At 49.7% G+C, this 144,179-nt stretch overlaps 2 protein-coding genes across 2 annotated transcripts; both read left to right on the plus strand.

Annotated features, from left to right (window-relative positions):
• Window positions 1–52,543: 52,543 nt before the first annotated feature.
• cox10 (cytochrome c oxidase assembly factor heme A:farnesyltransferase COX10) lies at window positions 52,544–103,290 on the plus strand. Its single transcript, NM_001126581.1, is given in 7 exon segments — window positions 52,544–52,588; window positions 61,506–61,633; window positions 61,780–62,059; window positions 63,674–63,798; window positions 91,121–91,191; window positions 98,276–98,508; window positions 102,264–103,290. Coding segments are annotated over 7 exon segments (1,257 nt in total). The 5' UTR covers window positions 52,544–52,581; the 3' UTR covers window positions 102,677–103,290.
• Window positions 103,291–120,574: 17,284 nt separating this feature from the next.
• LOC116408044 (heparan sulfate glucosamine 3-O-sulfotransferase 3B1-like) lies at window positions 120,575–140,656 on the plus strand. The gene is made up of 2 exons (XM_031894795.1): window positions 120,575–121,331; window positions 136,976–140,656. The coding sequence occupies exons 1-2, from the start codon at window positions 120,940–120,942 to the stop codon at window positions 137,592–137,594; spliced, it is 1,011 nt and encodes a 336-aa protein (XP_031750655.1). The 5' UTR covers window positions 120,575–120,939; the 3' UTR covers window positions 137,595–140,656.
• Window positions 140,657–144,179: the final 3,523 nt, after the last annotated feature.

The following is a 144,179-nucleotide window of genomic DNA, read 5'->3' on the forward strand; positions in this document are numbered from 1 at the left end:
CTTCCTCTGTTCCTAGTGTCCTAGTCCCTCCCACAGCTATTAGTTATAGACTTCCTGTCCCGCCCCCTGTACAATGCCATCAGTGCTCTCATCCCACCCACTTCTGGGGTTACAAACTTCCTGTCCCCTTCCTTCCTCTGTTCCTAGTGTCCTAGTCCCTCCCACAGCTATTAGTTATAGACTTCCTGTCCCACCCCCTGTACAATGCCATCAGTGCTCTCATCCCACCCACTTCTGGGGTTACAAACTTCCTGTCCCCTTCCTTCCTCTGTTCCTAGTGTCCTAGTCCCTCCCACAGCTATTAGTTATAGACTTCCTGTCCCGCCCCCTGTACAATGCCATCAGTGCTCTCATCCCACCCACTTCTGGGGTTACAAACTTCCTGTCCCCTTCCTTCCTCTCTTCCTAGTGTCCTAGTCCCTCCCACAGCTATTAGTCATAGACTTCCTGCCCCTTCCCCTGTAAGATGCCATGACAGTGTTCTAGCCCAGCCCACGCCTTGAGTCTGTGACTTCCTGGGTTCCATAAAGCAACACACTCGGAACAGCTCCCCACTCACATTAAGGAGAACATTTTGAAAGGCATGTGGAACAGTAAGATTCACTAGTGTAGGGCCCTACAGCTCAGATACAGAAATACATGCGTTGGGCAAACTTCCCCTTTGATTTATATTTCAACCAAACTGTAGAACTGGGAATGGGGAAAAAAAATGCAAGTTTACTTTTCATAAGTAGGTGCGAGGTATATGGGACTGATAGGGTTTAATTGCTGCTCTATAAATACCTGCCAAGTGTGTAATTAATTGAATGTTCCTTATTAAGAGTATTTATATCTGAAGGGGATCCATATGGCGCTGATATGTAAATGTCATTTCACTCTTTTCCTTATTAAGGAAATGTCTAGACTGCCCGCTAAGTGCTGGAACATGTGCCGCTTTCTCCCCAAAATTGCTTACAGGCACTTCTCTTATTAACCGTAATTACAGGAGCCGGGACTCTCCCAGCAGGCCGAGCAACCCGGGGTGAGGAGACTTGCCGACCAATACGGGGCTCATTTACAAAACAAGTTCCAAAAGACAAGGCTATATGCAATGTATTTTACCCATAATGCAACAGTTTTTCCCAGGGAAATTTGTAACAGTCACTTGGGCATGGTCTGGGCATGGTCTGGGCATGGTCTGGGTATGGTCTGGGTATGGTCTGGGCATGGTCTGGGCATGGTCTGGGCATGGTCTGGGTATCGTCTGGGTATGGTCTGGGCATTGGCAAATATCACCCTGATTTAGTTCCCAAGAGGTCTCTGCATTATTAAACAGTAGGTTTCAGGTTGGGCAGCAATGATAGAAATAATATATATAATATTCTCTTACTAGCACTATATTGGCCCCTGCTCCATAGTCAGCATCTGGTCTTATTGTAGCAATATTCCCCCAATGTCTTTGTCTTGTCTTATTGCGCCCATTTATTGCCCTACTGTCTCCATCTTGTCCTACTGTCTCCATCTTGTCCTACTGTCTCCATCTTGCCCTACTGTCTCCATCTTGCCCTACTGTCTCCATCTTGCCCTACTGTCTCCATCTTGTCCTACTGTCTCCAGCTTGTCCTACTGTCTCCATCTTGCCCTACTGTCTCCATCTTGCCCTACTGTCTCCATCTTGTCCTACTGTCTCCATCTTGTCCTACTGTCTCCATCTTGTCCTACTGTCTCTATCTTGTCCTACTTTCTCCATCTTGCCCTACTTTCTCCATCTTGCTCTACTGTCTCCATCTTGTCCTACTGTCTCCATCTTGTCCTACTGTCTCCATCTTGTCCTACTGTCTCCATCTTACCCTACTGTCTCTATCTTGTCCTACTTTCTCCATCTTGCCCTACTGTCTCTATCCTCCTACTGTCTCCATCTTGCCCTACTGTCTCTATCCTCCTACTGTTTCCATCTTCTCCTATGGTCTAAATCTTGCCCTATTGTCACAGTGTTGCCATCTTGCCCTGCTATAATCTGGATCCAATTGAAGGGACATTTTTTTGTTAGAGCATCTGGCATGTTTCTTATAATCTTACCTTGTTAGTTTCCAGCTCGCAGGATGGCTTACATTAAATCTTGATTGGGGATTAGCTCAGCATTGGCACACCATTAAACTCTACATATAAAATCAGTTCTTAGTGCCTCGGGGTTACTACAGTCCTTGGCAATGACAAAGTCCATCAATTTAGTTTTATCGCTGGATTTGAATTTCTGATTCCATGTAAGTTGATGATATGAAGAAGAAGGCATACTTCTTGCAGATTCATAAATACTAGGGTAATCTGTAGGGATGGTGCCTATAGTAGCAGTGGGGGATAATAGCCTCTGGGAAGGGACTGGGGCTGTGGGATAGCAGGTATAGTAGGGAGAGATGGTGCCTATAGTAGCAGTGGGGGGATAATAGCCTCTGGGAAGGGACTGGGGCTGTGGGATAGCAGGTATAGTAGGGAGAGATGGTGCCTATAGTAGCAGTGGGGGGATAATAGCCTCTGGGAAGGGACTGGGGCTGTGGGATAGCAGGTATAGTAGGGAGAGATGGTGCCTATAGTAGCAGTGGGGGGATAATAGCCTCTGGGAAGGGACTGGGGCTGTGGATAGCAGGTATAGTAGGGAGAGATGGTGCCTATAGTAGCAGTGGGATAATAGCCTCTGGGAAGGGACTGGGGCTTGTGGGACAGCGGGTATAGTAGGGAGAGATGGTGCCTATAGTAGCAGGTGGGGGATAATAACCTCTGGGAAGGGACTGGGGCTGTGGGGATAGCAGGTATAGTAGGGAGAGATGGTGCCTATAGTAGCAGTGGGGGGGATAATAGCCTCTGGGAAGGGACTGGGGCTGTGGGATAGCGGGTATAGTAGGGAGAGATGGTGCCTATAGTAGCAGTGGGGGGATAATAGCCTCTGGAAGGGACTGGGGCTGTGGGAGAGCAGGTATAGTAGGGAGAGATGGGTGCCTATAGTAGCAGTGGGGGGATAATAGCCTCTGGTAAGGGACTGGGGCTGTGGGATAGCAGGTATAGTAGGGAGAAGATGGTGGCCTATAGTAGCAGTGGGGGGATAATAGCCTCTGGGAAGGGACTGGGGCTGTGGGATAGCAGGTATAGTAGGGAGAGATGGTGCCTATAGTAGCAGTGGGGGGGATAATAGCCTCTGGGAAGGGACTGGGGCTGTGGGATAGCAGGTATAGTAGGGAGAGATGGTGCCTATAGTAGCAGTGGGGGGATAATAGCCTCTGGGAAGGGACTGGGGCTGTGGGATAGCAGGTATAGTAGGGAGAGATGGTGCTATAGTAGCAGTGGGGGATAATAGCCTCTGGGAAGGGACTGGGGGCTGTGGGATAGGCAGGTATAGTAGGGAGAGATGGTGCCTATAGTAGCAGTGGGGGGATAATAGCCTCTGGGAAGGGACTGGGGCTGTGGGATAGCAGGTATAGTAGGGAGAGATGGTGCCTATAGTAGCAGTGGGGGGATAATAGCCTCTGGGAAGGGACTGGGGCTGTGGGATAGCAGGTATAGTAGGGAGAGTGGTGCCTATAGTAGCAGTGGGGGGATAATAGCCTCTGGGAAGGGACTGGGCTGTGGGATAGCAGGTATATAGTAGGAGAGATGGTGCCTATAGTAGCAGTGGGATAATAGCCTCTGGGAAGGGGACTGGGGCTGTGGGGATAGCAGGTATAGTAGGAGAGATGGTGCCTATAGTAACAGTGGGGGGGATAATAGCCTCTGGGAAGGGACTGGGGCTGTGGGATAGCAGGTAGTAGGGAGAGATGGTGCCTATAGTAGCAGTGGGATAATAGCCTCTGGGAAGGGACTGGGGCTGTGGGATAGCAGGTATAGTAGGGAGAGATGGTGCCTATAGTAGCAGTGGGGGATAATAGCCTGTGGGAAGGGACTGGGGCTGTGGGATAGCAGGTATAGTAGGGAGAGATGGTGCCTATAGTAGCAGTGGGGGGATAATAGGCCTCTGGAAGGGACTTGGGCTGTGGGATAGCAGGTATAGTAGGGAGGATTCTATAGTAGCAGTGGGATAGCCTCTGGGAAGGAGTGTGGGATAGCGGGTATAGTAGGGAGAGATGGTGCCTATAGTAGCAGTGGGATAATAGCCTCTGGGAAGGGACTGGGGCTGTGGATAGCAGGTATAGTAGGGAGAGATGGTGCCTATAGTAGCAGTGGGGGATAATAGCCTCTGGGAAGGACTGGGGCTGTGGGATAGCAGGTTATAGTAGGGAGAGATGGTGCCTATAGTAGCAGTGGGGGATAATAGCCTCTGGGGAAGGGACTGGGGCTGTGGGATAGCAGGTATAGTAGGGAGAGATGGTGCCTATAGTAGCAGTGGGGGGGATAATAGTGGGGCTGCTGTGGGATAGCAGGTATAGTAGGGAGAGATGGTATAGTAGCAGTGGGGGGATAATAGCCTCTGGGAAGGGACTGGGGCTGTGGGATAGCAGGTATAGTAGGGAGAGATGGTGCCTAGTAGCAGGGGGAGCGTTAGTGGGGGATAATAGCCTCTGGGAAGGACTGGGGCTGTGGGATAGCAGGCTGTATAGTAGGGAGAGATGGTGCCTATAGTAGCAGTGGGGGGATAATAGCCTCTGGGAAGGGACTGGGGCTGTGGGATAGCAGGTATAGTAGGGAGAGATGGTGCCTATAGTAGCAGTGGGGGGATAATAGCCTCTGGGAAGGGACTGGGGCTGTGGGATAGCAGGTATAGTAGGGAGAGATGGTGCCTATAGTAGCAGTGGGGGATAATAGCCTCTGGGAAGGGACTGGGGCTGTGGGATAGCAGGTATAGTAGGGAGAGATGGTGCCTATAGTAACAGTGGGGGGGCCTGTGTATTAGAAGCCCATTATTAATGTAAGTATCAGGACACAATGTAAGGAACTCAGGTTGCTGGTAGGAAGGGATCACTCATTGCCCCATACAATTCCCTTTATAGAGATCGTTACATGGAGACTAAAAGCAAAGAGCAAAGGCCACATGCCCTTAAAATGTTGTTAAAATTGATGAAACATATAATGCCAGAAAGGAATGAGTGATGGAGGTCGGGGGGTTGCTGATTAGGGGCCTAATGTCATTTGCCAAACAAAGAGGAATGAGAAGGTGAGGGGCCCGGACTCCATAATAGAATTACTCTCTGGTCAGTTCCCATTGGGGCCTGTGGGTCGGTGGAAGCCCGGGTTAAAGCTTTTCTAAGGAGAATTACTCTTTGGGCAATTTGTCTCTTTTATGACTGGGAAGTATCTGATGTAGCAATTACCCCAGAAGTGAAAGGAGCACAATTATGCAACAGTGAAAAGGGTGTTACCTTCTTTAGGTTTATTTTATTTACTAAATAATTGTATGTCCTTGTGTTTGGAGATGGGGTCATTCACTCTTATCTGGGACTGGGTCATCTTCTTCATATCACACAAGATTTTCAATATGTTTCACACACATGTGGAAATGACATTGACTGGTCCATGAGTCGGAGGGCCAACATATATGGTTATTTTGGAAGTGTGCCCCATCCTAGTTTGGGTTGGCAGTGAGTCTGTGTATATGTGGAGTCAGGATTGTTTGCCATCCTGGTTAAGTTATTGTTAGTAATTATTCTGTGGACAAAGGAACCATCTGGCTTTATCTTGTGGAAGGTTCAGATGCACACCAGAACAATACAGCTGAGGTACACGTTTGAGATACAAGAAGAAGACTTTGAGGTACAGTTGAAAGAGTTTGAGATACAGTTGGAAGAGTTTGAGGTACAGTTGGAAGAGTTTGAGATACAATTGGAAGAGTTTGAGGTACAGTTGGAAGAGTTTGAGGCACAGTTGAAACAGCTTGAGATACAATTGGAAGAGTTTGAGGTACAGTTGGAAGAGTTTGAGGTACAGTTGAAAGAGTTTGAGGTACAGTTGAAACAGTTTGAGATACAATTGGAAGAGTTTGAGGTACAGTTGGAAGAGTTTGAGGTACAGTTGAAAGAGTTTGAGGTACAGTTGAAACAGTTTGAGATACAATTGGAAGAGTTTGAGGTACAGTTGGAAGAGTTTGAGGTACAGTTGGAAGAGTTTGAGGTACAGTTGGAAGAGTTTGAGGTACAGTTGGAAGAGTTTGAGGTACAGTTGAAACAGTTTGAGATACAATTGGAAGAGTTTGAGGTACAGTTGGAAGAGTTTGAGGTACAGTTGAAACAGTTTGAGATACAATTGGAAGAGTTTGAGGTACAGTTGGAAGAGTTTGAGGTACAGTTGGAAGAGTTTGAGGTACAGTTGAAACAGCTTGAGATACAATTGGAAGAGTTGAGGTACAGTTGGAAGAGTTTGAGGCACAGTTGGAAGAGTTTGAGGCACAGTTGAAACAGTTTGAGATACAATTGGAAGAGTTTGAGGTACAGTTGGAAGAGTTTGAGGTACAGTTGGAAGAGTTTGAGGCACAGTTGAAACAGCTTGAGATACAATTGGAAGAGTTTGAGGTACAATTGGAAGAGTTTGAGGTACAGTTGGAAGAGTTTGAGATACAATTGGAAGAGTTTGAGGTACAGTTGGAAGAGTTTGAGATACAATTGGAAGAGTTTGAGGTACAGTTGGAAGAGTTTGAGGTACAGTTGAAACAGTTTGAGGTACAGTTGGAAGAGTTTGAGGTACAATTGGAAGAGTTTGAGGTACAGTTGGAAGAGTTTGAGATACAATTGGAAGAGTTTGAGGTACAGTTGGAAGAGTTTGAGGTACAGGTGAAACAGTATGAGGTACAGTTGGAAGAGTTTGAGGTACAATTGGAAGAGTTTGAGGTACAGTTGGAAGAGTTTGAGGTACAGGTGAAACAGTATGAGGTACAGTTGGAAGAGTTTGAGGTACAATTGGAAGAGTTTGAGGTACAGTTGGAAGAGTTTGAGGTACAATTGGAAGAGTTTGAGGTACAGTTGGAAGAGTTTGAGATACAATTGGAAGAGTTTGAGGTACAGTTGGAAGAGTTTGAGGTACAGGTGAAACAGTATGAGGTACAGTTGGAAGAGTTTGAGGTACAGTTGGAAGAGTTTGAGGTACAATTGGAAGAGTTTGAGGTACAGTTGGAAGAGTTTGAGGTACAGTTGGAAGAGTTTGAGGTACAATTGGAAGAGTTTGAGGTACAGTTGGAAGAGTTTGAGGTACAATTGGAAGAGTTTGAGGTACAGTTGGAAGAGTTTGAGGTACAGGTGAAACAGTATGAGGTACAGTTGGAAGAGTTTGAGGTACAGTTGGAAGAGTTTGAGGTACAATTGGAAGAGTTTGAGGTACAGTTGGAAGAGTTTGAGGTACAGGTGAAACAGTATGAGGTACAGTTGGAAGAGTTTGAGGTACAATTGGAAGAGTTTGAGGTACAGTTGGAAGAGTTTGAGATACAATTGGAAGAGTTTGAGGTACAGTTGGAAGAGTTTGAGATACAATTGGAAGAGTTTGAGGTACAGTTGGAAGAGTTTGAGATACAATTGGAAGAGTTTGAGGTACAGTTGGAAGAGTTTGAGGTACAGGTGAAACAGTATGAGGTACAGTTGGAAGAGTTTGAGGTACAATTGGAAGAGTTTGAGTCTGTTCACTGATTACATTTTTTTGTGGGGGTTTACATGTTCTTTAAACTCTTGTCTTACAGTTGATTCCCCATTAATAAGAAGTTATATTTAATGTAAGAAACATAGGGGGGGTGATACACAGCCCACCTGTAGGCCCCTCCTTATGGTGTTGCCAGTGACTAGTGGGTAATTAATGGGCTGAACTGGTTTCATCTGGGGCCGATGTCTTATTTTGAGCAGCTGAGAGGGCCCCATCGTCGTTGCTATGATCCCAGCTCTGCATGTTAATGTAATTAAAGCCGGGCCGTTAGGCGCCGGGGCTGCTCAGGGAGCACATTACCAGCGCTATAATTCCCCCATTAGAGCACACCATAGGGCGCTGGGGCACTTGAATTCAAATCAGGGGGTTAGTAATATCCCGGCCGCTCTGCGTATTGACAAGCGGATCACTCACTGTGTCCCTACATTGATTCCAAGTAAATCTCTCCTGCCTCCCCCTGTAGCCCGGCCATTAGTCACGGGGAGGGCCCATCAATAGGGCCGGGCGGCGTTCAACTACAACCTTCCCCCAGACTCATTAAGGGAGTTGTAGCTCAACAACAGGTCCAGGGCTCCCATTATTGCTACAGATACAGGATAGTGTGTGTAGTAAGGCAAGAGGCCTGTCAGTCAATCTCTCCTGTTCGGAGTTAATTTAAGGACAGAAGGGCCCCCATTTATCCCCCTGATTGCTGCTGGGGATGGAGAGGAGCCAACGTACAGCTGGGGCCCCAACCCTCTGTAGCGCCAACACCGCTGGAGATAATCAATAGCCATCATTCATCCTCATTTAATCTGAGCAATGATCTAGTGGCCAGCGCCCCTAGGGGGCCCCGCGGAGCCCGAGCAGAGTAATAGGGAACGTAACAGGTTCTGTAACAAGCCGGCACTCTCCTAGTGCCTGGACCCTATGCCAGGCTTGTGAGCCAATCATGGTGGGCAGCGGGTAGGGACCTGGGCAGCAGGTAGGGACATGGGCAGCGGGGTAGGGACCTGGGCAGCAGGTAGGGACATGGGCAGCAGGTAGGGACATGGGCAGCGGGTAGGGACCTGGGCAGCAGGTAGGGACATGGGCAGCGGGTAGGGACATGGGCAGCGGGTAGGGACATGGGCAGCGGGTAGGGACCTGGGCAGCGGGGTAGGGACATGGGCAGCGGGTAGGGACCTGGGAAGCAGGTAGGGACATGGGCAGCAGGTAGGGACATGGGCAGCGGGTAGGGACCTGGGCAGCAGGTAGGGACATGGGCAGTGGGTAGGGACACGGGCAGCGGGTAGGGACATGGGCAGCGGGGTAGGGACATGGGCAGCGGGTAGGGACCTGGGCAGCAGGTAGGGACATGGACAGCGGGTAGGGACATGGGCAGCGGGTAGGGACCTGGGCAGCGGGTAGGGACATGGGCAGCAGGTAGGGACATGGGCAGCGGGTAGGGACATGGGCAGCGGGTAGGGACCTGGGCAGCGGGTAGGGACCTGGGCAGCGGGTAGGGACCTGGGCAGCGGGTAGGGATGCGGGCAGCGGGTAGGGACCTGGGCAGCGGGTAGGGACCTGGGCAGCGGGTAGGGACCTGGGCAGCGGGTAGGGACATGGGCAGCGGGTAGGGACCTGGGCAGCGGGTAGGGACCTGGGCAGCGGGTAGGGACCTGGGCAGCGGGTAGGGACATGGGCAGCGGGTAGGGACATGGGCAGCGGGTAGGGACATGGGCAGCGGGTAGGGACCTGGGCAGCGGGTAGGGACATGGGCAGCGGGTAGGGACCTGGGCAGCGGGTAGGGACGTGGGCAGCGGGTAGGGACCTGGGCAGCGGGTAGGGACCTGGGCAGCGGGTAGGGACCTTGGCAGCGGGTAGGGACCTGGGCAGCGGGTAGGGACCTGGGCAGCGGGTAGGGACATGGGCAGCGGGTAGGGACATGGGCAGCGCGTAGGGACCTGGGCAGCGGGTAGGGACATGGGCAGCGGGTAGGGACCTGGGCAGCGGGTAGGGACATGGGCAGCGGGTAGGGACCTGGGCAGTGGGGTAGGGACATGGGCAGCGCGTAGGGACCTGGGCAGTGGGTAGGGACATGGGCAGCGGGTAGGGACCTGGGCAGTGGGTAGGGACATGGGCAGCGGGTAGGGACACGGGCATCAGGAAGGGACTTCTCCCAGCCCTGGAAAGTGCCACCTATGGCCTAATTACCCCTGACTGCCTTGTGCCACGCCCACTGGACTGTTAGGCCACACCCTATCTGGGGTTCTAATTTCTATATATTAGTAGAGATGCAGCTTTTAATATAAACATCTAGAAATACAGACAATAATACATGGGGGTTTCTATTTATTCCCCTCCCCACCGGTTACAGACCCCTCCCATTCTATGAGTAGATTGTAAGCCCTTTGGGCATGAAGGCTGTGCTGCTGTCTATGTTCCCCTCTCTCTCTCGCTCTCTCTCTCTCTCTCTGTCGCTCTCTCAGTGTCTCGTCGGCAATATAATTATACAATACAATTAGGCACCATCTGGGGGCTGCTATGTATTAAATATATTTATCATGTGACAGTGAGACACCTGATTGGCTGCCCGGGGCAGGAGTGAGTGCACGCTGTGCGAGCCGCTTTATATGCACTGTCACAATCACCCCCCCCCCGTTCCTGTCTCACCTGCCCCCCCAATACCCCCCCTGCTGATTGATGTGCTGATATTCTTGCCCCTCGCTGGGCCCCTCAGGCTGAACATCTTGCTCCCCAAAAGGCGCCAGTGTTCAGGGTGCAGAAAATCCCTGCACCCCGGGGACCAATTAGGCGAGACTTGGGTGGGATCCAGGCCCCTGACAGATTTCTCGGCCCATCCCTGAATCATCAGATTTACACTGTTTCTTTAATTGGTTCTTGTGCCGAGACAGGAGGTGGGGGGCACGGAGACGCGGCGAGACCCCCCTCTCAATCTGCTTCCCCTCTCAGCAGAAAGGGCAACTGCATTTCTATATAAAGCGCCCACATATTCCCCAGCGCTGTACAATAACAGGGTGCACCGGGGCTGCCGACCCCCCAAGGGACACCCACTGTAGCCCCCACACCCCCCAGGGGACCCCCAAGCATGCATACTTTATTCTTCCTCACGTCGGGAGAGGGGGACCTGTGGGTCGGAGGATCGGGTATGGGCCGGTGCCTAGTCCGACTCTGGACTTGGGCTATAGGGGCCAAGTAATTGGGTATAATGTAGAGATGTGTGGGATCTGTACCCCACCTGTGCCCAGCCCAATCCACCAAGTAGGGTGGCCAACCTTACGGCCAAGCCAGCTGTATATATGGACCCATGCCAACCCTGCCCCACCTCTGACATCACAAAGAGGGCGGGGCAGGCAGATGTGTGTATGCCTTTAAATAGAGGCTGGTGGAGGAGGTGAAAGTTGGGCAGAGGCAGGTTGTGGGCAGGGAGGGCAGAACCTGTTCCATGACCTGCAAGCAGTGTGTGAAGGTTGGCCAGAACCCGCCCGACCCACAGGTAAGCCCATAGAACCCGGGCCAGCCCCCCCCGTTACTTGTAGATAGTGATCAGGTGTGCCATGTTGTCCATTTCCATTTACTTACTTGCCCAGGAACTGGGGGGAATGGGGGCAGAATGATTCAATGAACCATTTGGTATTTATTATCAATATTTAGTAAGTTGCACCAACCCTACTGCAATGGGATCTTATGGAATATCCTCATCTGTACAATGTCTGGCAGATTCCTGTGTCTGAATTGTACCCCCCCCCCCCCATACCGCCTCATTCCTCGCCCCTGATCCCCCCGGGATCTGCAAATTAAGTCAACGGCGCTTATGAATTTTGCCCAATTATGTCTCGTCCCTTTGTCTCCGGCTCACAAAAAAGGTCACTCATTTCCGAGGCAGATGCGCCCCCCGATCTCATGAGGAATGGGCTCCTTGTAAGGAGAATAATATGATACGTAAGTTATTCCTTATTCCACCACTGACCTTGTATTGTCTGCAAATATGCCCCTCTGTCGCCTGTCACATGTAATTGCCCCTCTACAGCCGGGACACGTTATTGGCTCTGGCACAGGGGGGCGGCGCCAACTGTAATCTCTCCCTAAGTACTGGCTTCTATGTACAGAGAGATACCATAAAACTATGGCAGCATAGGGATTCCCCTGTACTAAGCACAATTCAGCAGGAACAGCCCCCTAAGTGTGCTCATAGCCTGTACAGAGAGATACCATAAAACTATGGCACATAGGGATTCCCCTGTACTAAGCACAATTCAGCAGGAACAGCCCCCTAAGTTTGCTCATAGCCTGTACAGAGAGATACCATAAAACTATGGCACATAGGGATTCCCCTGTACTAAGCACAATTCAGCAGGAACAGCCCCCTAAGTTTGCTCATAGCCTGTACAGAGAGATACCATAAAACTATGGCACATAGGGATTCCCCTGTACTAAGCACAATTCAGCAGGAACAGCCCCCTAAGTTTGCTCATAGCCTGTACAGAGAGATACCATAAAACTATGGCACATAGGGATTCCCCTGTACTAAGCACAATTCAGCAGGAAACAGCCCCCTAAGTTTGCTCATAGCCTGTACAGAGAGATACCATAAACTATGGCACATAGGGATTCCCCTGTACTAAGCACAATTCAGCAGGAACAGCCCCCTAAGTTTGCTCATAGCCTGTACAGAGAGATACCATAAACTATGGCACATAGGGATTCCCCTGTACTAAGCACAATTCAGCAGGAACAGCCCCCTAAGTTTGCCCATAGCCTGTACAGAGAGATACCTATAAAACTATGGCACATAGGGATTCCCCTGTACTAAGCACAATTCAGCAGGAAACAGCCCCCTAAGTTTGCTCATAGTCTGTACAGAGAGATACCATAAAACTATGGCACATAGGGATTCCCCTGTACTAAGCACAATTCAGCAGGAACAGCCCCCTAAGTTTGCTCATAGCCTGTACAGAGAGATACCATAAAACTATGGCACATAGGGATTCCCCTGTACTAAGCACAATTCAGCAGGAACAGCCTCCAGGTTTGCACTAATTTAAGTACATTCATAGTTACTGATGTATGAATTGCATTAAACTACTAATGGATCTCAGGGGCCACTGTCGGGGGAGTGAGTTGGGGCCCCGGGCCCCTGGGTAGCACACACAGTAAGTGACAGATGAGACACGACTGGGAGAAATTCCTGGATTTACACTAATCCCTGGCAGGGAATGTGACAGAGCAGCCTCACTAATAGCACAGGAGTTAATTACAGAAGCAGCAGTTCCCAGGCAGTGTGATGCACCCGGCGCAGCGCTGGCACAGATACCCATTGTATCACTGCCGGGCAGCAAGGAGTCGGAACATTTGGGTTATTGCTCGGCCCACTGAGGTCACTTTGTATCATATTCCAGTTTGTAATGGGTTTTCCTAACAGTTGTACCAGCCTGTCAGTCAGGGAATGTCGGGTACTTGGCGCTGGGTATTAAACCCACGGTACTGGGGGCACAGTTGGCTGCACGTTGGGTACAGGGCACTGGGTATTAAACCCACGGTACTGGGGGCACAGTTGGCTGCACGTTGGGTACATGGCGCTGGGTATTAAACCCACGGTACTGGGGGCACAGTTGGCTGCACGTTGGGTACATGGCACTGGGTATTAAACCCACGGTACTGGGGGCACAGTTGGCTGCACGTTGGGTACATGGCACTGGGTATTAAACCCACGGTACTGGGGGCACAGTTGGCTGCACGTTGGGTACAGGGCACTGGGTATTAAACCCACGGTACTGGGGGCACAGTTGGCTGAATGTTGGGTACATGGCACTGGGTATTAAACCCACGGTACTGGGGGCACAGTTGGCTGCATGATGGGTACATGGCACTGGGTATTAAACCCACGGTACTGGGGGCACAGTTGGCTGCACGTTGGGTACAGGGCACTGGGTATTAAACCCACGGTACTGGGGGCACAGTTGGCTTCACGTTGGGTACATGGCACTGGGTATTAAACCCACGGTACTGGGGGCACAGTTGGCTGCACGTTGGGTACATGGCACTGGGTATTAAACCCACGGTACTGGGGGCACAGTTGGCTGCACGTTGGGTACAGGGCACTGGGTATTAAACCCACGGTACTGGGGGCACAGTTGGCTGCACGTTGGGTACATGGCACTGGGTATTAAACCCACGGTACTGGGGGCACAGTTGGCTGCACGTTGGGTACATGGCACTGGGTATTAAACCCACGGTACTGGGGGCACAGTTGGCTGCACGTTGGGTACATGGCACTGGGTATTAAACCCACGGTACTGGGGGCACAGTTGGCTGCACGTTGGGTACAGGGCACTGGGTATTAAACCCACGGTACTGGGGGCACAGTTGGCTGCACGTTGGGTACATGGCACTGGGTATTAAACCCACGGTACTGGGGGCACAGTTGGCTGCACGTTGGGTACATGGCACTGGGTATTAAACCCACGGTACTGGTGGCACAGTTGGCTGCACGTTGGGTACATGGCACTGGGTATTAAACCCACGGTACTGGGGGCACAGTTGGCTGCATGTTGGGTACATGGCATTGGGTATTAAACCCACGGTACTGGGGGCACAGTTGGCTGCACGTTGGGTACAGGGCACTGGGTATTAAACCCACGGTACTGGGGGCACAGTTGGCTGCACATTGGGTACATGGCACTGGGTATTAAACCCACGGTACTGGGGGCACAGTTGGCTGCACGTTGGGTACATGGCACTGGGTATTAAACCCACGATACTGGGGGCATAGTTGGCTGGATGTTGGGTACATGGCACAGGGTATTAAACCCATGGTACTGGGGGCACAGTTGGCTGAATGTTGGGTACAGGGCACTGGGTATTAAACCCACGGTACTGGGGGCACAGTTGGCTGCATGTTGGGTACATGGCATTGGGTATTAAACCCACGGTACTGGGGGCACAGTTGGCAGCACGTTGGGTACATGGCACTGGGTATTAAACCCACGGTACTGGGGGCACAGTTGGCAGCACGTTGGGTACATGGCACTGGGTATTAAACCCACGGTACTGGGGGCACAGTTGGCTGCATGTTGGGTACATGGCACTGGGTATTAAACCCACGGTACTGGGGGCACAGTTGGCTGCACGTTGGGTACATGGCATTGGGTATTAAACCCACGGTACTGGGGGCACAGTTGGCTGCATGTTGGGTACATGGCACTGGGTATTAAACCCACGGTACTGGGGGCACAGTTGGCTGGATGTTGGGTACATGGCACTGGGTATTAAACCCACGGTACTGGGGGCACAGTTGGCTGCACGTTGGGTACATGGCATTGGGTATTAAACCCACGGTACTGGGGGCACAGTTGGCAGCACGTTGGGTACATGGCACTGGGTATTAAACCCACGGTACTGGGGGCATAGTTGGCTGGATGTTGGGTACATGGCACTGGGTATTAAACCCAAGGTACTGGGGGCACAGTTGGCTGAATGTTGGGTACAGGGCACTGGGTATTAAACCCACGGAACTGGGGGCACAGTTGGCTGCATGTTGGGTACATGGCATTGGGTATTAAACCCACGGTACTTGGGGCACAGTTGGCTGCACGTTGGGCACATGGCACTGGTTATTAAACCCACGGTACTGGGGCACAGTTGGCTGCACGTTGGGTACAGGGCACTGGTATTAAACCCACGGTACTGGGGGCACAGTTGGCTGCATGTTGGGTACAGGGCACTGGGTATTAAACCCACGGTACTGGGGGCACAGTTGGCTGCATGTTGGGTACATGGCATTGGGTATTAAACCCACGGTACTGGGGGCACAGTTGGCAGCACGTTGGGTACATGGCACTCGGTATTAAACCCACGGTACTGGGGGCACAGTTGGCTGCACGTTGGGTACATGGCACTGGGTATTAAACCCACGGTACTGGGGGCACAGTTGGCTGCATGTTGGGTACATGGCATTGGGTATTAAACCCACGGTACTGGGGGCACAGTTGGCTGCACGTTGGGTACATGGCACTGGGTATTAAACCCACGGTACTGGGGGCACAGTTGGCTGCACGTTGGGTACAGGGCACTGGGTATTAAACCCACGGTACTGGGGCACAGTTGGCTGCACGTTGGTACATGGCATGGGTATTAACCCACGGTACTGGGGGCACAGTTGGCTGCATGTTGGGTACATGGCACTGGGTATTAAACCCACGGTACTGGGGGCATAGTTGGCTGGATGTTGGGTACATGGCACTGGGTATTAAACCCACGGTACTGGGGGCACAGTTGGCTGAATGTTGGGTACAGGGCACTGGGTATTAAACCCACGGTACTGGGGGCACAGTTGGCTGCACGTTGGGTACATGGCACTGGGTATTAAACCCACGGTACTGGGGGCACAGTTGGCTGCACGTTGGGTACAGGGCACTGGGTCACAGCTGCAGAACCTCTTGGGGGGGCAAAGATTCCAGCCGCCATTCATTGCTGCCATCTCCGTTTGGCAAAGAGTTTCTGCAGCAGCCAAGGGATCCGCATTCCACAAGTCACCTCCAATTTCCCCCCCCCCCGTGCCGGACGCGGTGCAGCCCCCGCCGTGTTTATTCCTCTGCAACAGAGAGGGAAACATCTCGTCCTGATTAGAAAGACTCGTCAGATCGTTAGCTAACGAGACCTTGGAATCAGGAAAATCCCATAAAGCCGACCCCCCCCCCCGTTAGGGATACAGTGTATCCTTTACATACAATGATTAATGCCACCTCCATAAACGAACCCACGGTGACAGATTAGCGGAGCGGGGGTCCCCACTTTCCCCGTTGGACAGGTGGTGAAAAGGGACAAAAAAAATAATTCAATTTGCTGCTCATTTGCATACATATGACAGCCATCTGGGCTAATGGCTTCCTCCGACGTCTTTATTGCGGCTCATCCTGCGCGGCGTCTGTACCAGATAGCAATTAGGCCCCCGATACTGGGCAGCGCCTGTAAATACTGGCGGTGGGGAAACTGTGGCAGAACACTGGGTTCTTTGTCGAATCCGTTGACATACAGTGTCAAACCGACGGTTTATTGGGATTTGAGCAGCTATATTGTTGCTAGGGTCTTATTTACCTTAGCAACCAGGCAGTGATTTGAATGAGGAACTGAAATATGAACAGGAGAGGGACTGAATAGAAAGATAAGGAATAAAAAGTAACAATAACAATAAAACTGGAGCCTCACAGAGCAATAGGGTTTGGCTGCCGGGGTCAGTGACCCCCACTTGAAAGCTGCAAAGAAGAGAAAGGGAAATCATTAAAAAATATATAATAAATAAATAGTTTAGATCAATTGTAAAGTTGCTAGGAATAGGACATTATATAACATAAAGGGGTGGTTTTTTAATATGTTATGGAATGGCCATATCCTAGCAACTTTGCAATTGGTCTTCACCATCTATTGTTTATAGTTTTTGAATTATTTGCCTTTCTCTTCCACATCTTTCCAGCTTTCAAATGGGGGTCACTGACCCCGGCAACCAAAAACCTATTGCTCCGTGAGGCTCCAGTTTTATTGTTATTGTTACTTTTTATTCCTTTATTCAATTCAGCCCCTCCCCTTTTCATATTCCCGTCTCTCATCCAAACAATTGCCTGGTTGCTAAGGTAAACAAGCCCCTAGCAACCAGATAGCTGCTGAAATTTCAAACTGGAGAGCTGCTGAAAACCAATTGCAAATTGGTCTATATCATATTAAAGGTTTATTTTAGGAGGTACCCCATTAAGGCTACAGGGAACAATGATGTTCTTCCTACTTCCAGTTTGGGGGTCCCCCATGCACAGAACCAGGTCCGTACAGAGATGGGAAGAACCGGACCACACAGAGCCCTGACCTCAACCCAACTGAACCCCAGTGAGATGAATTGGAATCAGATTTTGGACAGGCAGGTCCCCCCCATACTTTGACCTATTTAGGGGCATATTTATTAATATAGGAGACAAGCGTCACTAGTAATGTTGCCCATAGCAACAGTCACACCGACGTTAGCTGAGCCCCAGCATGTACACGGTTAACCCCCCATGATAACCCTATTTCCTTGTCATCTAAAAACACAATTTTCCCATTAATCACAGTGTTGGTTTGAATAGGTCTCCGACCCCGCGTGTTGCCGAGGCGCAATCCCTTAGATCCCCCCAAAATGGCTCATCAATCATTCATGTAGCTCCTCCCCCCCTGGCGGGCTCCTCTGCTCACAGTATATTGTGCCGGAACCCCCCATTTTTGATAAATTAGGCCCTGCCTGGGCCGCCGTCGCGCCGCGAAGGGTAAAAAAAAATCTCATTATTTCCCCCATTAATTCGGCTGGAAATGAAGGCAGAAGCGCAGTCGCTCGCAGTTCCAAGGAGACGTTTGGGAACAATGGAATTTCGAGAGCGGAAAGAAACCTTTCTGGGGGGGGGGGTAATACCTTTGGGGGGGGTAATACCTTCTTTAATTCCAGCACCTTTATTGGTCTTTCAGCCTAAGTGAACACAGCCCCTACTATTCTTTACTGCACTGGGCTTACAGGGGAGGTTCACCTTCAGGGTAATGTTTAGTATGTTATAGAACGGCCTACTTTTAGCAGCTTTGCAGTTGGTCTTCATTTATTGGGATTTCAGCAGCTGTTGCTAGGGTCTTGTTCACCTTAGCAACCAGGCAGTGATTTGAATGAGGGACTGAAATATGAATAGGGGAGGGGACTGAATGGAAAGATAAGGAATAAAAAGTAACAGTAACAATAAAACTGGAGCCTCACAGAGCAATAGGGTTTGGCTGCCGGGGTCAGCGACCCCCTATTTGAAAGCTGCAAAGAAGAGAATGGGAAATCATTAAATAAAGACCAATTGCAAATTTGCTAGGAATAGGACATTCTAAAACACAAAGGGGTGGTAGATAACGGGGTTATAGAACAGCCTACTTTTAGCAGCTTTGCAGTTGGTCTTCATTTGTCTATAGTTTTGGAATTATTTGCTCTTCCTCTTCCTAAATCTTTCCAGCTTTCAAATGGGGGTCACTGACCCCGGCAGCCAAAACCTATTGCTCTGTGAGGCTCCAGTTTTATTGTACTTGGAGAGAATGAAGCGTCGGACTCAGCTGGAGCTGTAATTACACATCCCGCAGTCGCTGCTAGAACCCGGGCAGCCTGGGACGGAACCCCAGGGGGCAGCCATTAGCTGAAAGCAAAACAAAAACATGGGATCAGGTGTAAAATGGAACTCGGGATCCACTTCCGGCTACGCCAGGACTTGCAACCGGTAAATGCATTATGGTACCTGCCTTCCTATATATATATACAGTATATATTATCCCTATATGTTACAATAGGGGGTACTTTATTCACTATATATTATAAGGAACTCCTCTGGGGCTTATAATATCCCTATATGTTACAATAGGGGGCACTTTATTCACTATATATTATAAGGAACTCCTCGGGGGCTTATAATATCCCTATATGTTACAATAGGGGGCACTTTATTCACTATATATTATAAGGAACGCCTCGGGGGCTTATAAAATCCCTATATGTTACAATAGGGGGCACTTTATTCACTATATATTATAAGGAACCCCTCGGGGGCTTATAATATCCCTATATGTTACAATAGGGGGCACTTTATTCACTATATATTATAAGGAACTCCTTGGGGACTTATAATATCCCTATATGTTACAATAGGGGGCACTTTATTCACTATATATTATAAGGAACTCCTCTGTGACTTAAATTATCCCTATATGTTACAATAGGGGGCACTTTATTCACTATATATTATAAGGAACGCCTCGGGGGCTTATAAAATCCCTATATGTTACAATAGGGGGCACTTTATTCACTATATATTATAAGGAACCCCTCGGGGGCTTATAAAATCCCTATATGTTACAATAGGGGGCACTTTATTCACTATATATTATAAGGAACCCCTCGGGGGCTTATAAAATCCCTATATGTTACAATAGGGGGCACTTTATTCACTATATATTATAAGGAACTCCTCGGGGGCTTATAATATCCCTATATGTTACAATAGGGGGCACTTTATTCACTATATATTATAAGGAACCCCTCGGGGGCTTATAATATCCCTATATGTTACAATAGGGGGTACTTTATTCACTATATATATCCATAGGCACAACTGGTACTGGCGCTTTTATGTTTCGAAGTTTGGGTGTCTATTGGGGTTCGTGAAAATCCTGAGCGTCTCAGTTGCCCCCCAGGCGGTATTCGGTATAATATGAGGATATTAGAAGGCACCTTGGACTCCCATGACCTGTATGATGGACATGTAACTCCCAGCATCTGTCCCTCAGTAAAACAAGTCTCCCCAATGGCCCAGCTTGTGGCTCGTCAGTCCGGCCCCCCGGCAGCTCCTTGTGGGGTCTCCAGATGATGGCGGCGGCCTCGTTGCAATGCCAAATGCATCTAATTCCCCCCCAGCGCCACAGACCACATCGGAGGGACTCGCTCCTTATATAGACAATTATATTTATTCCCCAAAATATCCCTGTGTGCAGCTGCTGCTCAGCCGTCTGGGATCCCATAGGAACGGGACGTGTTTGTTGGGAGGGGGTTGTTTATACTCCGTCGCTTCCTCTAAATTGTTTATAGGCCGAAGGGAACGAGTGTGATTGGCTGCAGCTTGTGGTCTGGGGAGCAGATAGTGATGCAAAGAGGTAATGTTGGTTCATTAATGGATTCCAAGGATACCTGGGGGGGAATATTCAGCGCGGGGCGGCGAGGGGGGAACCAGTCGTTACAGCGAAATCTCCTGCTATAGTTCCAGGGGTACCCAGGGCACAAATAAGCACTCACCCCAAATCCCCCCCTAACTGGCCTTCAGGCTGGGCCCCCTTAGCCCATAACAAGGTTACAGATATATAGAAACATTGGGGTAACAGTCACCCCGCTATAGTTCCAGGGGTACCCAGGGCACAAATAAGCACTCACCCCAAATCCCCCCCTAACTGGCCTTCAGGCTGGGCCCCCTTAGCCCATAACAAGGTTACAGATATATAGAAACATTGGGGTAACAGTCACCCCACTATAGTTCCAGGGGTACCCAGGGCACAAATAAGCACTCACCCCAAATCCCCCCCTAACTGGCCTTCAGGCTGGGCCCCCTTAGCCCATAACAAGGTTACAGATATATAGAAACATTGGGGTAACAGTCACCCCACTATAGTTCCAGGGGTACCCAGGGCACAAATAAGCACTCACCCCAAATCCCCCCCTAACTGGCCTTCAGGCTGGGCCCCCTTAGCCCATAACAAGGTTACAGATAAATAGAAACATTGGGGTAACAGTCACCCTGCTATAGTTCCAGGGGTACCCAGGGCACAAATAAGCACTCACCCCAAATCCCCCCCTAACTGGCCTTCAGGCTGGGCCCCCTTAGCCCATAACAAGGTTACAGATATATAGAAACATTGGGGTAACAGTGAGTTGCCCCCCCCCCCAAAAAAAACAAAAAAAAAACAAGCCAGAAACTTCTGAAAAACTGCATCCTAGTGCATCACTCTACTTGGGATATATTGTTTTAGTCTGAACCGTTGCTATGGTGCAGTGACAATGAAAGATTACGTTGCCGGGGGACAATCACGCTTATATCTCGAGTCTGATGACACAGCATTAACCCTTAGATGCAATAACTGCGCTGACAGACCAGATTCTCCTGCCGTGAGAGCGTCTCCTCCTCATCCAAGTAAAGCAAAGTAAAATGTATGTATCCAGTTTAATTAGGAGAATTCCTATGTTTTTGTGCCCTGACTCACTCATAGCCATGCCCAATCAGGGAATTCCCCTGTACTAAGCATAATTCAGCAGGAACAGCCTCCTAAGTTTGCTCATAGCCTGTACAGAGAGATACCATAAAACTATGGCAGCATAAGGATTCCCCTGTACTAAGCACAATTCAGCAGGAACAGCCCCCTAAGTTTGCCCATAGCCTGTACAGAGAGATCCCATAAAACTATGGCACATAGGGATTCCCCTGTACTAAGCACAATTCAGCAGGAACAGCCCCCTAAGTTTGCCCATAGCCTGTACAGGGAGCTACAATAAAACTATGGCACATAGGGAATCCCCTGTACTAAGCATAATTCAGCAGGAACAGCCTCCTAAGTTTGCTCATAGCCTGTACAGAGAGATACCATAAAACTATGGCAGCATAAGGATTCCCCTGTACTAAGCACAATTCAGCAGGAACAGCCCCCTAAGTTTGCCCATAGCCTGTACAGGGAGATACAATAAAACTATGGCACATAGGGAATCCCCTGTACTAAGCACAATTCAGCAGGAACAGCCCCCTAAGCTTACCCACAACCTATACAGAGAGATACCATAAAACTATGGCACATAGGGATTCCCCTGTACTAAGCACAATTCAGCAGGAACAGCCCCCTAAGTTTGCTCATAGCCTGTACAGAGAGATCCCATAAAACTATGGCACATAGGGATTCCCCTGTACTAAGCATAATTCAGCAGGAACAGCCTCCTAAGTTTGCTCATAGCCTGTACAGAGAGATACCATAAAACTATGGCAGCATAAGGATTCCCCTGTACTAAGCACAATTCAGCAGGAACAGCCCCCTAAGTTTGCCCATAGCCTGTACAGGGAGATACAATAAAACTATGGCACATAGGGAATCCCCTGTACTAAGCATAATTCAGCAGGAACAGCCTCCTAAGTTTGCTCATAGCCTGTACAGAGAGATACCATAAAACTATGGCAGCATAAGGATTCCCCTGTACTAAGCACAATTCAGCAGGAACAGCCCCCTAAGTTTGCCCATAGCCTGTACAGGGAGATACAATAAAACTATGGCACATAGGGAATCCCCTGTACTAAGCACAATTCAGCAGGAACAGCCCCCTAAGCTTACCCACAACCTATACAGAGAGATACCATAAAACTATGGCACATAGGGATTCCCCTGTACTAAGCACAATTCAGCAGGAACAGCCCCCTAAGTTTGCTCATAGCCTGTACAGAGAGATACCATAAAACTATGGCACATAGGGATTCCCCTGTACTAAGCACAATTCAGCAGGAACAGCCCCCTAAGTTTGCCCATAGCCTGTACAGAGAGATACCATAAAACTATGGCACATAGGGATTCCCCTGTACTAAGCACAATTCAGCAGGAACAGCCCCCTAAGTTTGCCCATAGCCTGTACAGAGAGATACCATAAAACTATAGCACATAGGGATTCCCCTGTACTAAGCACAATTCAGCAGGAACAGCCCCCTAAGTTTGCCCATAGCCTGTACAGAGAGATACCATACAACTATGGCAGCCGTGGCTATGCAGAAGAGCTTACACTCTATGGGTGGGTGTTTCTTTAAGGAGGAACAGCTGGAGAGGGGAGGGGCTTCTGCTGACGCGCCATATGCTTAGCGAATATCAGTGAGATTGCTCCCCAAGGACGATCGCGCTTGTAGGACAAATGATGATCGTGAGCTGAAAGTCTCATTATTCCTTATGGGAACTTTATATGACTCTCCGGCCGGCGCTAAACCCTCAGCCGCGCAGCTCGGGGCCCCGTGTAACCTCGGCGCCATAATTCCGCTCAGAGCCCCAATTCGCTCAGCTAAACGCCCCTATTAACCTTCACCCAAAAATCACTGTTTATATTATTATTATTATTATTATTAATAATAATAATAACATTTATTGATAAAGCGCCAACATACCCCGCAGCGCTGTACAATAAGAGGGCATCCCCCCTACCGACCTGCTCCCCACCTTGTGGCTCATCCCCTAATCCTACGGGAGCCTAATGGCGCAGTAGCCGCTTTCCCCCCCCTGTTAATGGGAATCCCCCCCCCCCTCGTCTCCATTAATCTTGCGCAGAAATGGGAAAAGTAAATTATTTACATTATGGATATTACAGGGGATTGTGGGAGGATTAGGGCTCCATTTGCAACGTGTTAACGTATATACATTATTTGCCCCAGCGTATGTTCCCCCCCCCCGGGGTATGTAGGGGCCAGCTGCTCCCTGTTGGGAGGCGCCACACACTTTGTAGGAAGAGGAGTATTGGGATCACGACAGCGCTGCTTCCTGATCCCCCACCGGCCCCATTATATCCCCATTACTCACTGGGGCCCAACTCCTGGATCCATCAACTGTATCTCTGTGTTTAGTAACGGCCCGAGCGGTACCGGCTCTGATGGACCCTATTATTTATGTACAAGTAACTGTCACCTGGTACTGGGGGTTCTGTAGGGATCCACATTGAGCAGCACCTTTATTATGTGTTATTGTCTCCATCTTGCCCTACTGTCTCCATCTTGCCCTACTGTCTCCATCTTGCCCTACTGTCTCCATCTTGCCCTACTGTCTCCATCTTGTCCTACTGTCTCCATCTTGCCCTAATGTCCCCATCTTGCCCTACTGTCCCCATCTTGCCCTACTGTCTCCATCTTGCCCTACTGTCTCCATCTTGCCCTACTGTCTCCATCTTGTCCTACTGTCTCCATCTTGCCCTACTGTCTCCATCTTGCCCTACTGTCCCCATCTTGCCCTACTGTCCCCATCTTGCCCTACTGTCCCCATCTGTCCTACTGTCTCCTCCTGCCCTACTGTCTCCATCTTGCCCTACTGTCTCCATTTTGCCCTACTGTCTCCATCTTGCCCTACTGTCTCCATCTTGCCCTACTGTCTCCATCTTGCCCTACTGTCTCCATCTTGTCCTACTGTCTCCATCTTGTCCTACTGTCTCCATCTTGCCCTAATGTCCCCATCTTGCCCTACTGTCCCCATCTTGCCCTACTGTCTCCATCTTGCCCTACTGTCTCCATCTTGCCCTACTGTCTCCATCTTGCCCTACTGTCTCCATCTTGTCCTACTGTCTCCATCTTGCCCTACTGTCTCCATCTTGCCCTACTGTCCCCATCTTGCCCTACTGTCCCCATCTTGCCCTACTGTCCCCATCTTGTCCTACTGTCTCCATCCTGCCCTACTGTCTCCATCTTGCCCTACTGTCTCCATCTTGTCCTACTGTCTCCATCTTGTCCTACTGTCTCCATCCTGCCCTACTGTCTCCATCTTGCCCTACTGTCTCCATCTTGCCCTACTCTCTCCATCTTGCCCTACTGTCTCCATCTTGTCCTACTGTCCCCATCTTGTCCTACTGTCTCCATCTTTCCCTACTGTCTCCATCTTGCCCTACTCTCTCCATCTTGCCCTACTGTCTCTATCTTGTCCTACTGTCTCCATCCTGCCCTACTGTCTCCATCTTGCCCTACTGTCTCCATCTTGCCCTACTCTCTCCATCTTGCCCTACTCTCTCCATCTTGCCCTACTGTCTCCATCTTGTCCTACTGTCTCCATCTTTCCCTACTGTCTCCATCTTGCCCTACTCTCTCCATCTTGCCCTACTGTCTCCATCTTGTCCTACTGTCTCCATCTTGTCCTACTGTCTCCATCCTGCCCTACTGTCTCCATCTTGTCCTACTGTCTCCATCTTGTCCTACTGTCTCCATCCTGCCCTACTCTCTCCATCTTGCCCTACTCTCTCCATCTTGCCCTACTGTCTCCATTTTGTCCTACTGTCCCCATCTTGTCCTACTGTCTCCATCTTGTCCTACTGTCTCCATCTTGTCCTACTGTCCCCATCTTGTCCTACTGTCTCCATCTTGTCCTACTGTCTCCATCCTGCCCTACTGTCCCCATCTTGTCCTACTGTCTCCATCTTGCCCTACTGTCTCCATCTTGCCCTACTCTCTCCATCCTGCCCTACTGTCTCCATCTTGTCCTACTGTCTCCATCTTGTCCTACTGTCTCCATCCTGCCCTACTGTCTCCATCTTGTCCTACTGTCTCCATCTTGTCCTACTGTCTCCATCCTGCCCTACTCTCTCCATCTTGCCCTACTGTCTCCATCTTGTCCTACTGTCTCCATCCTGCCCTACTGTCTCCATCTTGTTCTACTGTCTCCATCTTGCCCTACTCTCTCCATCTTGCCCTACTGTCTCCATCTTGCCCTACTGTCTCCATCTTGCCCTACTGTCCCCATCTTGCCGTACTGTCCCCATCTTGTCCTACTGTCTCCATCCTGCCCTACTGTCTCCATCTTGCCCTACTCTCTCCATCTTGTCCTACTGTCCCCATCTTGCCCTACTGTCTCCATCTTGTCCTACTGTCCCCATCTTGCCCTACTCTCTCCATCTTGTCCTACTGTCCCCATCTTGCCCTACTGTCTCCATCTTGTCCTACTGTCCCCATCTTTCCCTACTGTCTCCATCTTGCCCTACTGTCTCCATCTTGCCCTACTCTCTCCATCTTGCCCTACTCTCTCCATCTTGCCCTACTGTCCCCACCTTTGCCATGCTGTCGCCATATTGCCCTACTGTCTCCATCTTGCCCTACTCTCTCCATCTTGCCCTACTCTCTCCATCTTGTCCTACTGTCCCCATCTTGCCCTACTGTCTCCATCTTGTCCTACTGTCCCCATCTTGCCCTACTCTCTCCATCTTGTCCTACTGTCCCCATCTTTCCCTACTGTCTCCATCTTGTCCTACTGTCCCCATCTTTCCCTACTGTCTCCATCTTGCCCTACTGTCTCCATCTTGCCCTACTCTCTCCATCTTGCCCTACTCTCTCCATCTTGTCCTACTGTCCCCATCTTGCCCTACTGTCCCCATCTTGCCCTACTCTCTTCATCTTGTCCTACTGTCCCCATCTTGCCCTACTGTCTCCATCTTGTCCTACTCTCCCCATCTTACCCTACTGTCTCCATCTTGTCCTACTGTCTCCATCTTGTCCTACTGTCTCCATCTTGCCCTACTGTCTCCATCTTGTCCTACTGTCTCCATCTTGCCCTACTGTCTCCATCTTGCCCTACTGTCTCCATCTTGTCCTACTGTCCCCATCTTTCCCTACTGTCTCCATCTTTCCCTACTTTCTCCATCTTGCCCTACTGTCTCCATCTTGCCCTACTGTCCCCATCTTTCCCTACTGTCTCCATCTTGCCCTACTGTCTCCATCTTGCCCTACTGTCTTCATCTTGCCCTACTGTCTCCATCTTGCCCTACTGTCTCCATCTTGCCCTACTGTCCCCATCTTTCCCTACTGTCTCCATCTTTCCCTACTGTCTCCACCTTTGCCATGCTGTCGCCATCTTGCCCTATTATACCATCTTCCCCCAACTCTTGCCTCCCTTTCTCACATTCCGGATGCTTCTAATATACACACATATATATATATTTTTGCAGTCTTTGCATTACTCATATAAAAACTCCCTTTTTTTGCAGGAAACTTTGAAGTGGGATATTAAGTATAGAGTCTGAGCTGCTAGAAATAACTCAATGTGGCGATTATAAGCAGTGGGTGGCACAAGTGGCGGCTCCCAGCACCCAAACACAGCACGGTGCCCCCCTGGTGGGTAAGGGAGCAGTATTTATACACAGTGCCCCCCTGGCGGGTAAGGGAGCGGTATTTATACACAGTGCCCCCCTGGCGGGTAAGGGAGCGGTATTTATACACGGTGCCCCCCTGGCGGGTAAGGGAGCAGTATTTATACACAGTGCCCCCCTGGCGGGTAAGGGAGCGGTATTTATACACGGTGCCCCCCTGGCGGGTAAGGGAGCGGTATTTATACACAGTGCCCCCCTGGCGGGTAAGGGAGCGGTATTTATACACAGTGCCCCCCTGGCGGGTAAGGGAGTGGTATTTATACACGGTGCCCCCCTGGCGGGTAAGGGAGCAGTATTTATACACGGTGCCCCCCTGGCGGGTAAGGGAACAGTATTTATACACGGTGCCCCCCTGGTGGGTAAGGGGGCCGTATTTATACACAGTGCCCCCCTGGCGGGTAAGGGAGCAGTATTTATACACAGTGCCCCCCTGGCGGGTAAGGGAGCGGTATTTATACACGGTGCCCCCCTGGCGGGTAAGGGAGCAGTATTTATACACGGTGCCCCCCTGGCGGGTAAGGGAGCAGTATTTATACACGGTGCCCCCCTGGCGGGTAAGGGAGCAGTATTTATACACGGTGCCCCCCTGGCGGGTAAGGGGGCCGTATTTATACACAGTGCCCCCCTGGCGGGTAAGGGAGCGGTATTTATACACAGTGCCCCCCTGGCGGGTAAGGGAGCAGTATTTATACACGGTGCCCCCCTGGCGGGTAAGGGAGCAGTATTTATACACGGTGCCCCCCTGGCGGGTAAGGGAGCAGTATTTATATGGCTGCCCATCCATCTCCCCAAGGTTAATGGCACCGGCCGGTGAGTGTGCGAGAGCTAAATGACGTGTTACATTAATAAAGTGCTCAGGAGAAGTGAGACATCTGTTTGTACCTCTCAGACACATATGGTAGCGCTCTCGGCCCCTCTCACGAGCCAATGATTCATGACTGTCGTGTTTATGTGCACAGGAGGCAAAGCAAAGGTTGGGTAATTATTATGGTTAGCCTCGCTCTAGGTGCCATGGTAAAGCCCCGGCGCTCTGGCTTCTCTCAGGGGGCTCTGCTCCACGGATACAGGGGGCAAAAGTGCCTTTAATGGGTGCGGGGGGGGGGGGAATATTTGCAAATCATCTCTAGAGACACTTGAGCATGTAAAGAGGTTGTTACACAGTAGGAACATCTTATTTTATATGATGAATATGGTTCTACCAATTGTATCTAGTTGTGTGTTGTGTGTATCATTATAGGGTGGATTCTGGGGCATCAATTATGCAATAAGAACAATGTCCTACTGTCTCCATCTTGCCCTACTGTCTCCATCTTGCCCTACTCTCTCTATCTTGCCCTACTGTCTCCATCTTGCCCTACTGTCTCCATCTTGCCCTACTCTCTCTATCTTGCCCTACTGTCTCCATCTTGCCCTACTCTCTCTATCTTGCCCTACTGTCTCCATCTTGCCCTACTGTCTCCATCTTGCCCTACTCTCTCTATCTTGCCCTACTGTCTCCATCTTGCCCTACTGTCTCCCTCTTGCCCTACTGTTTCTATCTTGCCCTACTGTCTCCATCTTGCCCTACTGTCTCCATCTTGTCCTACTGATTCCATCTTGCCCTACTCTTTCCATCTTGTCCTACTGATTCCATCTTGCCCTACTGTCTCCATCTTGCCCTACTGTCTCCAACTTGCCCTACTGTCTCCATCTTGCCCTACTGTCCCCATCTTGCCCTACTGTCTCCATCTTGCCCTACTGTCCCCATCTTGCCCTACTGATTCCATCTTGCCCTACTGTCTCCATCTTGCCCTACTGTCTCCACCTTGCCCTACTGTCTCCATCTTGCCCTACTGTCCCCATCTTGCCATACTGTCTCCTTCTTGCCCTACTGTCCCCATCTTGCCCTACTGATTCCATCTTGCCCTACTGTCTCCATCTTGCCCTACTGTCTCCACCTTGCCCTACTGTCTCCATCTTGCCCTACTGTCCCCATCTTGCCATACTGTCTCCTTCTTGCCCTACTGTCCCCATCTTGCCCTACTGATTCCATCTTGCCCTACTCTCTCCATCTTGTCCTACTGTCTCCATCTTGCCCTGCAGTCTCCATCTTGCCCTACTGTCCCCATCTTGCCATACTGTCTCCACCTTGCCCTACTGTCCCCATCTTGCCCTACTGTCTCCATCTTGCCCTACTGTCCCCATCTTGCTCTACTGTCCCAATCTTGCCCTACTGTCCCCATCTTGCCCTACTGATTCCATCAGCAGTACCAATCAGGGAGCCCTCCCACAAATCTCTAAAGGGAAGATTGACACCAATAAATCCTTAGGACCAACCAAACCTATTTCTTCCCCAGTTTACAGGAGAACATCAGGTATTTTTTCTCAGTAGCAACTCGAATGCTTCATTGATCTCTCATGTTTCCTTGTCCCACCCATAAACTCAGGGCCCCCCCGTTCCTGACCCCTCATACAATAGACCTATAGGAATGATAAGGAAATAGAAAGGACTAAGGAAGCACAAAGTGACCATTTGGTACATCTACTCTGCCAATTAAATTTGAAGGTTTTTATATTCCTTAGTTGCCCAATATAATTGCCCTACAGTAGCCGTCAGTATAACGGGGCTGTTACTCAGTGAGGAGACCCTATTGCGCTTGGTCTATTTATCTTCCCCCTCGGCAGCCGGAGCACTTTGTCTCCATCCAGATATAAACTGTTTTCCTTTTGGTCAATAACTGAGATGATTAATTGACTGCGCGGGACCCACTGTTGTATGAAAATAAATACTCGTAATCTTTCCTTTTCCCATTTGCTATAAACCCTCAGAATCTGTATCAGTCACATGTCCGACACGAGGGAAACAATGTAATGAACTCACAGGTTGTGCTGGGCGAGAATTCCAGGCATCTAGCAATATACAGGGTTATCATCATACTGTCTTATACTACTGTCTCTATCTTATAACTTGCCCCACAGCTTCCCTCTTGCCCTACTGTCTCCATTTTTTCTGCTGTCTCCATCTTTCCCTACTGTCTCCATCTTGCCCTACTGTCTCCATCTTGCCCTACTGTCTCCATCTTGCCCTACTGTTTCCATCTTGCCCTACTGTCTCCATCTTTCCCTACTGTCTCCATCTTGCCCTACTGTCTCCATCTTGCACTACTGTCTCCATCTTGCCCTATTGTCTCCATCTTGCCCTACTGTCCCCATCTTGTCCTACTGTCTCCATCTTGTCCTACTGTCCCCATCTTGCCCTACTGTCCCCCATCTTGTCCTACTGTCTCCATCTTGCCCTACTGTCTCCATCTTGTCCTACTGTCTCCATCTTGCCCTACTGTCTCCATCTGCCCTACTGTCTCCATCTTGCCCCTACTGTCTCCATCTTGCCCTACTGTCTCCATCTTGCCCTACTTTCTCCATCTTGTCCTACTGTCTCCATCGAGTCCTACTGTCTCCATCTTGCCCTACTGTCTCCATCTTGCCCTACTGTCTCCACCTTGTCCTACTGTCTCCATCTTGTCCTACTGTCTCCATCTTGCCCTACTGTCTCCATCTTGCCCTACTGTCTCCATCTTGCCCTACTGTCTCCATCTTGCCCTACTGTCTCCATCTTGTCCTACTGTCTCCATCTTGCCCTACTGTCTCCATCTTGCCCTACTGTCTCCATCTTGCCCTACTGTCTCCATCTTGCCCTACTGTCTCCATCTTGCCCTACTGTCTCTAGTAATGGAGTAAAGGTGAGTGGATATGGGTGGAAGGGATAGAAGAAGAGTTGGTAAGTGGAAGGGAGGCTGATGAATGGGATGGCTGTTAGAAGCAGTGAGTGTAGTTGACGCGTGTCCCGCCACCCCAGTGACAGCTCAGTACAACACGTCGCTCTGGGATCAGAGTCCGGAAGGATCATCACAAACATAAAACAACATTTCCACTTGGCACTGGGTCAGGTCAGACTCCTGGTGCCGTATGGGAATCACAGGCTTTTGTACAAATATGTCATAATGTCTCTCCCTGCGGCTGGATCTGCCCTCTCATCTGTAACAGGGGCAATTACTGCTGGCAACTTCTTAAAAAAGATGATTAAAATATGATTGTTGTAAATTTAACTGATAAACTTGCAGGTTTAGTTAAACTCCCAGCTTTTTATAATATATATATATATGTGTTTATTGTGTTTTGTATTAGCTGTTATACAAACGCCTGCAGCCTTGCGCCTTTATATGGGGGGCACAGAACCCCTCAGTGACTGCTAATATCCTTATCATTTACAGTAGGGGGTACATTATCCCTTATAATACATGAGTGATACTCAGAGTTCCCTGTATAACTCAGCCTGCAGCCTTGTGCCTTTATATGGGGGGCACAGAACCCCTCAGTGACTGCTAATATCCTTATCATTTACAGTAGGGTACATTACCCTTATAATACATGAGTGATACTCAGAGTTCCCTGTATAACTCAGCCTGCAGCCTTGTGCCTTTATATGGGCACAGAACCCCTCAGTGACTGCTAATATCCTTATCATTTACAGTAGGGGGTACATTATCCCTTATAATACATGAATGATACTCAGAGTTCCCTGTATAACTCAGCCTGCAGCCTTGTGCCTTTATATGGGGGGCACAGAACCCCTCAGTGACTGCTAATATCCTTATCATTTACAGTAGGGGGTACATTATCCCTTATAATACATGAGTGATACTCAGAGTTCCCTGTATAACTCAGCCTGCAGCCTTGTGCCTTTATATGGGGGGCACAGAACCCCTCAGTGACTGCTAATATCCTTATCATTTACAGTAGGGGGTACATTATCCCTTATAATACATGAGTGATACTCAGAGTTCCCTGTATAACTCAGCCTGCAGCCTTGTGCCTTTATATGGGGGGCACAGAACCCCTCAGTGACTGCTAATATCCTTATCATTTACAGTAGGGGGTACATTATCCCTTATAATACATGAGTGATACTCAGAGTTCCCTGTATAACTCAGCCTGCAGCCTTGTGCCTTTATATGGGGGGCACAGAACCCCTCAGTGACTGCTAATATCCTTATCATTTACAGTAGGGGGTACATTATCCCTTATAATACATGAGTGATACTCAGAGTTCCCTGTATAACTCAGCCTGCAGCCTTGTGCCTTTATATGGGCACAGAACCCCTCAGTGACTGCTAATATCCTTATCATTTACAGTAGGGGGTACATTATCCCTTATAATACATGAGTGATACTCAGAGTTCCCTGTATAACTCAGCCTGAGCCTTTTTTGAATTATTTGTTTAGCAGATCTCCAGTTTGGAATTTTAGCAGCTATCTAGTTGCTATGGTCCAGTTTAATCTAGCAACCAAGCAATGGTATATTAGAAGAAGATGGCCAATATAGAAGAATAAGTAATAAAAAGTAACAATAAAACTGCAGCCTTTATAGAACAATAGTTTTTGGCTGCCGGAGTCAGTGACCCCCATTTGAAAGCTGGAAAATGAAAGAAGAAGGCCAATTATTAAAGAACTGTACAACATAAAGAAAAATGAAGACCAATTGAAAAGTTGCTAAGAATTTCCCATTCTATAACTTATTAAAAGTTAACTAAAAACGGGGAAGAAGTAGGATACGGACACCGGCACATAGTTTGGCAAATTGCCCCCCACATTTAGGCACCACGGGGCAACTCTGTCTTTCATCTTTGAAATTCTTCTTATTTTACAAGTGACAAACCACAAGTTTGGCCAAAGCCTGTATCTGCGGCCGAGTCCCAGCATTGCCCTGCTCACTGCTGAAGGAGGGAGTCGCAGTCGCACCGGCACTCTGCCGGATAAGCACATTTCTAATGAATGTTTCCCACTTTACAAGGGGAACCTGTAATTTATACGGTTAAACAATAATACCGGCTCACCCCCGGGTTTGGCTTGTCAGCAAATAGTGCGGGGGAAGCAGCTGGGATCCCATCCCAACCATCATGGTCTGTAAGAGGTAATCATCGTGCCGCTGGGGCAGATGAGCAGCTGGGGGCACCTGTGCCGGATGGGGCATTAGCAGGCAGTCAGCTCTTCTTTAATGGACACTCCTGTAACAAGGGAAAATGGACCCCCTGCCCCCAACAACCTCCAGTGCCAAAGAAACAAAAGATATAAATTGTTTGTGTTGGAGTTTCCTGAATTATAAGTACAAGGAATATTCTCCAAAAGAGAGACCCGTCTCCTTGGCCCATCCCTGTTTGCCAAAGGTGAGATTTGGGTAGAAAGGTGAGGGCTCTATGGTTTGGTTTGTGGAGCAGGAGAGCAGAAGGATTGGGGGCATTTGTTTAGAAATGAAGATGGGATCTCTATGGTTTGGTTTGTGGAGCAGGAGAGCTGAAGGATTGGGGGCATTTGTTTAGAAATGAAGATGGGATCTCTATGGTTTGGTTTGTGGAGCAGGAGAGCTGAAGGATTGGGGGCATTTGTTTAGAAATGAAGATGGGATCTCTATGGTTTGGTTTGTGGAGCAGAAAAGCTGAAGGATTGGGGGGATTTGTTTAGAAATGAAGATGGGATCTCTATGGTTTGGTTTGTGGAGCAGGAGAGCTGAAGGATTGAGGGGATTTGTTTAGAAATGAAGATGAGATCTCTATGGTTTGGAACATATGAGTGCTAGCTGCTTAAAACAAGAGGTCTCTATGGTTTGGCTGAGACCAGTATGGTTAGGGGACTGTTAGATGGTTGGGGAACTTGTTTCTAAAAGAAGATCTGTATGGTTTGGTTTACATGTGGACGAATGAGGAGCTTGTTTATAAATTAAGATGAGATCTTTATGGTTTGGTTCAGGTTTGGATGGTTTAGGTAAAATGAGATCTAGATTTGGTTTGGGGAACTTGTTTACAAATGAAGATGAGATCTCTATGGTTTGCTTCAGATCTGGATGGTTTAGGGAACTTGTTTACAAATGAAGATGAGATCTATATGGTTTGGTTTTGAGCTGGATGGTTTGGGGAACTTGTTTACAAATGAAGATGAGATCTCTATGGTTTGGTTTAGAGCTGGATGGTTTGGGGAACTTGTTTACAAATGAAGATGAGATCTCTATGGTTTGGTTCAGATCTGGATGGTTTAGGGAACTTGTTTACAAATGAAGATGAGATCTCTATGGTTTGGTTTTGAGCTGGATGGTTTGGGGAACTTGTTTACAAATGAAGATGAGATCTCTATGGTTTGGTTTAGAGCTGGATGGTTTGGGGAACTTGTTTACAAATGAAGATGAAATCTCTATGGTTTGGTTTAGAGCTGGATGGTTTGGGGAACTTGTTTACAAATGAAGATGGGATCTCTATGGTTTGGTTTAGAGCTGGATGGTTTGGGGAACTTGTTTACAAATGAAGATGGGATCTCTATGGTTTGGTTTAGAGCTGGAAGGTTTGGGGAACATGTTTACAAATGAAGATGAGATCTCTATGGTTTGGTTTAGAGCTGGATGGTTTGGGGAACTTGTTTACAAATGAAGATGAAATCTCTATGGTTTGGTTTTGAGCTGGATGGTTTGGGGAACTTGTTTACAAATGAAGATGAGATCTCTATGGTTTGGTTTAGAGCTGGATGGTTTGGGGAACTTGTTTACAAATGAAGATGAAATCTCTATGGTTTGGTTTTGAGCTGGATGGTTTGGGGAACTTGTTTACAAATGAAGATGAAATCTCTATGGTTTGGTTTAGAGCTGGATGGTTTGGGGAACTTGTTTACAAATGAAGATGGGATCTCTATGGTTTGGTTTTGAGCTGGATGGTTTGGGGAACTTGTTTACAAATGAAGATGGGATCTCTATGGTTTGGTTTAGAGCTGGATGGTTTGGGGAACTTGTTTACAAATGAAGATGAGATCTCTATGGTTTGGTTTTGAGCTGGATGGTTTGGGGAACTTGTTTACAAATGAAGATGGGATCTCTATGGTTTGGTTTAGAGCTGGAAGGTTTGGGGAACATGTTTACAAATGAAGATGAGATCTCTATGGTTTGGTTTAGAGCTGGATGGTTTGGGGAACTTGTTTACAAATGAAGATGAAATCTCTATGGTTTGGTTTTGAGCTGGATGGTTTGGGGAACTTGTTTACAAATGAAGATGAGATCTCTATGGTTTGGTTTAGAGCTGGATGGTTTGGGGAACATGTTTACAAATGAAGATGAGATCTCTATGGTTTGGTTTAGAGCTGGATGGTTTGGGGAACATGTTTACAAATGAAGATGAGATCTCTATGGTTTGGTTTTGAGCTGGATGGTTTGGGGAACATGTTTACAAATGAAGATGGGATCTCTATGGTTTGGTTTTGAGCTGGATGGTTTGGGGAACATGTTTACAAATGAAGATGAGATCTCTATGGTTTGGTTTAGAGCTGGATGGTTTGGGGAACATGTTTACAAATGAAGATGGGATCTCTATGGTTTGGTTCAGATCTGGCTGGTGGGAACTTGTTTACATGTACAGACAAAGTCGCTATGGTTTGGGGCATCTGAGATCTGATCTGGGATTCTGTGTATGTAGAGAAATCCTTATGTACTGGAAGCTGTGAGGGCAAGAAGGAGAGGTTTGTGAGCGTGTGTGTGTTCCCCTTGAGGTTTGGAAATCATGTTCACGGATGATAGAGAAACGCATTAAGCGTTCCCTGTGCATAAGGAAGAGACTTTGTGAAACTTGGAAATCATTCCTGCACATGAAGAGGAGACCCTGAAGGTTCTGACCATCGCTACATACCTGCCTGAAAGACCCGCGTGTTCCAGAAAGCTCCGTACCAATAATAAAAAGGCCAATGTGGTTTGCGGAGACCCTTTTTGCATAAACCAACATCTCCGCGAGGTTAATGGCGCTCTAAAGGGATTAGCTGTTTTCTCAAGTGACCCTAAAACATTGCCGTGCTTGGAATATCTGCAGAAAATACTTATGTGCTTTGCGGGGTCCTTGGATACTGGAACAAGAGCCCTGTGTGGTTTGTAAAGGCCCGTATTGATGAATAGGAGAGCTGTGTGGGTTGGAACCGTGGCCGGCCGGGCACTTCATACATAGCTCGGATAATTATTATGCCATTCCCCCCACTTAAAATAAACAAGACTTACAGGAGGCACAAATTGCCGGCTCTATGGCGATATTATCAGCTGTTGACCCAGCGCCCGTTGTGTTAAAAATAACACGGATTAGTGACAACGAGGGACTAAGATTTCCATAAATAAACTCCCGGGTCTGTTAATAATTTGGCTGGGAGGGAGGAGGCCGCGGCCCACACCAGATAATTCTCTCCTTCCATGGAAGCTCTGACCCGGGCTCCATTTTCAGGATCATTGGCTTCTCCTTGGGCAGGTTGGAAATATTATGTGGCCCCGGGGCGTCCCAACACGGGGCTCTCTGTGCCGGCGAGCAGATGGCATTCAGACTGGGGCAATGTGCTAGCAATTCACCTTCAGTAATCATTTCCGTCTGCTCCCGTGCTCCAGGAAATTGTCCTTAAACAAAACAGAGGTGGAAATAATGCCCAATTATTGTTCGTCTTTCCCCCAATTGCCTGGGGTAAAAGGAGCGCTTTCATTGGGACGTGTTTATGTTCTGGGCTTTGCATTTGCCTTGCTGGGGGGGCGGAGTTACACTATTTGGGTAATTGCACCACTGGGGTCTGCTCCACTTTGCCCTTATGGTAGGGCTGCTCCAGTCCTAGGCCGATGTGCCCATTGGCTTGAATGGAACTAGAAGTCTCACAGAGGTAGTTGGGCATCTCTGGGGTCCCCTATGGATTTGTAGAGATGATGGTACCCACTGGTAATCCCCACCTATAGCTCTTCAGGTGAATGCCATCCTCTCTTAAGGAGAAGGAAGCCCATAGATAAAAGGTAGCAGCCCCTGGGAGGGACAGTGTTGGCCATGGAGCACCGGTCTAGGAGAAGGAAGCCCATAGATAAAGGTAGCAGCCCCTGGGTGGGACAGTGTTGGCCATGGAGCACTGGTCTAGGAGAAGGAAGCCCATAGATAAAGGTAGCAGCCCCTGGGTGGGACAGTGTTGGCCATGGAGCACTGGTCTAGGAGAAGGAAGCCCATAGATAAAGGTAGCAGCCCCGGGGCGGGACAGTATTGGCCATGGACCACCGGTCTAGGAGAAGGAAGCCCATAGATAAAGGTAGCAGCCCCTGGGTGGGACAGTGTTGGCCATGGAGCACCGGTCTAGGAGAAGGAAGCCTGTAGATACAGGTAGCAGCCCCTGGTCGGGACAGTGTTGGCCATGGAGCACCGGTCTAGGAGAAGGAAGCCCGTAGATACAGGTAGCAGCCCCTGGGTGGGACAGTGTTGGCCATGGAGCACCGGTCTAGGAGAAGGAAGCCCGTAGATACAGGTAGCAGCCCCTGGTCGGGACAGTGTTGGCCATGGAGCACCGGTCTAGGAGAAGGAAGCCCATAGATAAAGGTAGCAGCCCCTGGGCGGGACAGTATTGGCCATGGAGCACCGGTCTAGGAGAAGGAAGCCCGTAGATACAGGTAGCAGCCCCTGGGCGGGACAGTATTGGCCATGGAGCACCGGTCTAGTAGAAGGAAGCCCATAGATAAAGGTAGCAGCCACTGGGCGGGACAGTATTGGCCATGGAGCACCGGTCTAGTAGAAGCAATGGAGGGAGGCAGCAAAAAGCTAAATAACTAAAAAAAAAACATTCAACATAAAAAATGAAGACCAATTGCAAACTGTCTCAGAATATCCTTTATATTTTGTTATATATTTTTTTCTCATACCGGCACCCAAGTGCCACCCCTGAAAGCTGCCACCCTACATATGGGCCCTTAGGTGCCTGTTTGGTTGGACTGGATGATGTATATTCAGATGCACTTACGCTGTGTATCACTATGTATAGTTCAGCTGCTTAAAGGAGAACTAAAACCAAATATGAATATCTTGGGCCTTGTTAGGCCATTGTGTGTGTCGGTGGCACTGCACGTGCTCAGTGGGTTCTGGGCTGCTAAGCTTAGGGGTCGACATAAACCATCAAGCAGAAAGTGAGATTTATCTGTCATAGGAGCCAATCAGGCCTGATTATTAATCAATTCTGATGCAGACCGCACTGATTTCTATGCTGTCATGTAATCTCAAACCTAATGGGTTACTAGTTAGCCTTGTGAGTGGGTCCCTTAGTGACAGCAGCACATGCAGGAAAGGTGGGGGGCTACAGGGGACACCTTCAGGGGCTGTGGTGTCACTGGGCTGGTACAGAACCCCAAAATATAACGTGCACTCTTCCTTAGTAATTATTGGGCCCGGCTGGTTACCCCTATCTGCAACAGCAATAGCGTGAGAATTGTGGCCTTTGATTTGCAAAAATTGTAAACAATAAAGTGATGGAGGAGGAGGAGCTAAATCCCTTCATACCTACAGCCTGGCAGCCCTGATACCCATAGTCTGTACAGAGAGATACCATAAAACTATGGCACATAGGGATTCCCCTGTACTAAGCACAATTCAGCAGGAACAGCCCCCTAAGTTTGCTCATAGCCTGTACAGAGAGATACCATACAACTATGGCAAATAGGGATTCCCCTGTACTAAGCACAATTCAGCAGGAACAGCCCCCTAAGTTTGCTCATAGCCTGTACAGAGAGATACCATACAACTATGGCACATAGGGATTCCCCTGTACTAAGCACAATTCAGCAGGAACAGCCCCCTAAGTTTGCCCATAGCCTGTACAGGGAGATACCATAAAACTATGGCACATAGGGATTCCCCTGTACTAAGCACAATTCAGCAGGAACAGCCCCCTAAGTTTGCTCATAGCCTGTACAGAGAGATACCATACAACTATGGCAAATAGGGATTCCCCTGTACTAAGCACAATTCAGCAGGAACAGCCCCCTAAGTTTGCTCATAGCCTGTACAGAGAGATACCATACAACTATGGCACATAGGGATTCCCCTGTACTAAGCACAATTCAGCAGGAACAGCCCCCTAAGTTTGCCCATAGCCTGTACAGAGAGATACCATAAAACTATGGCACATAGGGATTCCCCTGTACTAAGCACAATTCAGCAGGAACAGCCCCCTAAGTTTGCCCATAGCCTGTACAGAGAGATACCATAAAACTATGGCACATAGGGATTCCCCTGTACTAAGCACAATTCAGCAGGAACAGCCCCCTAAGTTTGCTCATAGCCTGTACAGAGAGATACCATACAACTATGGCAAATAGGGATTCCCCTGTACTAAGCACAATTCAGCAGGAACAGCCCCCTAAGTTTGCTCATAGCCTGTACAGAGAGATACCATAAAACTATGGCACATAGGGATTCCCCTGTACTAAGCACAATTCAGCAGGAACAGCCCCCTAAGTTTGCTCATAGTCTGTACAGAGAGATACCATAAAACTATGGCACATAGGGATTCCCCTGTACTAAGCACAATTCAGCAGGAACAGCCCCCTAAGTTTGCCCATAGCCTGTACAGAGAGATACCATAAAACTATGGCACATAGGGATTCCCCTGTACTAAGCACAATTCAGCAGGAACAGCCCCCTAAGTTTGCCCATAGCCTGTACAGAGAGATACCATAAAACTATGGCACATAGGGATTCCCCTGTACTAAGCACAATTCAGCAGGAACAGCCCCCTAAGTTTGCCCATAGCCTGTACAGAGAGATACCATAAAACTATGGCACATAGGGATTCCCCTGTACTAAGCACAATTCAGCAGGACCCTCTGTTGGGCTAAGCCCTGGCCGAGGCCGTTCAGCACAAATTCGCAGGTTCTGGGACTCATTACACCCCTATAATTAGGAGACAGGTCATCGTTAATACGGTGCCAGAGGGACAGAACAGCTCACTGCGCACAGAACCTGTTTGAAGTCAGACACGGCAGAAAAATATGGATCACAAGGTTGTGGTCATTATTAGCCTAATAATGCCTAATTTGGCCATTTCCAATAGATCCGGCCGTTAGTCATACCCTGCTGTCTGGCTGGAGATGGGCAGTTTATTTTCCTGCTGACTGATTTATTGCATGTTCCTTAAAAATGCTTTGCAGCCTGCAGCGGGAGAGCTGAGCGGCCAGATGCAGGCAGTGCAGGGGTTAAGTCCTTGGCCTGACTAAATAACAGTAATGAGCTGAGCATTTGGGCTGCACAGAATTTGGGGTCTGGCTTGGTACCACCCAAAATCTTTGCACTCTTTTACCAAATACCGCTTAGCCCCTCCCCCTGCGTCCAAACTGGTCAGGTGACCTTTTAGAGTGCAGTTATTTTATGGATTTATAGATTCGGATGAACATTGAATCCAAAACTCCATTTACTTCATATGTGGGTGGGGTAGTTACAGGGGTAGTTTATTTAGAATTAAAGGGCAAGTATAGGTGCAACACTCAGGGGGCCCATGGGCAGTGTGGGACAATGCAGAGAAGCTTTGCAGGTACAAACCCCACTGCCCCCCAATGAATTAAATAACTGAAGGGAAATCCCACTGCCCCCCAATGTACTGCAACCAGATATCCACCAGGCTGATTGGATAATCATGACAGTTTCAGATCTACTATCATCCAATCATTGGCCATTGGGGCAACCCAATTACCCCGTTGCCGCTGAGCCAATGTTCCAGGGCCTACAGCAAGTGTCCCCCTAGGCAAGAATCGGGATGACTTACCCTTTAAATCTCATTTTCCTTTCTAGCCCTGCGGTGGGGAGAAGACAAGAAGGCTGGGCTGGGGAAGAACAAACAAAACCACCGAACATTTAAACAAGTAACGTTTAATGTGACAGGGAGATAAGGGGGGAGTGTGTGATCCCTTCCATGAGATGAAATAAAGGGTTAATTAGGTGATGGCCCCCCCCCCCTCCAACCTCTCTCATATTTGGAATACCGCAGTGGGCAAATACTTATCATTCAGTGACTAGCACAGAGTCTAGGAGCCTGGCTCTGCCCAAACACCCGAGGAAGGGCCCCAGGGGCGGCGTAACGTCGTCAGTATCCCGGAGCCAGAGATAAATGGATCCACTTGAGTTTCCCTTATTCTCAAAATCTGCCTCTCAGGGCAGAGCGGGGTCGGGCAGGAGCAGCAGCAGCTCACAGTAATTAAATAGGGAACAAATTGGCCGGCACATCCCAAGCCTGAGAACTTTAAAGGGGAACCTAAGCCTGCCTGGACAGGGATTTCCCCCTCTGCGGCTACAAAGCGAGTGAATTAATCCAACAGAAACTAGAAAGGAGCGTAATTATCCTTCTCTTGCTCCAGGTTAGGATTTTTCCTGCTATTATTCTGCTCGATAACTGGATTTAAATTGCCCAATGAGCTGCTATTGCCTTGGATGGGGCCCAATGAGCTGCTATTGCCTTGGATGGGGCCCAATGAGCTGCTATTGCCTTGGATGGGGCCCAATGAGCTGCTATTGCCTTGGATGGGGCCCAATGAGCTGCTATTGCCTTGGATGGGGCCCAAATCGATTCTGAGCGCCTTCCAAATCCCAAAGCTTTAAACCAAACCCGGCAGCGCGAGGAATGCGAACGCACGTGGCCCCATTGTATCGGGCAATTTACACTAATTGCCCCAAACCCTCCTCTGTAACTAAATCTCACTGATGTGGGTTATACGTCCAATTACCCCTCAGCTTCCGGGGCCACTGTAATACGTGGGTCAGAGCCGACGTGGCCCTCAGTAGCCATAAGGGACCCCTATGTATTCTGGGGCAAATTCAGGGGGTACCTCTATGATGTAGAGAGGGATATTCTGAGACAATTTGCAATTGGTCTTCATTTTTTATTATTTGCCGTTTTTTATTTATTTCATTTTCAGTTCAGCAGCTCTGCAGTTTGGAGTTTCAGCAGCTATTTGGTTGCTAGGGTCCCAATTACCTTAGCAACCAGGAAGGGGTTTGAATGAGAGGAACGCTGGCCGGAAGAAGACTAAATCTGAGCGTGTATGGGCAGCTTATTTATTACATACAGTTTAGACCCAGATGGCTTTCTGCCCCTATCAGCCCCTAAAAGTGACCCTAATTCAGCTTTAGGTGAGGGCAGTTAGGGTCGCGCGCACCAACTTGGCCAAACATTGTGCTGGTTCCGGCTCAGGGAAGGCTCAGGCCCAGGGAAGGCTCAGGCCCAGGGTAGGCTCCGGCCCAGGGAAGGCCCCGGCCCAGGGAAGGCCCCGGCCCAGGGAAGGCTCCGGCCCAGGGTAGGCTCCGGCCCAGGGAAGGCTCAGGGAAGGCTCAGGCCCAGGGAAGGCTCAGGCCCAGGGTAGGCTCCGGCCCAGGGAAGGCTCAGGCCCAGGGAAGGCTCAGGGAAGGCTCAGGCCCAGGGTAGGCTCCGGCCCAGGGAAGGCTCAGGCCCAGGGTAGGCTCAGGCCCAGGGTAGGCTCCGGCCCAGGGAAGGCTCAGGCCCAGGGTAGGCTCCGGCCCAGGGTAGGCTCAGGGAAGGCTCAGGCCCAGGGTAGGCTCCGGCCCAGGGAAGGCTCAGGCCCAGGGTAGGCTCAGGCCCAGGGTAGGCTCAGGCCCAGGGTAGGCTCAGGCCCAGGGTAGGCTCAGGCCCAGGGAAGGCTCAGGCCCAGGGTAGGCTCCGGCCCAGGGTAGGCTCAGGGAAGGCTCAGGCCCAGGGTAGGCTCAGGCCCAGGGAAGGCTCAGGCCCAGGGAAGGCTCCGGCCCAGGGAAGGCTCAGGCCCAGGGTAGGCTCAGGCCCAGGGAGGTCTCCAGCCCAGGGAAGGCTCCGGCCAAGGGGCGGCCATGTTCTACTCTCCATGCAGAGCCACAAAACCAGCTCCTTATTTATAGTGGAGTAAATCTCCCGTTTAATGGTGTTTCTGCCACATTCCCATAAACAGGCCCGGCCGCACCGCTCTCTGCAGCTCAAGGAATGTCGAGCCTTTTGCAAAATATTTACCGAACTGCCAATTTTTAGCGGTGATCAATGATCTGGTTTGGGCCATCTGTCTGCCGCTAATGGAAGATGTTCCTCTTAACTCTGTCAGGGCTATTTATTGCCCGATTGGAACCAGCTGGTCCATGGAGCTGTAGCCATAGAGCCCCCCCTTGTATCCCCCCCCCCCAGGGCTCTAGTAACGCTCCATTGCTCTACGACTGGTTAAAGTGCCGTCCTGAAGGCAGAAGCCCCATTCAGGCAGCGCTACAAAGTATAGGAGTCACTACTGCACTGGGGATGGATAATGAACAGAGGGAACCCACAATGATCCCTGAATCCGAGTCCGAATCAGGACCAATTTGAAAAGGATTTTGTGGTCTTGGCAGCAGTGTAATATAACTTTCTAGGACTGATATTTATAACGCTCTTTTGGGCAGGGCTCCCTTCCCCTCCTGTATCGATTACTGATTGCTTTATATGTTACTCCTTGTAGAGTGTAAGCTCTTTTGGGCAGGGCTCCCTTCCCCTCCTGTATCGATTACTGATTGCTTTATATGTTACTCCTTGTAGAGTGTAAGCTCTTTTGGGCAGGGCTCCCTTCCCCTCCTGTATCGATTACTGATTGCTTTATATGTTACTCCTTGTAGATTGTAAGCTCTTTTGGGCAGGGCTCCCTTCCCCTCTTGTATCGGTTACTGATTGCTTTATATGTTACTCCTTGTAGAGTGTAAGCTCTTTTGGGCAGGGCTCCCTTCCCCTCCTGTATCGGTTACTGATTGCTTTATATGTTACTCCTTGTAGAGTGTAAGCTCTTTTGGGCAGGGCTCCCTTCCCCTCCTGTATCGGTTACTGATTGCTTTATATGTTACTCCTTGTAGAGTGTAAGCTCTTTGGGGCAGGGCTCCCTTCCCCTCCTGTATCGGTTACTGATTGCTTTATATGTTACTCCTTGTAGAGTGTAAGCTCTTTTGGGCAGGGCTCCCTTCCCCTCCTGTATCGGTTACTGATTGCTTTATATGTTACTCCTTGTAGATTGTAAGCTCTTTTGGGCAGGGCTCTCTTCCCCTCCTGTATTGGTTACTGATTGCTTTATATGTTACTCCTTGTAGAGTGTAAGCTCTTTTGGGCAGGGCTCTCTTCCCCTCCTGTATCGGTTACTGATTGCTTTATATGTTACTCCTTGTAGAGTGTAAGCTCTTTTGGGCAGGGCTCCCTTCCCCTCTTGTATCGGTTACTGATTGCTTTATATGTTACTCCTTGTAGAGTGTAAGCTCTTTTGGGCAGGGCTCCCTTCCCCTCCTGTATCGGTTATTGATTGCTTTATATGTTACTCCTTGTAGAGTGTAAGCTCTTTTGGGCAGGGCTCCCTTCCCCCCCTGTATCGGTTACTGATTGCTTTATATGTTACTCTGTATGTCCAATGTATGTAACCCACTTATTGTACAGCGCTGCAGGGTATGTTGGCGCTTTATAAATAAATTTTATTAACAATAATGCATTTCTGCCATTGGTCAGTGCAAGTTTAGGGAGAAGTAGGGTTGCCATCTTTTTCTTTGACAAATACTGGCCTTTGGGTTGGGGGGCAGGATGTGTTGTCATTGGGGCGGGCTATGGGGTAAGGGGCAGGGGAAATGGGTGGGTTGGGCAGGGGAAATGGGTGGGTTGGGCAGGAGAAATGGGTGGGTTGAGCAGGGGAAATGGGTGGGTTGAGCAGGGGAAATGGGTGTGTGGAGCAGGGGAAATGGGTGGGTTGGGCAGGAGAAATGGGTGGGTGGAGCAGGGGAAATGGGTGTGTGGAGCAGGGGAAATGGGTGTGTGGAGCAGGGGAAATGGGTGGGTGGAGCAGGGGAAATGGGTGGGTGGGGCAGGAGAAATGGGTGGGTTGAGCAGGGGAAATGGGTGGGTTGAACAGGGGAAATGGGTGTGTGGAGCAGGGGAAATGGGTGTGTGGAGCAGGGGAAATGGGTGGGTGGAGCAGGGGAAATGGGTGGGTTGGGCAGGGGAAAGGTGGATGGGTTTAGGTAATGGGTGGTAAAATGGGCAGACAGGGCGGGGTTATAGGCGGAGCAGAGGTGGGACCATAGTTAGAAATGGTGCTCAGCAGCGGAAAGGGTCAGGGAAGGGAGGGATTTATAGGTCATTACAAGTACCTTGCAAACTAAATTTTAGCAAATTTGTAATTCTGGTGCCACCCTAGCTAGCGATTTACCAGCTTGGGTCGTACTGGCTTCCTTGTCCCCTTCATCAGGTTTTGCTACTAATTGAACATTTAGTGAGTGACACTTGGGATTCGCCGTGCTACCCAACATGACTGGCCAATTCCAACAGTGAGGGCCAATCGTGGCCACCTGGGGAGTGAGGGCCGATCGTGGCCACCTGGGGAGTGAGGGCCAATCGTGGCCACCTGGGGAGTGAGGGCCGATCGTGGCCACCTGGGGAGTGAGGGCCGATCGTGGCCACCTGGGGAGTGAGGGCCGATCGTGGCCACCTGGGGAGTGAGGGCCGATCGTGGCCACCTGGGGAGTGAGGGCCGATCGTGGCCACCTGGGGAGTGAGGGCCGATCGTGGCCACCTGGGGAGTGAAGGCCGATCGTGGCCACCTGGGGAGTGAGGGCCGATCGTGGCCACCTAGATGGGCTCCTTTTTCACTTTCTGGGCCCTAAACTGTTTTTTCTCTGGGCAGTCAGGGGCAGTATAAATGCCCAATAAGGTAAAAGGGCCTCACATGTGACCCAAACTGAGAGACTGTTACTGGGCAAGTGAGTGAATGTTTGGGCAAAGCTTCCCTAGTTCTCATGGAGGAAAGGAATCATTAGCGGCTGCCTCACATTCACCAACAATTTACTCTTTATCTTAAATATATTAGCAAGAATAACAATAAAAAGAGCCAAATGGAAGGGGGCGAGTGTCCCCCCACATGAATAAATACACACAGTGACTCTGTAGGACTCGCCCCTCACAAGTCCCGGCACAGGTATCGCCAGCAACAAAGGCCGGATCATTTACTGAGACCTGAGTTTGTTTGAATTAATCATGGATATTTATTTATGGAGCTTAATTGGAACAACAAAGGGGCTTAAATAGGCCAGCGGCTCTGTAGGGTTAATGGCACTTCAATCTGTTATTGTGAGACTGATGGTTTCCTTCTGTGCCGTAAGCGCTGCCTTTGCACTGGGGGCTCTCAACTGGGTCTTACTACACCGGGACCTGGTTCCCTGCACAGAATGGATATTCTAGAAAAAGTAGGTAAGAAATAAAGTGGGAGGGAATAGAAAGGTAGAAGGTGAGAAACACACAAAAGGGTAAAAAGAAAATGTAGCGGAGAAGAAGGAAAATGATGGAATAAATAGGTGGAGAAAGAAAGAAGTGGAGGAGATAAATGAAAGATGGTGGAGAAGAAAACAGAAGGAACAGAGAAGAATGCAAGAGACAACTAAGGTGGGTAAGAAATGAAGACGGGAATAGAAAGGAGAGTGAGTAGAACAAGGAGGGAGAAGAAGGAATAATGGAAGAGGCAACCAAGGTGGGTAAGAAATGAAGAGGGGGATAAAAAGGAGAATGAGTAGAACAAAGACAGAAAAGAAGAAAGAATGGAGGAGGCAACCAAGGTGGGTAAGAAACGAAGAGGGGGATAAAAAGGAGAGTGTGTAGAACAAAGACATAGAAGAAGGAATAATGGAAGAGGCAACTAAGATGGGTAAGAAATAAAGAGGAGGATAAAAAGGAGAATGAGTAGAACAAAGACATAGAAGAAGGAATAATGGAAGAGGCAACTAAGCTGGGTAAGAAATAAAGAGGAGGATAAAAAGGAGAATGGGTAGAACAAAGACATAGAAGAAGGAATAATGGAAGAGGCAACTAAGCTGGGTAAGAAATAAAGAGGAGGATAAAAAGGAGAATGGGTAGAACAAAGACATAGAAGAAGGAATAATGGAAGAGGCAACTTAGCTGGGTAAGAAATAAAGAGGAGGATAAAAAGGAGAATGAGTAGAACAAAGACAGAAAAGAAGAAAGAATGGAAGAGGCAACCAAGGTGGGTAAAAAACGAAGAGGGGGATAAAAAGGAGAATGAGTAGAACAAAGACAGAAAAGAAGAAAGAATGGAAGAGGCAACCAAGGTGGATAAAAAACGAAGAGGGAGATAAAAAGGAGAGTGTGTAGAACAAAGACATAGAAGAAGGAATAATGGAAGAGGCAACCAAGGTGGGTAAGAAATGAAGGCGGGAATAGAAAGGGGAGTGAGTAAGACAGAGAAGAAGAAGAATGGAAGAGTCAGCTGTAGGTAGAATGCAGAGAAAGTTTCATCTTCATTGCATCCCTCACACAAGGATCTTCATGAAGGTTTCTCCCAGTTTTGCAGCCAAAGGACTTTGCCAAGCGGCACCCAGTGCGGCTCATTATTATTATTCTGGGAAGAAGCTGCCAATTCATTACAGGAGAGACTTTGTAACGATATTGCCGCTGCCTGACTGATGAGATTGTTCCCTTAATGAGCTTCCCTTGTTGCCTCAGACACATTAGCTCCAAGTATCAGGACAATTCCGCTTCTTATCTGAACGTGAAAGCAAGCCCCCCCCCCCCCCCCCTCTTAATTAGTATGTGCCGGGAGAACTTGCTAACGACCTGACAATATTCCCCTAAGTGGCAGAGAAGGAATATGGATGAGTTTGACTTGGGTCCAGCTAATCAATGCAGCCGCTGCTTTTTTTCTATAAAAGTAACTTTTTGCAACTTTTCCCTCTCGGGAATCAAATGATCTCCTTCCATTTCCTTTTCATAAATTATCTTTCATGGACCCCCAGTATCTCCTGACAGGCCCCAGCTGGCGACCTTGCCAAACAGTATGGCCACCTTGGTCCAGCAGATACCTGGCTAACTTTCAGGCAGATATCCATTGGGTGGCCATCACAAAGGGCCCATACATGGGCCAATAACCTTCCTATTTGGTATGGAATGGTCAAGTTGACAGCTTTTATCAGCCTATCAATGGCCAACTTTATACCCTAGTCCCACATAACACAGAGCTCCCCCTACTTCATACCCAGGTAGCCGTGCCCAGTTACTACCAGCCTCACCCCTAAACTGTGCCCCCTCTGGGGCTGTAATTTGTGCCAAGTGCAGAACACTTTGCCTCATGCCCATGGATTCTGGGTTCTTTCCCACTTGATGCCCAGGCTACTCTCTGGCTAGTAATAAGTACTACATGCCCAGGCTATACTATGGCTAGTAGTACTTACATGCCCAGGCTATGTTGTGGCTAGTAGTACTTACATGCCCAGGCTATGTTGTGGATAGTAGTACTTACATGCCCAGGCTATACTATGGCTAGTAGTACTTACATGCCCAGGCTATGTTGTGGCTAGTAGTACTTACATGCCCAGGCTATGTTGTGGATAGTAGTACTTACATGCTCAGGTTATGCTGTGGCTAGTAGTACTTACATGCCCAGGCTATATTATGGCTAGTAGTACTTACATGCCAAGGCTATGATGTGGCTAGTAGTACTTACATGCCCAGGCTATGCTGTGGCTAGTAGTATGTACATGCCCAGGCTATGCTGTGGCTAGTAGTATGTACATGCCCAGGCTATGCTGTGGCTAGTAGTATGTACATGCCCAGGCTATGCTGTGGCTAGTAGTACTTACATGCCCAGGCTATGCTGTGGCTAGTAGTATGTACATGCCCAGGCTATGCTGTGGCTAGTAGTACTTACATGCCCAGGCTATGCTGTGGGTAGTAGTATGTACATGCCCAGGCTATGCTGTGGCTAGTAGTACTTACATGCCCAGGCTATGCTGTGGGTAGTAGTATGTACATGCCAAGGCTATGATGTGGCTAGTAGTATGTACATGCCCAGGCTATGCTGTGGCTAGTAGTACTTACATGCCCAGGCTATGCTGTGGCTAGTAGTACTTACATGCCCAGGCTATGCTGTGGGTAGTAGTATGTACATGCCAAGGCTATTATGTGGCTAGTAGTATGTACATGCCCAGGCTATGCTGTGGCTAGTAGTACTTACATGCCCAGGCTATGCTGTGGCTAGTAGTACTTACATGCCCAGACTATGCTGTGGGTAGTAGTATGTACATGCCCAGGCTATGCTGTGGCTAGTAGTACTTACATGCCCAGGCTATGCTGTGGGTAGTAGTATGTACATGCCCAGGCTATGCTGTGGCTAGTAGTACTTACATGCCCAGGCTATGCTGTGGCTAGTAGTACTTACATGCCCAGGCTATGCTGTGGCTAGTAGTACTTACATGCCCAGGCTATGCTGTGGCTAGTAGTACTTACATGCCCAGGCTATGCTGTGGGTAGTAGTATGTACATGCCAAGGCTATTATGTGGCTAGTAGTATGTACATGCCCAGGCTATGCTGTGGCTAGTAGTACTTACATGCCCAGGCTATGCTGTGGCTAGTAGTACTTACATGCCCAGACTATGCTGTGGGTAGTAGTATGTACATGCCCAGGCTATGCTGTGGCTAGTAGTACTTACATGCCCAGGCTATGCTGTGGGTAGTAGTATGTACATGCCCAGGCTATGCTGTGGCTAGTAGTACTTACATGGCCAGGCTATGCTGTGGCTAGTAGTACTTACATGCCCAGGCTACGTTGTGGGTAGTAGTACTTACATGCCCAGGCTACGTTGTGGGTAGTAGTATGTACATGCCCAGGCTATGCAGTGGCTAGTAGCCTTCCTGGTTTATTATGAGCCCATGGCATGCCTTAATGCATAGCAATGCAGCCCCACAGATGGGTCCCATCATTAATTCCGCAACACGTTGGAAGCCCCCGACTCGCCACATTAATGCTTTGTTTGTCTTTCAGCCCAGATGGATATTTTTATGAGCTTCCCTGAGCGTGACCTGCCCCCAAGCCCCCCCAGCGGGTCAGTCCGGGGGCAGCTGCCTCAGCGCTGACAAGATCTTTTCCTCTGCCGAGCAATAAGCCCCCATAATAATGTTATTCTTCCAGGGCCCCCGACAATGATTATTTTCTAGGCTCAGTAAATCCTCGCGCGGCGCAACTTTAATTCTCATTATCGGTACGGGCAGCAGCAGCTGCGGGATTGGCTGGGGTTCCTGAATTAGGGAATTAGCCCCAGATTTTATAGGGAAGGCAGAGCTGGCCCCGACGGAATGTTACCCCCATAGCTCTTTGCTTCCATTTGCTGAGATGTACCTGCTGACTGGTTGCTATGGGTGACAGTACTGGTGCAGTTCAGCAGTTAGTAAATACACCTTGCCGTCGCTGTCTCGCCCAACCGAAGCTGCTACAGGGCCCCAAGAATACGGGCTCTAGAGAATCAGATGCAATTTATATAAATTTGATATAAATGTCATTTCCTATTGTATCCGCCCCCCCCCCCCGTGTAATGGGGTGTAACACCAGATTTATACATTTCCCCTAAATTAAGCATTAGCAAAGGAGGATCTGACGGGGAACAGAGTCGCCGGCTGGGAAATGCCAGGGATCCCCCCCCCACCCGGCTGGCAAGAGATGAAGGGTTCAGGGAAACGGCGCCCCCAAATGACAATGTGAAAATGAATGAATAAGCTCTAATTAGGTTTAATTGGTAGTGTGAGATTGTGCCCCCCGGGCCCCCCCCCCCACGCTCGGGGCCCCACTTTGCTACAAGTTGTAACAGAGCAGCGCAGTCTCACCGGGGGAACAGGGTTTGATTTGGGGGGAAACGTGCGGATTTACACGGATCCCTCTCCCCCCATTCCCACAGCTCAGACCCTGCACTCAAGCCTGGGAGAGGGTCCCTGAGTGGGAGTGGGTGCCAGTGAGTGGGAGAGGGTGCCAGTGAGTGGGAGTGGGTGCCAGTGAGTGGGAAAGGGTCCCTGAGTAGGAGTGGGTGCCAGTGAGAGAGAGTGGGTGCCAGTGAGTGGGAGAGGGTACCTGAGTGGGAGTGGGTGCCAGTGAGTGTGAGAGGGTGCCAGTGAGTGGGAAAGGGTCCCTGAGTAGGAGTGGGTGCCAGTGAGAGAGAGTGGGTGCCAGTGAGTGGGAGAGGGTACCTGAGTGGGTGCCAGTGAGTGGGAGAGGGTACCTGAGTGGGAGTGGGTGCCAGTGGGTGGGAGTGGGGGCCAGTGAGTGGGAGAGGGTCCCTGAGTAGGAGTGGGTGCCAGTGAGTGAGAGTGGGTCCCTGAGTGGAGTGGGTGCCAGTGAGTGGGAGTGGGTGCCAGTGAGTGGGAAAGGGTCCCTGAGTAGGAGTGGGTGCCAGTGAGAGAGAGAGGGTACCTGAGTGGGTGCCAGTGAGTGGTAGAGGGTACCTGAGTGGGTGCCAGTGAGTGGGAGAGGGTACCTGAGTGGGAGTGGGTGCCAGTGGGTGGGAGTGGGTGCCAGTGAGTGGGAGAGGGTCCCTGAGTAGGAGTGGGTGCCAGTGAGTGAGAGTGGGTGCCAGTGAGTGGGAGAGGGTACCTGAGTGGGTGCCAGTAAGTGGGAGAGGGTCCCTGAGTGGGAGTGGGTGCCAGTGAGTGGGAGTGGGTGCCAGTGAGTGAGAGTGGGTGCTAGTGAGTGGGAAAGGGTCCCTGAGTAGGAGTGGGTGCCAGTGAGTGAGAGTGGGTGCCAGTGAGTGAGAGAGGGTACCTGAGTGGGTGCCAGTGAGTGGGAGAGGGTACCTGAGTGGGAGTGGGTGCCAGTGAGTGTGTGCCAGTGAGTGGGAGAGGGTACCTGAGTAGGAGTGGGTGCCAGTGAGTGAGAGAGGGTACCTGAGTGGGTGCCAGTGAGTGGGAGAGGGTACCTGAGTAGGAGTGGGTGCCAGTGAGTGAGAGAGGGTACCTGAGTGGGTGCCAGTGAGTGGGAGAGAGTACCTGAGTGGGAGTGGGTGCCAGTGAGTGTGAGTGGGTGCCAGTGAGAGTGGGTGCCAGTGAGAGTGGGAGCCAGTGAGTGTGAGTGGGTGCCAGTGAGTGTGAGTGGGTGCCAGTGAGTGAGAGTGGGTGCCAGTGAGTGAGAGTGGGTGCCAGTGAGAGTGGGAGCCAGTGAGTGTGAGTGGGTGCCAGTGAGTGTGAGTGGGTGCCAGTGAGTGAGAGTGGGTGCCAGTGAGTGGGTGCCAGTGAGAGTGGGTGCCAGTGAGTGGGAGTGGGTGGCAGTGAGTGTGAGTGGGTGCCAGCGAGTGTGAGTGGGTGCCAGTGAGTGAGAGTGGGTGCCAGTGAGAGTGGGAGCCAGTGAGTGGGAGTGGGTGCCAGTGAGTGTGAGTGGGTGCCAGTGAGTGAGAGTGGGTGCCAGTGAGTGGGTGCCAGTGAGAGTGGGTGCCAGTGAGTGGGAGTGGGTGGCAGTGAGTGTGAGTGGGTGCCAGCGAGTGTGAGTGGGTGCCAGTGAGTGGAAGAGAGTTGGTCATTTTTTATTACTGGTAGTTTCTTTTTGTTCAGCAGCTCTCCAGTTTGGAGATTCAGCAGCTATCTGGTTGCTAGGGTCCAAATTACCTTAGCAACCAGGGAGTGGTTTGGATGAGAGACTAGAATATGAATAAGGCCAGTTGAAAAGTTGTTTAGAAAAAGTTGCATTATAGTAACGTTAAACTAAGGCTGTTCCCCTGTAACGGGAAACACAAGGGGCAGGGGGCGCTACAGGGGGGGGTGCCGGTGCGGGGGGTAATGGCGGGGCAGATATACCGGGGCGGGGCTAATAATGACACAAGCAGACAGAGACACGCCCACTGGTGTATGACCTGCTGTAACCCGGAGCCGGCCCGGAAACGCGTCGCCGGAAGTGGCGCTTGACGCTGAAAGCAAGATGGCGGCGCCCATGTTATAAAGAGGGCAGATCGGGCACAGGATGAGAGGTACAGTGATGGGGAGTAGCGGGGGGCCCGGCGGGGGAGCGGTGTTGGTTTATCCGGCAGTATCGGGAGCGGTACAACTCGCAAGGTCTCCCTGTGCCCGGTGTTATGGGGCTGCCCATGTGGTGCCCGGCCGGTACTGTGCCCTGTGCGTGTGTATACCTTCCCGGGATTGTACCTGTACCCCTTCTACTGCTGCAGGGCCTCTCTGGCGGGGCATGCTGGGAATTGTAGTTCTACAGCTACTGCTATTGTGCTGCTGCTGTTCGGTATTGTGGCCCTATGTGTGTGTATATATTCCTTTTCCTTAGTTTGGCCCTAGAGGGCCCCTATGTGTGTGTATATATTCCTTTTCCTTAGTGTGGCCCTAGAGGGCCCCTATGTGTGTGTGTATATATTCCTTTTCCTTAGTTTGGCCCTAGAGGGCCCCTATGTGTGTGTATATATTCCTTTTCCTTAGTTTGGCCCTAGAGGGCCCCTATGTGTGTGTATATATTCCTTTTCCTTAGTTTGGCCCTAGAGGGCCCCTATGTGTGTGTATATATTCCTTTTCCTTAGTGTGGCCCTAGAGGGCCCCTATGTGTGTGTATATATTCCTTTTCCTTAGTTTGGCCCTAGAGGGCCCCTATGTGTGTATATATTCCTTTTCCTGAGTGTGGCCCTAGAGGGCCCCTATGTGTGTGTGTATATATTCCTTTTCCTTAGTTTGGCCCTAGAGGGCCCCTATGTGTGTATATATTCCTTTTCCTTAGTGTGGCCCTAGAGGGCCCCTATGTGTGTGTATATATTCCTTTTCCTTAGTTTGGCCCTAGAGGGCCCCTATGTGTGTATATATTCCTTTTCCTGAGTGTGGCCCTAGAGGGCCCCTATGTGTGTGTGTATATATTCCTTTTCCTTAGTTTGGCCCTAGAGGGCCCCTATGTGTGTATATATTCCTTTTCCTTAGTGTGGCCCTAGAGGGCCCCTATGTGTGTGTATATATTCCTTTTCCTTAGTGTGGCCCTAGAGGGCCCCTATGTGTGTGTATATATTCCTTTTCCTTAGTTTGGCCCTAGAGGGCCCCTATGTGTGTGTATATATTCCTTTTCCTTAGTGTGGCCCTAGAGGGCCCCTATGTGTGTGTATATATTCCTTTTCCTTAGTTTGGCCCTAGAGGGCCCCTATGTGTGTGTGTATATATTCCTTTTCCTGAGTGTGGCCCTAGAGGGCCCCTATGTGTGTGTGTATATATTCCTTTTCCTTAGTTTGGCCCTAGAGGGCCCCTATGTGTGTATATATTCCTTTTCCTTAGTGTGGCCCTAGAGGGCCCCTATGTGTGTGTATATATTCCTTTTCCTTAGTGTGGCCCTAGAGGGCCCCTATGTGTGTGTATATATTCCTTTTCCTTAGTGTGGCCCTAGAGGGCCCCTATGTGTGTATATATTCCTTTTCCTTAGTGTGGCCCTAGAGGGCCCCTATGTGTGTATATATTCCTTTTCCTTAGTTTGGCCCTAGAGGGCCCCTATGTGTGTGTATATATTCCTTTTCCTTAGTGTGGCCCTAGAGGGCCCCTATGTGTGTGTATATATTCCTTTTCCTTAGTGTGGCCCTAGAGGGCCCCTATGTGTGTGTATATATTCCTTTTCCTTAGTTTGGCCCTAGAGGGCCCCTATGTGTGTATATATTCCTTTTCCTTAGTGTGGCCCTAGAGGGCCCCTATGTGTGTGTATATATTCCTTTTCCTTAGTGTGGCCCTAGAGGGGCCCTATGTGTGTATATATTCCTTTTCCTTAGTGTGGCCCTAGAGGGCCCCTATGTGTGTATATATTCCTTTTCCTTAGTGTGGCCCTAGAGGGCCCCTATGTGTGTGTGTATATATTCCTTTTCCTTAGTTTGGCCCTAGAGGGCCCCTATGTGTGTGTATATATTCCTTTTCCTTAGTTTGGCCCTAGAGGGCCCCTATGTGTGTGTATATATTCCTTTTCCTTAGTGTGGCCCTAGAGGGCCCCTATGTGTGTGTATATATTCCTTTTCCTTAGTTTGGCCCTAGAGGGCCCCTATGTGTGTATATATTCCTTTTCCTTAGTGTGGCCCTAGAGGGCCCCTATGTGTGTGTATATATTCCTTTTCCTTAGTGTGGCCCTAGAGGGCCCCTATGTGTGTGTATATATTCCTTTTCCTTAGTGTGGCCCTAGAGGGCCCCTATGTGTGTATATATTCCTTTTCCTTAGTGTGGCCCTAGAGGGCCCCTATGTGTGTGTATATATTCCTTTTCCTTAGTGTGGCCCTAGAGGGCCCCTATGTGTGTATATATTCCTTTTCCTTAGTGTGGCCCTAGAGGGCCCCTATGTGTGTATATATTCCTTTTCCTTAGTGTGGCCCTAGAGGGCCCCTGTGTGTGTATATATTCCTTTTCCTTAGTGTGGCCCTAGAGGGCCCCTATGTGTGTGTATATATTCCTTTTCCTTAGTTTGGCCCTAGAGGGCCCCTATGTGTGTATATATTCCTTTTCCTTAGTGTGGCCCTAGAGGGCCCCTATGTGTGTGTATATATTCCTTTTCCTTAGTGTGGCCCTAGAGGGCCCCTATGTGTGTGTATATATTCCTTTTCCTTAGTTTGGCCCTAGAGGGCCCCTATGTGTGTGTATATATTCCTTTTCCTTAGTTTGGCCCTAGAGGGCCCCTATGTGTGTATATATTCCTTTTCCTTAGTGTGGCCCTAGAGGGCCCCTATGTGTGTGTATATATTCCTTTTCCTTAGTTTGGCCCTAGAGGGCCCCTATGTGTGTATATATTCCTTTTCCTTAGTGTGGCCCTAGAGGGCCCCTATGTGTGTGTATATATTCCTTTTCCTTAGTGTGGCCCTAGAGGGCCCCTATGTGTGTGTATATATTCCTTTTCCTTAGTTTGGCCCTAGAGGGCCCCTATGTGTGTGTATATATTCCTTTTCCTTAGTGTGGCCCTAGAGGGCCCCTATGTGTGTGTATATATTCCTTTTCCTTAGTTTGGCCCTAGAGGGCCCCTATGTGTGTATATATTCCTTTTCCTTAGTGTGGCCCTAGAGGGGCCCAGAGGGTGCTACCGGTTTGGCTGTAGAACCCTGGAGTCTTTTCTCTCCCTCGCAGCTAAGATGCATAGACTTTTCCTATAACTACAGCTTATTGTGGCCCCTGGGAACCCGGGGCCACAGTGTGTATATTGTGTTGTTGTTCTGCCTGTGGCCCTGGAGCGCTGCTACATGTGGCTCTTATTGAGACACCAGTGCAGTGTGTTGATAATTGTTATTGGTGCAGTTATTAAAGGTACAGTGTGTGCTTATGTTTGGTTTTGTTATTGGCCCTGATGGAACAATACGGGGAAATGAGAGTGAAGAATAACTCTGCATATTGAAAGTTAAGCTTTCTAAGAAACTTTCCAATATCCATTTATTCCTTGTTCTCACTGGCTTTATAGTTATTTGTGCTGTGGCAATCTGTGTCTGATTGTTTATAATTATTTCACTGCTGGTTCTGACTCCTGAAACAATGTAGCAGAAAGGACAGGCTATGAAGGAAAAGATTTCTGCTTGCTTGTAGAGTCAGAGCCAGAGATAGGGGGGCAGGGAACTCTGAGTATCACTCATGTATTATAAGGGATAATGTACCCCCTACTGTAAATGATAAGGATATTAGCAGTCACTGAGGGGTTCTGTGCCCCCCATATAAAGGCACAAGGCTGCAGGCTGAGTTATACAGGGAACTCTGAGTATCACTCATGTATTATAAGGGATAATGTACCCCCTACTGTAAATGATAAGGATATTAGCAGTCACTGAGGGGCTCTGTGCCCCCCATATAAAGGCACAAGGCTGCAGGCTGAGTTATACAGGGAACTCTGAGTATCACTCATGTATTATAAGGGATAATGTACCCCCTACTGTAAATGATAAGGATATTAGCAGTCACTGAGGGGTTCTGTGCCCATATAAAGGCACAAGGCTGCAGGCTGAGTTATACAGGGAACTCTGAGTATCACTCATGTATTATAAGGGATAATGTACCCCCTACTGTAAATGATAAGGATATTAGAAGTCACAATCTGCCGGTACCAGCTGGGGCATTTGGCTGTCAGTACTCAGGCTGGTTCTGACCCATTCCCAGGCTGTGCCGCTTTTGCTGTTATTTCTGCTGCTGCAATAAAGTTCCTTTTATCCAACCGCTCTGTGTTCCTCTCCATCTCTGTTTCCTGGGTGCAGTCGGGGGGTCAGTGTGTGAGGTTAGAGCCCACCCACTTTCTGTTCTATCCTATAGGATCTTTAGTAAGTGATTTTATCAGTGGGTGAAAGAGTTAACTTTTTGATAAATATGCTTCCAAGATTCCCATAGGAATGAATAGACAGTGGGTGGGCCCCTAAGTGTTCCTGCTTGACTTGATCCTCCAGATCTGCAGGGCAGCGCAGGCACTCATTGGTTATTAAAGGGGAAATACACCCACAATCTATTGCTTCAGTAGGCAAGTCTGTACAGTACATCCATACATACAGTGGGAGGGGGGCATTAGAGGGAGGGGCTACTTATGGTTTATTTTACTTAACATCCCGGCCCAGAGGTTCAGCAGCCTTATAAATTAGCTTTTAGTATGACATAGAGAGCGCTATTCTGAGCCAATTTGCAATTGGTCTTCATTTTTTATTAATTGCAGTGCCCTGGTTTGGAATTTCAGCAGCTGTGTGGTTGCTAGGGTCCATTTTAACCTAGAAACCAGGTAGTGGTTTGAAAGAGAGACAGGGATACAAACAGAGGAGGGACTAAATAGAAAGCAAAGTAACAATAAAACTGGAGCCTCACAGAGCAATAGGGTTTGGCTGCCGGGGTCAGTGACCCCCATTTGAAAGCTGCAAAGAGTCAGAAGAGGAAACCAAATAATTAAATAAAAAATAAAGACCAATTGAAAACTTGCTATGCTTGGGGGGTGTGGGATATTATCACAACATTAGTAGAAAGTGAGGTCATTGAAGCTGCGGGTTCTGACCCATGGGGCCAAAATTATGATATTGCAGGTCAGTATCTGCTATTGGGCAGGTAAAAAACTCCCAGAAGCCTCAGGTGTCCGTTGCTAAGTGCTGCTGCCCATGGAGACCTGGATGTATTAAAGCAGAGGGATAAATGGTTACATGGCAGAATGCTAATTCCATGGAAGCTTCTATCAAAGATCCATATGGTGATTGGTTAATATTAAGCCTGAGGGTTTATATGGCCTTTGTTCAGTTGGCCTGTACATCATTCCCTTGCCTCCCCGCTGTGCCCAGTTCAGCACACAAAGGGTAAAGGAATCCGATCCTGCCCCATAAAACCCGCGGGTGATTTTATTAGCCCCAAGCGCTCAGAACCTGCCCCGAGCCAATGTGGAAAAACTTAGTGATGGGCCCCGTGTTCTTTCCAGCGCCGCCCGGATAATCCATGTGGCCCGTAAAGTTCCCCTTACAGATAATCCGGCCAGATCTTACTCACCGGCATCAGAAATTCTGGGTTTATTGAGCCGGGTCTTACCAGCAGAACCTTGTATGGTGGGACAGCTGCCGCCATTAAACTCCCCCCACTTCCCTGCTCTGAGCCGGAACCATGTAATTTCATTCTGTTCTGCCGCCGGCCCAGTGTTTATGGGTCGGACCCCCTAGGCCCAAACTGTACTAATGGCACCGACGTGTTTATGGGTCGGTCCCCCCTAGGCCCAAACTGTACTAATGGCACCGACGTGTTTATGGGTCAGTCCCCCCTAGGCCCAAACTGTACTAATGGCACCGACGTGTTTATGGGTCGGTCCCCCCTAGGCCCAAACTGTACTAATGGCACCGACGTGTTTATGGGTCGGTCCCCCCTAGGCCCAAACTGTACTAATGGCACCGACGTGTTTATGGGTCGGTCCCCCCTAGGCCCAAACTGTACTAATGGCACCGACGTGTTTATGGGTCAGTCCCCCCTAGGCCCAAACTGTACTAATGGCACCGACGTGTTTATGGGTCGGTCCCCCCTAGGCCCAAACTGTACTAATGGCACCGACGTGTTTATGGGTCGGTCCCCCCTAGGCCCAAACTGTACTAATGGCAGTGACGTGTTTATGGGTCGGTCCCCCCTAGGCCCAAACTGTACTAATGGCACCGACGTGTTTATGGGTCAGTCCCCCCTAGGCCCAAACTGTACTAATGGCACCGACGTGTTTATGGGTCAGTCCCCCCTAGGCCCAAACTGTACTAATGGCACCGACGTGTTTATGGGTCAGTCCCCCCTAGGCCCAAACTGTACTAATGGCACCGACGTGTTTATGGGTCAGTCCCCCCTAGGCCCAAACTGTACTAATGGCACCGACGTGTTTATGGGTCGGTCCCCCCTAGGCCCAAACTGTACTAATGGCAGTGACGTGTTTATGGGTCGGTCCCCCCTAGGCCCAAACTGTACTAATGGCACCGACGTGTTTATGGGTCAGTCCCCCCTAGGCCCAAACTGTACTAATGGCACCGACGTGTTTATGGGTCAGTCCCCCCTAGGCCCAAACTGTACTAATGGCACCGACGTGTTTATGGGTCAGTCCCCCCTAGGCCCAAACTGTACTAATGGCACCGACGTGTTTATGGGTCAGTCCCCCCTAGGCCCAAACTGTACTAATGGCACCGACGTGTTTATGGGTCAGTCCCCCCTAGGCCCAAACTGTACTAATGGCACCGACGTGTTTATGGGTCAGTCCCCCCTAGGCCCAAACTGTACTAATGGCACCGACGTGTTTATGGGTCAGTCCCCCCTAGGCCCAAACTGTACTAATGGCACCGACGTGTTTATGGGTCAGTCCCCCCTAGGCCCAAACTGTACTAATGGCACCGACGTGTTTATGGGTCGGTCCCCCCTAGGCCCAAACTGTACTAATGGCACCGACGTGTTTATTGGTCGGTCCCCCCTAGGCCCAAACTGTACTAATGGCAGTGATGTGTTTATGGGTCGGTCCCCCTAGGCCCAAACTGTACTAATGGCACCGACGTGTTTATGGGTCGGTCCCCCCTAGGCCCAAACTGTACTAATGGCACCGACGTGTTTATGGGTCGGTCCCCCCTAGGCCCAAACTGTACTAATGGCACCGACGTGTTTATGGGTCGGTCCCCCCTAGGCCCAAACTGTACTAATGGCACCGACGTGTTTATGGGTCGGTCCCCCCTAGGCCCAAACTGTACTAATGGCACCGACGTGTTTATGGGTCGGTCCCCCCTAGGCCCAAACTGTACTAATGGCACCGACGTGTTTATGGGTCGGTCCCCCCTAGGCCCAAACTGTACTAATGACAGTGACGTGTTTATGGGTCAGTCCCCCCTAGGCCCAAACTGTACTAATGGCAGTGACGTGTTTATGGGTCAGTCCCCCCTAGGCCCAAACTGTACTAATGGCACCGACGTGTTTATGGGTCAGTCCCCACTAGGCCCAAACTGTACTAATGGCAGTGACGTGTTTATGGGTCGGTCCCCCCTAGGCCCAAACTGTACTAATGGCAGTGATGTGTTTATGGGTCGGTCCCCCCTAGGCCCAAACTGTACTAATGGCACCGACGTGTTTATGGGTCGGTCCCCCTAGGCCCAAACTGTACTAATGGCACCGACGTGTTTATGGGTCAGTCCCCCCTAGGCCCAAACTGTACTAATGACAGTGACGTGTTTATGGGTCGGTCCCCCCTAGGCCCAAACTGTACTAATGGCACCGACGTGTTTATGGGTCGGTCCCCCCTAGGCCCAAACTGTACTAATGGCACCGACGTGTTTATGGGTCAGTCCCCCTAGGCCCAAACTGTACTAATGGCAGTGACGTGTTTATGGGTCAGTCCCCCCTAGCCCAAACTGGTACTAATGACAGTGACGTGTTATGGGTCAGTCCCCCCTAGGCCCAAACTGTACTAATGGCAGTGACGTGTTTATGGGTCAGTCCCCCCTAGGCCCAAACTGTACTAATGGTACCGACGTGTTTATGGGTCAGTCCCCCCTAGGCCCAAACTGTACTAATGGCAGTGACGTGTTTATGGGTCAGTCCCCCCTAGGCCCAAACTGTACTAATGGCAGTGACGTGTTTATGGGTCGGTCCCCCCTAGGCCCAAACTGTACTAATGGTACCGACGTGTTTATGGGTCAGTCCCCCCTAGGCCCAAACTGTACTAATGGCAGTGACGTGTTTATGGGTCGGTCCCCCCTAGGCCCAAACTGTACTAATGGTACCGACGTGTTTATGGGTCAGTCCCCCCTAGGCCCAAACTGTACTAATGGCAGTGACGTGTTTATGGGTCAGTCCCCCCCTAGGCCCAAACTGTACTAATGGCACCGACGTGTTTATGGGTCAGTCCCAGTTGTTACCAGTGTAGGACCCAGTTGGTTCTGGTTGGGGGGTTAGGAGCTGCGATACTGGCAGTTCTGATTGGGCCGTACCAGTGTGACGGGGGGGAATGTACATGGAATGGTGTTTAAGTGCCGGTCCCGCTGGCGCTGGGCGCTCGTTTGGGTAATTACATGATATTTAACATTAATCTTTCCACTGAGGTAACTCATTACTTATTAAAGCGCGAGGCCAATGTGTTTGTAGGAGACTTTCATTTCCTCCCTCACTCGCGGGGCAGTAAAACGCTGGGGTTTTGGCCGCTGCTTTTGGGAACGACGCGGGAACGATGACGAGCGAGTGTTTAATTCCTGGCTAACGACCCTGCGAGAGGCTGCGCTCGATACGCCACTTGCACCACTTACTTTTAATGGGAAAGGGCCGGATTCCAGGGGTTTGTCCTGTGGCCAATGTTCTGGAGGGTTGGGGTGGGTACTTTTTTTTTTTTTTTAAGTTTTAAAGGGCAACTAGACCTCATATATACAGTGTTTCCAAACCGTGAAAGCGAATGGTATTGTATGTGGTGCCAACCCTAACCTGTGCCCCTCTCTGCTTCCTCCCAAGGGGTAACAGCTATGTGCCTGGCACAGCTCCACGGCAAAGTCACGGGGCAACTTGTGGCCTGTCGGGTTCTGCAGATGTGCCGGAGGCACCCGGAGCAATGGCCTTTATTTCATCCACCCAGGCGCAAGGTGGGTACCGCATCATCCCCCGTCTTTGCTTTGGTACAGTCTGGTTTGTGCCAAAAGAATAATGGGATTGGGGGGTGTATTTATTGTCTGTCCCCCTGTGGCAGTTTATGGGGTGATTCTGAACGATTGCCCTTTTCTCATTCCAGTACGTGACGCAGCCCGCGAGCCTACGCCAAAGAGCCAAGCCCAAACCAGAGACGTTAGAGAGCGCAGCCCAAGAGGAGACCGTATTGCAAGAAGTCAAAGCCATATCCGCCACTTTTCCTCTGCCCCCCAAATTGTCCAAAGATGAAACTGCTCAGGGACCCCCAGCGGATATCAAGCTACCTCCCTCAGCCAATGAGGAACGGGGGTGGAGGGAGATTAAAGTGGATGTAGCTGCCCTACCGGGGGTCCTGGCGCGGCTCTCGAAGATAAGGCTTACAGGTACGGTATTCCCACACCCCAAATACATACAGGCAGGCTAATTGCCATCAAACTGCCCCTAGTGTGTGTGAGACCTTAGATTGTAAGCTCACTGGGGCAGGGGCTGATGGGAATAGGATAGGGACCTTAGATTGTAAGCTCACTGGGGCAGGGACTGATGGGAATGTTATAGGGGCCTTAGATTGTAAGCTCACTGGGGCAGGGGCTGATGGGAATGGGATAGGGACCTTAGATTGTAAGCTCACTGGGGCAGGGACTGATGGGAATGTTATAGGGGCTTTAGATTGTAAGATCACTGGGACAGGGGCTGATGGGAATGGGATAGGGACCTTAGATTGTAAGCTCACTGGGGCAGGGACTGATGGGAATGGGATAGGGACTTTAGATTGTAAGCTCACTGGGGCAGGGACTAATGGGATAGGGACTTTAGATTGTAAGCTCACTGGGGCAGGGACTGATGGGAATGTGATAGGGGCCTTAGATTGTAAGCTCACTGGGGCAGGGGCTGATGGGAATGTTATAGGGGCCTTAGATTGTAAGCTCACTGGGGCAGGGACTAATGGGAATGTGATAGGGACCTTAGATTGTAAGCTCACTGGGGCAGGGACTGATGGGAATGGGATAGGGACCTTAGATTGTAAGCTCACTGGGGCAGGGACTGATGGGAATGTTATAGGGGCCTTAGATTGTAAGCTCACTGGGGCAGGGGCTAATGGGAATGCGATAGGGCCCTTAGATTGTAAGCTCACTGGGGCAGGGACTGGTGGGAATGTGATAGGGACCTTAGATTGTAAGCTCACTGGGGCAGGGACTGATGGGAATGGGATAGGGACCTTAGATTGTAAGCTCACTGGGGCAGGGACTGATGGGAATGGGATAGGGACCTTAGATTGTAAGCTCACTGGGGCAGGGGCTGATGGGAATGGGATAGGGACCTTAGATTGTAAGCTCACTGGGGCAGGGACTGATGGGAATGGGATAGGGACCTCAGATTGTCAGCTCACTGGGGCAGGGACTGATGGGAATGGGATAGGGACCTTAGATTGTAAGCTCACTGGGGCAGGGGCTGATGGGAATGGGATAGGGGCCTTAGATTGTAAGTTCACTGGGGCAGGGACTGATGGGAATGTTATAGGGGCCTTAGATTGTAAGTTCACTGGGACAGGGGCTGATGGGAATGGGATAGGGACCTTAGATTGTAAGCTCACTGGGGCAGGGGCTGATGGGAATGGGATAGGGACCTTAGATTGTAAGCTCACTGGGGCAGGGGCTGATGGGAATGGGATAGGGACCTTAGATTTTAAGCTCACTGGGGCAGGGGCTGATGGGAATGGGATAGGGACCTTAGATTGTAAGCTCACTGGGGCAGGGGCTGATGGGAATGGGATAGGGACCTTAGATTGTAAGCTCACTGGGGCAGGGGCTGATGGGAATGGGATAGGGACCTTAGATTGTAAGCTCACTGGGGCAGGGGCTGATGGGAATGGGATAGGGACCTTAGATTGTAAGCTCACTGGGGCAGGGGCTGATGGGAATGGGATAGGGACCTTAGATTGTAAGCTCACTGGGGCAGGGGCTGATGGGAATCATACTTATATGTTTCTTTCCTTCCAGCCCTGGTGGTTATAACTGCATCAGCCGGATATGCCATGGCCCCCGTGCCCTTTGACCCCACCTGCTTCCTGCTTGCGTCCGTTGGAACCGGTCTGGCTTCCTGCGCTGCCAATTCCATCAACCAGGTGGGTCTTTCTTCTTCTTCTTGTGCCCCCCCACCCCGTGAGTAAGTGTGGCCTCTCCAGCACATACAATATCGAGGGTATAATGGGCCGGACTGAATGCCAGCTCTATAGGGTGCCAGTCAGACTATGTGGGTCGGTTCCGGGTCTGTAACAATAAAATGGGTTTTGTCTGTGGCTGAAAATAATGTGAAATTTGTGGTGAAATCAGATATAGAGCAGCCAATCCCAGCGCTCTCCTGCCCAAATCCCAGCGCTCTCACACTTGGCCAAATAAAGGCCGGGGGGGGGGGGGGGGGCTATTGAAGAGCATCCGAGATCCCCAGATTAGTTATCTGCCCGCAATGAGAGGATTGGGCCCCAGCCTGCTTGTATATATGGGCCCTTCCCTACCCCTGTGTAGCACTCACTCCCTCTCTGTCTCTCTCTGGCTCTCTCATTCTCCTTCTCTCTCTGTCTCGCTCATTCTCCTTCTCTCTATGTCTCTCTCCTCCTCTCACTCCCTCTCTGGCTCTCTATGTCTCCTTCTCTCTCTGTCTCTCTATGTCTCCTTCTCTCTCAGGATCTCATTCTCTGTCTTTCCTCTCTCTTGCTCTCTCTCTGTCTCTCTCCTCCTCTCACTCCCTCTCTGTCTCTTTCTAGCTCTCTCATTCTCCTTCTCTCTCTGTCTCTCTCATTCTCCTTCTCTCTCTGTCTCTCTATGTCTCTCTCCTCCTCTCACTCCCTCTCTGCCTCTCTCTGCCTCTCTCATTCTCCTTCTCTTTCTGGCTCTCATATTCTCCTTCTCTCTCTGTCTCTCTATGTCTCCTTCTCTCTCAGGATCTCATTCTCTGTCTTTCCTCTCTCTTGCTCTCTCTGTCTCTCTCCTCCTCTCACTCCCTCTCTGTCTCTTTCTAGCTCTCTCATTCTCCTTCTCTCTCTGTCTCCTTCTCTCTCTCTCTCTCTCTCTATGTCTCCTTCTCTCTCAGACTCTCTCCTTCTCTGTCTGTCTCTTTCTGTCTCCCTCTCTCTGTCTGTCTCCTCTCTCTAGCTCTCTCTCCATCATCATATACAGCCTGGCACCATAAAGGGGTTGTTCTCCTTTGAGTTTATACTTTTAAAATGATGAAGGGAATATTCTGAGACAGTTTGCAATTGGTCTTCATTTTGTATAAATTATAGTTTTTTAATTACAGCTTGTGTTTAGCAGCACTGCAGTTTGGAGTTTCAGCAGTTTTCAGAGTTTTCATCTGGTTGCTAGGGTCCAAATGACCTTAGCAACCAGAGAGTGACTGATATATGAATAGGAGACATAATTAGATAATTAAGTTATGAAAAGTAACAATAGCAATAAAACTGGAGCCTCACAGAGCAATAGGGTTTGGCTGCTGGGGTCAGTGACCCCCATTTGAAAGCTGCAAAGAGTCAGAAGAGAAAGGCAAATAATTCAAAAGCTATAACATACAAATAATGAAGACCAATTGAAAAGTTGCTTAAAGGTGATGGAAGGAATGATGAATGGTTTGTGGGTGGGGGTAGGAGATTCAGGCATCGTTCCATTTCCCCCTGTAGAACAGCCGACCCCGGCGCTCTCTATTCCAGATAAGGGCCCTACGAGAAACCAAATCAGCGCGGGGTTAAAGGTCAGCACCGCCTCTTTGTCCCAATTTAATTGCCGTTCCTCCGACTGCCCAAATTAGTTTTCCATTCCAATTGGCTGGGACGGAGCACTTACCCGCGGCGCCGCTCCTGGTCGCCAAGCGCAGGGGGAGAGAGGGGATTGGAGCAATAATATCTCATTTACATGCAATGTGTGGCTGGGGGGGGGGCAGTTAGGGGCCACAGAAACCTGCCCCCGTCAGGAGTCACAAATGAAATATGATATGTGACAGGCTATTAAACCGGGGCCGCAATGTGGGATTGGACTGGGCCGGCGATGGCACCGAGCAATTTCCTAACAGAATTCTGGGAGAGACCCTGCTAGAATTGGGGTCACACATCCCTCCCCCATAAGTGTATGTGTAGCCTTACTGCCCCCCCTGTGCAGGAACACATCCAGCTCTGCCCGTGGCCCCCCTATTGGGTTACCCTGGGACGCCGGTTACATAGGGTTCTGCTGAATGACCAGAATCTGCGCCACACAATCCCTGGGCTACTTATTGCCCCCCCCCTTCACCTCCCTTCCTACCCACCTAAATACCCCTCTTATCTGCCTGATAAGCAGCTTGCGGAAGCTTTTCAGTGAAGGGGGCTTTATCCCAAGTGCGGAGGCTTGAGAGGCAGTTGCTGGGGCAAGGAATTGCAAGCTCTTGAGCAAAGGCATCATTGTGCTGTGGCTGCGTTTGTAATCTGCCCCCTGTTACACTGCATTATATACCCTCTGCCGCTGTGATTGGGGTGGGTCACCTTTAAATTAACTTTTAATATGTTCTATAATGGTCTGTGCTAAACATCTTTGCAATTGGTCTTCATTATTTATTTTTTATAGTTTAATGAATTATTTGCCTTTCCCAGCTTTCAAATGGAGTATATAGTATATTATAGAATGGCCTATTACTAGCATCTTTTCAATTGGTCTCCATTTTTTACTTTATATCATTTTTGAATTATTTGCCTTCTTTCAAATGGGGGTCACTGACCCCGGCAGCCAAACCCTATTGCTCTGTGAGGCTCCAGTTTTATTGTTACTTTTTATTCCTTATCTTTCTATTCTATTCCTGGTTGCTAAGGTAATTTAGACCCTAGCAACCAGATAGCTGCTGAACAAAAAATGAAATAATCAAAACACTACAAATAATAAAAAAAATGAAGACCAATTGCAAATTGCCTCGGAATATCACTCTCTACATCATACTAAAACTCAGAAGTTCTACTGTGTTTCTGCCCCTGGTTCTGAGCCCACTGGTGTTAAACGTAGCCCCCCAATTTATCTGGTGGGGAAGCAGCGTATAGCACCCAGTATTAACCCCTGTGCTGCCAGAGGAGGCTCCGGTGCAGGGGTCACTGACTCTGATTCTTATCCAGAGGATCAAAGAGGGAAAGGTTACCCTTGTGCCTGTGATGCATGTCCTGCCAGCAGGGCTGGGGGGCCCCCGACTGTAAGGCAATCCCAGGGGGCTTTGTGCTTAGGATACCTGATCAAAGGAGTCTCTCACAGCCTTCCTCACTCATGTCCTGTACACCGCGCGCCCGGGGGTCACAGTCGCTGCCATACAAACAGTATGCGGGGAGGGGGGGCATAAACTCTGTGTCTGGGCCCCTCCGGCCGCCTCTCAGGTGTTGTTGGATCCAGACTGGACAGTAATGGGGTTTCCTACTGCCGGGACATTGCCCTGCCTGGTACAGAACCATTAGTCGTTAAAGGGGCAGTGAGTTATCTTTTAGTTTGTTATAGATGGCCAGTTACTAGCAACTTTGCAGTTGGTCTTTATTATTATGGGTTTTTTTTTAGCCTTTTCATATTTCAGTCTTTCAGTCTTCAAATCACTGCCTGGTTGCTAGGGAAAAAGAAGTCCTTAGCAACCAGGTAGCTTCTGAAATACCAAACCAGACAAAAAGCTGCGTAACTGAAGAACCACAAAAAAAATGAAGACTAATTGCAAATCATCCTAGAATATCACTGTCTGCAGCATAATAAAAGTTCATTCGAAGGTGAACTTCCCCTTGGCCTGTGTATCTAGAGTAGGGGTGCAGCAGAATAGATGGAATGTTTTGGGGTGCGGCCAGGAGGCAAAGGATTGTGGGAGCAAGAGACGAGGATTGGGGGCAAAGGATTGTGGGAGCATAAGGACCAGGGTTGGGGGCAAAGGATTGTGGGAGCAAAAGGACCAGGGTTGGAGGCAAAGGATTGTGGGAGCAAAAGGACCAGGGTTGGGGGCAAAGGATTGTGGGAGCATAAGGACCAGGGTTGGAGGCAAAGGATTGTGGGAGCAAAAGGACCAGGGTTGGGGGCAAAGGATTGTGGGAGCATAAGGACCAGGGTTGGGGGCAAAGGATTGTGGAAGCAAAAGGACCAGGGTTGGAGGCAAAGGATTGTGGGAGCATAAGGACCAGGGTTGGGGGCAAAGGATTGTGGGAGCATAAGGACCAGGGTTGGGGGCAAAGGATTGTGGGAGCATAAGGACCAGGGTTGGAGGCAAAGGATTGTGGGAGCATAAGGGACCAGGGTTGGAGGCAAAGGATTGTGGGAGCATAAGGACCAGGGTTGGAGGCAAAGGATTGTGGGAGCATAAGGACCAGGGTTGGAGGCAAAGGATTGTGGGAGCATAAGGACCAGGGTTGGAGGCAAAGGATTGTGGGAGCATAAGGACCAGGGTTGGGGGCAAAGGATTGTGGGAGCATAAGGACCAGGGTTGGGGGCAAAGGATTGTGGGAGCATAAGGACCAGGGTTGGAGGCAAAGGATTGTGGGAGCATAAGGACCAGGGTTGGAAGCAAAGGATTGTGGGAGCATAAGGACCAGGGTTGGAGGCAAAGGATTGTGGGAGCATAAGGACCAGGGTTGGAGGCAAAGGATTGTGGGAGCATAAGGACCAGGTTTGGAGGCAAAGGATTGTGGGAGCATAAGGACCAGGGTTGGAAGCAAAGGATTGTGGGAGCATAAGGACCAGGGTTGGGGGAAAAGGATTGTGGGAGCATAAGGACCAGGGTTGGGGGCAAAGGATTGTGGGAGCATAATGACCAGGGTTGGGGGCAAAGGATTGTGGGAGCATAAGGACCAGGGTTGGGGGCAAAGGATTGTGGGAGCATAAGGACCAGGGTTGGGGGCAAAGGATTGTGGGAGCATAAGGACCAGGGTTGGGGGCAAAGGATTGTGGGAGCATAAGGACCAGGGTTGGAAGCAAAGGATTGTGGGAGCATAAGGACCAGGGTTGGGGGCAAAGGATTGTGGGAGCATAAGGACCAGGGTTGGGGGCAAAGGATTGTGGGAGCATAAGGACCAGGGTTGGGGGCAAAGGATTGTGGGAGCATAAGGACCAGGGTTGGGGGCAAAGGATTGTGGGAGCATAAGGACCAGGGTTGGAAGCAAAGGATTGTGGGAGCATAAGGACCAGGGTTGGGGGAAAAGGATTGTGGGAGCATAAGGACCAGGGTTGGGGGCAAAGGATTGTGGGAGCATAATGACCAGGGTTGGGGGCAAAGGATTGTGGGAGCATAAGGACCAGGGTTGGGGGCAAAGGATTGTGGGAGCATAAGGACCAGGGTTGGGGGCAAAGGATTGTGGGAGCATAAGGACCAGGGTTGGGGGCAAAGGATTGTGGGAGCATAAGGACCAGGGTTGGGGGCAAAGGATTGTGGGAGCATAAGGACCAGGGTTGGAAGCAAAGGATTGTGGGAGCATAAGGACCAGGGTTGGGGCAAAGGATTGTGGGAGCATAAGGACCAGGGTTGGGGGCAAAGGATTGTGGGAGCATAAGGACCAGGGTTGGGGGCAAAGGATTGTGGGAGCATAAGGACCAGGGTTGGAAGCAAAGGATTGTGGGAGCATAAGGACCAGGGTTGGGGGCAAAGGATTGTGGGAGCATAAGGACCAGGGTTGGGGGCAAAGGATTGTGGGAGCATAAGGACCAGGGTTGGGGGCAAAGGATTGTGGGAGCATAAGGACCAGGGTTGGAAGCAAAGGATTGTGGGAGCATAAGGACCAGGGTTGGGGGCAAAGGATTGTGGGAGCATAAGGACCAGGGTTGGGGGCAAAGGATTGTGGGAGAATAAGGACCAGGGTTGGAAGCAAAGGATTGTGGGAGCATAAGGACCAGGGTTGGAGGCAAAGGATTGTGGGAGCATAAGGACCAGGGTTGGAGGCAAAGGATTGTGGGAGCCCATTATAAAGAAGGTGGGATGGGGGGCACAGGAGGGACCCCTCTATCCTCCAGTTTCAGTACTTGAGCCTTTAGCATCATTAGGCTCTTGGTTGCGGCACTGGGACCAGTTTACAGGAATGAGCCATTGCAATGAGTAACTGGGATATTGGGGCCCCGCTGGTCCCTCCGGTGTAAAACAGCGTGACGTTTGCCTGGGAAAGTCTGGGGGGTTTTACTGCATGTGATTCATGGCGGTTTTGCCCTTTATAGTTACGGTTTGGGTTTTCTTTCCTGCAAGCGCTGCGAATTGATGAATACATTCTCCCTGTTCCGGGGCTTAGCCTGTGAAACCGGATCCGGCGGCAGGATCAGGCTTTATGGGTTCCAGTTCTGCCCCATACGCACAGGTGCGCGCCGGCCCCCGCTGCCCAAACACAAACCCTTCCGCTTTATTAACCGTTTAACCGCGGAGCCGGTACCGGCTCATCCAGTCCAGAAGGGGCTCACGTTGCAGGGGATCCAGTTTGGGATTGTCAGCTCTTCTGGCAGGATTTGGATTCGGCCGAATCATAAAGGTTCAGACGGTGAGTTTAGTACCTTCAGGTTAACTTTTAGTATATTATAGTATGGCTTATTACTAGCATCTTTTCAATTGGTCTTTATTTTTTATTTTATATCATTTTTGAATTATTTGCCTTCTTTCAAATGGGGGTCGCTGACCCCGGCAGCCAAACCCTATTGCTCTGTGAGGCTTCAGTTTTATTGTTATTGTTACTTTTTATTCCTTATCTTTTTATTCAGCCCCTCCTCCTATTCATATCCCTGTCTTTCTTTTAAATCACTGCGTGGTTGCTAGGTTAAATTAGTCCCTAGCAACCAGATAGCTGCTGAAATTCCAAACTGGAGAGCCGCTGAACAGAAAGTCAAAGAACTCAAAAACCTATTGTACAGCGCTGGGGGATATGTTGGCGCTTTATAAATAAATGTTAATAATAATAATAATAATAATAAAAACCTGCAAATCATACAAAATAAAGACCAATTGCAAATTGTCTCAGGACAGCACTCTGTACATCATACTATGTGCCCTAAAGGGGCATATAAATAGCCCCTCTCCCCTGGTAATGATAAATACACGCCCCGACTGCATGGAATATGCGCATTTACGGGCGGACAGTTCTGCGGTTCTGTAACGGAGCGGACCTAGGGAAGGTACCAGTATGTTCTAGCCCAGGGTTCTGTATATGGGGCGGATCTGGGCCCCTAGGGTTTGGGAATGATTTCCCAGGCCGGTAGCATCGCTTCCTATAATTCCCTATGAAAGGGGCCCTTGTTCCCACTCCTGGCTGAAACCCCCCCAGCTCTGGGCTCCTGGCTACCAACAGATATGGGGGTCCATAAAATACTTATCAGCCTATAACCGGAGCGGACAGCGGCGCAAATCGCGTTAAGGGGATAATTAGCCCTTTGTTTCAGGGGTATCGGGGCGAGAGCGCAGTCACGGCGCCAAATCCCATTGGCTACACTCTAAGTCGGTGGGGGGTCTCGGGGCCAAGGGACAATGCTCATTTGGATGCTGCTCGGGGCTAATCCGGCACAGATTCACACAGTGCCCCCTCGGGCTGGGTTCCACGGGCCCCCGCTGTCCCCTCTCCCCAGACACGCTGTCACTCCCGGCCCATTGTGCGCGGGGGGCTCACAGTCACGCTCACTTAGCCTTGTCGCTCCGCGTTGTGGCTGGAAGTTTATCCCACACTCGCAAGACCCCCGAATGTTAATGAGAGGGGCATTCAGGCCCGGTGAAGGGATCCTTTGTGCCCCGGGGGCTTTGGTGCGGGCGGAACAAGTGCAGCTTAGGCATTTAATTGATATATTAGCAACACTAGTGGCACCCCGGGCAGGGCTGATGGGTATATTATTTACTCACTATTTATTATATCTGCCTATCAGCTACCTGCCCCGTGGCACAGCCGGCACCGCTCACCATCACTCTGATATACATGCCCTATATATATATATATACCCAGCCCATATTATATACACACAGCCTATATTATATATATATATATACTCCCGGCCCATATTATATACTCCCAGCCTATATTATATACTCCCAGCCTATATTATATATATATATATACTCCCGGCCCATATTATATACTCCCAGCCTATATTATATACTCCCAGCCTATATTATATACTCCAAGCCTATATCATATATATACTCCCGGCCCATATTATATACTCCCGGCCCATATTATATACTCCCAGCCTATATTATATACTCCCAGCCTATATCATATATATACTCCCGGCCCATATTATATACTCCCAGCCTATATTATATACTCCCAGCCTATATCATATATATACTCCCGGCCCATATTATATATTCCCAGCCTATATTATATACTCCCAGCCTATATCATATATATACTCCCGGCCCATATTATATACTCCCGGCCCATATTATATATACCCAGCCTATATCATATATATACTCCAGGCCCATATTATATACTTATATATATATAATGTATAACATGTTCCTGATTGGTGGATAGTTGAAAGAGCCACTCCCTGAAAGGAAGAGATTGGAGGAACCATCATGGAAAACAGAATAGAATTACGGAAAGGGCTTTAGCTTCACTATTTCATGGGGGGTTGGGAGTGGGGGGGGCAAGAATTCCGCTCCTATTAATGCCGTGTGTGGATACAGAGATAAGGGAATTATGTATGTGGGCAAATGGCTTCTTTTCCTGGGAGTTTAGTAGGTCAGTGACCTGCCTGTATGTAGGTCCCGCCCTCCCATTCTCCTCCAATCACACCCTCCCCTCTGCCCAATGGAACCCCACGTCCTGTGCCTTTAATGCCCCATAATTCTCTATAGAATCCCATGTATCTGCCCTAAGGATCTGCTTCCCTTGCACGTCCCATTGATCCCCCAGTATATGAGCCGGCGGCCCCTTTATTGTGTCGTCATAGTAACCTTATCCATATTCATCCTGTTTGGGAATATACCTCTCTCTCGCTATCCTTATCTGATAATTAAAGGGGAACTCCAAAGAATTATTATTATTATCCTTCCCCATTGTGGCTGCAGAAAGCAGTGCATGCTGGGAATAGATTTCCTTTCTCCTGGCTGTAAGTTATTGCTTGGTAAATCCCAGCAGGCATTCTGCCGTGTCTCCATCTAACCCCTAGAGGGCAGTGTTGGGAGTGCAGCTCAGCAGAGCAAACATGGCTGCTCCCGCTGATAGGAATAAATACAAATATGCAGAGGAAGAGATGCCATTGTGTTTCCGTGCATTTCCACCCTATTCCCCTGTATAATAGGAATTGTGAGCTGAGTGTGAATCTTTGTGCTTTTATATAAATCAGACATTTCTGTTTGAAGCCTTTGGCCGTTTGGGCCTAAGAATGAAAATTTGAGAATAAAGGGAGGTTCCATACAGGGTTAATTCCACTCACTGTATGTTCCTTACTGAGTTGCGTCTAGAACCCCCGGCCCGGCACATTTATCTGTACAGAGTAGATTTCTACCGTTTTCCATGGGATCGGTGCCTTCCTCTATTAACTCAGTGCCCCCCTTCTCCACACCCTCGGTGCCCCCCTTCCCCGGCACCTTGGGTGTCCCCCTTCCCTGCACCCTCAGTGCCCCCCTTCCCCGCACCCTTGGTGCCCCCCTTCCCTGCACCTTGGGTGTCCCCCTTCCCGGCACCCTCAGTGCCCCCCTTCCCTGCACCCTCCATGTGCCCCAGTGTCACCCTTCCCAGCACCCTCAGTGCCCCCCTTCCCGGCACCCTCAGTGCCCCCCTTCCTGGCACCCTCAGTGCCCCCCTTCCCGGCACCCTCAGTGTCCCCCTTCCCGGCATCCTCAGTGCCCCCCTTCCCGGCACCCTCAGTGCCCCCCTTCCCGGCACCCTCAGTGTCCCCCTTCCCTGCACCCTTAGCGTCCCCCTTCCCAGCACCCTCCATGTGCCCCAGTGTCCCACTTCCCTGCACCCTCCATGTGCCCCAGTGTCACCCTTCCCAGCACCATCAGTGCCCCCCTTCCCAGCACCCTCAGTGTCCCCCTTCCCTGCACCCTTAGCGTCCCCCTTCCCAGCACCCTCCATGTGCCCCAGTGTCCCCCTTCCCTGCACCCTCAGTGTCCCCCTTCCCAGCACCCTCCATGTGCCCCAGTGTCCCCCTTCCCTGCACCCTCAGTGTCCCCCTTCCCAGCACCCTCCATGTGCCCCAGTGTCCCCCTTCCCTGCACCCTCAGTGTCCCCCTTCCCAGCACCCTCCATGTGCCCCAGTGTCCCCCTTCCCTGCACCCTCAGTGTCCCCCTTCCCAGCACCCTCCATGTGCCCCAGTGTCCCCCTTCCCTGCACCCTCAGTGTCCCCCTTCCCTGCACCCTTAGCGTCCCCCTTCCCAGCACCCTCCATGTGCCCCAATGTCCCCCTTCCCTGCACCCTCAGTGTCCCCCTTCCCAGCACCCTCCATGTGCCCCAGTGTCCCCCTTCCCTGCACCCTCAGTGTCCCCCTTCCCAGCACCCTCCATGTGCTCCAGTGTCCCCCTTCCCAAAACCCTGTGTCCCCCTTTCTAGCACCCTTAGTGTCCCCCTTCCCAGCACCCTCCATGTGCCCCAGTGTCCCCCTTCCCTGCACCCTTAGTGTCCCCCTTCCCAGCACCCTCCATGTGCCCCAGTGTCCCCCTTCCCAGCACCTCAGTGCCCCTCTAATGCCCATGGGGATTTATAGGGCAGGCTCACAGCTCACTTTGGCGCTTGGTGCCAGTATTTCCAGCTCAGTGGCACCTAATGGGCAGTTAATGGTGACGGAGTAGGAAAGTACAGGCCGGGCACCTGGGAGTGTGGGCAGTGAGCAGTTTGGGGCCCACGGGGCAGAACGAGACTTATTAATCGTTGCTACGTTCCCCGGCGCTGGGTTCCTTATCGGCCGCTCCTCCTGCTGTGATGGGAGATTTTATATTCAAATACACTGGTGTAATTCAGGGGCTTATCTCCTGTATTGGTGCCCATATCAGTACTAAGTATGTCCTTATCTAGAACCAACAGTGACCCAGTGACTATTGGCCCACAGGCTGCTCATTCATCTGAGCTTTCCTACTCCTTATCACTGGCTGGGTGGGGGCAACTATTATTTGGGGGCTTTAATCCCTTCAATTATCTGTTTAGGCAGGCGGATGATTGATTTGGGAGCTGAGAGGCACATGGGGACATTCTGCAAATATTGGTTGATCAGAGCAACACAAGCAGCCACCGTTCATTTACCCCTGTACTAAGCACAATTCAGCAGGAACAGCCCCCTAAGTTTGCTCATAGCCTGTACAGAGAGATACCATAAAACTATGGCACATAGGGATTCCCCTGTACTAAGCACAATTCAGCAGGAACAGCCCCCTAAGTTTGCTCATAGCCTGTACAGAGAGATACCATAAAACTATGACACATAGGGATTCCCCTGTACTAAGCACAATTCAGCAGGAACAGCCCCCTAAGTTTGCTAATAGCCTGTACAGAGAGATACCATAAAACTATGGCACATAGGGATTCCCCTGTACTAAGCACAATTCAGCAGGAACAGCCCCCTAAGTTTGCTCATAGCCTGTACAGAGAGATACCATAAAACTATGGCACATAGGGATTCCCCTGTACTAAGCACAATTCGGCAGGAACAGCCCCCTAAGTTTGCTCATAGCCTGTACAGAGAGATACCATAAAACTATGGCACATAGGGATTCCCCTGTACTAAGCACAATTCAGCAGGAACAGCCCCCTAAGTTTGCTCATAGCCTGTACAGAGAGATACCATAAATCTATGGCACATAGGGATTCCCCTGTACTAAGCACAATTCAGCAGGAACAGCCCCCTAAGTTTGCTCATAGCCTGTACAGAGAGATACTATAAAACTATGGCACATAGGGATTCCCCTGTACTAAGCACAATTCAGCAGGAACAGCCCCCTAAGTTTGCTCATAGCCTGTACAGAGAGATACTATAAAACTATGGCACATAGGGATTCCCCTGTACTAAGCACAATTCAGCAGGAACAGCCCCCTGTGCTCACAACCTGGAGAAAGTCTCCTCATTTCACAAGTTCTGCTAAGTGCTAATGAATGAGAAAATGCTCTGCTGAGCAGGGGGTCGAAGCCATTCACAAGTACAGCAGAAAGGTGATAGCCTTGAACATGGAGCAGCTTGCGTGGGAGGGGGGGCACGAGAGTGTTGGGAGGGGGGCACGAGAGTGTTGGGGAGGGGGGCTAATCACAAGGCGGATGATCAATTCCTCGGGATGTATCAAAAGGATTTGCATCCCGGTTCTTGTGCCCCATCTCCGGCGCCCCCAGGTCAGGCTTACCGGGTCGGGCTGATCCGGCCATTGCCAAACCTTCCCTGGGGGTTGGGTTATCGTTATGTAGAGACATTAAGGGATGATTACATGTCATTACATTACTCAGGCCGTGCTCATAAAATACATACATTGCGTGTTGCATGTTATCCGTGCCTTCCAGCACTTTCAGGGGAACATTCGTGCATTTTTGACCGCACCCTGATTTTCCCAGGTCATGCCAAGATCTGCCCAACCCTTCTCTAAAGCACCATGGCCCCACCCCTTCCCAGTAACAATACGGCTTTACTCAAGCAGGATCCCTTATGTTCCCACTGAGCCCTTCCACTCAGACTCTACATAGATACCACTGAGCCCTTCCACTCAGACTCTACATAGAGACCCCTGAGCCCTTCCACTCAGACTCTACATAGAGACCCTTGAGCCCTTCCACTCAGACTCTACATAGAGACCCCTGAGCCCTTCCACTCAGACTCTACATAGATACCACTGAGCCCTTCCACTGAGACTCTACATAGAGACCCCTGAGCCCTTCCACTCAGACTCTACATAGAGACCCCTGAGCCCTTCCACTCAGACTCTACATAGAGACCCCTGAGCCCTTCCACTCAGACTCTACATAGAGACCCCTGAGCCCTTCCACTCAGACTCTACATAGAGACCCCTGAGCCCTTCCACTCAGACTCTACATAGAGACCCCTGAGCCCTTCCACTCAGACTCTACATAGAGAGACCCCTGAGCCCTTCCACTCAGACTCTACATAGAGAGACCCCTGAGCCCTTCCACTCGGACTCTACATAGAGAGACCCCTGAGCCCTTCCACTCGGACTCTACAGAGAGAGACCCCTGAGCTCTTCCACTCAGACTCTAAATAGAGAGACCCCTGAGCCCTTCCACTCAGACTCTACATAGAGAGACCCCTGAGCCCTTCCACTCAGACTCTACATAGAGAGACCCCTGAGCCCTTCCACTCAGACTCTACATAGAGAGACCCCTGAGCCCTTCCACTCAGACTCTACATAGAGAGACCCCTGAGCCCTTCCACTCAGACTCTACATAGAGAGACCCCTGAGCCCTTCCACTCAGACTCTACATAGAGAGACCCCTGAGCCCTTCCACTCAGACTCTACATAGAGAGACCCCTGAGCCCTTCCACTCGGACTCTACATAGAGACCCCTGAGCCCTTCCACTCAGACTCTACATAGAGACCCCTGAGCCCTTCCACTCAGACTCTACATAGAGACCCCTGAGCCCTTCCACTCAGACTCTACATAGAGAGACCCCTGAGCCCTTCCACTCAGACTCTACATAGAGAGACCCCTGAGCCCTTCCGCTCCGACTCTACATAGAGAGACCCCTGAGCCCTTCCACTCAGACTCTACATAGAGACCCCTGAGCCCTTCCACTCAGACTCTACATAGAGAGACCCCTGAGCCCTTCCGCTCCGACTCTACATAGAGACCCCTGAGCCCTTCCACTCAGACTCTACATAGAGAGACCCCTGAGCCCTTCCACTCAGACTCTACATAGAGAGACCCCTGAGTGAGAGGGGCCCGGGGCACCTAGAACCTCCCCACCAATGAATGAAGAGGGACAGGCAGACCCAGGAGCAGCTGTGCCCCCAGCAGATGTTGATACTTTGGGGCAAGAGACTAAAGTTACTTTTCAGCCTCTCAAACCGTTCTTTATGCAAATGGAAAAAACTTCATGGACTAATTTGTTTTTTTTTAATGAATCCGGCCAATAGGGAGGGCCGTTGAGATTTTTGTTTGACAGTCCTGTATGTGAGAGCATCTGCAGTATGTTGGCTGTTGCTATGCTTGGACATTCCATGTCACTCTCCCAGCCGCCTCGCCGGATCTCCTGCATGCCTTCCGCTCAACAACTCGCCATCTTTCATCGGGTTCAGCCCCTCGTGGGCTCCCCCGTCCTCGCTCCTGCTGACCAATCTGGCCTCTGGTTTTGGGCGTCAGTCTGGGGCTCAGCTGGAGGATCACCCCAGACAGGGACACCACCACCACACATTCACGGCGTGGCCATTGCCGAACAGCTGTGAGAAGCAACACGGCACAGATGGGGAGCTTTCAAATGTGGGGAATCCTCGTGGACCAGACTCAATGCTCTGCAGAACCTTTTTGGAAACAACTATGGGTCGCGTTGAAGTGGGTCTATACCACCAGAAGACTGATTAGATATTGGTGGCCGGTGATGGTTCCGTTGGCTCAATCTTCAGTGAAAGGCCCATGACCCCATTGCTCTCACACTTTATGGAAAGCCAATGATCCCTGCTGTATTCGGATAAATCCTGGGAACGGTGCTGTAGAGCGCACGTGCGTCCCCCCGCGTATTACAGAGATTTCGGTTCTGGCCACGGTTCACGTTGCCTCGGTGCTCAGCCAAACCAACAGGTGCCCAGTGTGTGGGCAGCCAGACATATGGTGACCCCCGTACTAAGGGTATCCCATGTCGCCTGAAGGGGCCGCGCTGTAAGACGCACACAATCGCCTATTTAAGAACACATACTGCAAATCCCCCCGGATTAATGTGTTTTCCTTCTCTGTAGCAGCCCTGCCGGGGGGGGAGCGTTACAGTCCTCTCACTTTCTCCTTCCCCCCCCCCCCCAAACCTTCTCAAATATCTCCATTTTGTGGTCCAGATGTAGCAAGTTCTATATTAAACTTCTCCAGGGCTGCGGAGATCTAACATTCAGGGCCCCCCCAGCTCCAAAAAAATATTTTCTTTTCCCGATGGCTGTTTCCTCTTCACCCCTGCGAGTCGGCTTTGGCGCTAAACCTTCCTTTCCCCCATCGATGTAAATTACCCTTTGTGTCCGTTTCATGTGGTCGCCGCTGGGGCTTCCCAGAGAATCGGCGGATTAGGGCGTCGGGATACAAAGCAAATCTGCGGCAGCGATGGGTATTTTTCTAAAGTGTTACATTTTGGGCACTTCGGTTTGGTGCCTCCCAAAATAATGTGGGTTCAAGCGCCTTCTGCATGGCCACCCATATCTGAGATGAATGTAATGAGTTGTTATGCCAACCAGAAGCTATATCTCTTTCATACCTGTCTCCAGGGGGCGCTGCTGAGCCTGATAACAAGGCTTCTCATTAGAGCAATCATGGCGGCTCCCATTGACCAAACAAACGCAAAGATCACTGTGCAGAATAACCTATGCCAATGTCTTTTAAAGTGGCCATACCCGGTAAAATCTGCCAAACAAGGTCCAATCTTACCAAACGAGCAGATCTTCTCCCAGTATGCCCACCTAAGGAGGGCGATATCGGGCTAATTCCATTGTTTGACCCTAGGGCCAAAACAGCAGGTATATGGGTTGTCAGGCCCAGTTCACATTTTCAGTGAATATAGTGGTGCCTTCAGTTGGCAGTGATGTATTCATGAGGGATGGGCGGGGGGGGAGGCATCTTGTCCCCTACATGTCCCCCAACTTGCACGTCATTTTCCGTTAGGGAGGCCGGAACGGGTGCCCTGGCGCCGGTATATAACCGAGCAATTGAGAGGATCTGAGAAGGAATTTTGGGTGGGGGGGTGCCACGGCTGAGTCACCCATTTGCCAAAAAATTGTATCACTGGCCGATGCCATGGGTTTCAGATTGGCCCACACAACTCGATTACAAACTGCTTATAAGAAACCGGAATTCGGTAACATTAAAGAATGAGCTTTGAAAGCAAAGGCGGCCTTACACGGGCAGATTTCAGATGCTGATTCGGGTCCTTCAGCCCGTGTATGGGTGCCCCCAACAGGCCTAAAATTGGGCAGATCTCAATCGGGCAGGTTTGATTTTCCATCGGATCAACAATCCAATGCGATACTGGGTCCGACCGTGCCTATGCCCGCCATTTTAATTCGATTGTTTGGCCCTGTCAGGCAGAATTGGGTAACTGTGACCCGTGCCAGTTGGGTATTCTGTGTACGTGAGTCGGGATAGATGGGCAGCAGCCCTCGGCATGGAGAGGGTACAGCCGGAGGGAAAGAGAGAGCGGGTATCTCGGCATGGAGAGGGTACAGCCGGAGGGAAAGAAAGAGCGGGTATCTTGGCATGGAGAGGGTACAGCCGGAGGGAAAGAGAGAGCGGGTATCTCAGCATGGAGAGGGTACAGCCGGAGGGAAAGAAAGAGCGGGTATCTTGGCATGGAGAGGGTACAGCCGGAGGGAAAGAGAGAGCGGGTATCTCAGCATGGAGAGGGTACAGCCGGAGGGAAAGAGAGAGCGGGTATCTCAGCATGGAGAGGGTACAGCCGGAGGGAAAGAGAGAGCGGGTATCTCGGCATGGAGAGGGTACAGCCGGAGGGAAAGAGAGAGGGGTATCTCGGCATGGAGAGGGTACAGCCGGAGGGAAAGAAAGAGCGGGTATCTTGGCATGGAGAGGGTACAGCCGGAGGGAAAGAGAGAGCGGGTATCTCAGCATGGAGAGGGTACAGCCGGAGGGAAAGAGAGAGCGGGTATCTTGGCATGGAGAGGGTACAGCGGAGGGAAAGAGAGAGCGGGTATCTTGGCATGGAGAGGTTACAGCCGGAGGGAAAGAGAGAGCGGGTATCTCGGCATGGAGAGGGTACAGCCGGAGGGAAAGAGAGAGCGGGTATCTCGGCATGGAGAGGGTACAGCCGGAGGGAAAGAGAGAGCGGGTATCTCAGCATGGAGAGGGTACAGCCGGAGGGAAAGAGAGAGCGGGTATCTCGGCATGGAGAGGGTACAGCCGGAGGGAAAGAGAGAGCGGGTATCTTGGCATGGAGAGGGTACAGCCGGAGGGAAAGAGAGAGCGGGTATCTCAGCATGGAGAGGGTACAGCCGGAGGGAAAGAGAGAGCGGGTATCTCGGCAGTGAGAGGGTACAGCCGGAGGGAAAGAGAGAGCGGGTATCTCAGCAGTGAGAGGGTACAGCCGGAGGGAAAGAGAGAGCGGGTATCTCGGCATTGAGAGGGTACAGCCGGAGGGAAAGAGAGAGCGGGTATCTCGGCATTGAGAGGGTACAGCCGGAGGGAAAGAGAGAGCGGGTATCTCGGCATTGAGAGGGTACAGCCGGAGGGAAAGAGAGAGCGGGTATCTCAGCAGTGAGAGGGTACAGCCGGAGGGAAAGAGAGAGCGGGTATCTCAGCAGTGAGAGGGTACAGCCGGAGGGAAAGAGAGAGCGGGTATCTCGGCATTGAGAGGGTACAGCCGGAGGGAAAGAGAGAGCGGGTATCTCAGCAGTGAGAGGGTACAGCCGGAGGGAAAGAGAGAGCGGGTGCCTAACATTTGCACTCTCGCTTGTGTTTGCTCAGAGGAAATAATGAGCTTAATTAACTCAGTCATTAACTGGATCCTTTCTTATCCCTGAATTGCCCTGTGCTGCTATTTATACCCCCTTCCCTCTCAGAGCATCCAATTGGAATGCACGGCGAGAGGTCGCGGCAGAGATGCTATCTCCTTCAGCCAATGAATCACCGGCCGGGGGCCATTGTTTGGCAAATGATGAGTAACCCGAAGGGCCCCGGCCCCACACTTTCCCCTTTGAAGTTCTGTGTTTGACTCGTGACCCGTAGGACTCACCAATCAGAAGCAGCCGTTAGTCCTAGTATCATTCTGTAACCTGCTCATTAATATGGATAAATATCTGTCCAGTGATTGGGGGGGTCGTTCATATAACGTGTCCTTATTAAGGGGGGGGGCGCGAATGGGACATAATAACGTGGGACTTGTTGAGCCGTGCCATTTGGATGGTTTGATCACAAGATGAAAAGCAGGGCGGGGGGTTGTTTATACACGGGGCACCCAAAGCTGAGCCGGGGCCCCAGGCAATGGTCGCCTCTTGTGTTACATGATTATAGGAAATCCGAGAGCCTTTTCCTTGCAGATCCGTCAAGTTTTGTAAACTCATTTCCAGGCTGAAGCCTCTGGCCCGGTGCCTCTGTTTGTTTTCTATGACCCGATAGGTCAGAGGGCGCGGACTTTTAGCTCTAAGGAACCGTAATGGCAGCTACACTGTCCGCCCACACCGCAACACTCTCTGATGTTCTAGAACCTTAAACTGTCCTGCACCTGTCCCTCCATCTCCTCATACTGACTGGGCATGCTCTGGGCACACAAGCTGTACCCCCATACTGTACTGTCTAAGGGAAACACTATGGCACCCCCTACCCATATGTATAAATACAAATATACAGAGAAGGAATGTTCTGGGCACACAATAAGCTGTACCTCCATACTGTACTGTCTAAGGGAAACACTATGGCACCCCCTACCCATATGTATAAATACAAATATACAGAGAAGGAATGTTCTGGGCACACAATAAGCTGTACCCCCATACTGTACTGTCTAAGGGAAACACTATGGCACCCTCTACCCATATGTATAAATACAAATATACAGAGAAGGAATGTTCTGGGCACACAATAAGCTGTACCCCCATACTGTACTGTCTAAGGGAAACACTATGGCACCCCCTACCCATATGTATAAATACAAATATACAGAGAAGGAATGTTCTGGGCACACAATAAGCTGTACCCCCATACTGTACTGTCTAAGGGAAACACTATGGCACCCCCTACCCATATGTATAAATACAAATATACAGAGAGGGAATGTTCTGGGCACACAATAAGCTGTACCCCCATACTGTACTGTCTAAGGGAAACACTATGGCACCCTCTACCCATATGTATAAATACAAATATACAGAGAGGGAATGTTCTGGGCACACAATAAGCTGTACCCCCATACTGTACTGTCTAAGGGAAACACTATGGCACCTCCTACCCATATGTATAAATACAAATATACAGAGAAGGAATGTTCTGGGCACACAATAAGCTATACCCCCATACTGTACTGTCTAAGGGAAACACTATGACACCCCCTACCCATATGTATAAATACAAATATACAGAGAAGGAATGTTCTGGGCACACAATAAGCTGTACCCCCATACTGTACTGTCTAAGGGAAACACTATGGCACCCCCTACCCATATGTATAAATACAAATATACAGAGAAGGAATGTTCTGGGCACACAATAAGCTGTACCCCCATACTGTACTGTCTAAGGGAAACACTATGGCACCCCCTACCCATATGTATAAATACAAATATACAGAGAAGGAATGTTCTGGGCACACAATAAGCTGTACCCCCATACTGTACTGTCTAAGGGAAACACTATGGCACCTCCTACCCATATGTATAAATACAAATATACAGAGAAGGAATGTTCTGGGCACACAATAAGCTGTACCCCCATACTGTACTGTCTAAGGGAAACACTATGGCACCCCCTACCCATATGTATAAATACAAATATACAGAGAAGGAATGTTCTGGGCACACAATAAGCTGTACCCCCATACTGTACTGTCTAAGGGAAACACTATGGCAGACGGGTGGGGGTCCCAGCTCTGGGAGAGTCACTTTGTTCTTTACACGTCTCTCTGATCACACTAAGTGCTATTGACACAGGCTGGGAGGGGAGGGAGAGCGGCCGATGTCCCACTGGGGATTTACAGCAAGTTATTACCCGGCAGGATCAGACGCACAGAATTGCTCAGTAGCTTTAGATCCCTTTGAAACCCTCATTTTGTAAAATATTGTTTTTTTCCCCCCCAGATTCTTTCACTTTAAAGCAGTAGGTTTCCGAGGTCATAAAATCATTAGTGTAAGAAAAATGCGGAGGAACTGGTTTTTGTTGGCTCGATGCACCGAACCCAACACGTGCTGCCATGTTGCTTGCCATTTCATAGTATAGTTTGTAATTGGGCATTATATCTAGTTTGTGTTTATATAATGAATAATGAAATAGTCCATATGGCCAGGCAGAGAGTTAGCAGGTATAAACCAGTGTGTTATGGCAGAAGCTGCTCCTCCCTCTCCCATTCAGGCCCCGCCCCTGTGCCACGGGTCAGCGCTGAGTCTGTTCGGGAGCACTGGTGGGTAATGCCGTGGAACCACCAACTCACTTCCCATTAAGGTATTTATAGGATCTCCACTCACCAGTAAGTGACCCACTCCCTATTGGATTCTGCAGATGGGAGTAGGCACATCCCTTGGCCAATCACCTGAAGAAAGAAGGTGATTGGCCAAGGAAGTGGTTATACATGGCTGGTGCGGCTGAAGGTGCCATCTACAGACTCACCATGTTGGCCAGAGCCATGTATGATCCCATATACGGTGTCCATCTATCCGGCCACTGGAACGGGCAGTGATTGGCCACATTTAGCAGAACCCCTCTGTCCAATTGCCGTCTAAAACTAGTCCTGAGCTGAACTTCAGGAGACCCATCTGGTTTTCCATTGGATGTTGGAGCAATCCCAATAGAGGTTCTACCCACCCAATCCCGCAAGAGGTTCTACCCACCCAATCCCACTAGATTTTCTACCCACCCAATCCCGCTAAAGGTTCTACCCACCCAATCCCGCTAGAGGTTCTACCCACCCAATACCAATAGAGGTTCTACCCACCCAATCCCACTAGAGGTTCTACCCACCCAATCCAACTAGAGGTTCTACCCACCCAATCCCACTAGAGGTTCTGCCCACCCAATCCCACTAGATTTTCTACCCACCCAATCCCGCTAAAGGTTCTACCCACCCAATCCAAATAGAGGTTATACCCACCCAATCCCACTAGAGGTTCTACCCACCCAATCCCACTAGAGGTTCTACCCACCCAATCCCACTAGAGGTTCTACCCACCCAATCCCACTAGAGGTTCTACCCACCCAATCCCACTAGAGGTTCTACCCACCCAATCCAAATAGAGGTTCTACCCACCCAATCCAAGTAGAGGTTTTACCCACTCAATCCCAGTAAGGGTTTTACCCACCCAATCCCACTAGAGGTTCTACCCACCCAATCCCACTAGAGGTTCTACCCACCCAATCCAAATAGAGGTTCTACCCACCCAATCCCACTAGAGGTTCTTCCGACCCATGTAGAAAAGCAAGTATGGCCACCTAACTTGGTGGGAGATACTAGAGAACCAGGACGCTACGGAAGCCTTATGGTTACACTGTACTCAGGATTTGCTGTATGAACAGTGCCAAACCATTGTGAGTTGTTCCTGCTTTCTCGGTGGCCGTCTCTGTCCGCTGTATCCGCCATCCCAACAGAGCTGTCATCGCCGTGTCAGTCTGGCCGCCATGAGTGACTGCTCCCATAGGGACTTGTGATCTAAATACATCCAGACACCAACCCTCCGAGTCCAGGCAACATTTCTTGCCAGTAGGCCAATAGGTTTATTATATGGAGGAATAGGATATGATTATAGTACCATGGACTTTATGGTACTGGCCCAATGGCTCGGCCGTTCCCATGGAAGCTGGGACCTTTGCAGGGTCAGGTAGGGAAGAATGGACATTTGGGCTCGGTGGGATTTTGGGAAGAATGAAAACAAAGAGTGTTTGGTTTGTGTCACTGAGTTGTGAGATTATCAGCGGCCACACAGTGTTATCTCTGGCTCTGTGAAATATGGCCAAGGGGCCCCTAACCTTCCCTTTGAGCCGGGGCTTGGCCATATCTCCGGCATCTCTGCTTGGGACGTATTGATTTGGGAAGTGACAGGCGAGGGGTGTGAGCGGAGACGCATTCCATCGTTGGTGGAAAATGTTTAGAAAGTTCATAAACAAATAGTCCGGAGTTGGCCTTCCCTAACCTCTCCTCCATGACAACCCCCGGGGCTGGGGGCTTTGGGTGGGCCGGGACCCCTTTTTCTATTGCATTTAGTGACAGAGCTAGGGCTTTGGAAACCAGATGCTCATCCGTTTTTGATGTCTTCTTGTGATGCTTTGAGTTTATGGATTCTGCCCTCTTAATGTATTTACTACCCCCTTCTGAGATGGGAAGTTCTACATGGCACCCAAAGAACCCACATCATTCAGGGAGACTGAGGGGTTTTCCGTCTGAGTACAAATAACTGCAGTTGTGGTGGAACCAGAGGGAGAGGGATGAGTTGTTGGGGTGGAATTGAGATGGAGCAACGGATCTTCCATGGATAATCACATCTCGTGGATGAGGCCACCGGGTGCTCTAAATGTTCCTCGCTTAGGAAATACGGACCTAATCCTCTCAGCTCCCGACTGGAACGTCACATTAGGGAGGTTAATGAGGCTCGTGACATCCAGATTGGAAGCTTATTAAGGTATCAATCAATGGTTAACTCCTCGCCCCGACCTGCCCAATCCAATAAGGTCTCCTTGCCAATTAACAACAGGCTCTTTCTAGGAGGGTAAATAGCGATAGGCTTTTAATTTAAGTGAACTTCTGGGATATCTGATCAACTAGGGCCTGGGGGGCAATTGGTGGGTATTAGCCTGGCCAGGGGGGCGTAGGTGGCCCACTTGTTGGAATGTGGCCCCGTTCCCTTTGCCAGACCGTAGGTTGCTTGGGTGGCCATCTTAATTGCCCAAGCACGGGATAGGACTTCTATACGTAGGGCCAAAAATTGAACTGCACCCAACCCTAACCAGCCCTAACCCTACCCGGCCCGGCTAGTGCCCTCCATTTACCGATTTACTGATGATGTCACAAAAGGGGTGGGTTGCCACCTATAAATCAGAGAGCCTGGTTGGGAGAACAGACGAAAAAACTCAACCCAAACCCACCCGTGACCCACAAAGGTTGTGCCCAAGGGTATCTGGCCGGCCCGCACGCACATCACTACAGTTCTAGATGATGGTCCCTGTGGGGGGCAATTTTGCCTATGTTGAATGTGGACCTGGGGACACCTCTCCATTAGTCCTTTGTGCCCTTGATATGTAATAGGAAAGTTCCATTACCCATCATGCAGTAGAAGCTGCGGTGCCACTCGATGCCCATTGTCGTTCCTAATAACCCCCTAGGACAATCGGTGTCATCATTTCAAAGAATGACTTGAGTGTGTTCAGGTAGAAAAGCCCTTCAACAACAACAATAGCAACACAAACAAAGTGAGCCGCCATAAACCGACCCCCCCCCCCCCATTAGCCGAAGCATTCCGTGCCCTTTATTAAAGGCTGGGCTTTTGATGTGGTAGGTTGTGTTTGCTGTGCCATTAGTATCCCCTGTAATTGTCGTGCCCTGTGCCTCTTTAATCCCGAGGTGCTAATGCAGCAAAGTGCAATTAGTCACGTTAGAACAACACTGCTAATTAGAGCGCTTAGACGAGGAGACGGGAGGAACAAGGACTGGGCCATAAACTCTACCCATAGAGAACCTGCTCTGTACGGCCATTTTAGCTGTAATTACCTGCGGAACCTGCCCGGCCCCATCCGCCCCGAATACTGTAATTCTCCATTCCAGTAATGGGCAGACAGTGGTGTTTAAAGACAATTAGCGGTTGATCATTGTTATTCTTTATGATGTTTCTAAGCACACAGTTACCCTAGCAACCAGGCAGGGGTTTCAATGAGGTCCCAGTAGATGAGCAGGAGAGGTGCCCTCATGTTGGAATTACAAATATTTACCCAACGTGACTGAATAAGGGCTTATTGTGTCTATATTAGTAAAGCATTTCATTGCCGTCCAATCAGGAAAGTGATTGTCTCCGGACTCTCATTGGTGCCCGTGCTTGAAGGGTTCGTAAACCCAGCTATGATGCTGCCCTAGATTTTCTATAGAAGTTGCCAAAAGATGTCATTATAAATGCAAAAAAATTCACCAATGATGAAAAACCTCATTATAAATGCAAAAGATCTGACCAATGAGAATGCAGATTCCCAGACTAAGCTGCTATCTTACATATAGAGATAATGATGGCATTTTCCCCTCATTATATGGCACAGGAATCAGACATGGGGATAAAGGGACAGACTTGTTCAGTGCTGGGAAACTGTGCTTATTGCTCCCAACTCCAATTGCAGGAACAGAGAGACAGATTGAAACAGATTCTCATTGGAGGATTTTTTGCATATTAAAGGAGTCACTGGCTGTGGAAATTTGGGGAGAAGTTTTATTGTGCAATATAAGAATACAACCCTGATGTTGCTGGACTACAGCTCCCAGCATGCCTCACATTACTCTTGGATTTGTAGTTCGGCAACAACTGAGTAACGTTCCACTAGACGTTGTTGGGGCAACAAAAAATGGTGTGGGGCATTATCAGACTCTTAATTGTGTTTTTTGCCCATTCAGTCAATGATGAACCACCATAATTGTCTCTTGGAATTATGGTGGTCAAAGATCTGCTTGTTTGGTGGGACCAATGGGTCCTAATCCCTTAGCGTGGTGGCCCCAACCTTTTTTTCTTACCCATGATCCACATTGAAATGTAAAAAGAGTTGGGAAAGCAACACAAAAGCTTCATTGGGAAGCCAAATAAGGGATGTTTGGTAGCCCCTGTGTGGACGGGCAGCCTACAGGGGGCCATTTCACTGGAGTTTTATACCAAAACTTGACTCCAAGCCAAGAATTCAAAAATAAGCACCTGCTTTGAGACCTCTGGGGGATCACTGCTTTAGCAGTAGCTGGGTAGCCCAGATTAGACCATACTAGTCCAATACCAACTTGATCTGAGGTGGCCAAGTCAACAGCCTGTTCATGGCCAGCGTTTAATGAATGATATTAATATGTTTCACTTGGGCAATGTACCACCAAGGCAACATCCCCTTAAGCCTTTATTGAAGAAAGGGTTCTGACCCGGGCTATAGCTGGACAATCAGATGGATGTGGCCATTGTGTGACTTGCACCCAAGTTTATGATTGGGAAGGTGCTGATCAAAAATTGCTGTGAGTCACTTGGGCAAAGACACGGCCAACTCCACCCATTCCATGGCTCCAAGCCATTATACCCAGAGAGCAATCACTCTTTAAGAAAGATTAAGAAGTCATTGAGCAGCTGTTCTCTCCTCTTGGGGCCAGTAGGCAAATGATGAAAGAAGAGGGCTTCCATGGCCCTAGACTTTGAACCTGTCTGGATTCACCAACTTGAGGCTCATCTCTCATCCCTCCCTTCTTTGGGTATTGGGAGCCACTGAGTGTTTCAGTTGAGGGAGAAGTAGTCTTTACGCTCCGTATTTATTGCCCCAAAGTAGGCTAATGATGAAAGAAGAGGGCTTCCATGGCCCTAGACTTTGCCGAAGGTACTGGTAACTGTTCTCTAGAACCTGTCTCGATTCACCAACTTGAGGCTCATCTCTCATCCCTCCCTTCTTTGAGCATTGGGAGCCACTGGGCATTTCAGTCGAGGGAGAAGTAGTCTTTACGCTCCGTATTCATTGCCCCAAAGTAGGCTAATGATGAAAGAAGAGGGCTTCCATGGCCCTAGACTTTGCCGAAGGTACTGGTAACTGTTCTCTAGAACCTGTCTCGATTCACCAACTTGAGGCTCATCTCTCATCCCTCCCTTCTTTGAGCATTGGGAGCCACTGGGCATTTCAGTCGAGGGAGAAGTAGTCTTTACGCTCCGTATTCATTGCCCCAAAGTAGGCTAATGATGAAAGAAGAGGGCTTCCATGGCCCTAGACTTTGCCGAAGGTACGAAGGTAACTGTTCTCTAGAACCTGTCTCGATTCACCAACTTGAGGCTCATCTCTCATCCCTCCCTTCTTTGGGTATTGGGAGCCACTGAGCGTTTCAGTCGAGGGAGAAGTAGTCTTTATGCTCCGTATTCATTCCCCCGAAGCTTCTTTGTTGTGACAGTGGCACGGAGCAGGTTATTGTGTCGGTGATGCCTCGTGGAGGTGACTGGAGATCAAATAAACCTGTCCCTTCCTTCATCGTCCCCTTGTCTCTTGTTTCCCTGTGTGTTTGCCTTACTGCGGCTTTGGGCCTTTCATCTGGCTGCTCCTCCATCACACGTTCAGCCACACGTATCGTGTCGGATTAGGCAGCCTCATTAGGAGGCAAAGCAGCGTGCCGCCCCACTGAAAGCCACCGCTCGGCGTCACGTGATTTGCCTTTGAGCCCAGCAATCCCTAGTTTTGTCGAGCTCTCGTAACATCTGCTCATCAGGGTTCCCGGACAAGTATTTTCCGAGGTGTGATGGGACGTGCCGAGACTCATCCGCCTTGGGAAGGTGCCTCTAATCCCTTTGGTGCACAAGAGGAGGCAGCATTATTTCAAGGGATTCTTTCATCGCGGAATTTCTGGTTTTGTTCTAAATTAGGAATTCATATTCTAGACACAGTGGTTTATTTATGAACTTTCTTTGCCTTTGTGTTGGAAGTGCCGTGGGTGTGCTTGTGGGTTTTTATGGCTTCTAATAGACATTTCAGTCAAGCTGGCTATACGTGCCCGGATCAGCTCGGGCATTTTGGGCAATTCCAGCCATACCATTTGGGCAAGCTTGAGGGAACGAGGGGTCTTTTGACATCTTCATTATCTTGCCATTCCATGAGATCACAAATGGTTGGACAGTTTCTTCTGCCCATACTTCTTTTCTACCCTTCCTGCAGTCCCTGTCGATGGGCTGTCGGTCGGAACAAATGGAACAATAAAGGCCCCCATACACGGGCCGATTCAGCAGCTTATCAGCCCGTGTAGGGGCAGAAACGACGGCCATACCCGGGCAGGTTAAAAAATCTAGTCGGATCGGGGACCATATTGGCTCGTTGATGTGGTCCCCGAACCGACTTCCCCATTGCCGCCAATATAATTCGATCGTTTGGCCCCATTAGCCTACATTTTCCCCGATATCGCCCACCCGTAGGTGGGGATATCGGGTGAAGATCCCCTCGCTTGGCGACCTCGCCAAGCAAGCGAATCTTCACGTGTATGGGGACCTTAAGAAGGAGGATACAGTATATGCATAGCCAGTCGTACAATATCCATTGGGTTGGCGGTTGGATACCTCAGAGTATTGGCCAGTGAATGGCTACCTATGTCTCTATGGAGAGACTATTAAGGTCCTTAAAGGTCCCCATACACGGGCCGATTCTAGCTGCCGATATGGGTCCCTTAGACAGGTTCGGCAGCTAATTGGCCCATGTATGGGCACTACCGACCCATAGGTGGGGATATCGGGTGAAAATCCGCTCACTTGGCGACCTCGCCAAGCAAGCGAATCTACACGTGTATGGGCACTCCAGGCCTGAGTGCCCTCCAGAGAAATGGGCAGAGTCTGGATGAGGGCCAATTAGGTTTTTCTGGATAATAATGGAAGACAGGGAAGGAGGGACTGGAACTAGAGAAGTCCAATCATTTGTGGTTGCAGTTTGAGGAGCACGGTTCCTCACCTTCTCACATCGATTTCCCTTCTTTTTTTGTCTCCTTGCAGTTCTTCGAGGTGCCGTTTGATTCCAACATGAACAGGACAAAGAGCCGGCCGCTGGTGCGAGGGCAGATAAGGTAATTCTTCAGCCCCTACTACAGAGCCGCTTCCATAGTAGGTCCATTGGTCTCAGTGTAGGCAAGTTAGTAGAAGCCCTCACTCCCCTGGTGGCCCTACTAGCCACCACTGGTCTGGTCGTGGACTGGATTGTGTGGGCATCAGCCCGGGTGTAGCCAACTGTCCTGGAAGTGAGAAGCACCCAGATAAAATGCCCCTTCCTTCTTGCCCTCTATGAATACAGGTTCTGTGCTCCGAGCTGCTGGTTCTGAGTAATGAACGTTCCTATAGCTGTCGGGACCCTCTAGGAGCAGTGGGTACAATTAGCCACGTGGGGGTCTCAGCCTTGTAAACAGGTAGTGACCTTATTGTAGGGTCGTGACATTTCCCATTGAGGAATTTGCCTGTTCCTTAGGTGTCTGTTTTCTCCTCTAATTGCACCCCCACCTCCTATTTCCGACCCCCCCCCCCCTTCCCGCCAGTCACTGAATATGGGGCTTGTCCCTTCTAATGGCTTCTCCATCTATCAAGCAACTTGTCAACAGCTTGTTTAAAGTTCCTTCAAGTGTCAGGGCTCTTGAGTGATAAGCAACTAATTCCCATCAGACATTTATTTATTGTGGAAGGGAAGTTGCACTTGGGGAGGGGGGGGGGGTTCAGGCCAGATTGGGTATTAGTGGCACAAAGACTGGAGAGATAGGGGACAAAAGCGCGTTAGGAGTATCTGGGCAAAGGGTAATTGTATGAATGGTTCCATAGATACCGGCTTCCTTACTAACCATGGATACGGCATTGTTTGGGTCCCATCACCTCCCCCCAACAGTGCTAATGAACTACATCTCCCACAATCCTACCCAAAGCTAAATGGGTGAAGGTTTAATGTTATGTATATTATTTACATGTATTTATTGACCCAATTCTGCCCAAATAACTCTTAAATCAGTGGTTCCTGAACTGTGGGTTCTGGCCCTCTTGGGGGGCCCAGTCTGAAGACCAGTGATCCCCAACCAGTGGCATAAGCAACATGTTGCCCATTACCCCCATATTCCTTCCCCCCCCCACCCCACCCCCACGATTCACTGGGCTGAGCTTGGCTTGTAGGATAGTTTAGTGCCAATGGGCAGTGATAAGAGCAGAGATAAGAGCCATTACCTGGTGCCAATGGGCAGTGATGAGAGCCATTACCCGGTGCCAATGGGCAGTGATGAGAGCCATTACCCGGTGCCAATGGGCAGTGATGAGAGCCATTACCCGGTGCCACTGGGCAGTGATGAGAGCCATTACCCGGTGCCAATGGGCAGTGATGAGAGCCATTACCCGGTGCCAATGGGCAGTGATGAGAGCCATTACCCGGTGCCAATGGGCAGTAATGAGAGCCATTACCCGGTGCCAATGGGCAGTGATGAGAGCCATTACCCGGTGCCAGTGGGCAGTGATGAGAGCCATTACCCGGTGCCAATGGGCAGTGATTAGAGCCATTACCCGATGCCAATGGGCAGTGATGAGAGCCATTACCCGGTGCCACTGGGCAGTGATGAGAGCCATTACCCGGTGCCACTGGGCAGTGATGAGAGCCATTACCCGGTGCCACTGGGCAGTGATAAGAGCCCTTACCCGGTGCCAATGGGCAGTGATGAGAGCCATTACCCGGTGCCAATGGGCAGTGATGAGAGCCATTACCCAGTGCCACTGGGCAGTGATGAGAGCCATTACCCGGTGCCACTGGGCAGTGATGAGAGCCATTACCCGGTGCCACTGGGCAGTGATGAGAGCCATTACCCGGTGCCACTGGGCAGTGATGAGAGCCATTACCCGGTGCCACTGGGCAGTGATGAGAGCCATTACCCGGTGCCACTGGGCAGTGATGAGAGCCATTACCCGGTGCCAATGGGCAGTGATGAGAGCCATTACCCGGTGCCAATGGGCAGTGATGAGAGCCATTACCCGGTGCCAATGGGCAGTGATGAGAGCCATTACCCGGTGCCAATAGGCAGTAATGACCTGGTGCCAGGGCACTTGGGGGCATTATTAGAACCTGCTGACAGGTCTGAGGTCCATTGTTTTGTGGCCCTGGGTGGAGGTGGGGGGCAGTGCGCTCCGTCCCACCAGGAAGCGGCCCATATGGAAGGGGCAGAATGGAGGGTCACGGTGCATTTGGCTGAAAGGCCTCTCCATCTGCTCCCCAGGCTCTCTGGTTGGTGGCAGGAGCTTTGTGCTGGCAGGGGGCACCTGGGCAGGAACCCCACCAGGTCCCAAATATAAATCTCAGCTTCATCCATCAAGTTTGTTTATTTTCCCTGTTCCCCCCCCCCCCCAGGCCATATAATGGCCCATCACTCTGTTGTGAGTCACGGTGGGGATCATCATCCTCTTCCTCAGAGATGGTGGAATGTCAGTGGGCCCTGCACCCCCATGGGGGACACAAGCTGTTTTCATGCCCTGCACCCCTTTTGGGTGCTTCCTACCTTCTCCTGGTATGTTTTTGGGGCCAACATAAGGTTACCCCACTCTGACACTGTCCAGCTGCCTCTGAGCCTGTAATGGGGGCAGGAGAGAGACCTGGGGGCAGGAGAGAGACCTGGGGGCAAGAGAGAGACCTGGGGCAAGAGAGAGGCCTGGGGGGCAGGAGAGAGACCTGGGGGCAAGAGAGAGACCTGGGGGCAAGAGAGAGACCTAGGGGCAAGGGAGACCTGGGGGCAGGAGAGAGACCTGGGGGCAAGAGAGAGACCTAGGGGCAAGGGAGACCTGGGGGCAGGAGAGAGACCTGGGGGCAAGAGAGAGACCTGGGGGCAAGAGAGAGACCTGGGAGCAGGAGAGAGACCTGGGGGCAAGAGAGAGACCTAGGGGCAAGGGAGACCTAGGGGCAAGGGAGACCTGGGGGCAGGAGAGAGACCTGGGGGCAAGAGAGAGACCTGGGAGCAGGAGAGAGACCTGGGGGCAAGAGAGAGACCTAGGGGCAAGAGAGACCTGGGGGCAAGAGAGAGACCTAGGGGCAAGGGAGACCTGGGGGCAGGAGAGAGACCTGGGGGCAAGAGAGAGACCTGGGGGCAAGAGAGAGACCTAGGGACAAGAGAGACCTGGGGGCAGGAGAGAGACCTGGGGGCAAGAGAGAGACCTGGGGGCAAGAGAGAGACCTGGGGGCAGGAGAGAGACCTGGGGGCAAGAGATAGACCTGGGGGCAGAATTTCAGCATCCTAGGTAAGTGCAGGTACAGGGAGTTCTCTGTAGCCCCCACACTGTGAGCCCCATTGTAACCCAAAGAGAAGGGAGTTGGAGGTCCCATAATGATATAATAATGCCAATAACCATACGCGGTGCTGTGGCTCCTCCCCTCTTGCCAAATTACCAACATGGGATCAGTGGGAGGGGACAAGCACCAAGAAACCAGGACATGAACATTGAGTGTTTTATCCTAAGCTGTCGGGTTAGTTGCCCTTGATTAACTGTCTTTAACTCCAAGAGTTGGCTTAGGAGCTGACACTCTATCTGTCCTTACAGCCCTACTGTATAATGTTGTGCCACATAGGGAGAAGAGGGGAAGGAATAACTCACCATGAAATCTCAGGGGGGGGGGGGGGTTAGTGCCGGGGCCACAGGGATTAGTGTGGGTTTCAGGGTGAGAGAGTCGCGCTGGGTCTGTAAGGAGACACCCCGTGTAACGGAGCCGCAACATGAAAGGGACTCACTGTGTTGGCTGTAGGGCTCATTGCCCTTATTCCTGCCCCTCACTGTCCCAGGCTTAACCCCTTCCTGTTGGGATAAAGCAGCTACCAGGGGTCTGTGACCTCTACATCCTGTGGGAGCAGCTTTAACCCCTGCACTTCCAGTACAGCACACAATAAGCTGTACCCCCATACTGTACTGTCTAAGGGAAACACTATGGCACCTCCTACCCATATGTATAAATACAAATATACAGAGAGGGAATGTTCTGGGCACACAATAAGCTGTACCCCCATACTGTACTGTCTAAGGGAAACACTATGGCACCCCCTACCCATATGTATAAATACAAATATACAGAGAAGGAATGTTCTGGGCACACAATAAGCTGTACCCCCATACTGTACTGTCTAAGGGAAACACTATGGCACCCCCTACCCATATGTATAAATACAAATATACAGAGAAGGAATGTTCTGGGCACACAATAAGCTGTACCCCCATTACTGTACTGTCTAAGGGAAACACTATGGCACCCCCTACCCATATGTATAAATACAAATATACAGAGAAGGAATGTTCTGGGGCACACAATAAGCTGTACCCCATACTGTACTGTCTAAGGGAAACACTATGGCACCTCCTACCCATATGTATAAATACAAATATACAGAGAGGGAATGTTCTGGGCACACAATAAGCTGTACCCCCATACTGTACTGTCTAAGGGAAACACTATGGCACCCCCTACCCATATGTATAAATACAAATATACAGAGAAGGAATGTTCTGGGCACACAATAAGCTGTACCCCCATACTGTACTGTCTAAGGGAAACACTATGGCACCCCCTACCCATATGTATAAATACAAATATACAGAGAGGGAATGTTCTGGGCACACAATAAGCTGTACCCCCATACTGTACTGTCTAAGGGAAACACTATGGCACCTCCTACCCATATGTATAAATACAAATATACAGAGAGGGAATGTTCTGGGCACACAATAAGCTGTACCCCCATACTGTACTGTCTAAGGGAAACACTATGGCACCCCCTACCCATATGTATAAATACAAATATACAGAGAAGGAATGTTCTGTCGAATCAGGAATGATATAAAAGTGAGGAGATGGAATTAGGGGCCAATAGGATGTCTCCATTGCTTCACTAGAGGGACCGCCCCCTGACGGCTCGGCGCCACCATATATACTGCCGCCATTTTTCCTTTAATCTGGAACCGCATCCGGCAGCCAATTCTAATTAAAATGGAAATTGAATTTAAAGGGGCAGTTTATCATTTCCCCCCTATCTCAGCTCGGCCGTACGTAACCGCAATAAACCCTTCCCCGCCCCAATCGGCAGATAAATCTCTGCGGAAATTCCACTTAAAATGCTGAGAACTTAAACCTATCAAATAAAGAGTTTTTGGTGAAGTTCAATAATGCGACTACTGAAGCGCAAAATCTTCTCCCAGGTTCCGACTTCTGCTCTGAGTCATTACTGGGTTACTTGCCCTTTAAGAAGCCACGGGGAGGGGAGTGGTATTTGCTATAAACAGGAGGGCATTATGGGAAGTGGTACAGAGGGGGCGGAGATTCCTTATCGGGGGGCATTGCCAGCATAGACATTATCCAGGATTTGGTTCGGTATTCGGCCTATTTTGGCAGGGTTTGGTTTCGGCCGAATCCACGGTCCTGGTCGAACCGAATCCGAATTAGCATAAATTAGCATATGCAAATTAGCATTTAGAAGGGTTAAATGTCAGGGGGGGGGAAATTCGGTTTGGTATTCGGCCGAAAATGGGGTGGATTGGGCCAAACCGAAAAAAACTGGGTTTATTGCATCCCTAGTCACCGGTAACGTTCCCTGGCCCCCCGGTAACATTCCCTGGCCCCCCCGGTAACATTCCCTGGCCCCCCCCGTAACATTCCCTGGCCCCCCCCCGTAACATTCCCTGGCCCCCCCAGTAACATTCCCCCGGCCCCCCCAGTAACGTTCCCCGGCCCCCCAGTAACATTCCCCGCCCCCCAGTAACGTTCCCCGGCCCCCCAGTAACGTTCCCCGGCCCCCCAGTAACGTTCCCCGCCCCCCCAGTAACATTCCCCACCCCCCCAGTAACATTCCCCGGCCCCCCGGTAACATTCCCCGCCCCCCCAGTAACATTCCCCGGCCCCCCGGTAACATTCCCTGGCCCCCCACTAACGTTCCCCGGCCCCCCAGTAACATTCCCCGGCCCCCCACTAACGTTCCCCGGCCCCCCAGTTACATTCCCCGGCCCCCCACTAACGTTCCCCGGCCCCCCACTAACGTTCCCCGCCCCCCCCAGTAACGTTCCCCGGCCCCCCAGTAACATTCCCCGGCCCTCCAGTAACATTCCCCGGCCCCCCAGTAACATGTGCCAGGGGGAGGGATGTGAGGGTGGAAGGGGTTAAAGGCTGTATAATGGAATGTGATCTCTCTGTGGTTCTGATTGGATTGTGTTTGTACAAAGGATTAGAACTGATTGGATGGGAATAAATCCCATGTTCCTATTTACTGCCCAGTTCTGTGTCTATGGGAACAGCCCTTTTACGTTACCCTTTGCCCCCTCTCTGCCCCCCGTCTGCCCCCTCTCTGCCCCCCGTCTGCCCCCTCTCTGCCATAGAGATTTGTGTGATATGAGTCTTCTTAATTAAACATGGCCTTTACCCACCCCGCTCTACCCACCATGCTGTACCCACCCCACTCTACCCACCATGCTGTACCCACCCCGCTCTACCCACCATGCTGTACCCACCCCGCTCTACCCACCATGCTGTACCCACCATGCTGTACCCACCCCACTCTACCCACCATGCTGTACCCACCCCACTCTACCCACCATGCTGTACCCACCCCGCTCTACCCACCATGCTGTACCCACCCCACTCTACCCACCATGCTGTACCCTACCCCGCTCTACCCACCATGCTGTACCCTACCCCTCTCTACCCACCATGCTGTACCCACCCCGCTCTACCCACCATGCTGTACCCACCCCGCTCTACCCACCATGCTGTACCCTACCCCGCTCTACCCACCATGCTGTACCCACCCCGCTCTACCCACCATGCTGTACCCACCCCACTCTACCCACCATGCTGTACCCACCCCGCTCTACCCACCATGCTGTACCCACCCCGCTCTACCCACCATGCTGTACCCACCCCGCTCTACCCACCATGCTGTACCCACGCCGCTGTACCCACCATGCTGTACCCACCCCGCTCTACCCACCATGCTGTACCCACCCCGCTCTACCCACCCTGCTGTACCCACCCTGCTGTACCCAATATGCTGTACCCATCCCACTGTACCCACCCCGCTGTACCCACCCCGCTGTACCCAATATGCTGTACCCACCATGCTGTACCCGCTGGGTGCCCATACAGAGTGTAACCATGTTGTCCCTTCGCAGCCCGCTGATGGCCACCTCCTTTGCCGCCGCCTGCGCTATGCCAGGGGTCTCCTTGCTGACGCTGGCAGTTAACCCTCTGACGGGGGCCCTGGGGGCCTTTAATATCTTCCTGTATACCTGCTGTTACACGCCCATGAAGAGGCTGAGCATTGCTAATACCTGGGTGGGCGCGGTGGTGGGTGCCCTTCCGCCAGTCATGGGCTGGACAGCGGCCACTGGGAGCCTGGATGCAGGTGAGTAATGGGACTTTCTGCCCAACTGCCCGGTGGGATTTTACATTACTGAGCCGTAGAATTATTCCCCCCCCCCCCCCCCCCGTGTGTCCCTGGGGGGCAGATTATTTGGGCAAAGGGGGTCTGTGTGGCTGTAAGAGGGGCAGAGCTTATCTGGCACCCTATTAACCCCTGATCGTCCTCAGTGACCTGAGCGTGCAGAGCTTTAATCTCCTCTGTTGTGGATGAAAAGCCCCCCCCCCCCATTCCCTAACCTTCTTGCCCCCGCCCCGCCCCCATATAGCCCTGGGTTACCTCTCCTTTCCTTCCCCAATCAGAATTACAATCAGTTATTGTTGGGGGCATGAGGGGCAGGGGGGGTAATTAAGCAATGTGGCTCGTCAATTGTGATTGTGATATTAAATAGCAGGTGCTGCAGCAGAATAATGCCCCCGCAGGGGGCAAACAGTTATATGGGGGCCCCGAGTGCTGCATGTAATTATGACTCTTATTAATAACCTGGGGGGTCAGTTGGTTGCGTGCAATTGGCCGATTTATACAGCTGCCACTTTGGCCTCACTGTCATATTGCTTTGCCCCTGGGTCAGTACAGCCGGAATGTCCCTTACAGGTGCCCATACTGGGGCCACACCTGCTCCCAAATTCTGCCAGCTGAGGGCCACACCATCATGTTCCTCCTCTGCTACCCAGCAACCATGCACTTGATGCCACCCAGGCCCCCCCTCACCCACCGGAACCCACAGGAGCAATTAATGGCATGACCCTGGCCTAGGCACCCTGGGCCCCTTCTCTAACCCCCCTTTCATTCACCCCCCGCACCCAATGTTGCCCAACAGCTCATCATTAGTGGGCAGCGCCAGGCATGACTGCTCCTGAATGGGCACTGTGCTAATCAGCCCCGATTGTGCCTACGGAGGGGCCCCGGGGCCTCTGTGCATTCCTCTTGTCACAACTCAATCAGGCCGGGAGTGGGGGCCCTTTGTGGTGCCGCCGGGGAAAGAAAATAAAGGGACCCCTGTGTGACATATTTATCAGTTGGCTAGATGTCGGGCACACTATGGGGGTGGCATCATGGCACAGAAGTAGATCATGTGAGAAATATTGGTGTATGCAATATACAGTATTGCCATAGGGCAGTGTGGGGCCTTACTATCTAGTAGGAGAGGGGCACAGGGAGAAGGTTGGGCACCCTTGGAGTGGGTGAGGGGCCTTACTATCTAGTAGGAGAGGGGCACAGGGAGAAGGTTGGGCACCCTTGGGGTGGGTGAGGGGCCTTACTATCTAGTAGGGGAGGGGCACAGGGAGAAGGTTGGGCACCCTTGGGGTGGGTGAGGGGCCTTACTATCTAGTAGGAGAGGGGCACAGGGAGAAGGTTGGGCACCCTTGGGGTGGGTGAGGGGCCTTACTATCTAGTAGGAGAGGGGCACAGGGAGAAGGTTGGGCACCCTTGGAGTGGGTGAGGGGCCTTACTATCTAGTAGGAGAGGGGCACAGGGAGAAGGTTGGGCACCCTTGGGGTGGGTGAGGGGCCTTACTATCTAGTAGGGGAGGGGCACAGGGAGAAGGCTGGGCACCCTTGGGGTGGGTGAGGGGCCTTACTATCTAGTAGGAGAGGGGCACAGGGAGAAGGTTGGACACCCTTGGAGTGGGTGAGGGGCCTTACTATCTAGTAGGAGAGGGGCACAGGGAGAAGGTTGGGCACCCTTGGGGTGGGTGAGGGGCCTTACTATCTAGTAGGGGAGGGGCACAGGGAGAAGGTTGGGCACCCTTGGGGTGGGTGAGGGGCCTTACTATCTAGTAGGAGAGGGGCACAGGGAGAAGGTTGGGCACCCTTGGGGTGGGTGAGGGGCCTTACTATCTAGTAGGAGAGGGGCACAGGGAGAAGGTTGGGCACCCTTGGAGTGGGTGTGGGGGCTTACTATCTAGTAGGAGAGGGGCACAGGGAGAAGGTTGGGCACCCTTGGAGTGGGTGTGGGGCCTTACTATCTAGTAGGAGAGGGGCACAGGGAGAAGGTTGGGCACCCTTGGAGTGGGTGTGGGGGCTTACTATCTAGTAGGAGAGGGGCACAGGGAGAAGGTTGGGCACCCTTGGGGTGGGTGAGGGGGCTTACTATCTAGTAGGAGAGGGGCACAGGGAGAAGGTTGGGCACCCTTGGAGTGGGTGAGGGGCCTTACTATCTAGTAGGAGAGGGGCACAGGGAGAAGGTTGGGCACCCTTGGAGTGGGTGTGGGGGCTTACTATCTAGTAGGAGAGGGGCACAGGGAGAAGGTTGGGCACCCTTGGGGTGGGTGAGGGGGCTTACTATCTAGTAGGAGAGTGGCACAGGGGTAAGGTTGGGCACCCTTGGGGTGGGTGAGGGGCCTTACTATCTAGTAGGAGAGGGGCACAGGGGGAAGGTTGGGCACGCTTGTAGTGGGTGAGGGGGCATACTATCTAGTAGGAGAGTGGCACAGGGGTAAGGTTGGGCACCCTTGGGGTGGATGAGGGGCCTTACTATCTAGTAGGAGAGGGGCACAGGGGGAAGGTTGAGCACCCTTGGAGTGGGTGAGGGGCTTACTATCTAGTAGGAGAGGGGCACAGGGGGAAGGTTGGGCACCCTTGGAGTGGGTGAGGGGGCTTACTATCTAGTAGGAGAGGGGCACAGGGGGAAGGTTGGGCACCCTTGGAGTGGGTGAGGAGGCTTACTATCTAGTAGGAGAGGGGCACAGGGGGAAGGTTGGGCACCCTTGGAGTGGGTGTGGGGCCTTACTATCTAGTAGGAGAGGGGCACAGGGAGAAGGTTGGGCACCCTTGGAGTGGGTGTGGGGGCTTACTATCTAGTAGGAGAGGGGCACAGGGAGAAGGTTGGGCACCCTGGGGTGGGTGAGGGGGCTTACTATCTAGTAGGAGAGGGGCACAGGGAGAAGGTTGGGCACCCTTGGAGTGGGTGAGGGGCCTTACTATCTAGTAGAGAGGGGCACAGGGAGAAGGTTGGGCACCCTTGGAGTGGGTGTGGGGGCTTACTATCTAGTAGGAGAGGGGCACAGGGAGAAGGTTGGGCACCCTTGGGGTGGGTGAGGGGGCTTACTATCTAGTAGGAGAGTGGCACAGGGGTAAGGTTGGGCACCCTTGGGGTGGGTGAGGGGCCTTACTATCTAGTAGGAGAGGGGCACAGGGGGAAGGTTGGGCACGCTTGTAGTGGGTGAGGGGGCATACTATCTAGTAGGAGAGTGGCACAGGGGTAAGGTTGGGCACCCTTGGGGTGGATGAGGGGCCTTACTATCTAGTAGGAGAGGGGCACAGGGGGAAGGTTGGGCACCCTTGGAGTGGGTGAGGGGGCTTACTATCTAGTAGGAGAGGGGCACAGGGGGAAGGTTGGGCACCCTTGGAGTGGGTGAGGAGGCTTACTATCTAGTAGGAGAGGGGCACAGGGGGAAGGTTGGGCACCCTTGGAGTGGGTGAGGAGGCTTACTATCTAGTAGGAGAGGGGCACAGGGGGAAGGTTGGGCACCCTTGGAGTGGGTGAGGGGCCTACTATCTAGTAGGAGAGGGGCACAGGGGGAAGGTTGGGCACCCTTGGAGCCTTACTATGTAGCAGGAGAGGGGCACAGGGGGAAGGTTGGGCACCCTTGGAGTGGGTGAGGGGGCTTACTAACTACCATTTAAATCTCTGCCTCGTTGCTAGGGTCAGTGACATTAGGAACCACATGACAAGCCCAGACTTGAGCCCCACACTGGGTACGTCACATGACGTGGCTCTTTTCTGTTTCATTACAGGCGCCTTACTGTTGGGGGCCATTCTCTACTCCTGGCAGTTTCCTCACTTTAACGCCTTGAGCTGGAACCTCCGAGAAGACTATTCCCGCGGGGGCTACAGAATGATGTCTGTCACCCACCCACTCATGTGCCGGCGAGTGGCCCTGCGCCACTGTCTGGCCCTCATTGGCCTATCCACCCTCGCGCCGGCTTTGGACGTGACCACCTGGACCTTCCCAATCATATCGCTTCCCATTAACTTGTACATCTCCTACCTGGGCTACCGCTTCTACAAGGACGCCGACCGTTCCAGCTCCAGGAAGCTCTTCTTCTGCAGCCTCTGGCACCTCCCCATGCTCCTGCTCCTCATGTTCACCTGCAAAAAGTCTGTGGTTGGCAAGAAAGAGAAGGAGGCCATCTTGGAACCGAGCTGAACTGTTATTGGCGAACGATGAAGAACCTGCTGTGGGAGGATTATGGGCGATATCTTCCCACCACTATCTCTTTACGGGTTCCAAGTTTGTATTTTGCACTGATACCAGTTTTATTTGCCCCGAGCAACGGGGCATCCAGGGAAGTCCTATTTTGTTGAAGAACCTCAACCAATGGACTGTATTCTCTTGAAGGTGTGGGCGTGGCTTCTTTCTTCTGCCTATCGGTTTATTTATTTTCAATATCATGTATAAGGCATTGAGGCTAATACCACCCTCTAAAGATTTGTTATTGCCCCCAATGTCATCTAAGTCCAGGGGGGCCCACCGGCTGCTTTAGCCAAGGTTTTGATCAAGGAGACTTGGGGTGACTCGGGTCCCCAGGACACTTCCCAGCTAGGCCGATTGTGATAGGCTGCTGCCCTATGCCAGTTTGGCCAGTCTCCAGTGCTTGGTTATAGCCAGTGGTACAAATAAAACAGATTTGCCCCACGCAACGCACTCCGTTTTCGTTAACTGCCCAAAAGTCCGAGTTCTCTCTCCGGCCCGAATACTGTAACGTCCATATACTGTCCCCCCTCTCACTGCTGCTTCTTCCAATAAAAACTGAACAATGAGTTGCACTTGATGTCACTTTTGTCCAATGGAAGCCGGAAGTTCTGCTGGTCATGTGATCACTCAGCTGACTAAAGGCAGTCGTACATGCCCTGATCTGGTACAATCTTCCATCCATTGGCTGATAAGGTTGGGCAGGGCTGGAAGTGAACTCAGAAGAAGGCATCTCACTAACCAACCAGCTGCCATTGTTGCCTAAACTCCACTTACACCACTTTCCCTGATTGCCTGTTCAGTAGACACTGTGGGGAAAATAACAAAAGTCCATCAGGTCCAACATTGGAATTGAACTCCAGACCTGAGCGCTCCCAGCCGGCCGTGCTACCCGTGTAGCCATCATGTTGGGTTGTTGGACCTCCTTTCCTTTTGTACCTTTCAGTGCAGCCCGGCTCCTCCTCTGGGGCAGCAATAAGTATCAGCGACAAACGCACCTTGGTAGGAAACCCAAGTTGGCCCAATGGTTAGTGCTGCTGCCCGGCGGTGCTGGAGGTGTGAGTTCGAATCCAACCTGTGAACGTTCAGCGGGGCTTTTAGTTTTTGCCCCAGGTCTCCAGAAGCGCCAAAGAAGCAAAACGCCGACCCGGTGCCTGCACTGCCCTCTCTCTACCCTGGGGTCCTGAGTCCAACTCCATCTTGGAGTTTCTATGCTTTCCCTGCATCCACGTGGGCTACTCCCGCACTCGCCATTCGTACACCACCGAACATACGCCATTCGTACACCACCGAACATACGCCATTCGTACACACCTGCTTTGGAGTTGGCCGACGCACTTACGGAGACAACATCTAAACTCCAAGCAGACATCGCTCAGACTGGAATTGAACTCAGGACCCAAGGGCTTTCAAGCTGGCAATGCTACCGTTTGGCCACCGTGTCGAACTTGGTCTGGTTGGGTTTCTTCCTTTATGTAGCGTCAACTAAGGCAGCCGAGCTAAAACCTACGCTGGTTGGAATTGAGCTCAAGTCCCAAATTTGTTAAAATCAGCAACGCTACCGTTTGGCCACCATGCTGGACTGGGTTTTTCTGGCTTTCTTCCCTTATGTAGTGTTAACTCAGGCAGCCAAGCTAAAAACAACTCCGGTTGGAATTGAACTCAAGTCCCAAGTCCTTCAGAGTCAGCAACTCTACCGTTTGGCCACCATGCTGAACAAAGCCATCTTGGCTTTCTTCCCTTATGTAGTGTTAACTCAGGCAGCCAAGCTAAAAACAACTCTGGTTGGAATTGAGCTCAGGTTCCAATCCTTCAGAGCCAGCAACTCTACCGTTTGGCCACCATGCTGAACAAAGCCCTGTTGGGTTTCTTACCTTACGTAGCGATAACTCAGGCAGCCTAGCTAAAACCATCTTTGGTAGGAATTGAACTAAGGTCCCAAGGACTTTTGAGACAGCAATGCTACCATTTGGCCACCATCTTGCTTTTGTCAGGTTTGGGTTTCTTTCCTTATGCATTAATTCAGGCATCCAAGCTAAAAACTAAAGTGTGTTAAAGCAGGAATTGAACTCAGGACCCAAGAGCTTTCAAGCCAGCAATGCTACCATTCGGCCAACGTGTCTAACATGGCCCTTTCGGACTTAATTCTACTAGATACTGTATATCATGACATGGATGAATGAGAATATTCATAGACATATTGGTTCCCTTGGGTTTGTTCCCTTATGTAGTGCCAACTCAGGCAGCCAAGCTAAAAATAACCCTGGCTGGAAATGAACTCAGGCCCAAGACCTTCAGAAACCGCAATGCTAGCGCTCGGCCACAACATTGAACAAGGTTCATGGGGGTTTTTTCCCTTATGTAGCGTTAACTCAGGCAGCAAAGCTAAGAACAACCCAGGCACGAAGTTCTTTGAAGACAGCAATGTTTCTGCTTGGCCACCATGTTGACCAATGCTCATTTGGGTTTCTTCCCTTATGTAGCGTCAGCTAAGGCAGCCAAGCTTAAACTCTCTATGGCAGGAACTGAACTCAGATCCCTAATGTTTTTGAAACTACCATTTGACCTCGGTCCTGTTGAGTTTCTTCCCTTATGTAGCGTTCACTCAGGCAGCCAAGCTAAAACCATCTTTGGTAGGAACTGAACTCAGATCCATAGTCTTTTTGAAACAGCAATACTACCAGTTGGCCAACAGCAATACTACCAGTTGGCCACCATGTTGAACAAGACCCTTATGGGTTTCTTCCCTTATGTAGCCGCAATTCAGGCAGCCAAGCTAAAAACAAAATTGCACTAAGGCTGAAACTGAACTCAGGACCCAAGCACTTTGATAGGGAGGCAGCAGACAGTGTGCCACCACCCTGGGAGGGCTTCCCGCATTTCCATTAGGCTATCAGAGAACATAAGAAGACAAGGACTAGTAGAGCCAATGTTGGAGGGCAAATCAACACCCAAGTGGTGCAAGGTGCATGCAGTAACAAGTCAGGAGGAGCTGAGAGTCTCTCTTTTGGGTTGTCCTGGCTGGTTGAGACCATTTAAAGCTGCATATAAGCAGCACCCAGGGTGGATTTGAACTAAGGTCCTCCTGCAGTGAAGGCATCAGCACTAACAACCAAGCCCAAGGGAGAAGTGTCCTATAGCTTCTGCCTGTTGGGTACAGAATGAGGAGAAGCCAATCAGCTCTTGGGAGAGAGAGTAGAGATTATAGTCAGGGCCCAAGCACTGCCAGGAATATAGTGCTGTATAAAGGGCCGGCACCGCCTTGTGGCTCAGTGCTTCTCCCTTTTAGCGCAAGGGTCCTGAATTCAATTCCAGGTTTGGCATGATCTGCAAGAAGTAAAAGTCTCTTTTGTTATGTTCTCTTTGACCAACACTGATAGAATCTAATCTAGAAAGCTGAAGGGCACAGCACCACTCTATGTTGGCTTAGTGGGCGTGGCTCCTGTACTTCAAACTTTAGGGCCTGAGTTCAATTCCAACCTTGGCATGATTTGTAAAAAGTCTTTATCTAGTTATGTTCTCCTGCCCAATACTGATAGTCTAATAGATAGCTGAAGGACACAGCACCACTCTGTGTTGGCTTAGTGGTCCTAAGCCCATTGCTTCTCATACAGCGTTGCCAGGAAAATAATGATGTCTTTCAGGGTAGTCTGTGGAGGCCTTGACTAGACTGGGGGGCCATAAATTTTCTTTAGACGTCTCCACAATTGCCTCTGGTTGGACAGCTCTGGTATAATGGAAAGCCAAGGAACTTAGTGCAACCATGTCTCCTGTGTGGTGGCTCAGGGCTCAGTGCTCAGTGTTCTTCCCTTTTAGCACTAGGGCCCCGAGTTCAATTCCAGTCTTGGCATGATTTGAAACAAGTCTTCATCTTCTCATGTTCTCCCTGCCCAATACTGATAGCTTAGTGGAAATCCAAGAAACACAATCTTCACCCCCGTCTGTTGTCATGGCTCAGTGGTCAGTATGCCTGCCCTTTTATACCTTGGGCCCTGGGTTCAATTCTGACCACAGTATTGTTTACAAGCAGCTTTATGTGCTAACCTACCACCCCATAAGAGAACTCCCCCACTGTGCTTGGTATATTCCCTTAGTGGTAAATGCTTGTATCTTACAGCTGTAGGGTCTTGAGTTCAAGTCCCATCTTGGCACAATTTGCCAGAAGTCTTACATTTATCTTTTCCCTGTTATGTTCTCCACAACCTGAACAGTCTAATGGGAAGACTAATAACATGACCTGGAGAGGTAGACCACTGGTAAGTGCACCTGCCTTTGCGCTCTTGGGTTCTGGGTTCAAGCCCAGCCTCTGTGCAGGTAGCAAGTCTCGAAAATACTAGTGATCTGGGTTTTTAGCTTGGCTGCCTGAATTGACGCTACATAAGGGAAGATTTGGTGGCCAAACGGTAGCGTTGCTGGCTCTGAAGAACTAGGAGCCTGAGTTCAATCCCAACCCGAGTTGTTTTTAGCTTGGCTGCCTGAGTTGACGCTACATAAGGGAAGAAACCAAAATGGACCAAGTTCGACACGGTGGCCAAACGGTAGCATTGCCGGCTCGAAAGCCCTTGGGTCCTGAGTTCAATTCCAGCCTGATCGTCATCTGCTTGGAGTTTAGATGTTGTCTCTGTAAGTGCGTCGGCCAACTCCAAAGCAGGTGTGTGAATGGCGTATGTTCGGTGGTGTATGAATGGCGTATGTTCGGTGGTGTATGAATGGCGAATGTTCGGTGGTGTATGAATGGCGAGTGCGGGAGTAGCCCACGTGGATGCAGGGAAAGCATAGAAACTCCAAGATGGAGTTGGACTCAGGACCCCAGGGTAGAGAGAGGGCAGTGCAGGCACCGGGTCGGCGTTTTGCTTCTTTGTCGCTTGTAGAGACCCGGGGCAAAAACTAAAATCCCGGCTGAACATTCCCAGGTTGGATTTGAACTCACACCTCCAGCACCGCCAGGCAGCAGCACTAACCACTGGGCCAACCTGGGTTTCCTACACAGAGCTGTTTGTCGCTGATACTTATTGCTGCCCCAGAGGAGGAGCCGGGCTCCACTGAAAGGTCCAAAAGGAAAGGAGGTCTAACAACCCAACATGATGGCTACACGGGTAGCACGGCCGGCTGGGAGCGCTCAGGTCTGGGGTTCAATTCCAACATTGGCTTTATCTCTAGTCTAAGTCTCTATTAAACAGCCAATCAGGGAAAAGAAGCAGGTTCTTTTACACCCAATAAGTTCTAGTTGCTGTACTGCCCTCTAACCCCTAGGGGGCTTCCTTGAGAATAAACCCAGTCAATGGGGCCGACTGCTCTCCCAGCTATAGCCCTGTGTGGGCCGGTGGGGATGTACCGACCAGGGTTCCGCTCATGATGGGGCCCCTGTCTGCGCTGAATTACAGCTACAGGGAATCTCCCAGTGACCCCTGGGCCTGGGTCTATGGAGCTGGGGGACCAATAGCGCTTCTTGAAGCTGAAGGTTCCGTGTGGGGGGGCAGATAGGATCCCTATATACTGACCTTAATCTGATCTCTTCTTAAGGGGCCATAAATGGGCAGATTTCAGCAGCTGATCCGGGTCCTTCAGACTGATTGGACAGCTTATCTGCCCATGTATGGGCCCCCAACCAATATCTGGCCTAAAATTGGGCAGGTTTGATTTTACCAGTGGACTGGGGCCACAGCGGCTCGTCATCCAGTTCTCTGGCCAACAGCCCATATACCCGCCATTTTAATATTTATTAATATTTGCTTTTAATTAGTATATCAGGAGAAAATCCACTCATTTATCCCCCTGGTCCCTGTGTCCGGCAGCTCCATGTAACGACTGTCATCTCTTCTCTGCTCAGTCCTGAGTGTCACCCGCTTCCTGGCTCCCAGCAGCTGCAGTGAAAATGCCACATATAAGGTGTACAACATACACACATATCCTTATCATTGACAGTAGGGGGTACATTATCCCTTATAATACATGAGTGATACTCAGAGTTCCCTGTATAACTCAGCCTGCAGCCTTGTGCCTTTATATGGGGGGCACAGAACCCCTCAGTGACTGCTAATATCCTTATCATTTACAGTAGGGGGTACATTATCCCTTATAATACATGAGTGATACTCAGAGTTCCCTGTATAACTCAGCCTGCAGCCTTGTGCCTTTATATGGGGGGCACAGAACCCCTCAGTGACTGCTAATATCCTTATCATTTACAGTAGGGGGTACATTATCCCTTATAATACATGAGTGATACTCAGAGTTCCCTGTATAACTCAGCCTGCAGCCTTGTGCCTTTATATGGGCACAGAACCCCTCAGTGACTGCTAATATCCTTATCATTTACAGCAGGGGGTACATTATACCTTATAATACATGAGTGATACTCAGAGTTCCCTGTATAACTCAGCCTGCAGCCTTGTGCCTTTATATGGGGGGCACAGAACCCCTCAGTGACTGCTAATATCCTTATCATTTACAGTAGGGGGTATATTATCCCTTATAATACATGAGTGATACTCAGAGTTCCCTGTATAACTCAGCCTGCAGCCTTGTGCCTTTATATGGGGGGCACAGAACCCCTCAGTGACTGCTAATATCCTTATCATTTACAGTAGGGGGTACATTATTCCTTATAATACATGAGTGATACTCAGAGTTCCCTGTATAACTCAGCCTGCAGCCTTGTGCCTTTATATGGGCACAGAACCCCTCAGTGACTGCTAATATCCTTATCATTTACAGTAGGGGGTACATTATTCCTTATAATACATGAGTGATACTCAGAGTTCCCTGTATAACTCAGCCTGCAGCCTTGTGCCTTTATATGGGGGGCACAGAACCCCTCAGTGACTGCTAATATCCTTATCATTTACAGTAGGGGGTACATTATCCCTTATAATACATGAGTGATACTCAGAGTTCCCTGTATAACTCAGCCTGCAGCCTTGTGCCTTTATATGGGGGGCACAGAACCCCTCAGTGACTGCTAATATCCTTATCATTTACAGTAGGGGGTACATTATCCCTTATAATACATGAGTGATACTCAGAGTTCCCTGTATAACTCAGCCTGCAGCCTTGTGCCTTTATATGGGGGGCACAGAACCCCTCAGTGACTGCTAATATCCTTATCATTGACAGTAGGGGGTACATTATCCCTTATAATACATGAGTGATACTCAGAGTTCCCTGTATAACTCAGCCTGCAGCCTTGTGCCTTTATATGGGGGGCACAGAACCCCTCAGTGACTGCTAATATCCTTATCATTTACAGTAGGGGGTACATTATCCCTTATAATACATGAGTGATACTCAGAGTTCCCTGTATAACTCAGCCTGCAGCCTTGTGCCTTTATATGGGGGGCACAGAACCCCTCAGTGACTGCTAATATCCTTATCATTTACAGTAGGGGGTACATTATCCCTTATAATACATGAGTGATACTCAGAGTTCCCTGTATAACTCAGCCTGCAGCCTTGTGCCTTTATATGGGGGGCACAGAACCCCTCAGTGACTGCTAATATCCTTATCATTTACAGTAGGGGGTACATTATGCCTTATAATACTAGTTGAATCCCTTCATTCCGGTATAGCAGGCCTCTCCCATAATGCTGCAGCCCCCCTGCTTGCCCCCCCCCATACCCCCCTTACCATTCAGGTTCCCATTGTGAGGGGGTAACACAAGTGCTGACTCCCGGCGGGACCGGCCCAGTGTAGCCTCTCTCCCTCGCTGACCTGTCAGACACGACACAAAGGGGCCCCATTGTCACGTTAATCCGCAGGGGACACAGACCGGGGGCCCAAACAGATGTGAGAGGCAGGAGTTCACTTGTCAGCTTTGTGCTGCCATTGATTGGCCAAGCTATTAACCCCTTTATATCCCTGCTGGCAATAGAAGGGTTAAATCCGAGTGGGGAGACACCGAGTGCCGGGTTCTGGGGACATAAAAGGGTTTTCCATCCCCCCAGGAGAGATAACGGGACTGGTAATTACAGGTGAGTCTCTAATTGGCATTGACTCCTGCTGTACGGAGGCTCTAATGGACCAAACTACTGAAAGGGCACAAATGGGGGTCTTCAGCCTTTTTTGGATCAAGCCCCCCTAGTTGGCCCAACATATGTCTCGGTCCCAAACACTATCAGCCATTCAGCCATATCTATGGTGGTAGGTACACATTAACCCCAAATTGTGCTCTTACGGACCCTCGAGATGGACCCCCATATTGAACCCCCCCCCGTGAAGCCTTCAGGCTTGGATTCCTTACACCCCCCTCCTTACACCCCCCCCCTACACCCCTTACAACCACTTGGGTCAACACATCAGGGAGGTATCAGTATCCCGTGTAAAATAGTGATGTCATAGTACAGTGGTGATGTCATAGGGCGGCTCTCTTACGGACAACGCTATTGGAAGAGCACAGAAAGCTTTAAAGGGAAAGTTGCAGCGGCCAATTAGAAACCCTACGCCCTTTACATGGCTTCTCTTAGTGGGCGAGACGAGGGCACAGAGCTGCCTCCCACTGGGTTATGTCCTTGTACATTTATAGGAAAGTCATGTGAATAGGGTATACTTCCCCTTTAAAAAAAAGACAAGAACTTTCCGCAGCTTTGTACGTTCACTGACTGGGCCCATATCCCCCCCATAGTCTATAAAGACAAGTTCTGTTTGGGACCTGGGAGGTCAGAGCGTCTCCTAAGCCTTGATCCCCCCCCCCCCCCCCCCCCCCCCCAGGGCAGAAAGAAAGAACAAGCGGCTGGGGGGGGGGGGGGGTTGAACAGAAGAGAAATGAAGGGGAGGTCAAGCTCCAAGCACAGGAAGTGCAAGAACAGTGGATCAAAGGGACGAGACCCCCCCCCCCCCCAGCACCGACCCAAACTGGAGGGTAGAACCTGCCCCAGATCAATAGTAATAAGGCTCTGAACCGGCCAAGTGCCCCCTACTCACATCATACTGGAGAACATGTACATGTTTTGTGCTCATAAAATCCACTATGGGCAACTCAGTACCCACTGGGGCAACTCAGTACCCACTGGGGCAACTCAGTATCTACAGGGGCAACTCAGTACCCACAGGAGCAACTCAGTATCTACAGGGGCAACTCAGTACCCACAGGGGGCAACTCAGTACCCACAGGGGCAACTCAGTACCCACAGGAGCAACTCAGTATCTACAGGGGCAACTCAGTATCTACAGGGGCAACTCATTACCCACGGGGGCAACTCAGTACCCACAGGAGCAACTCAGTACCCACGGGGGCAACTCATTACCCATGGGGGCAACTCAGTACCCACAGGAGCAACTCAGTACCCACAGGAGCAACTCAGTACCCACGGGGGCAATTCAGTACCCACGGGGCAACTTAGTACCCATGGGGGCAACTCATTACCCACAGGGGCAACTCAGTACCCACGGGGGCAACTCAGTACCCACAGGGCAACTTAGTACCAATGGGGGCAACTCATTACCCACAGGAGCAACTCAGTACCCACTGGGGCAACTCAGTACCCACAGGGGCAACTCAGTATCTACAAGGGCAACTCAGTACCCACAGGGGCAACTCAGTATCTACAGGGGCAACTCAGTATCTACAGGGGCAACTCAGTACCCACAGGGGCAACTCAGTATCTACAGGGGCAACTCAGTGCCCACAGGAGCAACTCAGTATCTACAGGGGCAACTCAGTACCCACAGGGGCAACTCAGTATCTACAGGGGCAACTCAGTACCCACAGGGGCAACTCAGTATCTACAGGGGCAACTCAGTGCCCACAGGAGCAACTCAGTATCTACAGGGGCAACTTAGTACCCACAGGGGCAACTCAGTATCTACAGGGGCAACTCAGTGCCCACAGGAGCAACTCAGTATCTACAGGAGCAACTCAGTACTCACAGGGGCAACTCAGTACCCACTGGGGCAACTCAGTACCCACAGGGGCAACTCAGTATCTACAGGGGCAACTCAGTATCTACAGGGGCAACTCAGTACCCACAGGGGCAACTCAGTATCTACAGGGGCAACTCAGTACCCACAGGGGCAACTCAGTACCCACAGGGGCAACTCAGTATCTACAGGGGCAACTCAGTACCCACAGGGGCAACTCAGTATCTACAGGGGCAACTCAGTGCCCACAGGAGCAACTCAGTATCTACAGGGGCAACTCAGTACCCACAGGGGCAACTCAGTACCCACAGGGGCAACTCAGAACCCACAGGAGCAACTCAGTATCTACAGGAGCAACTCAGTACTCACAGGGGCAACTCAGTACCCACTGGGGCAACTCAGTACCCACAGGGGCAACTCAGTATCTACAGGGGCAACTCAGTATCTACAGGGGCAACTCAGTATCTACAGGGGCAACTCAGTACCCACAGGGGCAACTCAGTACCCACTGGGGCAACTCAGTACCCACAGGGGCAACTCAGTATCTACAGGGGCAACTCAGTACTCACAGGAGCAACTCAGTACCCACTGGGGCAACTCAGTATCTACAGGGGCAACTCAGTATCTACAAGTGCAACTCAGTACCCACGGGGGCAACTCAGTATCTACAGGGGCAACTCAGTACCTACAGGGGGCAACTCAGTACCCACAGGGGGCAACTCAGTACCCACAGGGGCAACTCAGTACCCACAGGGGCAACTCAGTACTCACAGGGGCAACTCAGTACCCACAGGGGCAACTCAGTACCTACAGGGGCAACTCAGTACCCACAGGGGCAACTCAGTACCCACAGGGGCAACTCAGTACCTACAGGGGCAACTCAGTATCTACAGGGGCAACTCCAAAAAAAAAAAAGACCTGGGGCACCACAACTTGCACTCAGCCCCTAAAGAATACCCTATTAAAGGCAAAGCTGTCACAACGGAGCGAGGGCCCCAAAACAGAACTCGGTCCCATTGCCCCAAACCTCCCTCCGCCCATCGGGATTTGTAGCTTTAATTACAATAAAAAATAAAAACGAGGCATAAAAAACAGCCCCAAGGTGTATAATGTGAGTAGAACAGAGTAAAGGGCAAGTTAAACCGAGGCCAATCTCCCTATGGAAACGTTGGGATACCCCCCCCCCCCCCCCCATGTATGCAACTGGGGTATAAATGGCAAAAGGAACCCCAATATAAAGCAGTGTGGGGTCATGAAAACATTTATGGGGGTGAATGAGCCCCTAATGCTATTTATAAAGGTGGGAGTGTCCCGGGGGGGGGGGGCTGAGTCCCAATGCAGAAAACTCCCAGTTCCCTTTGATGGTGGGGGGAGCGCTGGGTATGAAAGTGGTTTTATTGTACTGATGGGGGGGGGGAGAGCCCTGTGCTGGGGGGTCTGGGATGTGACTGTGGGACTATTAGGGACAGATAATATGGGCTTTTAATTGCCTTAATAGCCCTTTGTGCCCCCCCCCCCGCCATTAGGCCACATGTTGAGCCGGTTCCTCACTTTTATGGCCACATTGTCCTGTGCTCTGGGATCCCCAGACATAACGATCGTCAGGCAGAGATCTCCTTACTGAATGCCTGCTGGGGGCGCCCCAACATTATGGGGGTTTCCAGGCTGTCAAGTGCCCCCCCTCCTCTCACCTATCACACACAGGGCAGGGGGCAACCAGGGCAGTTTAAAGGGTGGGCAAAGAGTAAGGCAAGGTGGCCAGTGGGATAGGCAGTGTGTATAGTAAGGCAAGGTGGCCACTGGGATAGGCAGTGTGTATAGTAAGGCAAGGTAGCCTCTGGGATAGGCAGTGTGTATAGTAAGGCAAGGTGGCCACTGGGATAGGCAGTGTGTATAGTAAGGCAAGGTAGCCTCTGGGATAGGCAGTGTGTATAGTAAGGCAAGGTAGCCTCTGGGATAGGCAGTGTGTATAGTAAGGCAAGGTAGCCTCTGGGATAGGCAGTGTGTATAGTAAGGCAAGGTGGCCAGTGGAATAGGCAGTGTGTATAGTAAGGCAAGGTGGCCACTGGGATAGGCAGTGTGTATAGTAAGGCAAGGTGGCCACTGGGATAGGCAGTGTGTATAGTAAGGCAAGGTGGCCACTGGGATAGGCAGTGTGTATAGTAAGGCAAGGTGGCCTCTGGGATAGGCAGTGTGTATAGTAAGGCAAGGTGGCCACTGGGATAGGCAGTGTGTATAGTAAGGCAAGGTGGCCACTGGGATAGGCAGTGTGTATAGTAAGGCAAGGTGGCCACTGGGATAGGCAGTGTGTATAGTAAGGCAAGGTGGCCACTGGGATAGGCAGTGTGTATAGTAAGGCAAGGTGGCCTCTGGGATAGGCAGTGTGTATAGTAAGGCAAGGTGGCCACTGGGATAGGCAGTGTGTATAGTAAGGCAAGGTGGCCTCTGGGATAGGCAGTGTGTATAGTAAGGCAAGGTGGCCTCTGGGATAGGCAGTGTGTATAGTAAGGCAAGGTGGCCTCTGGGATAGGCAGTGTGTATAGTAAGGCAAGGTGGCCACTGGGATAGGCAGTGTGTATAGTAAGGCAAGGTGGCCACTGTTCAACTGTTGTAGAATGATGTGATTGTGTATAAGCAGCTGGGGGGGGGGGGGGCTGGATGCAAAATACCCAATTAATTTTACACAAATTCCCTGGAATTCAGAGGAAAATCTGATTGGGGAGCAGCGGCGCCTCCCATAGGGAAAACTCACTTATTCACACACCGGAATTTGACTCATCCCCGAGCGATGGAACTTTCCAGGCCTGTAAATGTGCGGCGCCGGCACACACCGGGGTATTTCAGCCAGACTCCCCCCCCCCCCGTGTTATTCTACATGATGTCACATAGTAAACACATTACATCAACAGAAAGGGGGTGCGGGGGGTCCGGGGAGGGCGGCGGCATCTTGTGTTACATGGAAATATCATCTCCCCTCCTGAGCAAAATAAGGTGGGGTACCCCCAACTGTCAATGATAAGGATATTAGCAGTCACTGAGGGGTTCTGTGCCCCCCATATAAAGGCACAAGGCTGCAGGCTGAGTTATACAGGGAACTCTGAGTATCACTCATGTATTATAAGGGATAATGTACCCCCTACTGTAAATGATAAGGATATTAGCAGTCACTGAGGGGTTCTGTGCCCCCCATATAAAGGCACAAGGCTGCAGGCTGAGTTATACAGGGAACTCTGAGTATCACTCATGTATTATAAGGGATAATGTACCCCCTACTGTAAATGATAAGGATATTAGCAGTCACTGAGGGGTTCTGTGCCCCCCATATAAAGGCACAAGGCTGCAGGCTGAGTTATACAGGGAACTCTGAGTATCACTCATGTATTATAAGGGATAATGTACCCCCTACTGTAAATGATAAGGATATTAGCAGTCACTGAGGGGTTCTGTGCCCCCCATATAAAGGCACAAGGCTGCAGGCTGAGTTATACAGGGAACTCTGAGTATCACTCATGTATTATAAGGGATAATGTACCCCCTACTATAAATGATAAGGATATTAGCAGTCACTGAGGGGTTCTGTGCCCCCCATATAAAGGCACAAGGCTGCAGGCTGAGTTATACAGGGAACTCTGAGTATCACTCATGTATTATAAGGGATAATGTACCCCCTACTGTAAATGATAAGGATATTAGAGGTTACTAAGAAGTCCCTTGGCCTGTATAAAATAACTTGCCTTCCTCATTTTCCCAACAGAGGGCGCTGTTTCATTATTTTGAGGCTGAGCTTTTCTGCTCCTCTAACAGATACAAACCCAGAAGACAATGGGTTCAGGCCCGGACTGGCAATCTGTGGGTTCCGGCAAATGCCATGGGGGCTGTTGTAAGATGCCACAGACAGTCACTATTTATGGGCTAGTGGGGGGGCCGTTTGGGCTTTATTATACTTGACTCACTAATGTCAGTGCAAAGCATCCAAGCAAATCTCCCTATTGTTTTCACCATTAAAGGACAAGTTAAACTGCACCTGATTTTGAGCTTTTAAATGTGAATGAGACCCTTCATTACAGCCCCGCAATCCGATTGGCTCCCCTAGAAGCCTCGGAATAATGGGAATATCCAGAATAAGAGGGGATTTCCCCCCCCCCCCCCCGGCGCAGGGAGCGGGGACCAAAGCAAACGCCGATTGTGGTTATTCCGTGTATTTTCCCCCAATGTCGGAAATAACAAACTATAAAATGCATTAGGGGTTTATGGCCTATTAAATATACAGACTTGATTGGCTGCATAGGAACTTCTTTAAAGGCAAAGTTTACCTTTATATCTACCTGCTGAGTCAGGGACCCTGGAAATGGATTATAAAGCTGTTATTGTTATTATTATTATTATTATTTCTTTATTGCTAATCCTTCTATTCATTCTGACCTTCAAACACCCACACGCACACACAAAGGGAAAAATGAAGACCAACTGCATTCTTTCTCAAAATGTCATTTCACGTCAGAACAAAAGTGAAGAATAACACCTTCTGCAATGCAGACTTCTAATATGTTAGTCTCATAATATTATATTATTATATACTTACTGGTTTAATTTGCTTTATACAGATAGCTAGAATCTCAGCCATAAAGCAGGGCAGGACTGCTGCTTACAATGGGGGGATCAGATAGGATCTGTGCCACTGTGACAGAATGCTCTGTTATACAGATAGCTAGAATCTCAGCCATAAAGCAGGGCAGGACTGCTGCTTACAATGGGGGGATCAGATAGGATCTGTGCCACTGTGACAGAATGCTCTGTTATACAGATAGCTAGAATCTCAGCCATAAAGCAGGGCAGGACTGCTGCTTACAATGGGGGGATCAGATAGGATCTGTGCCACTGTGACAGAATGCTCTGTTATACAGATAGCTAGAATCTCAGCCATAAAGCAGGGCAGGACTGCTGCTTACAATGGGGGGATCAGATAGGATCTGTGCCACTGTGACAGAATGCTCTGTTATACAGATAGCTAGAATCTCAGCCATAAAGCAGGGCAGGACTGCTGCTTACAATGGGGGGATCAGATAGGATCTGTGCCACTGTGACAGAATGCTCTGTTATACAGATAGCTAGAATCTCAGCCATAAAGCAGGGCAGGACTGCTGCTTACAATGGGGGGGATCAGATAGGATCTGTGCCACTGTGACAGAATGCTCTGTTATACAGATAGCTAGAATCTCAGCCATAAAGCAGGGCAGGACTGCTGCTTACAATGGGGGGATCAGATAGGATCTGTGCCAGTGTGACAGAATGCTCTGTTATACAGATAGCTAGAATCTCAGCCATAAAGCAGGGCAGGACTGCTGCTTACAATGGGGGGATCAGATAGTATCTGTGCCACTGTGACAGAATGCTCTGTTATACAGATAGCTAGAATCTCAGCCATAAAGCAGGGCAGGACTGCTGCTTACAATGGGGGGATCAGATAGGATCTGTGCCACTGTGACAGAATGCTCTGTTATACAGATAGCTAGAATCTCAGCCATAAAGCAGGGCAGGGCTGCTGCTTAACATTATTCCCCATTTAGAGACTATCGCAGCGTTTCGGCTCAGAAAGTCACAAAGTGAACTTGTCACAGACAGACGGACGGACACTTCAGATAAATAATTGCCCATTTGTGGAGCCATCGATCATGTGACGGGGCAGCTGTTCGGGGCTTAAAAGCCCTTTAGAAAGAGAGGAGGCAAATCAGCAGTTAAACAGGCGCAGCCCCCCCTCCATATTGATTCAGCCATTAAACTCACTATATGGGGGGGGGGGTCGGGGGCTTCACTTCCCAAATATCCATTTTTCTCCTTATTTCACCGACACCCCCAGTATTTGGGCATCAAATTCCTTTCAAGAAACCCCTCCCCCCCAGGTTAAATGGACAGTGTTGGTTAAACAAGTGATGAGGTTATTGCCCCACAGAGCATGTTATTTGCCCCAAGTCCTATTAATTTGTTTTTAATGATTAATTTTTTTTAATGATCCGTTTGACACTTGGGGACATTGGCAGAATAGTGACAGCCCAGTGTTTGTCCCACCGCTCAGGGAAATGGGGGTTATTTACACTCATTGCCCCATGGGGGTCCGGGGGGGCAATACTGGCACAACCCTGATTTAGCGGAACTATTAAAGGAACATGAAAGCCTCATATTTTTATGTAATTCAGAGATAGCTAGAATCTCAGACAAAATTAGCTGTATATAGAAGGGTTAATTCTGAGGTTATATTTAGGGGTTAATTTTGGCTGTGTATCCAGGGGTTGTCTGGCTGTATCTAGATGGGTTAATTTTGCAAGTATATCTAGGGGTTAATTCTGGCTGTGTATCGGGGGTTAAGTTTGCAAGTATATCTAGGGGTTAATTCTGGCTGTGTATCTAGTGGTTAATGATGGCTGTATATAGAAGGGTTAATTTTGCAAGTATATCTAGGGGTTAATTGTGACTGTGTATCCAGGGGTTAATTCTTGCTGTATATAGATGGGTTCATTTTGCAAACATATCTAGGGGTTAATTCTGGCTGTGTATCCGAGGGTTAAGTTTGCAAGTATATCTAGGGGTTAATTCTGGCTGTGTATCCAGTGGTTAATGATGGCTGTATATAGAAGGGTTAATTTTGCAAGTATATCTAGGGGTTAATTGTGGCTGTGTATCCAGGGGTTAATTCTTGCTGTATATAGATGGGTTAATTTTGCAAGTATATCTAGGGGTTAATTGTGGCTGTGTATCCAGGGGTTAATTCTTGCTGTATATAGATGGGTTAATTTTGCAAGTATATCTAGGGGTTAATTCTGGCTGTGTATCCAGTGGTTAATGATGGTTGTATATAGAAGGGTTAATTTTGCAAGTATATCTAGGGGTTAATTGTGGCTGTGTATCCAGGGGTTAATTCTTGCTGTATATAGATGGGTTAATTTTGCAAGTATATCTAGGGGTTAATTCTGGCTGTGTATCCAGGGGTTAATTCTTGCCGTATATAGATGGGTTAATTTTGCAAACATATCTAGGGGTTAATTCTGGCTGTGTATCCAGTGGTTAATGATGGTTGTATATAGAAGGGTTAATTTTGCAAGTATATCTAGGGGTTAATTCTGGCTGTGTATCCAGTGGTTAATGATGGCTGTATATAGAAGGGTTAATTTTGCAAGTATATCTAGGGGTTAATTGTGGCTGTGTATCCAGGGGTTAATTCTTGCTGTATATAGATGGGTTAATTTTGCAAGTATATCTAGGGGTTAATTCTGGCTGTGTATCCAGGGGTTAATTCTTGCCGTATATAGATGGGTTAATTTTGCAAACATATCTAGGGGTTAATTCTGGCTGTGTATCCAGTGGTTAATGATGGCTGTATATAGATGGGTTAATTTTGCAAGTATATCTAGGGGTTAATTGTGACTGTGTATCCAGGGGTTCATTCTTGCTGTATATAGATGGGTTAATTTTGCAAGTATATCTAGGGGTTAATTGTGGCTGTGTATAGATGGGTTAATTTCGTAGTATGTCGAGGGGTTAATTTTGCAGGTACATTTAGGGGTTAATGCTGGCTGTATATAGATGGGTTAATTTCGTAGGTATATATTTAGGGGTTAATTTTGCAAGTACAGAGCCTGAACAATAGAGCAAAGGAAGACTGAGCTGCCGACACAGACTTACTGCGACACAGACGCATGTACATGAGTATATAGATATATATAGGGAGGGAGACACGTACGTATGAGTATATAAATGTATATATACAGAGAGAGACTGCCGGTTCCGACTGCCTCTCTCCCTCCGCACAGACTGAGCGACTCACCGACTCCCCGACCCTTTATAGAGCCCGCAGCCAATCCAGGGCCCAGTGACCCCCGGGGGCCCCTCTCCATTGGGTCCCTCTCCCAACAAATGGCTAATTATCATAGGGAGGCCGCCTGTGATTGGCCGGCGCGGTGACGGGGGGCCCCTCCCTGGGGCTGAGGGGTGAGGGAGGCGGGGAGGGATCCGCCAGTCTGAGCGCTGCAGTTACTCGGAGAAGGTCGCAGGGAAATCGCTCCTGAGTCGGACTAATGGTTGCCAGCGGGGTAGAACAGTAGCCCCCCAGTCGCTGCCTATGGATAGGGCTGTACAGAGCTGGAATTAGGGTGCACTTACCCCACCCCAGGATCCCATCTGCTATTGGGGTGCCCATGCCCACAGGAAGCTGGCAGTAGGGTGCCCATGTCCCCGGATCTATGGAGAGCCCGGCTGTGAGCCCTGCCCTGTGCCCAGGGATGCCCGGCGGGATGCGCAGAGGTTGGATTTGGCTACAGCTGCGGAAGGAGTAGGTCCCTGGGTGGGGGTGCTGCTGGATGATGCCCCTATGGATGCCAACCCCGTGCCCCCCGTGAGAAGAAGGATCGTTCTGCCCCTGTGCACCATGCTCTTCCTCTGCCTCTACATGTTCTACTCCTGCGCCGGCCCCTGCGCTTCCCTCCCCGGCTCCGCACCCTCCGCTCCCTCCGCGCAGCCCGGGCTCCTCTCCCAAGTGCTGCTCCGCGCCGAGCCCCGGGCCCCCGGGGAGGACACGTCCATTTCCAGCTTCTACAGCGGCTCCGGAACCAAGAAACTGCCCCAGGCCATTATCATTGGGGTAAAGAAAGGGGGTACCAGAGCCCTGCTGGAGTTCCTCAGGGTCCATCCTGACATCAGGGCTGTGGGGGCCGAACCCCACTTTTTCGACCGGAACTATGACAAGGGCCTGGACTGGTACAGGTGAGTCCCCCCGAACTTCTTTACTCTTTATTAGTTCTGTGCGGCCCAAAAGATCCGAACCCGACAATTCGCTTCTCTTCCCCATTCCCCAAATACCCTCATTTCTCTGCCCAATAACCCCAGGGCAAAATGTACTCACCCCCTGCACCTTCATCTGCCCCCAGGCAGCTCCCTGAGTTCGGGCAGAGAGGGGGTGCAAATTCCCACTGTAGCCCCCCCGTATCCTGGGCTGTATCACTGGCACAACCTCATATTACTGGGGCCCCCAACCTTTTATTTCTCAATTTATATTGCAGTTGCTCATTAATTGCCCCCCCCCCCCCTGCAGTCACAGGATTTGCCCCTGTCTAGTGCAAATAATTCACTATAAACCATGTAAGAAAATAGGGAGTCATTCAGGAGTCAGAAAAAGAGTGGATTCGCCTACATTTTGTACTTAGTCGGAACTTCTGTCGGTTCATTTAGTGTCAGGGGTTTGTACTGAGCGGCCACCTCGGCTGGGCTGCCGCTCACCTGCTGGGACTCCCCACCATCTAGTGTTTTGTTTACTAAGGATTTTAGTAAAGGGTCATATCCAGACCCCCATTCAAAGGCAGCGGGATTCTCTGTCTCTGTCGGACTAATAACCTGCTCATCTGTATGGGGGGGGGGGGATTCAGAATTCAGCAGCTGCCCCTTGTCACCCCCCGGGGGTCTCACCTACTCAGCAAAACCCCCTTTTCCATTCACGTTTCGTGTTATTCCAGGAATATTCTGTACGAACCCCCCCGCAAATTTATTCTCTTTTTCTAAGGGAAACCTACTGGCACAAATACAACAAAAACTCTAATTTTAATTGTAAAAATATTGATTTGGGTGAAATCTTGCCCCAAATTAAGAAACAAATTATTGATTTTTGTAACTGTCGTCTCTTCCTAACGGCATTTGTGTGCAGTCTCATTCAGCGTTAGCGCTCTCGCAATTCCCTGAATATCTGAGCTGCACAAACAGAATATTGGCAATAGGGTCGGCGTAACCCTGGCTGGGGGCGAGGCTGAGATTTGGCTCAAATTGTAAATTTTGAAAATTCAATTTAAAAAAAAATTTCAACAATAAACACTGAGATTATTTGTAAAAGTGACATTTTTTATATTCGGGCAAATAAACTGTTTGTATGGAGCTCTAACACCTTGGAAATAGTGAGAGAGAGAGTGGGGTTACAGTGGCCCCTGCTGGGCAGTCTGGGAACTGAGAGCTGGAATTGCGCTCGGAATTGTCTGAAAAGGAGTTTGTTCTGGGAATTATTGGAAAAATCAGAAACTGAGGCAAAAATAAATTCTAGTTGGGGGGATATTAACTCCCCGTAGGGGGGAAATTAACTCCCCGTAGGGGCGAAGGGGCCGCGTCCCCACTTCTGTATTTAAACCCCTCCGGATTTCATTTGCACCATTTTCAAAATTTAGAATAAATTCCAAAATAAACTTCTAGAAATTTCATGATCCAATTTACACTTTCAGTTTATTTCCCAAAGACCGAGGCGTAAAATCAGTTCAAGGGGAAATTGCAATAAACGCAGTCGCTGGGCAGAATAAAAATGTCTGCGGAAAACTTTAACAGCGTAAAAAAGAATTGTAAGAAATAATATAAGATAATACAAAATAAAAAACAAAAATGAGATTAGAATCAAATTTATAAATCTGAGAGTTGAACGAAGAAATAAAGTTTTACAATTCAGAAAACTGATCTTTTAGTTGTAAAATAAATTCCAAGTTCGGGTTTAGTCGGTTGTTTCTGTTAATTTCAGTTTCAATTGCGAATTCTCAGTTCATAATAAATGTTTTTTTGGTTCAACTTCCCCTTGATTTTTATTTTTGTTTGTCGGTGACGACTTTGATGTTTTTGTTCATAATGAGCGGAAATATTCCCAGAATTCCCCCTCGGATCTGACTGATAAATTCTGCCGTATCTCGGCAACGTAAAGATGAAACTGATTTATTGGGGGGGGGGGTTAAAAATTCCTTTTGAAGTGTCAGAATTTTATTCATATTTTACAAAAAAATACAGAATTTAAAAAAAAAATAGATGAATAAAATGTGGGGAAGTTTTTGCCTTTGATTGGTTTGTGTGGGTAGGAGAGAAGGGGCTTTTAGCGGCGCTTGGGGGGGGGGGGCTTCCATCAGACCAGGGTTTGACTCATTCCTTTGTAAAAAGATGTTAAAATCTGCAGTTTATCTGTGGCAGGGAAAAGGTTAATCCCTGGGAGTCCCAGTAGCCTCGGTAATGGGTGGGTGGGGTGGGGGGGTTACTGGGTCCTCGCTGGGAGCAGCCTTAATGGAAAGTAGAAAGGGAGGAAGACGAGGTCGGGACGGAATCATTAAGTTAATTCAGGGCGGAATTGGCCGGAGAAAAGGATCAATAATTGACATTAGCCACAAGCGCCACTTACTGGGCCCCACTGGCCACTTCCCATCTCTGGGCATGAATGAGTTAATGTAGGGAGGAAGCCGCACCGGCCGCTACAAGTTTTTCATGTGGCTTAATATGGACTTTGATTGGCTTTCTGTCACCTTTTAGCTTTGTGCCTAAATGGCCCCCAGTGGCCCCCGTATTGCTGAGTGTAGTGGAACTGACTGGCCCAGAGTGGGGAATGTAGGGGGTACAGGCAAATGGGCCCAGTAGGAATAACCAGGTACCTCCAGCCCAGGTAATTACTTACAGGAGATACTTATGTCTGACTGGGCCCCGGGGCTTCTCCTGTCACCATGAGTTATTAATAGTAGTGCAGCCTGTGTATCTGTGTATTGTACTATCTGTTCCTTGGGTTGTTAGTAATGTAGTGCCAAGAACTGGGTGTTGTATGGGGCATTGGGATAGTAGCAGGTATAGTAGGGAGAGATGGTGCCTATAGTAGCAGTGGGGGGATAATAGCCTCTGGGAAGGGACTGGGGCTGTGGGACAGCAGGTATAGTAGGGAGAGATGGTGCCTATAGTAGCAGTGGGGGGATAATAGCCTCTGGGAAGGGACTGGGGCTGTGGGATAGCAGGTATAGTAGGGAGAGATGGTGCCTATAGTAGCAGTGGGGGTTAATAGCCTCTGGGAAGGGACTGGGGCTGTGGGATAGCAGGTATAGTAGGGAGAGATGGTGCCTATAGTAGCAGTGGGGGGATAATAGCCTCTGGGAAGGGACTGGGGCTGTGGGTTAGCAGGTATAGTAGGGAGAGATGGTGCCTATAGTAGCAGTGGGGGGATAATAGCCTCTGGGAAGGGACTGGGGCTGTGGGATAGCAGGTATAGTAGGGAGAGATGGTACCTATAGTAGCAGTGGGGGATAATAGCCTCTGGGAAGGGACTGGGGCTGTGGGATAGCAGGTATAGTAGGGAGAGATGGTGCCTATAGTAGCAGTGGGGGATAATAGCCTCTGGGAAGGGACTGGGGCTGTGGGATAGCAGGTATAGTAGGGAGAGGTGGTGCCTATAGTAGCAGTGGGGATAATAGCCTCTGGGAAGGGACTGGGGCTGTGGGACAGCAGGTATAGTAGGGAGGATGGTGCCTATAGTAGCAGTGGGATAATAGCCTCTGGGAAGGGACTGGGGCTGTGGGATAGCAGGTATAGTAGGAGAGGTGGTGCCTATAGTAGCAGTGGGATAATAGCCTCTGGGAAGGGACTGGGGCTGTGGGATAGCAGGTATAGTAGGGAGAGATGGTGCCTATAGTAGCAGTGGGATAATAGCCTCTGGGAAGGGACTGGGGCTGTGGATAGCAGGTATAGTAGGGAGAGATGGTGCCTATAGTAGCAGTGGGGGATAATAGCCTCTGGGAAGGGACTGGGGCTGTGGGATAGCAGGTATAGTAGGGAGAGATGGTGCCTATAGTAGCAGTGGGGGGATAATAGCTTCTGGGAAGGGACTGGGGCTGTGGGATAGCAGGTATAGTAGGGAGAGATGGTGCCTATAGTAGCAGTGGGGGGATAATAGCCTCTGGGAAGGGACTGGGCTGTGGGATAGCAGGTATAGTAGGGAGAGATGGTGCCTATAGTAGCAGTGGGGTTAATAGCCTCTGGGAAGGGACTGGGGCTGTGGGATAGCAGGTATAGTAGGGAGAGATGGTGCCTATAGTAGCAGTGGGGGGATAATAGCCTCTGGGAAGGGACTGGGGCTGTGGGATAGCAGGTATAGTAGGGAGAGATGGTGCCTATAGTAGCAGTGGGATAATAGCCTCTGGGAAGGGACTGGGGCTGTGGGATAGCAGGTATAGTAGGGAGAGATGGTGCCTATAGTAGCAGTGGAGCCACTGAGTTGTTGTTGAAGTGCAACTCCCAGCATTAGGATACAGCTGGGGGCTACCAGAGGCTGCTGGGAGTTTTCCCATTGCACATGATACAGAGCTGGAGCTGTAATATCCCCACTATATTATTACAAATCTAATTTCTTCTATAAACATTATAAGTACCATAACACTTAACAGATGCCCCGTGTGTGAGGGGGGGGGCTGAATTATCCGCGTATTCGCTGCCAAATTCTGCGCTCAACTTGCAATCAATGAGTTATTTTGGGATGGAGCCAACGTGGGACTGGTGCTAAGCACCCCGACCCCCCAATAATAACTTGTCTGTAATAGGGCGGCGATTGTATAACACAAACTGTACGGCAGGTACCGACCTCCTGCTCTCAGTGCATTGTGGGAAACGGTGGGATTTGGGGTGCTTATTTGTGCCCTGGGTACCCCTGGAACTATAGCGGGGTGACTGTTACCCCAATGTTTCTATATATCTGTAACCTTGTTATGGGCTAAGGGGGCCCAGCCTGAAGGCCAGTTAGGGGGGGGATTTGGGGTGAGTGCTTATTTGTGCCCTGGGTACCCCTGGAACTATAGCGGGGTGACTGTTACCCCAATGTTTCTATATATCTGTAACCTTGTTATGGGCTAAGGGGGCCCAGCCTGAAGGCCAGTTAGGGGGGGATTTGGGGTGAGTGCTTATTTGTGCCCTGGGTACCCCTGGAACTATAGCGGGGTGACTGTTACCCCAATGTTTCTATATATCTGTAACCTTGTTATGGGCTAATGGGGCCCAGCCTGAAGGCCAGTTAGGGGGGGATTTGGGGTGAGTGCTTATTTGTGCCCTGGGTACCCCTGGAACTATAGTGGGGTGACTGTTACCCCAATGTTTCTATATATCTGTAACCTTGTTATGGGCTAAGGGGGCCCAGCCTGAAGGGCAGTTTCCTGGAATCAGGGTTCTACCCTCAGAAGATCCAGAACACTGTTACCTTTGTAGAACCCAATTCCAAGAAAACAACTGGGTCAGTCTGTAAATTAGGGTCATGAGATCAGGTTAAAATCTTTATAAAATATAAATAATTTGGGGATCAGGAGTACATAGGGGGGTGCAGAGTTACCAGCTGCCCCCGTGTGTTTTTAGCAGTTACCCTTCCATTGTCCCTCTCTGTGCCCTGGTTACAAATGACTTCTAACTCCTAATAGAAGTGTCAGTTCTGTGGATTTTGGTATCAGATGGGAAGCAGCACATTTACCCAACCATTAAGGGAATATTTACCCTTTACAGTAGTAAAGCCTATATTCACTTTATTCCCTTAAAAACAAATAGCCTTAAAGAAATATAGGTATCGGACCCCTTATATGGAAACCCGTTATCCATTTATTTCCTTTCTCTCTGCAGTAATAAAACAAACCATTGTATTTGATCCCAACTAAGATATAATTACCCCTTATTGGGGCAGAACAGCCCTATTGGGTTTATTTAATGGTTAAATGATTCCCTTTTCTCTGTAATAATAAAACAGTACCTGTACTTGATCCCAACTAAGATATAATTACCCCTTATTGGGGCAGAACAGCCCTATTGGGTTTATTTCATGGTTAAATGATTCCCTTTTCTCTGTAATAATAAAACAGTACCTGTACTTGATCCCAACTAAGATATAATTACCCCTTATTGGGGCAGAACAGCCCTATTGGGTTTATTTCATGGTTAAATGATTCCCTTTTCTCTGTAATAATAAAACAGTACCTGTACTTGATCCCAACTAAGATATAATTACCCCTTATTGGGGCAGAACAGCCCTATTGGGTTTATTTAATGGTTAAATGATTCCCTTTTCTCTGTAATAATAAAACAGTACCTGTACTTGATCCCAACTAAGATATAATTACCCCTTATTGGGGCAGAACAGCCCTATTGGGTTTATTTAATGGTTAAATGATTCCCTTTTCTCTGTAATAATAAAACAGTACCTGTACTTGATCCCAACTAAGATATAATTACCCCTTATTGGGGCAGAACAGCCCTATTGGGTTTATTTAATGGTTAAATGATTTTTTAGTAGACTTAAGGTATGGAGATCCAAATTACGGAAAGACCCCTTATCCGGAATACCCTTGGTCCTGAGCATTCTGGGTAACGGGTTCCATACCTGTAACAGTATTTGTGAATTTGTTTATGAAAATGAGTCGGAGCTGGTGTTGTTTATCCAGGCTCCCATTTGTACAGGGATATTAGGGGATCCTGTACTCCCAAAACTACTTTTGCTATAGTTAAATATGAATATTACAATATGAGACTTTTATAAATTTTACATTTATTTGTAAATGCTGTTATTCTTCGAACTGCTGGTTCTGACTCCTGAACTGATTAACTCCTGTTCCATTGTCAGAACCCTGTGATTATCGGATATTCTGTCTCTCGAGCAGTTTCTGTGTTTGATTTTGAAACTGGAATTTCCCTGCCGAATCCATTCTGTGTATTTACGGGGTGCCAGCGAGTAATTAGGGGTTTATTCCCATTGTAATTAATAGTAACGATTTGCCATAATAAACTGTACATTTAATATAGATTATTATTAATAATAATAAAAATAATATTGTTATTATTTCATATTCATTGATTAAAAGCTTCAATTGTATTTTTTAAAATACAATTTTTCAATTTTTACTTACAAATATTTTCTTTATTTTTTTAAAAAATAAATAAATTCGTCTCCACGTTTTTTTTTTTCCTGAAGTTTCCCGATTTCAAAGGGCAGATTTATCAGTTTGTGAGTTTAGGGTTTAATAGAAAAAAACTCCCCCACGTTCTGTTCATTTCTGTGGGATTTATAGAAACGTATTTATCAATGGGTGAAAATCACTAATTTGATAAATACGCTTCTGTAAATCCCATTGGAATGAATAGAACGTGGGGGAGTTTTTATCTATTAAGCCCTAAATTCACAAACTGATAAATATGCCCCAAAAAGGGCAAGTTGTTTCGCTTTCGCTGCCCCCGATACCCAATACCCCCAAGTGCTTTTTTTCTATTTAGATGTCAAAATTATTTTTTTTATAGTTTCGGTTTAACGTAGAATGAAATTCGCAATAAAAACCTTTTGTTGAAGTTTTATTATAACATAATCAGCACAATATAAAGTTCCCCCCCCCCATGACTCTCAGTATTGGTCTGTCCCTCCGGCTCTGATGGAACATTTGGGAAAAGACATTTAATGCTAAATAAACACAATGAAGTTGTTTCAAGTTAAACGAATGATTATTTGTCTTCTCCGTCTTTGTACGAAGTCTCTTTATTCCCCGAATTCACTTGTTTCTTGTTTTTGCCCCAGAAAAAGAAGTTTCTGATGTTAAGGTCTTTGGGGGGGGGAGGTTCAGGGAGGCACCAATTAATAATATACATAATAATAATAATAATATACACCATATAGATAATAATATAAATAATAATAATATACACCATATAGATAATAATATAGATAATAATCATATACACCATATAGATAATAATATAGATAATAATAATAATAATAATATACACCATATAGATAATAATATAGATAATAATAATAATATACACCATATAGATAATAATATAGATAATAATAATAATATACACCATATAGATAATAATATAGATAATAATAATATACACCATAAAGATAATAATATAGATAATAATAATATACACCATATAGATAATAATATAGATAATAATAATATACACCATATAGATAATAATATAGATAATAATAATATACACCATATAGATAATAATATAGATAATAATAATAATAATATACACCATATAGATAATAATATAGATAATAATAAACATAATAATACACATAATATACAGGATTATATATATAATAATATACATACTATACATAATACACATAATATATATAATAATAATAATAATAATAAGCAACTGGATAATAAGCTACTGTAGCAGCTTCACATAAATTCAGATTATTTTTCTATAGATAAGTATTCCCCCCCCCCCCCCCCCATCGCAGGCGCAAGTGGTTTATTCTCAGCAGTTCGGAGTGTTTGCCCCGGGGGTGGGCAATTCTCTCACCAATCGCAGCCCCCCCCCCCCCGATATATATATTATTATATATTCAGCGTGACGGAGAGAAAGCAGATACGTAAGAATTCGGCTGTTTGCTGGAATCAACTCGGCACGGTTTTTATTTCTAAATCTGTCGATGGCGGTGTTGGGTAATGACCCCCCCCCAGTTGCAAAAGTGTCAAAGTTTCGTTATTTTGATATTGGCCGATTTTGTTTCATTGCGCAGTGGATGTTTATTGGCTGAGACAAAGGAAAAACTTCTGATTCAAATGAAATAACCAGGTTGCAGTTGGTCGTTGTCTGTGGGTAATTAGATTAGACTTGAGGGTTATCAGCAACGCAAACCGTTTCATTGCGCCCATGCAAAGCTCCACCTACTTTCCCCTGCGACATGTAAGTTGTGAGTGATAGTTCAACATTCAAGCGGTTCAGTGATTGGTTATAGAGGACGTCCACCTTTAAATAACTGTAGACATTTATATTGTGGAGACAATTTGCAATTGGTCTCATTTTTTTTATTTTTAGTGGTTTTACAGTTATTTAGCTTTTTTTTTTTTTTGGTTCAGAGGATTTCCAGTTTGGCATTTCAGCAATGATCTGGTTGCTAGGGTCTTATTTACATTAGCAACCAGGCAGTGGTTTAAACGCGAGATGGGGATATGAATAGGGGAGGGGCCGAATAGAGAGATAAGGAATAAAAAGAAACAATAACAATAAAACTGGAGCCTCACAGAGCAATAGGTTTTGGTTGCCGGGGTCAGTGACCCCCATTTGAAAACAAGCAAGAAGCAGGAGAAAGGCAACGAAATTTTTTAACTATAAAAAATAAATATGCTCTATGCTGCCTGTGTGTGCCATACTCTGCCTGCCCTATGCTGCCTGTGTGTGCCATATTCTGCCTGCCCTATGCTGCCTGTGTGTGCCATTCTCTGTCTGTCCTATGCTGCCTGTGTGTGCCATATTCTGCCTGCCCTATGCTGCCTGTGTGTGCCATACTCTGCCTGCCCTATGCTGCCTGTGTGTGCCATATTCTGCCTGCCCTATGCTGCCTGTGTGTGCCATTCTCTGTCTGCCCTATGCTGCCTGTGTGTGCCATACTCTGCCCTATGGGGGAGCATTTGGAATTAGTTGTTAGGGGGTCCCTAAGGGGTTTAATTATGTGCTGGGGGGGGGCTGTGCTTTTCATTTCTTTCACATATGAATGATGGGGGATATCCCTACAGTGAGTACCAATCATTTGGGATTTTGCTGCGCTACCACCATTAGTGTGGGTGTGGTCTTGTGACAACATGGGTGTGGTATGAAGTGGGTGTGGTTTTTTAAAAAAGGGGAGTGGTCAAAACTGGCTTCTATGATTGGCCCTCAGGCACTTAGGGCGGAAAAATTCCGGCCCTCGATACCACAGAAGTTGGACAGCAGTGTTCTATGGCATACTAAGAGTTAACTTAAAGGTAAAACACCCCTTTAATCCATCAGACTGGTCTTTAGAGATAAGTTGGCCTTGTGTTGGGGAAGGATTGGGATAAGTTGTCAGCACTGTTCTTATGTTCAGTGGGGCCTGGGAGATTTGCCCCCCGTACGGTGTGAGATATCAGCACAGATGGCCAGGATAATCCAGGTCACGGGGTGGGGGGGGATCTTATTGCCCCAGTGTCTCTGGTCTCCGAGCCCTGAGCGGGGGGGTCGAGTTTCTCAGCCTCATTCACCTGTTGCCTCGTTGAAACTGCCCAGAAACATTGGCATGTTTGGCGCCGCTGACTCCTGGCGTTGGCCGGGGCGGCTTTGATGGCAGCGACGAGCGTGATTGGGCCCCCCGCTTTGGGATCAGGGAGAAGGCGATCCATTCCATCGTAAAAATGCTTCCTTTGCAGAGTCATCCAACAAACGGGGCAATTAAAGGGTAAATAAACCAGCGGCGCCTGTGGGTCGGCCCTTTATTCCCAACTCCAACTGTGGCCCTAATTGTGACCCGGTAGCGCCCTTCTACCCCCAACAATAGAGGAATTCTGGGAGTTGTAGTTCAGTAAAACCCTGGGACCCAAGGGAACATGTTGCTCAAAGGGGGGGCATTTTGTAAGGCATCATTGCTGGGATTTTAGTGCCCCTTTTGCCCCAGCCTAGTGCCCAGCTGGCAAAGGCTTATAGAACCCCCAACAAACTGCCGCTTCTATTATTCCCCCCCACCTTGGCTCTATGGCTTCAGTGTAGTTTATAACAGGGCAAGAGGGCAGTACTGACAGCTAGTGGGGCTCTAACGGATTGCCCCACAGGTGGGACGTGACATGATCCTAATGGGGTAATTATTGCTCAGACGAGTAAACAGCCCCCGGGGCATTGGGAAAACAGCCACTATTTGTGTTCAAAACATCCTATTTGTGTCTTTTTCTAAAGAAGGGGGGGTCTTAAATAGATGACGGGGGTCTCGAACCCAAAGGACTCGCCTATAACAATAGGGCCAATTCTAGTTAACAGGAAGGGTTAAAGCGCCTTTGGCCCAATGTCCAACCCAATACCCCAAGGGGCAGATTTATTAAGCAATATAGAAAAACGGTGACAAAATTTGCCGCATTTTTCACGCTGAGAAATGGCCAATAAACACTTAGGGGGCCATTTACTCAGATTTTAGTTTTTCCCCCAATTTGGATTTTTAGTCGCATTTTTTTCCTCAATATTTACTTTGCGTCCAAACAGCTAAAAATCTGAATCCGACGATTCGCCAACCAAAACCTGCCGAGATCACATAGAAGCCAATGGCGTGGACTTTTTCTGTTCGGGCAAAAGACGGATCTTCCAGGGAAGCCATTGGCTTCTACGTGATCTCGGCAGGTTTCAGTCGGCGAATCCTTGGATTGGGATTTGTTTTAGCGCAATGGGCAGGAGGTCCCTCCCCTTCCCTGAAAGATCCTTCTTTTGCCTCAAAACTTCAAAGGTTTCGGGATTTTTTATGCTGAAAAATTCGAGTTTTTGGGGAAAAAGTCGTTGTTTCTGCAACTTTTTCCCATGCAGGCAAAAGACGGATCATCCGGGGAAGGGATCTCTGCCATTGGCTTCTACGTGATCTCGGCAGGTTTTAGTCGGCGAATCGTCGGATTGGGATTTGTTTTAGCGCAATGGGCAGTTGAGCCGCGGGTGAGAGAACGAAGAGAAAAGGCTTTTTCTAGAAATAAAAAGATGCGTTTTCACTGCTCGCTCAGCATTTTCGGGCTAAGCTGCTATAAAGGGATCAGTGGGGGGTCCTCACATGGTTCAGCCGGCCCTGACCAATCCAGTTCCAGCTTCTTAAGCCAACACAATGGCCCAAGTGATTGGGGGGGGCAGAATGGGAGGGGAGGGGGTCTCTGAATGGGGAGAGCGGAGGCTAATTGTGTGGGGGACCCTGCAGCGCAGACAGAGACGCTCAGAGGGGAAAAAAGAACTTGACAGCGTGGATGAGAAACTGGGGGGGGGGGGGTATTTAGTGGGACTGAATACAAATTGCAACAGTTGAGAAAACAAACCTGCGGGGTACAGGAATCTCCCACTGCCTCTCAGGACAAAACATTGGTCGTCCCCGCAGGATCCGACATGTCAGGTTTTGTGCCTCCCAGAACCTTCCGCGCACGGCGGCCATTGTTCCCAGACACTCACGCTGCTCTTTAAAAAGGAAAAGAGAAAAAAAACCCATGTTGGTAGGTTTGGGGGGCAGCAAATGTCTCTGACCCGCGGGTTTGGCTAATGAGAGTCATGTGACGTACAGGCGCCAGCTCAGCAAATAAACACGTTAAACCATGGCCGCCTCGCTCTGTATCTTGTGTGCCCCATTAATGGGTTAAATGTATTTTTCTGCCTGATCCAAATCTGTATATAGCACCAATTTTGTGCCATTGACCTGTTGTCCACGGTGTCCTACACCAATTTTGTGCCATTGACCCATTGTCCAGGGTGGCCTACACCAATTTTGTGCCATTGACCCATTGTCCAGGGTGTCCTACACCAATTTTGTGCCATTGACCCATTGTCCAGGGTGGCCTACACCAATTTTGTGCCATTGACCCATTGTCCAGGGTGTCCTACACCAATTTTGTGCCATTGACCCATTGTCCAGGGTGGCCTACACCAATTTTGTGCCATTGACCCATTGTCCAGGGTGTCCTACACCAATTTTGTGTTGTTGACCCGTTGTCCAGGGTGTCTTACACCAATTTTGTGTCGTTGACCCGTTGTCCAGGGTGTCCTACACCAATTTTGTGTCGTTGACCCGTTGTCCAGGGTGTCCTACACCAATTTTGTGTCGTTGACCCGTTATCCAGGGTGTCCTACACAAAATTTTGTGCCATTGATCCATTGTCAAGGGTGTCCTACACCAATTTTGTGCCATTGATCCGTTGTCCAGGGTGGCCTACACCAATTTTGTGCCATTGACCCATTGTCCATGGTGTCCTACACTAATTTTGTGTCGTTGACCCATTGTCCAGAGTGTCCTACACCAATTTTGTGTTATTGACCCTTTGTCCAGGGTGTCTTACACCAATTTTGTGTCGTTGACCCGTTGTCCAGGGTGTCCTACACCAATTTTGTGTCGTTGACCCTTTGTCCAGGGTGTCTTACACCAATTTTGTGTCGTTGACCCGTTGTCCAGGGTGTCCTACACCAATTTTGTGTCGTTGACCCTTTGTCCAGGGTGTCTTACACCAATTTTGTGTCGTTGACCCGTTGTCCAGGGTGTCCTACACCAATTTTGTGTCGTTGACCCGTTGTCCAGGTTGTCCTACACCAATTTTGTGTCGTTGACCCGTTATCCAGGGTGTCCTACACAAAATTTTGTGCCATTGATCCATTGTCCAGGGTGTCCTACACCAATTTTGTGCCATTGATCCGTTGTCCAGGGTGTCCTACACCAATTTTGTGCCATTGATCCGTTGTCCAGGGTGTCCTACACCAATTTTGTGCCATTGACCCATTGTCCAGGGTGTCCTACACCAATTTTGTGCCATTGATCCGTTGTCCAGGGTGTCCTACACCAATTTTGTGCCATTGACCCATTGTCCAGGGTGTCCTACACCAATTTTGTGCCATTGACCTGTTGTCTAGGGTGTCCCTCACCTATTTTGTGCCATTGACCCGTTGTCCAGGGTGTCCTACACCAATTTTGTGCCATTGACCTGTTGTCTAGGGTGTCCCTCACCTATTTTGTGCCATTGACCCGTTGTCCAGGGTATCCTACACCAATTTTTGCCATTGACCCATTGTCCGGGGTGTCCTACACCAATTTTGTGCCATTAACCCAGTCTAAAGTCCAGCGTACTGTGTCCCTGTTTGGAAGGGGGTGCAAGAGAATGTCCCTGTGTGACGCCCCTAATAATGAGCCAGAATTGTGCAACATATAATGCTCTTCCATCCCAAGCTCTTCTTCCAACAGGGCTTAGTTACCCTTTACATAACCCGGAGGCGGGATTTGTGCATATTTCATTCTAACCCAGGGATTCATTAACATTAGATGAGTCCATTCTCTGATTAAAGCCGGGGCCGGCGGGGGCCCCACGAGCGCAGGTGAGTTGGTGGAGCCCCTTTAATCCACGGAGAATTGGCAGCAATTTCAGGCAATTTAGCAATGTGCTCCCCACGGTTATCCCCCATTATTATCCGAGGGAAGAGGATGTAATTGGCCACAGAAATGGCTTCATTTGTGCGAGGAAGCAAAGCTTTAGCCGGATCTGTCATCTTTATCTGCTTTATGGCGGCTGTAAAGGATGCGATGGCCTTTAATTGCTTTGTTAATGGGGGATAATAGTGCAAAAAGGCGAATGGAGATTCCAGGAGAACTGGGTGTGTCCATAGAGTTATATGGCGTGGCCCCTAGCAGGGGAGGTGCAGATAAGCATGGTGTCTCCCAGCCACACTGTCTGTAGAACAACCCAGACTCTATAGATACATAGATAGAAGGAGATACCCAGGGTTCCAAGGGAAGGACATTGTCAGTCTGACGGCACTGGGCTCGGAATGTTATTTGCCTGTTTATGAGGAGCGGCCCGGGGACCACACTCAGTACAAAGCCTCTCTCTCTCCCTTTGAAACCACTGGCATTCTCTGTCTAGTCTGGGCTGGTTGCTCTCGGGCGAGACATTTCTCTCTCTTTGCTGCTGTAACACCTGCAATTCAGCCGACTTCAAATGCTACAAAGCTTTTTATCTCGGAAGCTCAGAAACCAGTTTGTAATGAAACGGCTTGAAATAACCAGGTTCTGTAGGGGGGGGTTGTTGTAGGAACGTCATGGTCCCACTTAGCTGATAACAGGGCTGCAAACATAGGGATTTCTAGGAGATCCAAGAAGTGGTCAGGAATATCTAGGAGATCCAAGAAGTGGTTGGGGAATATCTAGGAGATCCAAGAAGTGATTGGGGAATGTCTAGGAGATCCAAGAAGTGATCAGGAATATCTAGGAGATCCAAGAACTGATTGGGGAATATCTAGGAGATCCAAGAAGTGGTCAGGAATATCTAGGAGATCCAAGAAGGGGTCAGGAATATCTAGGAGATCCAAGAAGTGGTCAGGAATATCTAGGAGATCCAAGAAGTGGTTGGGGAATATCTAGGAGATCCAAGAACTGGTTGGGGAATATCTAGGAGATCAAAGGAGTGGTCAGAAATATCTAGGAGATCCAAGAAGTGGTCAGGAATATCTAGGAGATCCAATAAGTGGTTGGGGAATATCTAGGAGATCCAAGAAGTGGTCAGGAATTTCTAGGAGATCCAAGAAGAGGTCAGGAATATCTAGGAGATCCAAGAAGTGGTCAGGAATATCTAGGAGATCCAAGAAGAGGTTGACCCAAACCTCCCTCTGTTTGACCTCCAAGATGGGCTTCCAAAATTATCTGGAAGCAAATAGGCATTCTATCCAAACTGTCCTTCCCTTCCCTAACTGCCTCCCCCCCAACCTACTCACAACTCTCCCCGTGCATAAGCAGCAGTGGTTAATAAGAAACCTAGGCCGATCCATCTCGAGTCTGCACAAATGACTCAACTTGCCCATTTGTGATATGGTGGGACCTGATCCTGCTACTCTTTTAATTCCTATGGCACACATGGCATGGCGCTGTTAGGAAGAACCAGGGTGGTCCAAACGCCCACCCAATAATGCTCTGTGACACTGCAAGACAGGGGTGTTTTATCAAGCTAGCATTATCTGCATCATTATGGAATACACTTTGGGGCTCATAGTTCACCCCTTCCTGATTTTGGCCATATTGGTATAGCAACTGGACTCTTGTTATAGATACAATGTTGGTTTTACCATAGCGTGACGTTTTCCCCATTCTTTTTTTACAGGGATCTGATGCCCAGGACCTTGGATGGTCAGATCACCATGGAGAAGACCCCCAGCTACTTTGTAACCAAGGAGGCCCCGGCGCGTATCTCGGCCATGTCTAAAGATGCCAAGCTGATCGTGGTGGTGAGGGACCCCGTGACTAGAGTCATATCCGACTATACACAGACGCTGTCCAAACGGCCGGACATCCCTACTTTTGAGAGCCTGACCTTCAAAAACAGGACTACGGGCCTCATTGACATATCATGGAGCGCCATCCAGATCGGCATCTACGCCAAGCACTTGGAGAACTGGCTCCAGTATTTCCCTATGAGCCAGATCCTTTTTGTGAGCGGGGAGCGGCTCATAACGGATCCGGCCGGGGAACTGGGCCGGGTCCAGGATTTCTTGGGTCTAAAGAGGATCATCACCGACAAACACTTTTACTTCAACAAGACGAAAGGCTTCCCGTGCCTGAAAAAGGCCGAGGGGAGCAGCAAACCCCACTGTCTGGGCAAAACCAAGGGCAGAACTCACCCCGACATCCACCCCAAAGTGGTGCAGAGACTGCGGGAATTCTACCGGCCCTTTAACATGAAGTTCTACCAAATGACCGGACAGGACTTTGGTTGGGACTAAGGCGCAGTGTTATGTGAAGTAAACGCGGCTCCAACGCCCCCGGCCCTGTAAAAATGTACAGAGATCTATTTTATTATAATTTATTTTTAATTCCTAAGCAATTAATTCACTAAGCTGCCTAACCGTACGGTCGTTTGCTTATAAAGTCCTGACATTCCTGCCCCTTCCGCCCGGGGGGGGGGGTTTGTTTTGCCGGGGCCCCCGACCCATTTATGCATTCACTAATGGTGCTCTTGTCATAGTCATTACATGGAACAGAAGAAAAGCACAATGTTACTTTGGTATTTATGTTTACGGGTACTGAAATATTCCTCATTGTGGGTTTCACTTCATGTTGAACTGGGCATTGCGTGGCGATATTGCCCCTGGGGGGGGCAGTTGTTAGAACTGTAGGGCAGCCCCCTGTCTATGGTGGTTCCATCCAGGCCAAGAGATACATTATAGTCGCGGGGAATGGACATGCCGGCTAATCCCTTGGCACTCTGAAGAAGCTGCTGGTGAAAGGTTGTCGAGATTACTGAGCCAGTCCCGTTGCTAGGGCGCCCCACTACTAGATACAGCTCGATATACAGTGTAACTTGTATGGATGGAGAATTTCTCTTGTTACATTTACAGCCGTATAGACTCAATCTTTGATATATAAACAGTATAACCAACGTATACGTGGGGCACGTGGGGAGAGGTTACTGGGGGGGGGGGGGCAACACGGGTCACTTCCCATTGAGATAAGAACATACCCTCGGCAGCCCCCAAACTTGTACTAAAGCATTTTGGGTAAGAGCGCCCAGGCCAATAGCCAACTTGGGGCATTCCTTGAGGTCTTAATGGGGTTTGAGTTAACTTTTAGTAGGATGTAGGGAGTAATATTCTGAGAAAAATTGCAATTGGTCTTCATTTTTTACTATATGTAGTTTTTTAGTTATTTTACATTTTGTTCAGCAGCTCTGCAGTTTGGAGTTTCAGTTATCTGGTTGCTAGGGTCCAAAATACCTTAGCAACCGGGGAGTGGTGTGAAAGAGACATTGGTATATGAAGGAGGAGAGGGGCTGAACAGAAAGATAACAATAACAATAAAACTGGAGCGATAGATTTTTGGCTGCCGGGGTCAGTGACCCCCATTATAAAACTGCAAGATGAAGGCGAATAATTAAAAAAACATATAAAATAAATAATGAAGACCAATTGCAAAGTTGCATTGAACTGGCTGCTCTGTAACAGAAAGAGTTAACTTAAAGGTGAACCCGCCCCTTTATCTCTAGAATTGTGAAAACTTTCCAACAAAAAAAATCCCTAAAAAGCATCTAAATGGCTTTATATTAAAACCCCCCAATTTTGGCCCCCCAGCCCTGTATTATCTGGTTGCTACAGTCCATATTACCTTAGCAACCTGGGAGTGGTTTGAAAGAGACATTGTTATATGAATAGGGGAAAGTACAGCCTCACAGAGCAGTAGTTTTTTGGCTGCCGGGGTCAGTGACCCCCATTATAAAACTGCAAAAAGAAGGCGAATAATTACAAAAACATACAAATAAAATAACGAAGACCAACTGAAAAGTTGCGTAGAATTGGCCGTTCTATAACATAGAGAGTTAACTTAAAGGTGAACCACCCCTTTATCTCTAGAACTTTCAAAAGAAAAAAAATCCCTAAAAAACATCTAAATGGCTTTATATTATATTAAAACCCCCAATTTTGCCCCCCCCAGGCCTGTATCCTTATAGAGCCATTCTCTCTCATTCATAAACGCTTCCCATTCGGCGCTGCCATATGGATCCACCTCCTTCATTACTACAATAGTATATATATTTTATTTTTTTAACTTAAAAACAACCTACCTTTTTAATAATCCCATAATATTGAGCCTGTTTGATTGGCTGATGGGTTGGTTGCTATCAGCTTTGGGTAAGGGGGCAGTAAGTCCCACTGGGTGACTGTATAGGATCATGTGACCGCCCCATGTGACTGCCGCTCAGTCCATCCCGCCGTTGGCACATATGTGTGTATATATATATATTTACACAGCAGAGAGAGCCGAATCCTGGGGGTGTAATTAAACCTTCCCATAAGCCCCACACCGAGTCCCCCCGGGTCCATCCGCTCGTCTTCATGGGAACAAAGTGACTTATGGTTCAATGTCAACAAAATGTGAAAATGAAATTATGGGGACGCAGGTACTGTAGCAGCTGCCTTGCCAGCCCCCCATAAACTTGTTCCCAACTGTACCCAACAATACAATTAATAAAGGGAACTCTCCTTAACGTGCCGATCCCATTTCCTCGTTGCCTCATCGTATTCCGTGTAACTCCTCGCCCCATCGCTGCGCTCTATAATTAACTCATTACAGACCGGCCCTAAACATGATGAATTGACTTCATTCCGGCGACTGCGCCTCCTTCTTCTCACAAAATGGCTCCCAGTGAGGCTCAGAATAGCCATAAATCCGGGGGCGCCAGTCTATTAGATTGTCAGGGCCCCCCTATAATAACCAAGACTAAGTGGTTTAATCAAACGCCCAAGGAGGGACTTGTCCTACTGCTGCTAAAGAGAAAACCCCAATGGCTATGCAGAAATCTGATAAGTATTTAGGATACAGGTCTTGGGACGTTTCTCCGGCCCCAGAGCCGATAAATCCATGGCCGACTATTCGGCCGCGGCCAACGCCGGGTCGGCCCAAGACGGCCGTAAGTCACCGCGTCCCGGAGTCGGGATCCGAGCTTCCATGGCTGAGTTTTATTCAGCCCGGGTAACTGAAATCCTTATTCTATTTTATTTTCTCTCTCTGTATCCTAATAGCTTAGAATAGCAAATTGATATATATATGAAATATATATGTATATGAAAGAAAATTTACAAAAAAAAAAATAATAATAAATATAAAGAAGACGAGCGAAGCAGAAAGAAATGTACATTGTAAATGCTGTATTTTGTGCTACGGACAATGCAGATTTAATTTTACACCGGAAAGATGTTTGGGGGTTTTTTTTTAAAAAAAGAAAGAAAAGAAAATATTGCATCCCGAGAATTCACTTTGTATGAGGAAATAAAAGTATATTTTATCAAGAGAAAGCGTGTGATTGTTTTTAGTTGTTTTATTGGGTGGGGTTATTCTTATTATTCAGCGCGGTGACACTGGGGGGCAATATAAACGTGTCATTATTCCAGCAATTGTTCTATAAAGTACCCTAGTGGGGTTGCTATGTGTCTCGGGGGGTAGTGATGGAGAAATATTGTGGGGTGTTCAGTGTTGGACTGGGACCTGCCACCCCAACATCTGCCGCTATCCCAAGGGGCAGATGTTGGGGTGGCCTTGGGGGAGAGGGGGTGGCTCAGGTAGGGGAGTGGCCTTGGGGGAGAGGGGGTGGCTCAGGTAGGGGAGTGGCCTTGGGGGAGAGGGGTGGCTCAGGTAGGGGAGTGGCTTTGGGGAGAGGGGGTGGCTCAGGTAGGGGAGTGGCCTTGGGGAGAGGGGGTGGCTCAGGTAGGGGAGTGGCCTTGGGGAGAGGGGTGGCTCAGGTAGGGGAGTGGCCTTGGGGGAGAGGGGGTGGCTCAGGTAGGGGAGTGGCTTTGGGGGAGAGGGGGTGCTCAGGTAGGGGAGTGGCCTTGGGGGAGAGGGGGTGGCTCAGGTAGGGGAGTGGCCTTGGGGGAAGGGGTGGCTCAGGTAGGGGAGTGGCCTTGGGGGAGAGGGGGTGGCTCAGGTAGGGGAGTGGCTTTGGGGGAGAGGGGGTGGCTCAGGTAGGGGGAGTGGCCTTGGGGAGAGGGGTGGCTCAGGTAGGGGAGTGGCCTTGGGGGAGAGGGGGTGGCTCAGGTAGGGGAGTGGCCTTGGGGGAGAGGGGGGGGCTCAGTAGGGGAGTGGCTTTGGGGGAGAGGGGGTGGCTCAGGTAGGGGAGTGGCCTTGGGGGAGAGGGGGTGGCTCAGGTAGGGAGAGTGGCCTTGGGGAGAGGGGGGCTCAGGTAGGGGAGTGGCCTTGGGGGAGAGGGGGTGGCTCAGGTAGGGGAGTGGCCTTGGGGGAGAGGGGGGGCTCAGGTAGGGGAGTAGCCTTGGGGGGGAGAGGGCGGGGGGCTCAGGTAGGGGAGTGGCCTTGGGGGAGGAGGGGGGTGACTCAGGTAGGGGAGTGGCCTTGGGGGAGAGGGGGTGGCTCAGGTAGGGGAGTGGCCTTGGGGGAGAGGGGGGGGCTCAGGTAGGGGAGTGGCCTTGGGGGAGAGGGGTGGCTCAGGTAGGGGAGTGGCCTTGGGGGAGAGGGGGGGGCTCAGGTAGGGGAGTGGCCTTGGGGGAGAGGGGGTGGCTCAGGTAGGGGAGTGGCCTTGGGGGAGAGGGGGTGGCTCAGGTAGGGGAGTGGGCTCAAACCACAAACTTAAGGAGGTAAAAGGCATGTAGCATGGAGGGGGCTGGAGATTGGGAGGAGGGCCCTGGAAGTCACAGCCCAGGCAGGGGAGGAGGCTTGGGTGAGAGGGGGGTCCCAGGCAAGGGAGTGGCCTAGGGTCCGACCCTGGGGGTATTAGTTGCCGCTGGGCATGTTTAGGCAGAGACACAGGGGGTTACCTATAAAGCTGCAGGTTTGGCAAAGTCCCCAAATGAGTGGCTCTTTGATTGGCTACCTACATACTGGGCTGATCCGTTCATTGGCCCCTGTGCCACAAATGGAATCATGACTGAGGCCTATGTATAACCCTGCCAGGGCCGCCCTTGCCCCGTGGGCACATAACTTGCCTGCTCGGTTGGGTCGGCCCGTGTGTGTCCAGCCTGAGGCAGAAAGGTTAAGGGTCAACTTTCCCACAATGCACTTTTTTCCCCAGAGTTCCAGAGCAATGTGCCCCTACCCTAGGAGCAAGGTGTGTGGGAAGGGGGGCAGAACACCTGGGGGGCTGTAGGTGCCACACACGTAGGAGCTTTGGCGCAGACATTGGGGCCCCCCAGCTGCAAGGGAAATCCCTATGTATTAACCCCCACGTGCCCAGAGCCACAGTATTTACTATTCAGGGCCGGGCCCGCAGACGAGGAGCCAAACCCGGGTTGTGCCGAGGCCATGAAACAGGATTAGGCCAATCAAGGTGGGTGGCATCATGTTGGGCACCGAGCCAAAGGCTCCCCGGGCCAAGAAAACTGGTTTCTCCCATAAATTAATCCCACAAGGGAGTGAGGAGTGCGGGTCAGAACCTGCCCCAAATGTCTCGTGCCCTTGGTACAACTCCCAGAAACCTGTGGGAACTGCCGTGTCAGAACTCCCAAGCTGGGGGGCATCATATACACACGGGATACACGCAGGATACACACAGGATACACGCAGGATACACACAGGATACACGCAGGATACACACAGGATACACGCAGGATACACACAGGATACACGCAGGATACACACAGGATACACGCAGGATACACACAGGATACACACAGGATACACACAGGCAGGATACACACAGGATACACGCAGGATACACGCAGGATACACACAGGCAGGATACACACAGGATACACGCAGGATACACGCAGGATACACGCAGGATACACGCAGGATACACGCAGGATACACGCAGGATACACACAGGATACACACAGGCAGGATACACACAGGATACACGCAGGATACACGCAGGATACACGCAGGATACACACAGGATACACGCAGGATACACGCAGGATACACGCAGGATACACGCAGGATACACGCAGGATACACACAGGATACACGCAGGATACACACAGGATACACACAGGATACACGCAGGATACACACAGGATACACGCAGGATACACGCAGGATACACGCAGGATACACGCAGGATACACACAGGATACACGCAGGATACACGCAGGATACACACAGGATACACACAGGATACACGCAGGATACACACAGGATACACACAGGATACACACAGGATACACGCAGGATACACACAGGATACACGCAGGATACACACAGGATACACGCAGGATACACGCAGGATACACACAGGATACACACAGGATACACGCAGGATACACACAGGATACACGCAGGATACACGCAGGATACACACAGGATACACGCAGGATACACACAGGATACACGCAGGATACACACAGGATACACGCAGGATACACGCAGGATACACACAGGATACACACAGGCAGGATACACACAGGATACACGCAGGATACACGCAGGATACACGCAGGATACACACAGGATACACACAGGATACACACAGGATACACACAGGATACACGCAGGATACACGCAGGATACACACAGGATACGCGCAGGATACACACAGGATACACGCAGGATACACACAGGATACGCGCAGGAGACACTCAGGATACACGCAGGATACACACAGGATACGCGCAGGAGACACTCAGGATAATACAGGCAGGATACACACAGGATACACGCAGGATACATCCAGAATACACTCAGGATACACACAGGATACACGCAGGATACATCCAGAATACACTCAGGATACACACAGGATACACGCAGGATACACGCAGGATACACGCAGGATAATACAGGCAGGATACACACAGGATACACACAGGATACACGCAGGATACACGCAGGATAATACAGGCAGGATACACACAGGATACACACAGGAT

Source organism: Xenopus tropicalis, chromosome 10 (genome assembly GCF_000004195.4).
Source record: "Xenopus tropicalis strain Nigerian chromosome 10, UCB_Xtro_10.0, whole genome shotgun sequence".
Taxonomy (NCBI): domain Eukaryota; kingdom Metazoa; phylum Chordata; class Amphibia; order Anura; family Pipidae; genus Xenopus; species Xenopus tropicalis.

Coding starts and splice junctions, on each gene's coding strand:
- LOC116408044 (XM_031894795.1), top strand. CDS start 120,940: ATGGATGCCAACCCCGTGCCCCCCGTGAGAAGAAGGATCGTTCTGCCC. Junction 121,332..136,975: donor AAGGGCCTGGACTGGTACAG/GTGAGTCCCCCC, acceptor CTTTTTTTACAG/GGATCTGATGCCCAGGACCT.